The sequence below is a fragment of the Urocitellus parryii genome, chromosome 9 (genome assembly GCF_045843805.1).
Source record: "Urocitellus parryii isolate mUroPar1 chromosome 9, mUroPar1.hap1, whole genome shotgun sequence".
Lineage (NCBI taxonomy): Eukaryota > Metazoa > Chordata > Mammalia > Rodentia > Sciuridae > Urocitellus > Urocitellus parryii.
Genome location: NC_135539.1, coordinates 94,232,831 through 94,375,840, shown reverse-complemented (window position 1 = coordinate 94,375,840; position 143,010 = coordinate 94,232,831). Strand labels below are relative to the sequence as shown.

The window sequence follows — 143,010 nt, the reverse complement described above, 5'->3', positions numbered from 1 at the left end:
TGGATTTGATCCTCAGTACCACATAAAATAAATAAATGAAATAAAGGTATTGTGTCCATCTACAACTAGAAATATGTTTTTAAAAATTAGCATTTTAGGGGCTGGGGATGTGGCTCAAGCGGTAGCGCGCTCGCCTGGCATGCGTGCGGCCCGGGTTCGATCCTCAGCACCACATACCAACAAAGATGTTGTGTCTGCTGAGAACTAAAAAAAATAAATAAATAAATAAAATCTTTAAAAAAAAAAAATTAGCATTTTAGGCTGGGATTGTGGCTCAGTGACACAGCACTTGCCTCGCACATGTAAGGCACTGGGTTCAATCCTCAGCACCACATAAAAATACATAAACAAAAAAGTAAAGATATTGTGTCCATGTATAAATTTAAAAAATTTTTTTAAATTAGCATTTCGGGTTTTTTTGGTACCAGGGATTGATCTCAGGGGCACTTTACTACTGAGCCACATCCCCAGCTATTTTTCTATTTCTTGAGACCAAGGTCTTGCTAAGTTGCTTAGGGCCTAGTCAAGTTGCTGAGGCTGATTTTGAACTTGTGATCCTCCTCTCTCAGCTTCCCCAGCCACTGAGACTTTAGGTGTGTACCACCAAGCCCAGCAAAAAGAGTTAATTTAAAAAACAAATATCAAGGGGCTGGGATTGTGGCTCAGCGGTAGAGCGCTCGCCTAGCACAGGCGGGACCGGGGTTCAATTCTCAGAACCACATAAAAATAAAGGCATTGTGTTGTGTCCATCTAAAAAAAAAAAGTGTGTGTATATATATTCTCTCTCTCTCAAAAAAAACACAAATATTAAAACTTGTAGAATATGCCTAGAGAGCTAAAATATGATAGGAAATTAATCATCATTGATATTTTTGACTATTTTGGAACTTAACATTAAATATTACTGAAAACTCCAAATATCCTCCATACTTAACATCTAAACCTCTTCCTAATAGAACCACCAAGGACCATCCTGAAGGTGGTTATTCTTAAGAGTGACCAGAAAAGGCCTAGACAATACAACTTCCTTTTAACAACTTGTTATGAAAGATGAGTTCCAGACATTCACTATATAAAGAGGTGCATGAGAATCACCTGAAAGTTGTTAAACTGCAGATTCTGATCCAGCAAGTGTGCAGGGAGGCCCAGGAATCAGCATTTATTTCTTTCTCAGTGCTGGGGATGGAATCCAGAACCTTGTGCATGCTATTCAAGCACTCTAACACTGAGTCACACTCCTAACTCTAGAGAACCTAATATTTCTAATAAGCTTTCTGGCAATGCTGATACTGCTGTCCATAGACCACACTTTGAATAGCAAAAGTCTGGCAAACTTTTTCCCTCACAATTTTAGAGTGATATAATTCGTATGTAATAAACTACAAATACTAATGTTTGTAACTTAGATTTTGACATATGCATATGCTTATAAAACTATCACTACAATCAAGGTAGCATAGGGGCTGGGGTTGTGGCTCAGCGATAGAGTGCTGTCTCGCACATGCGAGACCCTGGGTTCGATCCTCAGCACCACATAAAATAAATAAATAAATAAACAAGTGAAATAAAGGTGTTGTGTCCAACTACAACTAAAAAATAAATATTAAAAAATATAGCATACATATCCATCACCTCATTTGGTGTCCTTCCGTCCCCAAAAACTTTTCCAATAGGCATTTGTTATAATTTGTCACAATAGAATCTGACTTCTATGAACAGTCCTGCTTTTCCATATCTCTGTTTTTCATATGTAAGGATGCACAGAGAATTGCCAAAAGGCATATTTTATTTTCTTTTTTGTAATACTTTTATATATTGTTTTCACTATATATATATATATATTCAACTAATATATATATATATATATATATATATCTACAACTGATATATTTCAGTTGTAGTTGGACATTTATTTATTTTTATGCAGTACTGAGGATTGAACTCAGTGCCTTGTGCATGCTAGACAAGCGCTCCATCGCTGAGCCACCATCCCAGCCCCTTCACCTTTCATTTTAAGTGGGGTTAGTCCGTTTTTTTATTTGTTAAAAAGGCATATTTTCTGAAACCTTTCAAATATCTTCTCAAAGCCAGGCATAGTGGCACATCCCTGTAATCCCAGCAATCGTGGAGCCTGGGGCAAGATGATGGCAAGTTATAGACCAGCCATGACAATTTAGCAAGTCCTATATCAAAAAATAAAAAGGACTGGGGATACAGCACGGTGGTAGAGTGCCCCCTGGGTTCAACCCCCAAAATTCCCCCCCAAAACAAACATCTTCTCCAAATTTGTTCTTACATAAAGAGTATTTTTTTAATATTTATTTTTTGGTTGGACACAATATATTTATTTATATATTTTTATGTGATGCTGAGGATCGAACCCAGGGCCTTGCATGTGCTAGATGAGCGCTCTACCACTGAGCCACAACCCCAACCCTTAAGAGAGTATTTTAAACCAGCCAACTTCACTGTGTAATTTCAGTTGTATCCTGTTATGGCTTGAATCTTAAATGTTCCCCAAAGGCAAATATGTTAAAGGTTTGGTCCCCAGCTCATGGCACTATTGTGAGGTGATAGAATTTTTAAGAGGTGGGGTCTAGTGGAAGGAAGTTAGCTAATTGGGGATGTATCTTGAAAGGGATATTGGAATTCTGGTCCCTTCCTGTCCTTCTCTTTGCTGCCTGGCCACCATGAGCTAAGGCAACTTTACTCCACCATGCACTCACCTTATGATCCTGTGCTTTGCCATATACCCATAACAAAAGAGCCAACCAATGATAGACCGAACCCATGAGCCAAAATCAGCTGTTCCTCTATTTAATGTGATTTATTTCAGGTATTTTCTCACAGTAATAGAAGCCAACACATAACCCGTTCTTCAATGATTTTCTGCTGAACTGTTATCATTTCTGAAATGTTTCCTAATGTTTCTTCCCTAAGCCATTTTTCCCTTTTTCTCGCCACATATTTTCATCTCTCTGCTAAATATTGTTAGGTCACCAGATAGGAAGCAAGTTCAATTTTTGGTTTCTTGCTTTATCTCATGAATTAATAATTAGTACTCAGTAAAATTTTGCAGTTAGTCTTATTTAGTAATTCAGAACACTTTAGTGGTAATAATTAGGTTATGTTCCTTGACCATAAGCACCTGGAGTACATAGGCAGTTTCTCTGTACTCACCATAGTCCTGAGCCCAGTATGGGAAATGTGGTAGGCACTCAGAGTATTTTGTTAAATGAATAAATGAAGGTATAATTTTACATCAATTACATAAAACATCAATTCATCTCAACATACATTTAAGGACTGGCTTGTATACCAGGTACTGAAGGAAATACAAAGTTGAGTGATTGTGCTGTCCAACTTCAAGCCATCATGGTCCAATAAGTAAAACCATGTCAGAGCACTAGATAGAGCAGTGACAGACACTGTTCATGCTATTTGTTGTGGACCTGTACGTGGCCCATGTCAAATGATAAGTAGATTTGAATCCTATCAATTTATATTGTTATCTGTCTGGCCACTTCTCTTACTGTGTGACTTATAAATAACAGAAATTTATTTCTCACAGTTCTGAAGGCTAAAAGTCAATTTGATGATTGGTGAAGGCCCACTTCTTGGTCCATATGAGGCCATTAACATAGAAAAATATAAAGAAAAAGAATCAGGTAGAATTCTACCACCAGTTTTTATTAACACAGGTCATATGAACATATGAATGCCATTATTTCCTAATGGGACACTTTCCTGTCCCAGCCCAGAGGAGGTCGCTGTTTGAGAAACAAAACCCCCATCCCCCACCCCTCTATGCCTGGAGCTGGCCAAAGCAGGACAAGATTTACATCCAGTCTCTTAACAGGGAATACAGAGAGCTCCCCAAAATGTGCCAATGTGTAGGCACACAGGCCTGTAATCCCAGTGACTCAGGAGACAGAGAAAGGAGGATCACAATTTCGAGGATAGCCTCAGCAACTTAGCAAGGCCCTGAGCAGCTTAGTCTCAAAATAAGAATAAAAAGGGTTGGGAACATAACTCCATGGTAGAGCACCCCTGGGTTCAATTTCCAGTACAAAAAAAAAAAAAAAAAAGATAAACGCAAAATAGAAACACTGTTGCCTGCCTATTAGTAAGAGAAAAGTGACATACATTATGGCACATCCATCAGTGCAATTCTAATGGCTGTTAATAATAATGCTCCAATATGGAAAGATCTAAAAAATATATTAGTGTTACAAAAGCAAGGCACAAGACTGTGTTTATAGTATGACTCCTTTGGATTAAAACATTAATATAGATATTTTAAAATAGAAATATATGAGATAGGTGAGGGCAGTTTCACCTTTCATTTTTTATGTTTCTGTATTGTTTGAATTTTCTGATCTTATACATTATTCTCCCTAATCCAGAATTTCACTCTTTGTGATTTCAATTGCCCATGGTCAATAACAGTTTGAAAATATTAAGTGGAAGAGTCTAAAAATAAACAATTCAAGAGTTTTAAATTGCTTGCCATCCCACTTCATCCTGCCTAGGATATGAATCACTCACTGTTGATCACTTAGTAGCCCTCTCATCAAATCGACTATCACCATATATCAGTGCTTAGGTCCAAGCAGCACTTATATAGTAGCTTAAAGTGACCTCATGATGCCACCTATGTCATTCATCTCACTTCATCTTGTCACATAGGCATTGTATCATCTCACATCATCACAAGAAGAGTGACTATACCTCAATAAGATTTTTTTTAAATACCAGTGCACATTTTAAAAAATATTTTTAGTTGCAGATGGACACAATACCTTTATTTTGTTTAGTTTTTTTTTTTTTTAAGAGAGAGTGAGAGAGGGGAGAGAGAGAGAGAGAATTTTTAATATTTATTTTTTAGTTCTCGGCGGACACAACATGTTTGTTGGTATGTGGTGCTGAGGATCGAACCCGGGCCGCACGCATGCCAGGCGAGCGCGCTAAAGCTTGAGCCACATCCCCAGCCCTAGTTTTTTTTTTTTTTTTTTTTAATGCGGTGCTGGGGATCAAACTCAATGCCTCATTTGTGCTAGGCAAGTGCTCTACCACTGAATTATATCCCCAGCCCTTTTATTTTTTGAGTCAGGATTTCATTAAATTATTTAGGGCCTCCCTTAGTTGCTGAGGCTGGCCTTGAACTTACAATCTTCCTGCCTCAGCCTCAGGAGTCACTGGGATCAATGGTGTGGCCCACTGTGCTCAGTATTACATGGATTATATTTTAAATGTCGCTGAAGATAGTCTGGTATTGATGGGATAATGGCTGATTTATAAAATATTTATATTATATACTTTACTGTGTTTTTCTAAATCATATTTTTTCCAAGTCTTTTACTACCAAGGCAGCTCTGTTTCCTAGATCCTGACACATGGTAGATACTGAACAAATATTTGTTCAGTGGATGAACAAATAAGAAAACACAGAAGCATTTCTTCCTTGCCTTCATTTCCCTCCTAAGACTATTTTTAAAAATATCTTTTTATTTATTTATTTTTATGTGGTGCTAAGGATTGAACCCAGGGCCTCACACATGCTAGGCAAGTGTTCAACCGCTTAGCTATAACCCCAGCCTCCAAGACTATTTCTTGAATTGAATTAACTGCACCAACCCCTCAAATGCTCTTCCAATTTCCAAAGACAGCTTTATCTTAAGCATAATTTTTGCAGCTGACTTCTCCTGTCCAAAGCACAACCATTTTTTAATATTCTTTTTTAAAATTTTTTATAGTTGTAGATGAACAGAATGCCTTTATTTTACTTGTTTATTTTTATGTGGTGCTAAGGATTGAACCCAGTGCCTTACACTTGTGAGGCAAGTGCTCTGCCACTGAGCTAGAACCCCAGCCCTCAAATATTCTTTTAAGAAATATTTGGGCTGGGGATGTGGCTCAAGCGGTTGCGCGCTCGCCTGGCACACGTGCGGCCCGGGTTCAATCCTCAGCACCACATACAAATAAAATAAAGATATTGTGTCCACCGAAAGCTAAAAAATAAGTAAATATTAAAAAAAAAAAAAAAGAAATATTTATTGGTCACTTACTATATGCACAGGACAGAGCAAGGGGCTGGTGTTAACGTCCCCAAAAGATTGTCCTCATGAAGTTATTCATTTCACAAATATTTGGGTGCCTTCCACATATTCCAGGTACTGGGGCTGTGGAGTGGTTTCTGCTTAGTGTACCTTGAGATCTGGGTGCCATGGATCTTAGCTCTTTTAGACATAAAGTCTCTTTGTCTATTTTTTTTTAAAGAGTCTCTCTCTTGAGAGAGAGAGAGAGAGAGAGAGAGAGAGAGGAGAGAAATTTTTAATATTTATTTTTTAGTTTTCAGCAGACACAACATCTTTGTTTGTATGTGGTGCTGAGGATCGAACCCGGGCCACACGCATGCCAGGCGAGCGCGCTACCGCTACAGCTTGAGCCACATCCCCAGCCCATTGTCTATTATTTTTAGTTTCATTTTTACTATGTGGAGGAAATTCATAGGTCAAACAACATATCTACATAGTGAATTTGGAAATGTCTTAATTGAAATATAAAGGGTAAATACAGAGAATGTGATAAGCATGACTCCTACCACAATAATGAAGATGCTCGAGCCTCTTTCTGTGGGACCACCCTGAAAACATTGCTACGATGAAGACAGTGGTGAGCAGTGTCTCTGTAGGTGAGGTGATCTTTGCTTCTTGATTTTGGATTTATTTATTTATTTATTTATTATTATTATTTACTTAATTTGGTGCTAAGAATCAAACTTGGACTTCATGCATGCTAGGCCAGTCTTCTACCACTAAACTACATTCCCAGTCTAGTGACATGATCTTGTGAATTTTGAACAACCCTTACAAAAAAAAATCAGTTTATAATAGTAGACACTTTCCTGGAATAATAATAATAATTATTATTATTATTATTATTATTATTATTTGTATTGGGGATTTAACGCAGGGACAAAGGTCCTGCGTTAACGTTAATGTGAGCTCCATCCCCAGCCCCTTTTTCTTTATTTTAAGATAGGGTTTCATTAAATTGCCAAGGGCCTCACTAAGTTGCTGAGGTGGTCTTGAACTTATAAGCCTCCTGTTTCAGATTCATGAGCCACTGGGATTACAGGCATATGCCACTGTTGCTGGCTTTTCTGGACGTTTTAATGTAAGTTAAGACCATGTACAAATGCATTGTGCTTATTTGTAAAATTCATTACAGACTATGTTTTTGTCTCCATGACTGCCAACTAGACCTGGGATGGTGGATGATGGACCCATGCATTGCCAGACATCTAGGGTTTCTGCCCCATCCATCAGCAACCAAATTCTTCTGTCTCCAGGGCTGAGCAAAACAGGAATGCCTCTGCCCCTTGGGAATGCTGGGGTCAGGGCAGCCAGGTGAGGCAGTGACTAAAGTCAGAAGCTTTCCTCTCTCACTGCATATCTTCAAACAGCAGGAAGTTCTGACACCCAGGAAAATGTGGTGTGCAAGCCCCAGAGCTGGGCCAAGGGTGTTGGTTTCCCAGGTGTCAGACTGTAGGATTCCAGCTGAGGAAGATATGAAGGTGATAATCAAATAAAGCCTCAATTATAAAGGACTTTATATTAAGCACCAAAAGTGCAGACCTGCCATGCCCTCCCCCAAGGCACAGGCCTGTGTGCCAGGCTACATCTATTCACTTTTTTTAAAGACAACATTTTTTTTTCTTCTTTTTTAATAACATAGAGTCTCTCTATGTTGCCCAAGCTGGCCTCAAACTTCTGGCTCAAGGGATTTTCCTGCCTCAGCCTCTCCAATAGTTTCGGCTGCAACATCCCCCCCTTTTCTGTTTGTTCCTCCCCCTCCCCACCAAGGGCTCTGCCTACCCTGCCATTATTCACAAATGCCATCCTAGTGTTCACTGCAGCATCATGTGCAATAGTAAAAGGAAAGGTTATGATCCTAAAACAACCTAAACACTCAACAGGAGTAGAATGCTTTCATATGTCTGTGTGACAGAGAGAATGCTGCAGTGTCTTTACAAATAATATTTTCAAGGCTGGGGATATAGCTCAATTGGTAGACTGCTTGCTTCGAATCTTCAAGGACCTGACTTCAATCCTCAGAATAATAATAATAATAATAATAATAATAATAATAATAATAATGTTTTCAAGGGATATTTATTGGCAAGTAAAATGCTAATGATATAACATTCAGTAAAACAATCAAAGCCTGAACTTTGTATACAATATAATCCTAATTAGACCCCTTTACAAATGTCTGTTTATTATGCACATACACAGGAAAAAACACACTTGAAGGAAATTCTCTGACAATTCAATACATAGTATTCTCTGAGGAATGGGATTTTGGGAGATTTAATGTTCTTGTTAAAATTGTCTTTATTTTATTTTATTTTTTAAAATTCTTTATTTATTTTTTAGTCATACATGACAGCAGAATGAATTTTGACATATAATACATACATGGAATGTACATACATCAATCATATTGTCAATTCTGTTCTGCTGCCCTTCCTATCCTCCCTACTCCTCCCCTCCTCTCCCATCCTTTCTCTCTATCCAATCTAATGTGACACACTTTTTTTTCTTTTTCTCATTACAACATCATATATGTATTCTGTATAATAATGAGGTTCTCCTTCCATCTTCCGTGCAACTCCCCAAAATTGCCTTTATTAATTACAAAAAAAACTTTTAAAAAGTATTCTTTAAAGATGTAAAAGCAATGTTTTTAAAACTGTCTGGAAAGCAGGGCTCTGCTCACTGTTGCATGAAGGTGTGGAGTAGACAGAGCCGCAGAGAACGGACCAGCAGGCAAGAGTCAGACTGTGGCCTGAGGCAACATTTCCTTATTTTGATCCCTTATGAATTTTATTTATTAATCCTTAATATTAACTATATACTCAATATATCATATTCTCAGAAATGTAAAATGTATATTACACTACTATAATAGAATAATTAATATAAGCATATAAATATTAATGTTATTAATGAATGAAGGAATACCTTTTATTTTTAATTAACTTCTTTCTAATGTATTCACTTCTTAATTAACCCTAAAATAACACATAGTTGGGGTTTAAAAAACTCACATACCACCCAAGGAAATGTATAAGACTGGAAAGTAAAATTCAAGTCCTCCACTGTAGTTCCCCAGTCCCCTGTCCCAGAAGTAAGAGTTTTATGCATCTTTCCCTGAAAGTTTTTCTATGCATATGCAAATATAAACATGTATAGACAGCATACATCCTTTAAAAAACATACAAATGAGATTTTTAAAAATATATTTTTTAGATGTTGATGGACCTTTATTTTATTCATTTATTTATATGTGGTGCTTAGAATCAAACCCAGTGTCTCACACATGTGAGGCAAGTGCTCTACCACTGAGCCACAACTTGAGCCCCACAAATGGGCTTTAAAATTTTTTTCATTATTATTATTTTGTTACTGTAGATTGAACCCAGTACTACATCCTGAGCCCTTTTTACTTTTTGAGACAGAATGCAGCTAAATTGCAGAGGCTGGCCTTGGACTTGTGATCCTCCTACCTCATCTTCCAGAGTCCCTGGGATTACAGGTATGAGTGACCATACCCAACACAAATGGACTTTTAGTATACATCCTGTTTGGCAATTTGCTTTTTCCATTTCACAGTATCTTGAGGATCCTCTTTCCATAATGGTACATTTAAAGCTATAAGTTCTTTTTGCTGGGTCTGGATGTCCTTTGTGTTAATGTAGGCCAGTTTGCTTAACCAGGGAAGAGGCACTCTGAACCTTGGGGGGCGGGACACAGCAAACAGGCATGTAGAACTCACCCATGCAGGAGACTATCAGGCACACCTGGGATAGGCAGGGAGCCACACCCCAGAAAGTGGTTGTGCTGGGTAATAAAAAAACTATTTTTTATTGACACTTGTGAAAGATTGTAAGGACATTTGTTTTCAGGAACATCATGTTAGGTATAGAGCCTTGCTGTTGGGGAGAGAAAGAGGGCTCAACTCCAAACAGCAGGGGCAAGTGGGAATTTATTTTATTATTTTATTTTTTATTTTTTTAAATGGGAATTTGTAACTAAGGTACAGGGCAGGGATCAATGGATGGAAAATGACCAAGAAGAAACAGGGGAAAGGGGGATTCTGACTAAACTGACATAAGAGGCTTCTAGCTAAAGACAGTCCAGGGCAATCAGACATTACCCGAGGGATGGTGAGGGATGAGGAACTGCATCAGATGTCAAGGGTGTTCAGACATCAAGGATGGATGATTTAGCAGTGTTCTTTGTTAAAAGTGGATTTTACAAGGAAGAACACAGATGGGCGTAGGAGAAGTTTCAGAAGCCTAAGTAAAGTTTGGCCAAGCAAAGAATCTTTGTCAGTAGCTACGTCTTCTCCCAGTGCTAGTTAGGTCAGGGTTTGAGTCAGAGTTGGAAGGAGCCTAGAAGACAGTGCCCATCCTATATGGATAAGAAATCTGAGGAGCTGAGGATTGGTCTGAGTCACCACCAGATGATGGAACGGCCCATCCTTGACCCAAAGTCCCATGTGCCCAACTCACCCACAGATCTGCTCAGGATATCAGTTCCTCCTCCCGCCTCATTCCCCACCTGGATGCTACATCAGCTTGGCCTGCCATCAGAGAAGGATAGATCCTCCTGGTCCTAGACACATTCTCAAGGTCCCAGTAAGAGCTTTGAAAACCACTGAAAGGCCTTCCTTGAGGAGTGGAGATAGAGCATCAAGGGTAGTTTATTTTTTGTAGGGCAAATTGATCGGATTGACTAATTTTTTTGTTTGTTTTGTATTTTGGTATCAGGGATTGAACCATAGTGATTGACTGATTTAAAAAATAATGTTTATTTAGAATATTTTTACCCGGGGTAGGGAGGAAGAGCATGAGAAGAAGACTACCACTAAATAGGGAAGAGAGGTGGGAGGGAATGGGAGGGAGAAGGAGAATTGCACGGAAGATGGAAGGAGACCCTCATCATTATACAAAATACATGTATGATGATGTGAGGGAAAAAAAAAGAAATGTGTCACATTAGATTGGGGAGAGAGAGGTGATGGGAGGGGAGGAGGGGGAGGATAGGAAGGGCAGCAGAATAAAATAGACACTAGTATTGCTGTATATATAAACGTGGCTGTATAACCAATGTGATTCTGCAACCTGTACACTTGGAAAAATGAGAAATTATATTCCATTTGATTCAAATGTAAAAAAAAGAATATTTTTACCCACATCTGATTAGTGAGTACAATCTCATCTTCTAAAATAAACTCAAAGTGCATGCCTATAATTCCATTGACTCAGGAGACTAAGTCAGGATGATCTCAAGTTCAAGTCCAACCTGAGCAATTTGGTGAGACTATCTCAAAATAAAAAATAAAAAGGCTGGGGTGTAGCTCAGTGAAAGAGTGCTTCTGGGTTCAATTTCCAGTACTCCTAAATAAATAAAATAAATAAAAATAAACACAATTAAAATTTTGGAAGATACCCCTTCAGAGTTTTTTCTGTGAATATGTATATGTGTATCTTTTTACTTCAAGAAAAATGCTGTTTCCCATATTGTTTTAATGGATATTTTGTTTCTCTCAGAAAAGGTATCTTTTTTCTCCTGCGTGTCAGTTCTTCATGGCTGTGACCTAAATACTTGACATAAATATTTAAAGGAGGAAAAGTTTATTTTTGCTCACAGTTTCAGAGGATTCAGTCTATGTTTGACTGGCTCCAGGAAAACATCATGGTGGAAGGGCATGGCAGAGGAAAACTGCTCAGCTCATGGCAGCTGGGAAGCAGAGAGGGGCCAAGGTAAGATATAGGCCTCAGGGTCATGCCCCAGTGACCTACATTTCCTAACCATGCCCCACCTGCCTACAGTTACCACCTAGTAGTCTGTTCAAATTATTAATCCATCAGATGGATTAATCTACTTACAAGGTTAGAGCCCTCATAATCCAATCACTCCCTATAAGCCCCACCTCTGGACATTGTTGCATTGACTTCAACACAGGAGCTTTCAGGGGATGTTTCAGACACACCATAATACCATGGTAATTAATGCCTGCTACTTCACAGTGTCTTTTTCCTCCTTCTTTTTCGTGGTATTGGGGATTAAACCCAGGGGGTACTCTACTACTCAGCTATATCTCTGGCTCTTTTTATTTTTTATTTTCACTAAGTTGCCCAGGCTGGCCTCAAACTTTCAATTCTCTGCCTCAGCCTCCTGAGTGGTTGGGATTACAGGCATGCACCATCACACCCCACTTACAGCACTATTTAAAATGATTGCCTAGCATTCTATCTTATTGATGTACCCTAATTCACCTAACCAGTCTTCTGCTTGTGCTGGTTTATAATTGAATCAGATGTAGAGAGGTCAAGGTACCAACTAACATGTATTTCCTGTGTAACTCTTCTGTGTCCAGTTGCCAAGGGAAGGAGGAAAGAAGTATTGGTCATGGTCCTGGTCTTTAGGAAGCCAAAGATTTGCATACACCACACCAGGAATGCCTAGAGACTCTATGTCTGTACCAGAGTTGAGAGAAGGAAGTGAGGGCATATGAGAGGACTGTTGTGGTGAGGAGGCAGAGCTGGGTTCAAGCCCAGCCTTAGCCAAGTAGATGGTAAGTAGATGGGATAACCAAGCTTTGGGTAAGTTATCTGGTCCCAGCCCCAAAGCATCAGTATACTCATCTGTAAAATAGGTTAATTGGTGATATTCATACCTTGGAATATTATTCAGCATTAAAAATGAATGCTGTACTGATACATACCACAACATTGAATAAATCTTAAAAACATTATACTAAGTGTAAGAAGTCAGGCCTGAAAGGTCTCATCTTGTATGATGGCATTCTTTGAAATATTCAGAACAGGCAAATTTATAGAGACAGAACTCACAAACTGTGGTTGCCACAAACTGAGAGGAATGGGGAGTAACTGCTGTGGGGTCTCCTTTAGTGGTGGTAGAGTTATTTGGAAATCAATAGAGATGATGATTGCACATTATTGTGGATATGCTCAATGCTACAATTTTCCACTCTAAAATGGTGATGGGGTTCTCTTTTAGGGGTGCTGAGAGATGGCAAGAAGGAGGGCACATTAACCAGATGTCAGGGTACAGTAGAGTCAGGGAATATCTGTTTGCTTTGTTCCCAGATTTTTTTGTTGACTCAAGACTCAATCTCTTTGGGATTCCTGTAGGGAGAATGGCTTGATTTCTCGATGATCCTAAACAACTGCCAGGAGGCAGGGGAGCTCTAAGGCAGGTGGCTTTGGCTTGCCCCTGGTTCCCACTGGGGTGCTGGTGTGCACAAGTTTCTGTTAAGAACTGAGTGGAGGTTTGGAGGTGTGGGCAGATCCATTCCCACCACATATAAGCTATGGAATCTTGAGCTTGTCATTAAATTCTGAGAGCCTCAGTTTCCCAACCTGTCAAATGGGAGAAATGGTAGAGGCAGCATGGATTGTTGGGGAATTAGGAGAGGTACTGTGGGCAGGACAATGCCTGGCTTGGTAGAGCCACTGCTTCCTCCTATCAGTAGGTGGGATAGGGCTACTATAGGATTATGCTGAGTTGCCATTCATTTCTAAGTGGATATATATGTGAGCTAAGTCTCATAAGCAGGTTTGTAACTGAGGTCTATGTGAAGTACGATGCTGATCACAGTCTATGAAAAGATTGGGCAGCATCATGTACAACCACAAAAATGGGAAGTTCTACTCTATTTATGTATGATGTGTCAAAACACACCCTACTGTCATATATAACTAAAAAGAACAACAACAACAACAAATCAGTAGGAAAAAATTCCCAATGTATTTAGGGTTTTTATTAGCTGTCAGATAAAAAATATGGCTGTATGTCCTAACAGAGAAGTGGAAATGAGGGGACTGCCTGGGCTGTTGAAGGCCACTTTCTGATTGCCAGGCTTTGTGTGATGTACAACCAGGGCATGACTCAGGGCCCTCTATAAAACCCCAGACATTTGTAAGGGAACCCTAGAACACTGGGGAAAGGGGAGCAGGAGTGGCCAGGTGCTGAAGAATTTAGTACAAATGAAACACCTACCAGGCATTTGGTCATCTCTGTCTGTCCCCTTAGTCTCTGCAACTCTAAATACAGCACTGGCTTTTTTTCACTTTCTTGAGCTATATAGGGCAGATGGCCTAAGTACCCCCTCTGAACAGGATGCTCCTGCATGATGCATAGGACAGGGTGGGATCCTTTCTGTAGTAGCCTCTGTGTGTCCTTGGCCCTAGCACTGTGGGTTTCTTCTCTGTACCCAAGTTCCTTGGGGAGAGGGTGAGGGGTGGGGGGCAGGTCTAAAGACCCATCCTGTGTCCAGGGTTCATCCAAGTCTGTTCTGGGCAGGGAGAAGAGTAACTTGGACTTTCTGAGGCAGAGAGGGGGACAGAGGCCAGCTTTTAGGCTTCAAAAACCCCTTCTTATAATTTGAGAGTTTGTGGACAATCCCTGTCACTCCTCCTGTCTTCCCTCTGCTGGCTTTCAGGTTTCCACCAAAGAGAGCCTGGAGGAAAGAAGAGATTGGAAACACAAAATAGTTTTATGAGATTATCTATTTGCAACCCTAATTTTTAAAAAATAATTGGTCAAGGGAGAATTAAAATGTAGCTGAAAAGTAGTATAAAGATTGTACATGGGGGCTGGGTTTATGGCTCAATGTTAGAATGCTTGTCTAGCATGTGTGAGGCACTGGGTTTGATCCTCAGCACCACATTTAAATAAATAAATAAATAAATATGTTATGTTCATCTACAACTAAAAAAATATTTTATTTTATTGTATTTATTTATTTATTATTTTTTTTTAAATATTTTATTTTGAAACAGGGTCTTGCTAATTTTTTTTTTTTAAAGAGAGAGTGAGAGAGGGGAGAGAGAGGGAGAGAGAGAGAGAGAGAGAATTTTTAATATTTATTTTTCAGTTCTCGGCGGACACAACATCTTTGTTGGTATGTGGTGCTGAGGATCGAACCCGGGCCGCACGCATGCCAGGCGAGCGCGCTACCGCTTGAGCCACATCCCCAGCCCTAAAAAAATATTTTAAAAAAAAGATTGTATATGTAGATTTTCAGTTCTGTCATACTTTACCTCCCAATGTACAATTGGTTGGAAATAAATTAAGAATTGAGTTCTGGGGCTGGGTCTGTAAGTTGGTGGTACAGTGCTTGCTGAACATGTTCCATTCCCAGCACCAGAAAGAAAGAAAGAAGGGGGCCGCGGGTTGAGAGAGAGAGAGAGAGAGAAAGAGAAAGGAAGGAAGGTCATCCCCAGGAGATTATGATGTGCAGCCAGGTTCTGGAACTGCTGTACTCAGTCTTCTTTCAAACATCTGGAAACCAAAGTTCAGAGAGGGTGAGGGCCTTGTCCAAGGTTAACAAGGATGCCTTTCTGGCCTCCATCCCTTGGGCTCTGTTTCCTCAGCATGTTGTCCCAGTCTCCCCTCCTCAGGGAAATGACAAATTTCATCCCTAACAAGGGTTCCCTTTTCAGTTTCCCACAGCCCTCACGCCCTAGGTGTGGCTGATTGGCATGCTAATTCCCCTCTGCATCACCCTCCAGGTGGCTTCACAACTACCTGTTAGCTGGAGAACCACTTCCTCCAGCCACTCTGCCAAGGCTTCAAAAACCTGGGAGAAACTTAATATGGCTCCAAGAGACTTTCATCCCATTATTGCCTTTCATCTGAGCCTTTTAACGTGTGGTGAAAAGTTTCAATTACTCAAGAAGCCCCATGAAGAAGGTAGTGGGCAGGTATCACGTTCCCCTTTCCCCATTTCGCTGTTGGCAAAACTGAGGCTCTGGGAAAAGCTGTCAGTAGCCCCAGCTGAAGAGCTGCAAATCTTCAGCTGGGCACTTAGTTCCTTTTGAGATAAATCAGTTGACAGAAACTTGCAGGGGCGGAAAAAGAACCCCACTGAGTCTTCCAGAAAGAGATAAGGAATCAGACAATTGTTGGATGGACACCCTCCTACATCCCCTTGTACTTCAGCACCATAGGTGGGCACTTTCCTGACCTTGGCACCCTCAGGAGTTCAAGGTCCCAGCTCCTCATACAACCAAGGCATCAGCGGCCACCTTTGGAGCTGGCCCCAGGAGCTCACTGCCCACCAGGAGCTCACAGACCAGATGGGAGACAAGAGGAGCACACCTGAAAAAACACTGACTTTGCAAAGCAGCTCAGTGAGATGTGACAGACTGGGCCAGGGGCCAGCCATGTTGTTGCCTGCCAGGGGGCTGGCCAGGTGGAGGCCAGGGACAGCAGACAAAGCTATGGGTAGATCCCAAGTGATTGTGTAGGTCCCTCCACCCCACTCAATCTGTAGTCTCAAGTGCATCAGCACCAACACTCATGAAAGAAGGATCCAAAAGACACAACATTTTCTAACAGGTTCAGGACCATGTACACGTCAGCAATGGCTTGGGTGGAGCTAACCAGTTTAAAAAGTGTCTTGGCTCCTCTCAGGTATATTTTGTACAGCTCTGAGAGGTTAAGGGACTTGTCTGAGGACTGACAACTGATAAGGGACTAAAATAAAAACAAATTAAAGACTCTCCATCATTCATGGGGTTGGAATCTTCAGTTATTTGACCTAGAGAGAGGGGGAGCTGCTGCAGATCATTTTGTGGACTAGCAACAGAGACACCCTGAACCCCTCCATGTTTATTCACTGAGTTTTATTAAAAATTTTTTTTTAGATATTGATGGGCCTTTATTTTATTCATTTACTTATAAGTGGTGCTTCCCACATGCTACGCAAGTGCTCTACCACTGATCCACAACCCCAGATCCCCATCACTGAGTCTTTCTTATGTACCAGATTCTGGGCTGGTGTTGGGCATGTGGCGACTATATCAGGCTCTGTTTCTAACAGTCTGCTTGAGAAACTGGACAGTCACACAAATCCAGTGAGACCAGTAAAGATGGGAATGAGGAATGGCTGACAGTGCCCTGCAGAAGACCTTAAGATCAGTCAGGGCAACTTTCAAATATTTGCATACCCACTTTTTTTTTTTTTTTATGGTACTGGGGATTGAATCCAGGGATGCCTTTTACCACTGAACTACATGCCTAGTCCTTTTTATTTTTTATTTGAGACAGGGTCTCACTAAGTTGCCCAGGCTGGCCTTGAACTTTGTTATCCTCCTGCCTCAGCCTACAAATTATTGGGGTTGAAGTTGTATGATATACCCATACTTCTATGTGGGACAGAACCCCAAGATATCCATCTAGCTCAAGTCAGGAACTATGATGACTATGTGGGTGGAAGCAGAGTCACCATGATGAGGCTGGCTCCAGACTGCAGAAGACACCCAGGCACAGTTGAGTATGGGAAAGCTGTGGCTCTATAACAGGGGAGAGGCCCTTTAGAGTCTGAAGTACATTCTCCCAAACAACCTCAGCCAGTCCCTCCTCCCCTAGGCCTGGCTGACTCCACCTCTCAGCTCTCAACTCAAAGTGCCTCATGAAGTCCTAAGGAACAAATGTGCCCTGTCTTCAACCAAGAGTTCCCCAACAAACCCTTATTCTCCTCCTAGATGCTCTAGGTAGCAGATGCTGTTCAGGTTGCTAAGCCTTTCCTGAGCTAATGGCTTCAAGAATACCTTTGGGTCAAGACAAAGGCTGTCCCAAAGACTCCAGCTCAAAGAGAACTCCCTTGGGGCTCTCTTGGAGTTCATTTACTTAACTTTGTTGTTCTCTCACCCTCAAAGTCAGTCAGATGATTCCAAAGCAGGATTGGCCCTGGTAATGCCAAGGTCTTCTCAGAACTAGTGCATTCAGGTAATTTCCCTGCTGTATCCTGAGTCCTTTCAAATTTAGAACTCACAGAAGATTATAAGCATTTAAGACATGATCATTGTAAAAAGTACAAATATTTTAAAAGCATGTAAATAAAGTATGAAAGCCTGGTTCCAATTTAGTTCCTTTCCCCTTACCAACATGTGTATACACTGATATTGGGTTATGAGCTCAGAGATTTCTTTCAGTTATTTGATCAAATAAATATTGAGAAGCTATTACAGATATTTATAGTATCCCAGGCACATGAGGGGCACAATTTGCTATGGTTTGAATATGGTTTGTCCCCTCTGAAACTCATGTTGAAATTTGGTCCCCAGTATAAGTGTTGAGAGGTGCTACTTTGAAAGTGACTAAGCCATTAAAAAGAATTAATGCAGTTCTTGTACCAGAGATTGAACTCAGGGGTACTTGACCACTGAGCCACATCTCCAGCCCTATTTTGCATTTTATTTAGAGACAGGGTTTCACTGAGTTGCTTAGTGCCTCCCTTTTTGCTGAGGCTGGCTTTGAACTCGCAATCCTCCTGCCTCAACCTTCTAAGCTGCAGGGATTACTGGTATGAGCCACTGTGCCTGTAAATTAATGTAGTTCTTTCAAGATTGAATTAGTTTACCACAAGGGAGTGGGGTGTTATGAGACCAACTCTCTTGTTTGTGTCCATTTGCCTTCTGCTGTCCACTATGAGCTGAAGTAGCATGAAGTCCTTGTCAGTGCTAGGCTGTTAGACTTCCCAGCCTCTGGAACAGAATAAACAGAATAATTCTAATAAATAGAATATCTCAGTCTCAGATATTCTGTTATAGTCACAGAAAATAGGCAAATATACAGTAATATTAAACACTTATGCCCATCAATAAATTGTAACATTGTTAGAGAAACAAAATTATACAAAAACTAAACATGAAAAAATATATATGAAGTCACAGAAAAGCCTTACATGAAAGGCTTGATAATAGTGGCTGCCTCTAGATAGCTATGTATGTGGATCTTTTCTTTATTCTGTGGTTTATATTTTATTCTATAATGTACACAATACAGTAATTCTATAATGAGAGAAGACATTACAGAAAAAGGACTAACATGAGAAGACTAGAGAACAGCATGTAATTAGCTAAGGAACTGTGAGGTGGGCAGTTTCAGGTAGAGAGACCTAGGTTTCTAGGGGAAGCAGGACTTGAACCTGGTCTTGCAGAGTGAGTGAGTTTGTGTCGAGTATCAGGAGGAGGCAGCACATTAGCCTACAAAAGGAGCAGGGAGTAGACTAGTGGGGTTTTAGGGGGGAAGAGGGATAACCTAAAGGGGGAGCAGGTGGCCCAGGCCCTGGCATGATCCCCACTACCTTAAGCCTCCTGAGTCCACTTCTTGTTGTTTTTGCAGTGCTGGGGATCCAACATAGGGCTCTGTGCATGCTAGGTAAGCCCTCTGCCACTGAGCCACACTTACCTCACTTTTCACCCTACTGGTCACATCCATGAAATCACATGCAGAGAGGCTTGTAAGAATCCCTTGCCTCCAAGGGCCACCCAGGCACCTCCAGGCAAGGAAGTGCTTGGTAAATCCACTATTAGGCCTACAAAAGCTCCTAGGGTGGACCCTTGAGCTCAGCACTCTACAGAGATACTCTCTTGCCCCACTCCATGTCTCTAGCCTAGGAGCCCAGGACCAAGTGAGCAAGGGGCAGGAGAGGCCCTCCAGGGTAGACTCCACTGCAGGGACCCCGAGGTGGGACCCAGCCTGTGTAGCCTTCCCTGCCCTGGCTGCTGGAGGGATGTTTCCACTGTGTTCGAAGCAGGAATAGGGCAGTGTGGTAGGCTTCCTCCACCTCACTTTGGGTGGCTGTCTGGACTGTCACTGGGCAAGTCTCTACACCAGATTTGTAAGTGATCAGTTCTAAGCTGATCCTCTGCTGTGGGTCTTCTTACTACGGGAGCTAGCATGATTCTAGCTCCTCCCCATTTTATGGAAATCAACACATAAAATTCCTAGAGACATCCCAGAACTCAAACCAGAGTCCCCAGAAACAGGCACAGGACAATGTGGGAGAAACAGAACCTGTGACCCTCAGTGTAGAAGATTGTGTGCAAAAGGAGAAAATGGTCCAAAGTAGAAAAAGAAACTGGCTTTTCCTTCTCTATGTGGACTACATCATCCTCCAGAGTCCTTGGCTATCAGGGTCCCTGCCCCCTGCTTCAAGTCGGGGGTAAAGTTCACGTCCTGAACAAGGCAAGGCCTCACCTACTGACTCTGATTCTCTGTCCTCACATGCTCTGCATTTGTACCATGGTTCACACTGTTGAGCTATACCCCAAGCCCCTCCTCCTCCTTCTTCTTTTTGGCTTTTGACTTCTGCTTTATTTATTTATTTTAAAATAGCTTCAAAATTTTAATTGGTATTACTAGATTCTAAGAAAAAGTGGAATAACTTTTTTCCACACTCCTTTTTTAATTGGTGCCTTACAGTTGTGCATAGCGGTGGGATTTGTTGTTACCCCCTTATTATTCTTATTAATGCTTACATAATGCTATGTTTGGCCAGGGAGAGCCTCTTCAAATTATTTCTTGAGCGCATTTGCTACCTCAGTAGTTTGCAATGGCCTAAATATTCCCGGCTTATGTATTTGCTCTCCTAAGCTTAGAATGAGCCACTTTTCAAAGGAGCATTTTTCTCCTTTTAGTGGGAAATGGTACATAGATACCAGAGTCTCAGTGTTAATAAGTTTAAATAATCTTAGAGTAAGCAACCAAGTTACAGGGTTCTCTGTGGCACTCTTTGTAAAGTGATAAACCTCAAGTGAAAGCATATTTGAGTACTATATGGGAATGAGCTGAGTCTGGGTCTGAGATCCCCATGGGGTGTAAGTCAGCTGACCTAGACAGGCTTCAAAGCAGGACAGCCACTCATCCAAGCAACCAGGCTCTGAACAGAATTCTCCTGACCCGCTGCCGCCTGGGGCCATGCAGTTGGCTGAACAGAGTAGATAATTTCCATCAGAAAGAAGGAGTTATTTTCTCCTCCATCTAAATGAGGAGAGAGTTCAAGTGTGAAAACTAAATGGCCCAGCTGACTGAGAGAATAGAACTGTTTATTCAAAACCACCTCTCCCTGGCTGGGGATGCAGCCCAGAGGTAGAGCACTTGCCTGGCATGTTCAAGGCCCTGGGTTTGATCCCCAGTACTGCAATAATAAATACATACATACATACGCCCCTTTCTAGCACACACTAAAATGGACTAGGGGCTGGGAGCATGGCTCAGTGGTAGAGCATTTATTTAGCATGCATTAGATCCTGGGTTCAATCCCTAGCACTGCATTAAAGAAAAATTTAATGGCAAATCTTTAGGGCTGGGTGTTTAGCTCAGCATGAAGAAGGCCCTGGATTTGCTCCCAGCACCAAAACCAAACAATGTTTAGGATCCATTTGAAAGTATCTTCTTATATCCTTCATGTACCAAAGTGATTAGATTAACTTAGGGTGCTATTTCACCTGTTTGGATGTTCTCCTGATAATATAGGCAACCCACTGAAAAACAGTCCTTTGGAAATACACATCCAATACATGTAGGCTGAGGCCGAGTTCAGACTGATCTTAAGTTACTCTAGGTATCTGCTAACACATTAATAAACTATGTGAGAGGAGAAAAGACAGGTATTCACAAGTTTCATGTTCTCCTGAGGCTCTCTCTCTTTACTTGTCCCTGTCCAGAATGACTTTGCATAGGATACATGATATATACTAATTCAACACCAAGTCACATGCCATGGAGAGTCAGAGTTCCATAGGTCTACTCTCCTATTAGAAGAAAACAGAATGATTGCAACTAAATAAGAGGGCTGGGTGTGTAGCTCAGGTGGAGCACTTGCTTATCATGCAGGAAGCCATGGCTTCCCTCCCCAGCACTTCAAACAAACAAACAAACAAACAAACACACAAACTAAAGGAGGTTTACTTCAAGCAACAACATTAAACTTGTAGCTACAGAAAACTTTAACAAGTAAGTGATTTCAAATTGCCACCTTTAAAAACATTTTTATTGGCATTTATTTTATGCTGAATTTATTCCTGTGGCAAAACTTTCTGTTTCTTCAGTTTCTTCTGGGATATCTTTTTCTTCTGTATAATCTTCTCTTCTGGGTTAGGAACAATTTGTTCTTTTTCAGTAAGGATTGCCTCAATGTGGCTGGGGAGCTCATGTACAGGTTAATTGGATCAAGAACTCTCTGTGGTGATGCATTTGGGTGTTTTGTTCTGGATGTGCTTAATGGCCAGAGAATCTGTCTACACCTGAAGTTCAGCATTTCTTCCTTTCTTCCTTCCTTCCTTCCTTCCTTCCTTCCTTCCTTCCTTCCTTCCTTTCTTTTCTTTCCTTCCTTCCTTCCTTTTTTTTTTTTTTTTTTGTGTGTGTGTGTATTGAAAACACACAGGATTGAAAACTCGGGGCACTTGACCACTGAGCCACATCCCCAGCCCTATTGTATTTTATTTAGAGACAGGGTCTCACTGAGTTGCTTAGCACCTCACTTTGGCTGAGTCTGACTGTGAACTCAAGATTCCCCTGCCTTAGCCTCTAGGAGCCTCTGGGATTATGGGTATGGACCACTGTGCCCGGCTACCCTCTGCATTTTTTAAGCATAAACATGTGTAGCAAAAATTCAGCACTCTTTTTAGGCCATAAATCCTGGGTCCAGCTCCAATGCTTGGCCTGGGCACAATGGCCAACTCCACATTGTAAAGTGACACCTTTCAGATAGTTGGTGGCTTTTTGGATACCATACATGTGATGGCCTTGGCAGTTTCATGGGTGTTCTTAAAGTGAACACCCAAGAAGGATTTCAGCCTCTTGATTTGCATGATTTCATGGGGTTTTCTGTGTCAAGACAATAATGAGTCATTTTTACAGATCACCTTAGGCTGCTTCCAAACTGCCACTTTTGAAGAAAGACCACTTATGAACACAACGGTAATACTTAACACATTATTCAGCCAAATCTATATGAGACTGGGATAAAATAAGGTGGCCATTTCCATGACCTGGAATTCTGTTTAAACAATAAAAACGGAAATCTAGAATTCAAATGTAGTATATGATTGTTGCACCAACTAGACACATCTATACATACACATAAAAAGTTAGCAAAGAAAAATGATTTCCTAGATGATGGCATAAATCTTTACTGGTAAATATGAGAATCACTAGCTGCATATGGTGATTTGACTTTAAATCAATTGAAATGAAATAAAATTGATAGTTCCATTGATAGTGCCAGGTGCAGTGGTGCACACCTGCAAACCCAGCTACTCCAAAGGCTGAGGCAGGAAGATTCAAGGACATCCTCAGCAACTTAGCAAGACCCTCAGCAACTTAGCAAGACACTGTCTTAAAATTTTAAAAAAATAATAAAAAGGACTGGGGATGTAACTCAGCAGTAGAGTGTCCCTGGGTTCAAGCCCCAGTACTGAAGGAAAAGAAAGGGAAAGAAAAACAATTCAGGTAGTCACAGTAGCCAGTAGTCCCATTTTCAGTGCTCAAAAGGCATTTTGCAGAAAGAAATGTCAGTCAAATGTTGAGAATCATATATTCAGTCATTTCAGAGCTTCATTTCCCATAAGCTTGGCGAATTAGTTGTTTCCTTTCTCTGAGGTTGAAACATTCTTTGCAAACTTATGGGTTAGCAATGGGGAGTGGGGTCATGAAAGACACAGAGGAGTGAGTCTTTGAGTACAAATAATTGGAAGAATAAAAAGAATTGTTCTTTTTAAAAACTCAACATGAGTTCAAAATCTATTTTGTGTTTGCTATTTGAATTTATAAGGTGCTGCTTAACCAATACAAAAAGCCTTCTTAACCTTTTATCACTTTCCTGGCCCATTAATACCTTTGGGAGGGTGCTGTCTTTTGGTCTCTTCAAACCACTGGCTCCAAAATAAACTTCAGAAACTGAAGACGAAGACGCCTGGGCAGCAAGAGGAAAGGAAATCAAAGCGGGGCCAGGATCAAAGAGGCAAACAGCCCTGTGGATCTCAGGGTGGAAGTAGAGCCTTGGCTGCTTTTTCCTGGTTTTCCCTTTAATAAACCCCCAGGGCTCCTCTGCCAGGTCTTAGGCAGGATGAGAGGGATGGACTTGAACAACAAAGAGCTGGAGAAGAGAGTACTTAGCACATGGGGAGGAGAGGCAGGCCACTGTGATATTTGGGTGTTGATAACAGGAACTTGATGGGAAATGCTGAGGATGAAGAATGGGGACAGTCACCCTGAGTGGCCCCATCCTTTCTAGACTGGGCTGCCCTAAAGTGGACCTGGATCCACATATTGGTGCCTTTCTTATTTGTATTTACTGGCCCTCCCCCATTATCTTCTATATCACTGTGTCCATTTCAACAGATGTTATTGACAGACCAAATATGAATAATGGCCAAAACTGCTCAGCAAATCAAGTGGTAAACTAGCCCCAGTGTTAGAGAGGGGGACTCCAGATCCTAATCTCAGTGATTGCTGTCTTCAGCTAACTTTGAACTTCAGTTGGTAATCTGAAACTAGCAAACTGACATGTTTCTGAAGAACAAAATACTTTATGAAGCCTTAAATTTCACAGATTATCTAATTTTGGAAAGTAACCTGCAATAATAACTTTTTAAAGTTATTGTCAAGGAGTGGGCTCTTTCCATTTTTTTTTCTGGTTGGGGAAATGGGTATAAAAGAATTATCAAGTTATTCATTTTATGTTTGCAGCAGGGTAACTGAGTAAAGAATTTAGAACATGTATTTTATGAAAACTACTCAAACAAAAGAGGAGAAGGTATTTATATTACAAGTAAAATGCATATTGGTCTTTTGTAGACTCTGTAGTGGTTCCATCTCTCCAACCCTAGTCAAAGAAAATTCAAAGCAACTTGGGAAATCCATTCCCATGGTGATGTGTTATCTTTTTCCAGGTATATCACACTGCCTCTTCTGCTTCAATTTTGTATAATACATTTTTTTAAAAGTCAAATTTCTCCCCCTTTCTCATTAGTGTTCTTTTTCTTTTCTGGTATTTTTCCAGAATACCACATTGCATTTAGGGATTAAAAAAACCAAAAACCAAACCAAACCAAACCAAAACAAAACAAAAAACCCAAAGATTTTAAAATGTATTTATAAGCCAGTTATGGTGGTGCACACCTGCAAACCTGGTTACTCTGGAGTTTGAGGCAGGATTGCAAGTTCAAGGTCAGAAATTTAGCAAGACCCTGTCTCAAAAAAAGACAAAAAGGGGCTGGTGAGGGGCTGGGGATGTGGCTCAATGGTAGATGCTCACCTAGCATGTGCTAGGTGTTGGGTTCGATCCTCAGCACCACATAAAAATAAATACAAAATAAATGTATTGTGTCCAACTACAACTAAAATAAATAAATAAATGAATGAATGAATGAATGAATAAATAAATAAATAAAAGGGCTGGTGATGTAGCTCAGTGGTAGAGCACTCCTGGATTAAATCCCTAATACCTATTTAAACAAAAACAATACAAAAGTACTGACAACAATAATAAATGCACATAATTAAAAAAATAGCAATAAATCAGTATTGAAGTATACAAGTCTCTCCAACCATTCACTCCCCATTCTAACCCTGAGTTTCCACTGTATAGGTTATTTTTTAGGCATATGCAAACATACTCAATAAGAACTTAATTTAGAGAAAAAAAGAGAAAAAAATGAGAGACTGAAATTTTATTCTTGTTAAGTAAGCTTCCACTGTCACACAAACCCTCGGGAAAACAGTCATAAGAAACTAATGCCTGCTTAGACAGTTTGGAGAATTATCAAACTGCAAATTGAAAGATGAAATTTCTTACTTAGTTTAAAAGACAGGGAAAGGCTACATTGCACGTTTGGATAGCTTCATTAAACCCCAGGAGCTTGCAGGAATGAGCAAGCACTCCACTCATCTCCCCAGGTTCATTTCCCTGGCTTATTACAAAATAGGTAGGCTAGGGGTTCCCTCAGCAAGTGAGCCAAGTGAGCAGATGGTGGCAGAGGAATGATGCTTGAATGAAGGACCCAGGGGAACTTCTACAAAATAGGCTGAAGAATTCCTATGACCCCTGGGCAGAGAGTCTGGGTTACCCAGACTATCACTAGCTGTTAAGCTTCCACTGGCAGCCAGCAACCAGCAAGCCTCTGGTGTTCTTCTGGGGTTGACCTCTCTGTCCCTGTAACTACAGTAATGCATCCAACACTGCAGCCTGGACCAGGAAACGAATGAGCTCCATGTTCCTGAAAGACAACAACCTTCAAGACTGAAAAGGGGCCAGGGCTTCACCCTCCTCCTAAGGGTGACTGGGAAGCTCAGTGTGACCACAGGAGTCAGGTCTGGAGGTCAGCGTAGTACTCTGGGTTCCGGGTTCTTTGGGCCTCTGCCTGGATTCTGGTGTATTTCCTGATTTGTAAATTTGGGATGAGAATGCCTACTTCACAAGAACACACATAAAGCATAGCATAGTGACATTCATACATTTTTTTTTGAGATAATGGATTAAAGACTGAATGAGCATAGAAAATTAAAAAGTCTGACCTCTCATCCTATACATTCTGGGCCTGATATAATAGAGGAAGGGAACTGAGAGAAAAAGGAGAGAGAGTGGGAGACTGGTGGTAGACGGACAAGCAGGGAAGGAGCATTGTCAGGCTGCCTAAGAGGATCTTAAGGGCTGGAAGGGGAATTTTAGATGCAATCTCTGACCGCCCCACCCCTATCCCAACTGGACAAGATTTAAGCTTAGAACTCCTCTTTGCAGGAGCTCCCGGAAAACATTCTGCTTTGACCCCTGCAGTGTCGGCTCAGAATGAAAACAGCCAAGCTCTTTTGAGATTTCTATTATCCTTTTAGAATAGAGACAGTAAAGAGCCCGCTTTGAGTCAGCGACAATGAGTGAACCCTCCTGGTGGAAGCAGCACTCAGGTGCTGGAAGCCTGAGGACCTGGGCCTCGGTGCTCCTCTCCCGAGGGCTTGCACCACGATGACATTCAGGCCACGGATTTATCTTTCTATAAAGCAAGTCAGTGACATCCAATTCAAGAGACATTCATTTAAGGGTATAACATTCAATAGATCTGAATGAATGAAAGAGGGGGGAAAAGAAACATAAACCATAACCAAAGTACTAATCAGGATAAAATGGGAGCCTTAAATGAGTCCCAAAGGATAAAGGAAAGATACTTCAGAAGAACGAAAACTTCATGGAGTGCCTTTTATCTCCTCCTGCAGCTAGGCCTGTCTGCAGGCGGGCTGGGGGCTGGGGGGGGGGTGGAAAGGTGGGGTTGGGGGTAAGGGGACACGCTAAATGGGGTTGTATTGTCAACCCTGCTCAGACTCCTTATTGGCAGGCCGTGCGGATATTCCAGGTAGGAGGCTAAGACCCCCCTTTTCAGGATGAGTGTCCTGCCCCTCTTTGAGGTCCCTTTATCTTTTCTCTCCTACCCTCCACGGATTCAGGATGTGTTAGGACAGGGGCTGGGCTGTTTGACCAACCTGGTATAGGGTCTAGCACATAGCAGGGGGAGGAGGTAAATAAATATCTTTGATGATGACAGGCGAGACAGCAGGCAAGGCTCAAAGCCTGGCCATGTGAGTCCGAGCTGGGCCCTCGGTCGCTCTGAGGGGCCGATCTGATTCAGAGCAGGAGGTTCTGACTGCGTTTGGCCTCTGCTCTCTGGACAGCCCCTCCCGGAGCAAAGCTCGCCTCAGGGTCTTAAGATGTTGATTGCGGTGGCGGGGAGTTGGAGGATGGGCGGCGGAGGGGGCCGCGGGGGCTCCCGGCCCAAGTTCACGCCTCCCTCCCTCCGTCCCAGGCTCAACGGAAGCGATTATTCCCACCGGCGTCTGGCGGGGCTGGGGGCGGGCCGCATCCCGAAGAGACACGGGCCTCCCCGCGCCCAACTCTTTGATGGCGCCGCTACCGCCGGCCCCCTCCCTCGGCCCGTGGGCCGGTATAACTGGAGGCGCGCTGGGGTCCCGGGAGGCGCACTGGGGTCCCGGAGCGATGGCCGCAACAGACTCCCAACAGCTACAGTTCCCGGAGGGCCCCGCGTTCCCCGCGTACCTGTCCGCTCACGCCGGCGGGGCGCTCCTGCCTCTGCCAAGTCCCGCCGCTGCCCTGCTCCCCGCGCCCCCGGCTGGCCCCGGTCCCGGCCCGGAGAGCCGCGCTCCGGCGCCCTTCGCGGGCTTTCTGGGCAGGGGCCCTGGACCCGCCGCACAGCCACCCGCCGGCCTAGGCTCACCTGCGCCCCCCAAAGGAGCGGCCGCCCAGTCGGCGTCGCAGCGCCGCAAGCGAACTTCGTTCAGCCAGGAGCAGCTGCAGCTGCTGGAGCGCGTCTTCCGCCAGACTATGTACCCCGACATCCACCTGCGGGAGCGCCTGGCAGCGCACACCCAGCTACCGGAGTCGAGGATCCAGGTGAGCTGCCCGCCGCATTCACAGGTGCTCTCTGTGTGAAAGCGCAAGGAGTCAAAGCCAAGATTCTTGGGCTCCGTGGGCCACACGCCGGTGACCACTTACTTGGGGGACATTGAGCAAGTTGCTTTCTTTTGAGCTTTAGCGTTCTAGACTGCAATATAGGGATAATATCAGTGCGTGTTGCGTAAGGTGATTGTAAGGCTTAAATGAAATAATTTAGACATGCACTCAATGACATATCTCGTGTTAAGTATAATTAGGGCCAGGAGGCTAGCAGGTCCCTAGAAAAGGTCAGAAATTAAATTCCCAGCAGGAAAGTGATATGGAAATAATTTTACATTTTTTCCCCCTTATCCAGGAAGGCACAGATGAGGGAAGTACAGTGGAGTCTCCCTCTGGCTCTCAAAATGGTAGTTGAGAGAGTGTAGGAATGGCTCACCAAGTTGCCCACTTTGTTGGCAGGTATTGGTCTGGGATTTGGGTTCAAAAGGATGTAGCATTTCGGGACAAAGCCTGAAACATTTGGAACTTCTTGTCAGTTTCAAAAATCGAGTGCAAAATGTTTATTGTCTTAAAACATTTTGATCAGAATCCTGGAGTTGGTAGGAGAAGCCTGCCTGTTTGTTTATTAGTCTGTAACTTGTTGGTCTGTGTCCAAGTACAACTTTAAGTAGGAGTCTTATTTAACCCTTGAAGAGTGTGGACTTGGGCTGGGGATGTGGCTGAAGCGGTAACGTGCTTGCCTAGCATGCGTGGGGCGCTGGGTTCGATTCTCAGCAACTGAAAAATAAATATTAAAAAATTCTCTTTCTCTTTCTTAAAAAATATTTTTAAAAAAGAGTGTGGACTTGTTTTTTTTTGTTTTTTTTTTTTTTAATCTGTACCTCTGGCTGCTATACAATTGTCAGTTTCAACAGTTGGCAGGGAGGCTTCGGTATTCTTGGGAAATAGCAGAAAAAATGTATGCATTGAGGTGAAGTCTACTGAGCAAAATATTGATGTTATTGAAAAAGGAGTCAGACTTTCAAAAGCTGATTCTAAGTAATTTGAATGCTGATCATCTTTTTAAGTGTAGTAACATTTTTTCCTAAGAATTTTAAGTGCTTCTATTTATTTATTTATTTATTTATTTATTTTAAAGAGAGAGAGAGAGAATTTTTTAATATTTATTTTTTAGTTTTCGGTGGACACAACTTCTTTGTTTGTATGTGGTGCTGAGGATCGAACCTGGTCACACACATGCCAGGTGAGCGCGCTACTGCTTGAGCCACATCCCCAGCCCAAGTGCTTCTATTTTTTTGGCTCCCTTTTCCATTGCAAATGTCCCTATAAAAAGCATAGACAGAACCAGGCATAATTCCAATTTAGCACTGGGGAATGACAAGGCAGACAAAACCAGTTGCTCTGAACTTCTAACCATCAGATCAAGTGCTTTCTGAAAACCATAAAGCTCTGGAGCAGGGAGACAAGGATGTTAAACTGGAACTTCTATGAACTATGCACAAGAACTCCAACCCAAAGCCATTTTTTTTTTTCCCTTCCATCTTCCAGGTATGGTTCCAGAACAGACGTGCCAAGTCACGGCGACAGAGTGGGAAATCCTTTCAACCTTCAGGGAGGCCAGAGCTTTTCCTCCACCACTCTGCTCCTGGGACTGAAACAAAATGTTTGAAGCCCCAGCTGCCTCTTGAGGTAGATGTGAACTGCCTGCCTGATGTCAGCAGGGCTGGAGGGGGCATCTCTGACTCTAGCTCCCAAGGTCAGAATTTTGAAACCTTTTCTCCTCTCTCTGAAGACATTGGTTCAAAGCTGGACTCATGGGAGGAACACATCTTTTCTGCCTTTGGTAATTTTTGAGGATTCTGGAAAAATTCAGGATAAGCTCAGACAGATAAGACTCATGACTGACAGATCCACTCCAGAATACCGTTTTGTCTGACTTCCATGTTAGGAAAATGTCCTTGTTAACCTTGATGATTTTGACCAGAACCTTCAATGAATCTTCACACATGGCCTGCTCTTCTTTCTCTATAGCTACTTACCTCCCCACCCAGGAATTCTGGCACTCATGTGTACCTGTGTATCTCCAAGTCTGCACATTCAATTTGGTCTGCAAACCTATGCCTTCTTGCCAGGGCTATTGTTATTTTTTGGACTGATTGTTAAGAAATCATTTTATTTACCAGAACCCCTCAGCTTGCCTCAATTTCCTCTTGACCCTGACAGCTGCCACCTTCTTATGGTCCTTCCAAGGCTTATAACCTTAAGCTCACTCTAACCCATCTCCTCTATCCTCATCCTATCACCAAGATTTATTACTTTAAAAAAATGAGTATTTTATTTTTTTAATTGCTATGTAAAAATTGTATTTATGGCATACAATGATGCTTTGATATATGTATATGTTGTGGAATGGCCAAATAAGCTATTTAACACGTGTTACTGCACATCCTTAACGTTTTGGAGTGAAAACACTTAAAATCTACTCTTAGAAGTTTTCAAGTATACAATATATTAACTATAATCATGATATACAATAGATTTTTTTGATCCTGGGGATGGAACATGGGTGTTGCCCATGCTAAACAAATGCGCTACCACTAAGCTACATGTCCAACCCTATAATAGATCCATTGAACTAGTTCTTCCTAAATGAAATTTTGTGTCCTTTGACCAAAATCTCCCTAATCACCCCTTTTGTTTTCATTTGGCCTGTTGTCTTCATATCCAATCATTAATGACTCCACATCCAGATTATTTCAAGGACCTCTAGCTTCTCACTTAGGTAAAATATATAACTCTTTTTAGAAATCTGAAGGAACCTCCAGTTGCTATCAAATTATTAAGTCTTTTCACTCTCTCTGATAACTGATGTCATATTTAGCCTACAGGACAGCTATGCAAACCTTCTTCAGGTTATCTGTAATGTGTGCCTCTATGTCAGTCATTTCTTTTGATTTTTGGATTAATACCTTTCTATTTCAAAATATTTGAGACCTACCCTTTCAGAAACCTGACACTTGAATCTGATTTTTGTATCTATTTTTGTGATCACTCCGACATTACCCTTAGCACTTGTTATTGTATTGCCTATGCAACTTCAGTGGATTATCAAATGCTTTTCACAAATGTCCCAATGGAATTTCTATTTAAATGAACTCTCTCCTTTAGATAGATAGCTCTTAGACTTGCTGAACAATTGCTCAATACATATTAAAATTGCCATGAAAAACATTTCTAAAGAATAAGTTTCTGCAAATATAGCCACTAATTGTTATCATAGGCTACTATGTTGAGAAATTTAATCTGGTTTTTAAAAAAAGTATATTTTTGCTTGTTTCAAGTTTAGTAATATTTAGGAATATTTTGGCTTAGGGAGATTTCTTTTCCAATTTATAATTTTTAGTGTATGTAAATGAGTTTCTAAGTTAGCCCAAGAGCAATAAAAACATTGTATTGAGATTTTGAGGTTTCAGACTCCTTATGGACAAAGTGTCTATGATGTGACGACAGGTGAGGTTTCTCTGTAAATTTGCTTTGTAGAAGGCATCTCCTGGAAAACTATGGCAAAGGGTCAGAACGTCATGTCTTTATTGTGAGCCTGAACTTACTTGAACTCTCAATGTCTTAGATTGCCCTTTCAGGGATATTCAAGTTGTTTGTAATTTTCAGAGTAGCAAATTGGTTGAGTGCCCCTGAGTTCAATCCCTGGTTACCCACCCCCCAAATAACAACAACAAAAAAAACAAAAAAACAAAAAAAACAAGGAGGGGCTGGGGATATGGTTCACTGGCTTCCCTTGCATGAGTGAGGCCCTGGGTTTGAGAACTAGCACTGCAAAACAACAAAACAACACAAAAATCCAAAGAGCTATGTGGAGTGGCACACACCTGTAAACCCAGCAGCTTCACCAACTCAGCAAGACCCTGTCTCAAAATAAAAAATCAGGACCAGGGATGTAACTCAGTGGTAGAGCACCCCTGGGTTCAATCCCCAGTACTGGGGTATATGTGTCAGGAGAAGAAACCAAGGAAGTTCAGGCTTAGTAGCAAAAGGGACTTCTGAACCTTTTGAAAACTGAAACAAAAAGTGAGGTAATAAATATTAGATTGTATAAGTACTTACTTTGTGCCATGTAGCGTGCTCAGGGCCTACCCTGGCAGGGCTGGGAGGTCTCACAGTCACAGAGCTCATATTTAAACCTGTGTCATGGTCAAAAGAGATGGTACCAATACATTCACAAGACTGAAAGACATCTCATAAAACACTTTAAGCTTATGATCCACTAAGAATCTCATTCAAAAATAAAACTTGTGGGCTGGGATTGTGGCACTCGCCTAGCACAGGCGGACCCAGGTTTGATCCTCAGCACCACATAAAAATAAAGGCATTGTGTTGTGTCCAACTACACCTAAAAAATAAATATTAAAAAAAATAAAACTTGTAACTTATTAATTGTATTACCTTGTGAATATTATATTGTTTACTTAAATAAGCAATTAGGAAAAAAATCTACAAATATTTAAAATCTACAAATATTTAAAATCATGGCTGGGCTGGAGATGTGGCTCAGCGGTAGCGCGCTCGCCTGGCATGCGTGCGGCCCGGGTTCGATCCTCAGCACCACATACCAACCAAGATGTTGTGTCCGCCGAGAACTAAAAAATAAATATTAAAAAAAAAAACTCTCTCTCTCTCTCTCTCTCCTCTCTCACTCTCTCTTAAAAAAAAAAAATAAATAAAATCATGGATCCTCTAAGAACATAAGTAGTCTGCACAACTCTCAGGGGCTCTAACTGCTAAATGTGTTGCAAGCATTATATATTTAATACTCATACATAATGTCTAATATAGGGACTATTCTTCCCATTTTAAAGAACAAGAAACTCAATTTAAGTAATGGTTCGAAATCACAAGGGCTTGTGAATATCAATGGCCAGGACTCAAACCTAGGATTAATTCAACCCACCATTTAGCTTTTACCATATAATACCTTCCTAACCATTAGTTAGGACTAATAGGTGATAGATTTAAAAACACCTCAAATCATAATTTCTATATGCAAGTTGATATTGTCTCATCTTTCAAAGTAATCAAAAAAACATTCTCTTACTCTAATAAAAATAATGTTGCTTAGAGCTCTTTGGACACTTGTTTGTTCATTATGCAAATATTTGGTGCCTACAAACAGACACTTTTTTGGGGGGCTGGGGTTGTGGCTCAGTGGTAGAGTGCTTGCCTAGCATGCACGAGGCACTGGGTTTGATCCTCAGCACCACATAAGTGTAAAATAACCAACAAAAACTAAGAAATAAATATTAAAAAAAAAAGACAGACACTTTTTCAGGAGCTGGAAATAAAATAGTGGGGAAAAAAGAAAACCCTCAGAGAAATAGTCCCTTCCCGTCATGGAGCAAAGAGGCCAGGATGGAGACAAAAGACCACTCCAGGAAATATAAAACTGCAAATATTACAAATGCTGGAAGGAGAGGTATGCAATCTGGAGACTCTATGACAGATGCTTATTGGGGTCAAGGAAAGCTTCCTTGAGAAAGTGATGCTTAAGGAAAGCTCTGCAGGATGATCAGGAGCAACTGAGGACACAGAACAGAAGCCGTGCATATGCAAAGGACAGGACAGAGAAATAGGTCTGGGAGGCAAGATCATGTGTGGCTGTCAGTTTTTTTTTTTTTTTTAATATTGGGGATTAAACTCAGAGGCACTTAACCAATAAGCCACATCCCCAGCTGGTTTTATATTTTATTTTGAGACAGGGTCTAAGTTGCTTAGGGCCTCGCTGAGGCTGCCTTTAAACTTGTAATCCTCCTGCCTTGGCTTCCCAAGCCACTAAGATTACAGGTATGCACCATTGTGCCTTGCTGCTTTGTCAGTTTTATGAGTTCTGAATTTGTCCCAAGAGCCACAGACTTTAAAGATGTTTATAGAAAGGAATAACATGACCTGTTCTACATCTTAAGATATCCAAAGAGTGATGATGGCAGTGGGCTGTGAGTAATGGTGGTGATAAAGGTGGAAAAGAATAGTTTTGAGAGAGAAAACTTATTAAAAGGTAAATCTCTTTGTAGATTCCTAATGGTAACAAGGGAATATGACTTTAGGAACTAGCTTAATGTAATTCAGAACCACATCTATTTAAGTAAAAAACCCTGTATGTGCTTGCTTGTTTGCCCAATCTGACTTTTGATAGCTTTCTATGGACTCCGTAAAGGTGTTAAGTGGGGACAGCATTATTCAAATCCGTGTATAGTTGACTCAAAATGACTGCTTTGAGTTGTATCTATTTCTTCTTTCCTAAACAAAAATACAATTCAACTATACTATTAGACACAGTCTCTATTTTCAACGTTGAAAGACAAATGGTGCTTAAATATGTGTAAAATGAGTTATTATTTAAGTGACAAGTGAACCTTAAAGAATATAAAAGAAAAATATAAAAAATACTTCCCAATTCTAGGCAGAAAACATTGAATCAACTTTGACTAGGCCTATACTAGGCCAGTAATTTATTTGCTTAATATTTCCACAGTGATTTACTCACAGATGGAAAAAATCCCTCCCTAAAATAATACTAGATGTAGCATACTTCAAAGTGGCTTGGTAGAGCCAGGCACAGTGGCAAGTGTCTCTAGACCCAGCTACGCAGGAGGCTAAGACAGGAACATTGCTTGAGCCCAGGAGACACCATGGACAGCATTAGCAAGATCCTTTTTCAAAAGAAGAAAAAGCTGGGAATGGAGCAGGGTACAGTGGTGCTCGCCTGTAATCCCAGCTACTAGGGAGATTGAGATAAGATGATCCCAAGTTCTAATCAATGTTTGGGCAATTTAGCAAGACCCTTTTTCAAAAAATAAAGAGTTGGGGTTGTGGCTCAGTGGTAGAGTACCCTTGGATTCAAGCCCTAGGACTGAATAAAACAAACACGTAAAGACTTGATAATTATTCTGTATTGTTTCCCCTACAAACTTAATTCTTCAAGGTTTTAAAATAGAGGGAATACCTATCAATTTGTATTGAATGAGAATGTAGATAATATTAATTTTCATAGATCAATTTATTTAGAATTACAAATATTAAGAATAAAAGATTTATGCATTTCTTAATTAACATAACAGTTTAGCTAAATATAAACTCTGCACTAAAGTTTTGCAATGGCACAATACCAACAAAGAATACAGAAGCATTTTTAAACTATACAAAAATTTCAAATGGAAAATAATCTTCAATTTTATTGTACATTAAAATATAAAAAGTCTCATCTTATGAGACCATCTAAAAGAATCAAAACCACCTCTATAGCTATGTCTTAAACTCCAAATTTGAAAACAATTTATTATATTTTGACTTTATAATATTCTATATTAAAACAAAGAAAAATTAAAATATATACTTTTTACAAAGTTAACATTTTAGGCAGGGTTTTCCTTAAAAAAGAAAAACAAAAAACAAACAAAACAAGCAACCCAAACCAAACCTTTCTTCTGTACTTCACAACATTGATGATTTTGTTTTCTTTATAAAATATTTTTACTTTATAAATTGTGTACTGTTGGATTTTAACCAGTAATCTGGTTTAAAAGTTGTGCAAATAAACAAAAATATGAAAATAGTGTGTTATCAGTCTTTTTTTCTCTTTTAATAAATTTCATAACAACAGCACTTTTTGCCCTGAATTGACGGGAAAGACATGCCAAATCCACTTGTTGAAATTTAGCATTTTGCAGTAATGTTTTTTTCCTGCTCCTTCATTTTCTTTCAACAGACAAACAACAAAAGATTCTTTTATAAATTATGATAAATTAAATATTTATTATTATAAAATGATTTATAGAACCATGTCACATTGCAAGTATGTATCACATATACTTGTAAAGTCCATATTTTCCGTCTATATTCCAGTGGCTTCCTGAAAACTAGGGCTTCCCACACCTTCCGATGTTATCTTTTGAAGACCAAGACGGTGATCAACTAAATCCACTAGAGTGGTAATTTTCCAGATGGAATTTCCACATTGCCACCATTACATACAAAAAGACCATGTTTCTTCATGTTCTCCATTGCAGTAGTTGTCTGCATGTGCTGGGTTGAATTCATGCATATTTTAAAAAATGGTGAACATAGTCTTCCATGAAACTATATTATGTTCAGATATTTTCAGTTTAAAAATACTTGCTAATAAACATACGTAACACAAGCAATGCTACTGCATTTGAATAATAAAAGAAAAATAAATATATGCTGGTCAGCAATGCTGGTTTAAGAAGCAGTACAGTATATTAAAATGACTTATTTGGAGATTAAAATTTCCCTTGTTTTCCAGCAGTTAGGTTATTTGGTGTTGGAAGCCTATATAAAGGAAAAGAACTTCTCAAAAACAATGTCCTATGCAGTTGGAATATTTAAATCTTCTACTCAGTCTCTGTTGGTGTTGTTTGCTGCAAAGGCATGTAAGTTTCCCATCTGGCTCAAGCCACTCTGAATATGTGCAACATGGATTTCTACATTATTCTGAAAGCAACTAAAGAAAGAAGAAACATGGTTAAAGATTTCATTTCACAAAATTACGAAAAACAATTTTTAAAAAAGGAAGAGCTGAATATTAGTTAGAAAATAGCTAAGATAACAACTTCACATCTCTTCTTATGCTTTAGCCATAATTCTACTTCAATGACATTGAAAAGCTATGGGGTAAAGAAGCAAATGAGCAGCAGGACAAACCTCTTCCTGACTTGGGAAGGTCTACTTCTAAGTTGACCTTCACCTAAACCCAAACTAAATATTATATGTCTCCCAATTCCTTACATAGAAAATCCATGTGAAATTTCTATTCTGTCAACAGTATGGATATAACTGGAAAGTTCTTTAAAATACATCCAAAGGATAAAAATGTAAATGCATACTTCACAATATGCAAAATTATTAAAATTTGTTCTGAAAATAACTATGAATTTAACATAAAAATGATTAGAGTATGCCTAATGAATTACCTGATATTAGAAGCATCTATTGTACTCTTGATATCATTTAATGAATCTGTAAGTGATTTGAATTCAAAAGAATTCAGGTCTCCTCCCTCTGCTAGACACTAAAAGGAAAAAATTTGAAAATTTAATTGTAGCTCAAAATAGACATAAAATATTTGATATAATTTACAAATTATGATTTCTTAGCAACAAATTAGCAAAGTTTGCTTAGTGTCAAAATTTAAAAAATAATTTTCTCTGAAATTTACCTTAATTTGTAATAAAATAGCTGTAAGTCTGGAGATCAAGTCTGTCAGATTTTCATTTTCAACACAGGGTTGTCCTGTTGAGGAATTTGCATGCCGAACAATTTCCTGTGCTTCTTCCTCACACCTTCTCCTCATATCTGTTGGCTGATCTGCAGGCTGGAGTCCCTGGTCTGGAGCAAGCTAAATATAGAGAATTGAAACACGCAATATAAATAATGAGGCCATTATTATTTCCTCTGTGTTTCATATTTGGATTTTTCACAAAACTAACATTTATAATTAAAGCAATGTTCAATCTTATCTTTGGAGATTTTTTCCTCCAACAGTGTTTTTTTTTTCCCTAATGTGTTTTGCATTTTTCATATCTTATAATTTTGATATAATTTTAAACTTCTAAGTTAAATAAAAATAAAACTCTTGATAAGTCCTAGCCCAAATTTATTTATTGACTGTTTTACTCCAATTGATTTACCTTTTGTAGCCTATAATCCTAGTGACTTGGGAGGCTGAGGCAGGAGGATTACAAGTTAGAGACCAGTCTAAGCAACTTTTGAGACTCCTTTTCAAAATAAAAAATGAAAAGGACTGGGTAAATACTTCAGTGGCAAAGGACCTCTGGGTATAATTCCCAGTAACAAAAACAAAAACAAATTATTTGCCATTTGCTTTTTCACTCTGTTTGTATATATTATTTTCCTTCCTCACCATTTGAAAATATGCTATAAACATTGTACACTTCTTTACCCCTAAATATAGTACAAAGATATTCTCTTACATACAGAATGCGATAATTACTATCAGGAAATTTAACATTGATATAATACCATTTTCTGATCCAAAGTCCATATTCAAGTTTCATTAATTATCCAGACAATGCTCTATGTGCAGCTACTTTTCTCCTCATAATACACTTGAATGTCATGTTTCTTTTTGTTAGACTAGTTCCTCAGTTGTTCACAACCTTGATCTTTTTGAAGTGCACCAGTCAATTAATTATTTTCTGTAATATCCCCCAATGTGGGTTTGTCTGTTTCTTTGTGATTAGACTAAAGTTATACATTTTTAGCAGAAGTACCAAAGCATGATGCCGAATTCTTCTCTTTGTATCATTATTAGAAAGCACCTTACTGGCGATGGCATCTTTGACCACTGTTAGGTAGTTAAGTGTCTGCCAGATTTCCCCACAGAAAAGAACTTCCCCTTTGTAATTAATAAGTGTTTGTGAAGAGATACTTTGAGGCTATGTAAAGCTATTTGTCACTGAATTTACCTACCAGTTTTAGCACCCATTCACCATTCTTGTCTGTTTAATTATTATTATGATGGCTGCCAAATGGGCTTTGTCTTTTCTTTTCCTCCCTCTCTCCCTTCCTTCCTCCTCTCTCCTTCCCACTCCCCGACCCCTCTTTCTTTCTTGGTAGTAGGTCTTACATGCTAGGTAAGTGCTCTATCACTGATCTATGCCCCCAGCTTAAACAGTATTTTCCTTTTTCTTTTCTTCTTTCCCCCTTCACCCCTTTCTCCCTTCCTCTCCCACCCCCACTTTATTTCTTTTGCTACAAGGGACTGAACCCACAGGTGCTTAACCACTAAGCCACATTCCCAGGCTTTTTTATTTTATTTTGAGACAAGGTCTTACTAAGGGCCCTGCTAAATTGCTGAGGTTGGCTTTGAACTCCTAATTCTCCTGCCTGAGCCTCTTGACCCACTGGGATTATAGGCCTATGCCACCATGCCCTACCCCAAATGGCATTTTTCTTAATCTTATTATTTCTCCTACATTAGCTGGCATTTTATTATAAATAACTTTCCCTTGAAAATTAATGAGTTAGTTAATTCTGTATGGGTTAATGGATTTTTTAAAAATGTTTATAGATTATAAACTCTTATTGTATTTGCTTATTTTAAAGCTCAGACTATCAAAGTGTCTCAGCTTTGGCCAGCAGGAACTCTGTTAAGCTGGCTTTGTTTAAAATATCACCATGATTCTGGGGGTACATTTTACTTACCAGGTTTAATAAGAAGATCCAGGCTCATTTTCCACTTTCTCTGCCCTAGGCCTAGAGTCAGTGTCTTTTTCAAAGATCCTACTACCTTTTATTGGAGGACAGTATTAGACTAAGGTCTGGGCGTTAGGTGTGTTCTTTACTATTAAGGGTATCATTGCTCCTAGGATCTCTCTGCAGACACAGACACATATACACCTATATTATATAAATAAAATAAGCTATGAGACAGGTGGTGACTCATGCCTGTAATCCCAGCAACTCAGGAGGCTGAGATAGGAAGATTATAAGTTCGAAGCCAGCCTTAGTAACTTTGTGAGACCCGGATTGGGGATGTAGCTCTGGTTTAAAGCCCCCTGGGTTCAATCATTAGTACAGCAAAATTTAAAAAAAAAGTGATATCATCAAATATCTATTCTTTTTTGCCCAACCTTATTTGTTCAATACTGTATTTGTGAGATTCATCCATGGAACTATGTTACAGTTGTGTTCATTCATTCTTATTGCTAGGTAGTACTCCATTGTATAATTACACCACATTTATTGATGGGTATTTGGGTAGTTCCATATTTTTAGTGATAATGAACAGTGATGCTATGATCACTCTACTATATGTCTTTTTGTACATATGTGTTCACATATATTTAGGTTTAGAATGCCTTACTCATAGTATTTTCTGTAATATGTTCCTTCTTTAATATTGATATTGTACTTTCACAAGAGCCTATCACCATCAATGAACTTGGATACTATAAAAAGATATGATGATCAATCTATTTCTGCATGTGTCATTAGCTTTGCTATATATTGTCTTAAACTGTTTGGTCTATACTTCTTGTGGATAGTTACTAGTCCAGGAGAAAAAAAATCTATTTACTAGAACAATACATATTATTATGCACATGATGGACAACAATCAGGAAAATAAAAATAAATGAATGGCTAAAGAAATGATTGAACTCTACCAAGAGTTTAGTTCTCTCAGTTCAATCTAAATGGATAGATAATACTACCTTCTGGAAAAATTTTGGGACTTATCTATGAGTTTATTAGAATAAAAAGCCAACCATTTCAGAATCTCACAGTGGTGACTTTACTGGAAAAACAATTTCAAAGAATGCAAATGCAGGAGTATTCTAAGCACATCTCAATAATTTCCTTTAGTAAAAGCTCCCAATCAAACTGTTGAAACACACTTCTAAATAAAATCATATATGAATGAGAAATACAAAAAAACCATTTGATCTACATATCTGAAGTTTAAGAACTCATAGTACTAACGTAAAGTTTAAAGGAGGAGGAAATAAAATTGTATACACAGCATGATCATAACTTTCTGGAAAAAAGCAGGTAGTGGTACCAAAAAAAAAAAAAAAAAATCAAACAAACTCAAACCAACAAACAAAAAACTAAGAGGAAATAAACCAAACATAACATGATCTTTGGAATTAAGGATAATTATTTTCTTTCTGGAACAAAAATTTTTTTTGAGAGCTGTTAACATTTGTAATTTGGTAATTACAAATTGATAGCTTACTGTGTACAAAGCACTCTTCAATACTGAAGTCAAGAGTAAAAATCTATACCAATTATGGTTCTGCTAAAGGGCCTTATAAAGATATTGACTTAGTTTGGACTTTCTAAATTGTGAAGGTAAGAGTATTAAGCTTTAAACAAAAAAGTGAAGGGAAATTCACACAAATCACCTACCTCATAGCAGTACTGTTGAACTTTATGCAAAACTTTGTTTAGGTCCTTGTTCAGCTGTTCAAGCTCTAGAACAATTGTTGCATATCTCCGCTGAAATTCAATGCCGATGGGCATGGAATAAGATTTCTGAGGAGAAAAAATAAAATTAGATCTTGCCAAGGTTTTTATTTAGTAATTCAGTTTCAAATTACCCAAAATATTTGATGTATCCAAAACAAACTAAAGCTTAACAAACTTGTCTGTACTCAAAGTTATAGTTCTTTTTTTAAAAATTTTTTTAGTTGTAGTTGGATACAATACCTTTATTTTATCTATTTATGTGGTGCTGAGAATCGAACCCAGGGCCTTGCACATGCTAGGTGAGTGCTCTACCGCTGGGCTACAATCCCAGACCAGTTATAATTCTTAAGTTTGATAATGGTATGGTTATTAAGGAGTTGGTCCTTGTTCTTTAGGTGTGTCATGATGTCTGACATTTACTTTATGAAAGAAGAGATTTCATATTTATACAGAGAAATTAAATGGAGCAAAATGTTAATGAATTTGCATGTATAATCTTTAGTTTTCAAAATATGAAGTTATTAAAAAATTGCATGAATTCCTATTAAGTGTTCTAGTTGTTTAAATTCAATTAATTCTACCTAAAATCAGTACAATACAGCATAATGGTTAAGGGCATGGGTGCTAGAATCAGATATATTTTCACATTCCAACTCTTTATCAGCTACTAGCTGGGTCTTTAAGCAAGTTCCTAATCTTCCTTTGCCTCAGTTTCCTCATCTGCAAAATGAAAATAATAAAAATTCCTATCTAAAGGGGTTATTGCAAAGATTAAATGAGATAATATGTGCCAACACCATATCTTCTATATATAGAAAATACTTAACACACACACACATTTTAGTTGTGTTGGACTCAATACTTTTTATTTATTTTTATGTGGTGCTGAGGATTGAACCTAGCGCCTCACATGCGCTAGGCGAGCGCTCCACTGCTGAGCTACAACCCCAGCCCAATACATACTTTTTTTTAAAAATATCTTTTAGTTGTTGATGGACCTTTATTTTTATTTATTTATTAATTTATATGTGGAACTGAGAATCAAACCCAGTGCTTGACACATGCCAGGCAAGCGCTCTACCACTTAGCCACAATCTTAGCCCACAATACATATTTTTTTAAAAAAAATTATTACCATCATTTTATGTTTGCTTCCTAAGAACATGTACTTAATGTACTTTAATGCCAATTCCTTTACCCTCTTCACAATACTTCCAAAAAATCACTCTCCATTCCATTCTAGCGATACATGATGGCAATGAGACCTCTCTAATCAAAGCTAACCTTCAGGAACCTCTTCAGGATTTTTGAGAAAGCAATTCATCATGTTCTGAGGAAGCAACAATACTCCTTTTTCCACCGCCTTCTTATGTTAATTACTCTGATATGATCATTATACAATATAAAGGTGTCAAAAGATCACATTAGTATTCCATAAACATGAATATCATTATTTTTTGCAGTACTGGAAATTGAAACCAGGAGCACTCAACCATTGAACTATACATTCCCAACCTTTTTTATTTTGAGACAGGGTCTTGCTAAATTTCTGAGATTGGCTTTGAACTTGTGATCCTCCTGCCTTCTGAGTCACTGGGATTACAGGTGTGTGTGCCACCATGCCTGGTGATCAAGTCTCATCTTGAGGATAAGTATATACTTTGGCAGACTCAAGCTAGTTAATAAAAAATAAAAATCATTAATGGCCCAGTATCAACCTGCATAGAGTGTCAAAAGCTTTTATCCTTAGCTTTTGTGTTCAACATTTTAAAGAATAACTTAAATAAAGACACAGCTGGTGGTGCATGTGGTGGCATATGCCTGCAATACCAGCGACTCAGGAGGCTGAGGCAGGAGGACTGCAAGTTCAAAGCTAGCCTCAGCAACTTGGCAAGGACCTAAGCAATTTAGCAAGACTTTGTCTCAAAATAAAATATAAAAAAGGACTGGGGATGTGCAGGCTCAGTCTTTAAGCACCCCTGGGTTCAATTCTAAGTACCAAAATAAATAAACAAAGAAGTTTTTCATATAGACATCAAAATATACAAAGTTAGGAGAGGGCTAAGATGTTAGAAAACAGAGTGATGTGACTAATGAATCACAAATTCTAAAACTAAAAACACATATTAGCCCATCATCTGGCTATATCTCCAACATCTCAAAATACTTTTGGAGTTCCCTTTTATGATACTGTTCTCAAAGTCTTCAGCCTATCTTCTTAAATATCCTCAATGATGAAAAATTTCTCAACTTTTTAGCTTTTTAAACACCCAAATTATGAAACATTAATATACAAAAAATGTACAAGTATGATCAAACCAATTTTGAAAGAGAAGGGTAAATGCCACCATTTACTTGTTCTTGTATCAAATCAACATAATATTGTCATGGGCAACAAATATATAAATGTTAAAGAATTGTGGCTAGTCCTTAATATATCCTGAATTCACATATGTGTGTTGTATGCTTGGCTTACTTATGCTTGGTTTGGTTTGCGCTTGCTTATGCTTACGTGTATATATATGTATGTATATGTATGGAAATTTAGTACAAAGTTGGCCTTTCAGATTAATTGAAGAGGATGAACTATTAATAAATTGGGAAAACTAGTGATCTAGGAAAAAAGATATCTACCTCATGTCATTCACAAAACTAATTTTAGGATAAACTGAAAGTCTAAATATAAAAAATTATGAACGTATTACAAGATTTAGGAGGATTTTCACAAACAAGAGCTGGAGAAGCCATTTTTAAAATTAATTTCTCATTCTCTTTTATACCTTTAAAAACTTTTTATTGTAGTTATAGATGGACAGCATGCCTTTACTTAATTAATTTAGTTTTATGTGGTGCTGAGGATCAAACCCAGTGCCTCATACATGCTAGGCAAGTGCTCTAACCACTGAGCTACAACCCAGCTTCCAGAAGCTTTTTTAAACAAGGTACAAAAACCAAAGAACAGAAAAGTGGGAAGACTGATATCTGACAACATCAAAGTTAAAACTTCCTATCCTACAACATCAGAAACAAAGTTAAAAAGATATAAATGGCCAATTAACATATTAACCACTTTTCAATAGATGCTTAATTCCACTAGTACCTTAGAATTGCAAAATAAAATGACCCAGTATTGAACCAGCCTAGATGCCCTTCAATAGATGAATGGATAAAAAAAATGTGGCATTTATATACAATGGAGTATTATTCTGCATTAAAAAATGACAAAATCATAGAATTTGGAGGGAAATGGATGGCATTAGAGCAGATTATGCTAAGTGAAGCTAGTCACTCTTTAAAAAACAAATACCAAATGACTCCTTTGATATAAGGGGAGTTAACAAGGACAGGGTAGGGACGAAGAGCTTGAGAAGAATATTTACATTAAACAGGGATGAGAGGTGGGAGGGAAAGGGAGTGAGAAGGGAAAGTGCATGGAAATGGAAGGCGATCCTCAGGGTTATACAAAATGTCATATAAGAGGAATGGAGGGGTAAGACAAGATAATACAAATGGAAGAAATGATTTACAGTAAAAGGGGTAGAGAGAGAAAAGGGGAGGGGGGGAGGGGAGGGAAGGGGAGGGGAGGGGGGATAGTAGAGAATAGGACAGACAGCAGAATACATCAGACACTAGAAAGGCAATATGTCAATCAATGGAAGGGTAACTGATGTGATACAGCAATTTGTATACGGGGTAAAAGGGGGAGTTCATAATCCACTTGAATCAAACCGTGTAATATGATGTATTAAGAACTATGTAATGTTATGAACGACCAATAAAAAAAAAAAAAAAAAAAAAAAATGACCCAGTATTTATTTTCACCTATCAGATTGCTAACATAAGGATCTTTTAATACTAAGATTAAAAAGATTTATATTTACTGATATAGTAGAATGAAAAGCAGAATGTTGTCTAGTATGACATTTATTTTAAAAAAGTTTACCCCCCCAAATCTCCAATCGTATATGTTCTATACTTAATACATTAAAAAAATGAAAAGAAAAAAAGAAAACACATCAAACTCAATAAGATGGTAATTTTTAGAATACATTCAGATTTTATACATACAATCAAAGTTTATTTATTTGTTTATTTTTGGTACTAGGGATTGAACTCAGGGGCACTTGACCACTGAGCCACTTCCCCAACCAACCCTATTTTGTATTTTATTTAGAGACAGGGTCTCATTGAGTTGCTTAGCGGCTCCCTTTTTGCTGAGGCTGGCTTTGAACTAGCAATCCTCCTGTCTCAATCTCCCAAACTGTTGAGATTACAGGCATGTGCCGCTGCACCTGGCCAAAGTTAATTTTTAAAAAGGCAAAAATATGATATTGAATTAAGACTACATGAATCAGGTGAAACATATGAACCACAAAACAAGGTATGACCACAAAGTAATGAATGATTTTCTTTTTTTTTTTTTTAAATGGTTTTCTTTCTTTTTCTTTTTTTTTTTTTTTAAATAGAGAGTGAGGGAGAGAGAGAGAGAGAATTTTTAATATTTATTTATTTTTTTTAGTTCTCGGCGGACACAACATCTTTGTTGGTATGTGGTGCTGAGGATCGAACCCGGGTCGTACGCATGCCAGGCGAGCGCGCTACCGCTTGAGCCACATCCCCAGCCCCAATGAATGATTTTCTTGAATGGCTTATAAGGTAGACATTTTATAAAGAAATGTTTTGAGGGTACAAGAGAGGATATAATAGATTTATCAGTTCATTGTGTAAGAATGTGGATTTAATAGGTTAGTTCTCTATGGATGGCCATTTAAACCATTTGCAATTGTTTACTATTACAAACAATGCTTCAATGAACATCTTTGGTATGCACATTTTTATACCTATATGTGATTACTTTTTAAAAATATATTGTCAATGAACCTTTATTTAATTAATTTATTTATTTGTGGTATTGAGAATCGAACCCAGTGCCTCACATGTGCTAGGCAAGTGCTCTAAGAGCCATAAACTTAGCTCTATATGTGATTACTTTTTGAGAATGATACTCCAGAAGTACAATTTGACTTAATATGGCCATGCTGCCTTCTTCATTAACTTACATTCCTACATACAGTGTACGAGTCTGCTCACTTCCATGCACATTCACCAATGCTTCACTTAAAACATTTAGAAAACTGATGGAAGGAACAGAATATTTTGTTTGAAAAGGAATAGAAGATGGAGAGGTGTAAGCTGCCGTCACACATTTTAATAGTTACCATACAGAAAGAAGTCTTACTCTCTAAAACCCAGTTAGTCTGCTACATCCTGTTTTACAGGGTAAGACTAGGATTAAGGTAGGAAAGATACTGATCAATATTAAGAATTAGCAGCTTGGGAAGCTGAGGCAGGAGGCTCACAAGTTCAAAGCCAGCCTCAGCAAAAGTGAGGTGCTAAGCAACTCAATGAGACCCTGTCTCTAAAATAGGGCTAGAAATGTGGCTCAGTGGTGGAGTGCCCCTGAGTTCAACCCCTGGTAATGATACCCCTGCCCCTGCCAAAAAAAAAAAAAAAGGGCGGGTTTGTGGCTCAGTGGTAAGAGCAGTCGCCTAGCACAGGGGAGGCTAGGGTTTGATCCTCAGCACCACATAAAAATAAATAAATAAATAAATAAATAAATAAATAAAGATAACATGTCCAACTACAACTAAAAAATAAATGTATTAAAAAAAAGAATAAACAGTGTTAGGTAATTTTTTTCTTCTTCAGCTTTGGGAAATTTTCTTCTATCATTATTTTAGTGACTCACTTCCATTTTCTCTGCTCCATTTCTGCATATCCTATTGGTTGAATGGACCTTTTAGACTGGCTCTCTGTGTTTCTCAATTTTTCTCTCATATTTTATATTTCTGGTTTTCAACTTTATGTTCTGGGACAGTTCAACTTTTTCTTTTTTTCTCATTCTTTTTCTTTTCTTAAAATAATTAAAAATAATTATTTTAAGTCTGGTGTGGTGGCATACACCTGTAATCCCAGTAGCTCAGGAGGCTGAGGCAGAAGGATCTTGAGTTCAAAGCCAGCCTCAGCAACTTAGCAAGGCCCTAAGCAACTCAGCGAGATCCTGTCTAAAAAGGGCTGATGATGTGGCTCAGTGATTAAGCATCCCTGGATTCAATCCCTGGTTACCACCCACCCCAAATTATTTCAGAATAGAAAATACATTTGCATGGTTTAAAATTCAAAAGGTGGGCTGAGGTTGTGGCTCAGTGTACAATGCTTGCCTAAGATGTGTGAGGCACTGGGTTTGATTCTCAGCACCACATAAAACTAAATAAAGGGGGACTGGGGTTGTGGCTCAGCGGTAGAGTGCTCGCTTAGCGTGGTGTGAGGACCTGGGTTCGATCCTCAGCACCACAAAAAAGTAAAAAAAAATAAAGGTATGTGTTCAACTACAACTGAAAAAAAAAAAAACCCTAAATAAAGGTCCACCAAGAACTAATAAAATATTAAAAAATAAAATAAAATAAAATTCAAAAGTTAAGTTTCCCCCAAACCCAGCCCTCTCATAATTCATTTTCTTCTCTTTAGAAGTAGCCGATTGCTGGGAGTGGTGGCACACACCTGTAATCCCAGAAGCTTGGGAAGCTGAGACAGGAGGATCTTGAGTTCAAAACCAGCCTCAGGGCTGGGGTTGTGGCTCAGTGGTATACCACTTACCTGGCATGTGTGAGGCACTGGGTTTGATTCTCAGCACCACGTATAAATAAAATAAAGGTTCATCAACAACTAATAAAAAAATATTAAAAAAAAAAAGGTCAGCCTCAGCAATTTAGCAAGGCCCTAAGCAACTCAGTGAGACCCTGTCTCTAGATAAAATACAAAAAAGGGGCTGTGGATGCGGCTCAGTGGTTAAGTGCCCCTGAGTTCAATCCCTTGTATCAAAAAAAAAAAAAAAAAAAAAAAAAGAAAGAAAGAAAATGGAAGAAGCAGTCAATATTACCAGTTTCTTTAGCATTTTTCCAGAGATAGTGTATTTATACAAAAGGAAAAAGATATGTATTTTTTTTCCTCCCTTGACTCTGCCTTTTATTTTTTGGTGGTACTAGGGATTTAACCCAGGGGAACTTTATCACTAAGCTACACCATCACCACAACCCACAGCACCACCCCCACTTAAAAAAATTTTTTTTTCATTAGTTGTTAATGGACCTTTATTTTATTTTATTTACTTATTTATATGTGGTGTTGAGAATTGAACCCAGTGCCTCATACATGCCAGGCAAGTACTCCACCACTGAACCACAACCCCGGCCCCCTATAGCCCTTTTTATTTTGAGACAGGGTCTAGCTAAGTTGCTGAGGCTGGCCTCAAACTTTTGATCTTTCTGTCTTAGACTGTACTACCTATCACTGGCTTTTGCCATTCTTTTCTCCAAATACGTAAGAACACACCATAAACATGCTTAGCATTTTGTTTTTCTCATTTGACAATATTCCTTAAGGGTTATTCTTATAACAGGTATTTTATAAGAAGCTTCCCTGATTGTTTCAAGTTACATGGTGTCTGTCACACTATATAAACATATTACAACTGCTAAATCAAAGGTCTTGTTGATTTTTAATTTTGATAGATACTGCCAAATCACTCTTCATAAAGATGTACTAATTTACATGTAAGAATTCCTATTTCCCTACATCCTCACCAACATAGCGTTTTATTAAAGTTATTTATTTATTTTTAAATTTTTTGGTACCAGGGATTGAACCCAGGGGTTCTTAACCACTGAGCCACATAACCAGCACTCTGTATTTTTGAGATACGGTCTCAAAGTTGCTTAGAGCCTTGCTGAGGCTGGCTTTATACTCACAATTCTCCCAGGCAGCTGTACTACCACACCTGGCTAAAGTTTTTTATTTTTGCCAGCCATATATTCAAGAGTCATTGCTTTTTATTTGTTTGTTATCTATAGACTGTCTATTTACACCTTTTGCTCATTGTTTTCATCTTACTGCACCAAGGGAGCATTTTGTATACTGGGGAAATTAGTCCTTTGTAATAAAAACTGCAAATTTCCTTCAAGTTGTTCCCTTTTGACTTTACTTACACTGTGATTCTCATCCTGAGGAAATTTTTCCTTTTTAATGTAGGCAAATTTATTAATTTTCTATGACTTCTGAATTTTATATAATGTTTAGTTTCTTTAAATCCATAAACTCTTTGGCTCTTTGTTTCTTTTAATAGCCTCCTACTTATGAACACAATATATATATATATATATATATATATATATATATATATTTTTTTTTTTTTTTTTTTTGTACCAGAAAACTCAGGGGCACTTAACTACTAAGCCACATCCCCAGCCGTTTTTATGTTCTTATTTAGAGATGGGGTTTCACTAGGTTGCTTAGGGCCTCACTAAATTGCTGAGGCTGGATTTGAACTCTCAAGCCTCCTGCCTCAGTCTCTGGAACTGCTGGGGTTACAGACATGTGCCACCAGGACCACCATCACAATATTTTCTTGAATCTTCAAGTATATAATTTCTCCCCAGTTTTATTAAGGAATATAACAAATAAAAATTGTATCTATGGTGTATGATGTTTTATGCTTTGATCTATGTATACATTTTAAGATGATTAAATCAAACTGATTAACATATCCATCACTGACATATTTTTGTGATAAGAACATTTAAGATTTATACTTTCAGTAGTTCTTTCCCCTTTATTTATTTTTATGTGGTGCTGAGGATGGAACCCAGTGTCTCACATATACTAAGCAAGTACTCTTCCACTGAGCTACAACCCCAGCCCAGGAGCTTTTACTTATTTTACTTATTTATTTTTAAACTATATATATATAGTTGTAGTTGGACACAATATCTTTGTTTATTTTATTTTTTTATGTTGTACTGAGGATCGAACCCAGCGCCTCACACGTGCTAGGCAAGCGCTCTACCACTGAGGCCCAGCCCTAGCCCCCAGTTTTTAAATATATATTATTACTAACTATATTTATCATGTTGTACAACAGATCTCCAGAATTTATTCATTGTAACTGAAACTTTGTGTCTTTTTACCACTATCGCTCTAGTTCAAGAATATTTGTTTTCAAAATTTTATCTTCTGCTGCCTGAATTAAAGTTTAAAAGTTGGTTATCCTGCTTTTCCTTTCATGCTACTTATTTTCATGTCTGGCCAGTACTCTTTGGTTTTTTGTTCATATTTAATAAAGAAATGGGTAGTAGCTTCTCTGTGTTTCCCTGGTGTTTTACCTTCTCTAGGCCCTGTGAGAGGCAAATGTAACTATGTATATACAGTAGTTTCCCTTTATCTGTGGGCTCACTTTCTGAGACTTCAGTTATCTGAAGTTAATCACCTTTTGAAAATATCAGATGGAAAAATAACAGAAAAAAAAATTTGAATTTTAAATTGTATACTTTTTCTCAGTAGCATGATAAAATCTTATGCTATTCCACTCCATACTGCTGGATTCATTAGTCACGTGGTAACCATGTTGGTAATTAGATTGTTGCAATATTGTAGTGCTTGGGTTCAAGACCCTTACATAGCAAGACATTACACCTATATCATTTACCTCACTTCATCTCATTATACAGGCATTGTATCATGTCACTTCATCACAAGAAGGGTGAATATGGTACAATAAGATATTTTCAGACACACACACACACACAAACACACACACACACACCACATTCACATAACTTTTATTACAGGATACCATTACAATTGTTCTATTTTACTGTTAGTGACTTGTTAATCTCTTACTGTGTTAAGTTGTAAATAAAATGTTATATACAGGGCTGGGGTCAGTGGTAGAGTGCTTGTATGTATGAGGCACTGGGTTCGATACTCAGCTCCACATAAATACATAAATAAATAAAATAAAGGTATTGTTACGTACAATTAAAAAATCTTTAAAAATATATGCATTTGTGTATATGAAAAATAGTATATACATAGTTTAATTCCATCAGGTTTCAAGCATCCACTGGGAATTTTAGAACATATTCCCCATGGATAAGAGTGGGGGGACTACTTTAACAGGATATGTCAACTGTCAGGTTGTGCTTTAAAGTGAGGAAGGGGTACCTGTCAATCTGGGGGCTCCCTAAATGCTAGGATGAGATCTCTCAGATATACCTTCACTATGGAAAGTTTAGTGTTAGAGTATTATTTTAATTGAAAAGCCTAACACATGGACAAAAATGCAAAAACTATAAATGTAAAATTCAACGAATTATCTACCACACACTAAACATCTTTGTAAAAAAAAAAATGACAGTTCTTAAAAGTTAAATATACAATTTTAAAAACTTTTTTTTTTTTAGTTGTAGATAGACACAAAAACTTTATTTTGTTTATTTTTATGTGGTTCTGGGGATCAAACCCAGAGCCTCATGCATGCTAGTCAAGCACTCTACCATTGAGTCACAACCCAGGCCTCTAAATACACAACTTTTGTGAAAACACATGTCCATACATGACTGTTCATAGCAACTTAATTATAACAGCTAAAAACTGTAAATAATGCAAATGTCTACAAACAAGTGAAGAGATAAACAAGTTATACTACATCTGTACAATGTGATACTGTTTAACAATAAAAAGAAAGGAGCTCAGGGGCTAGGAATGTAGCTCAGTTGTGGAGTATTTGCGTAGCATGTGAGTAGCATGTGAAAGGCCCTCGGTTTTATCCCCAACACTGCAAAAAAAAAAAGGAACTATGTTGTGTGAATTATGAAACATGTAACCAAGTGGCTGAATCTCAAAATTGTTATACTAAGTAAAAGAAATCAAGCATAAAAAGTTCTTACTGTATAGATCCAGTTATATAAAATTCTAAAACATACAAATTAATCCATAATGACAGGAAGCAGATCAGTGATTGCCTGGAGGAAGAGATGGATTATAAAGGGCATGGAGAAATCTTGAGGGTGGAAGGAGACAGAATGTTTGTAATTGAGTTTGTAGTAATGGTTTCACAAGTGTGTGTGTAAGCACACATATATGATCTAAACTTATATTTCAAACAAGCACATCATCTACACTTCAAATTGAGGAAAATAACAAATGAACATTGCAAGCACCCTAGAAGCCCTAAAATATTACCTTACAATAATTTTTCTCTAAAGTCATCATTACCCTTACATCAGACATTTATTAATTTTACTTTTTAACCTTCCACAAAGTACAATCATACAAGTATAAATTCTTTTGTTCCTGGCTTCCATCAGTTAATATAAATCTGTGAAAGAGCAGACCCAACTCTCTCATCATGTCAGATTAGGAACCCATTTCTCAACAAGATTCCTAAAGTGCAATAAGTAAATTCAAGAATCAATAAATGGGATGGAATCAAACTAAAAAGCTGTTTTGCAGCAAAGGAAACAATCAAGAATGTGAATAGAGACTACACAATGGGAGAAAATCATTGCCACCTACACCTTAGAGAATTAATCTCCAGGATATATAAAAAACTCAAAAAAACTTGACACCAAAACACAACCTACTCAATAAATGGGCAAAAGAACTGAACAGATACAGAAGAAATACAAAGGGTCAACAAGTATATGAAAAAATGTCCAACATCTCTAGCAATCAGAGAAATTTTCTGAATGAGACTATAGAAGGTTATAGCTATGACTTTAGAATAACATCTTTTTAAAGTAAATAGAATATTAAAAGAATAACCATAAAGGAAAGACTCTTAAACTACATTAAAATTAAGAACTTTTGGACTGAGGATATAGAGCACTTGCCTAGCATGTGCAAGGCACTGGGTTCAGACCTCAGCACCACACATACACACACAATGAAGAACCTTTGTTCCTCAAAAGAAAATTATAGCATAATAGAAGACAAGGCAGAGAATGGAAGGAAATATTTACAATATATATAGCTAACAAAGAACTTGCATCCAGACTATATAAAGAACTATAAATTAATCAAATAAGTTAAAAGATAACTTATTTACCAGAGAAATACCACAATGAGATAATCCTCACTTTTTTTTTTTTTTGTACCAGGGATTGAACTCAGGGGTACTTGACCACTGAGCCACATTCCTAGCCCGTTTTTTTGTATTTTATTAGAGACAGGGTCTCATTAAGTTGCTTAGCGCATCGCTAAATTGCTGAGGCTGGCTTTAAACTCCGAGATCCTCCTGCCTCAGCCTCCCGAGCCTCTGGGATTATAGGTGTGTGCCATCGCGCCCAGCACATCTTTTTATTTTTTTAAATATTTATTTTTTAGTTATAGGTGGACACGGTATCTTTATTTTATTTTTATGTGGTGCTGAGGATCGAACCCAGTGCCTCACACACGTCAGGTGACTGCTCCCTCTCTGAGCCACAACCCCAGCCCCTGGGTTCAGTATCAAAACAAACAAACAAAAATGACAGTTTATATTGGTTGCAGTGGCACAAGCTCAGGTCAGCCTGGGAAATGTAGGGAAACCCTGTCTCAACAACAACAAAGATGGTTTATTTCTTCCTTTTCAGTCTTTGCAATTCTCACTTCTTTTTCTTGTGTTATCATACTGGCTAGAACCTTGAACATACTGTTAGAACCTCAAGTAAACTGTTGAATAGGAACTACTTTGATAGTGGGTATCCTTATTTCATTCCCAATATGAAAGAGAAAATTTTAATTAACAATTTACTATTAAGTATGATGCTTCTGATATTTATTTATTTGTACTGGGATGGAACATAACAGTGCTTTACCACTGAGCTATCTCCCCAGTCTTCTTTTTCTTTTTAAATTATTATTATCATCTTCCTTTCTTCCTTTGAGGTACCAGGCAAGTGCTCTACTACTGAGCCAAATTTTCAGCCCTGCTTTTTATTTTGAGAAAGGATCTTGCTAAGTTGTGGAGTGTCTGGCTTTGTTGCTAAGCTGGCCCTGAACTTGAGAATCAAAACCAGTACCTCACACATGCTAGGCACTGAGCTACAATTCCAACCTTCAATATCCATTTTTATATAATGGTAAAGCAATCAGAAACTAATAAAACTGTTATGCACTGATAGTTCACATGTGATGCTCTATATCATTCTAACATATTTAAAGCATATCTGAAAAATCTAAAACAGAAAAGTGATGCTGAAATTAATAAGCTTAGTCTAACTTCCACTGACTTAACTTTCTTATATAATTAGAGCAACTTTAACTCTGACTTGATAAATTTGTCAGGTATACAGAAATTTGTTTATATATATATGTATAAACACAAAGTGAATTTTAATGTAATCTAAAGTCATTCCCCCACAATCACTTTACAAATAAAAAGTCTGAACATTATGTTTTGACTACTTCGACTTTCGTTTGCTTTGGATGCATGAAAAAAATTAAGGCTTTACCAGATCAATTTTCTTTTTTCATAAAAGCTAAAGGAACGGGTAGGAATATAGCTAAGTTGGTAGAATGCTTGCCGTGCATGCACAAAACCCTGGGTTCAATCCTCAGCTCCAAAAAAAATAAATAAATAAAAACCAAAAACAACAACAACAAAAAACTAAGTCATATGTCTAATACTTTGAGGTGAAAAACAGTGAACATTTAGGTCATTTTGGTAAAAGCTGGACATAGAGTGGCTGTCAATTTAAAAATTAAATTTGAAAACTTAAAATAAAATTAACTATTTGTTAGGATGGAGGTGAGGTAGAGATAGGACAGATAAAATTATTTCTTAGTGCAAAAACACTTGAGGTTTAAAATGCTGGTGTTTTGTTAGTTCAGTGCTTTTTACTTGAGGCTTCATTGAAAAGTAAAGGAAAAAGATATTATAAGGTATAAACAGATAAGGATAAAGAAAGGAATAAACAGCCATGCACAGTGGTGCATGCCTGTAATCCCAGCAGCTTTGGAGGCTGAAGCAGGAGGATTGCAAGTTCAAAACTAGCCTCAGCAAAAGTGAGATGCTAAGCAACTCAGTAGGCCCTGTCTCTAAATAAAATACAAAATAGGGCTGGGGATGTGGCTCAGTGGTCTACTGCCCCCAAGTTCAATCCCGGCAACCCTCCCCAAAAAGGAATAAACAATATTTAAACCAAGATAATTTGTAATCCATAATTCTAGAAGATTTCTGAAGGTCCATTTAAATAATAGTCCTGGAGATATTGAAAATAAAATATTCTACTACTACTCTATCTGTCATGAGTATAGGAGTGAGGAATAGAAGCACTACTCTCTCTCACGCCTATACTCATGACAGATAATCAGTTATAGCACTTTGCTCCCTAAACACTCCCTTAATTTCACACTTCTATTTAGCCATTTTCAATCAATCAGAGATAGTAGTGTGTTTGAGATGTGAATTCCATTACTATTTAAAGATTTTTTTTTTTTTTTTTGGCAGTACTGAGGCTTGAACCCAGGACCTTGCACAAGCTAGGCAAGCACTAAGCTGCATGCCCAACCTTTTTAAAATCTTATTTGGAGACAGGGTTTCCCTATGTTGCTCATAGGGAGAATTTGCAATTCTTCTACTTCAGTCTCCTGAGTAGCTGGGATTACAAATGTATACCACCATGCCTGGCCATAAAGACTACCTTAATGAATATTTTCTATATTAAACAAAACAAAACCTACTAAAAACAAAAACCCTCCAACTCTTTCTTATGAATAAAACTGACTCAATATTTGGCTTGTTAGATTAAAATAGGAAATAAACTCTATCAAGAAATAAACTCTATTAGGATGATACATATACTTCCTGATTTCACTTATTCTGCAACACTTTATAACCTCTGATATTAAAACTTCTTTAGTCTTAGGGATTCTATACTCATGCAAACTGTCAAAGAACCTAGTATACCTATTAATCCTATTCAACTGTAGAGTCAATGGTATAATGGAGCCTATGATAATACATTGTATTGCACTGCTAATTTATTAGCATGTATTTAATATACAAGAGATAGTAATAGTAAATGATTTTAAAATAAAATACATTGCAAAGTTTTCTTCCATATTTTTTTAAGAGAGAGAGAGAGAGAGAGAATTTTTTAATATTTATTTTTTAGTTTTTCGGCGGACACAACATCTTTGTTTGTATGTGGTGCTGAGGATCGAACACGGGCCACACGCATGCCAGGCAAGTGCGCTACCGCTTGAGCCACATCCCCAGCCCTCTTCCATATTTTAAAATCATTAAATATAGAAGGCCTTGCCATTTTAAAAGCAGAAAAGCAAAAGGACCAAAAAAAAAAAAGGTAAATCCTTACCAGTTTTTCTGCTTCTGTATTCATTTCTCTTAATTTCTTGATATGTTCCTTTTTAATCATGAGAATTTTTGATAATTTCGTCTATAAAGAAAAAATGTTTTGGAATAAATAGACGCACTTACGACATCAAATTTTTAATTTTTCACTAAGATATTTTAGCAGGAAATTTTAGTATTTCAATATAAATGTAGCAAAGCATTTTATTTTATATATTTGATTAGGTAACAAAATATTATTTTAAAATCCACTATAACTAGGACGTTTACTAAAGAATCAACCTGAAGAAGCAACTCAAAGTAGGACGATTTGTGGAACAATAAGAAAAATAACTGGAAAGAACTGAAGTGCAAATGAAAAATCCATTAGTTCACAATGATAATTTTTAAAAAATTAACAATTATTAGAGAAAGCTAGTAATCAAACTCATTATTTTGTAAACTGGGAAGCAAAGATAAAGCATTGACCATTCATCTTGCCTTTCCTATATAAACTATACCACAAAGAAACTGGAAAATTTTTCTTTCCTTTACTTTTTTTGTGGTGCCGGGGGGAAAATTTTTCTTTATAGGAGTATGGCTAATAAGCAAAGAAACAATGATAGAATGAAAAGAACACCATTTTGCAATCCCAATGAACAAATAAATCTAGGCATTGATAACCAATGGCATCTAATTTAAAAATAAGAGTGTTTAGGGCTGGAGTTGTGGCTCAGTGGTAGAGAGCTTGCCCAGCACGTGTGAGGCACTGGGTTCAATCCTCAGCACCACATTAAAAACAAACAAATAAATAAATAAATAAAATATATTATGTCTATCTATAACTAAAAATATTTTTTTAAAATAAGAGAGTTTATAGGGGCTGGGGTTGTGGCTCAGCGGCAGAGCGCTCGCCTAGCATGTGCGAGACCCTGGGTTCGATCCTCAGCACCACATAAAAATAAATAAACAAAATAAAGGTGTTGTGTACAACTTAAAAAAAAAAAAGTTTACATTATGGGCTTCTATCAGAAGAACACAAAAAAACACCTATAAAAGTACAGTTGTCACATAAAAACAAATAAAACAATCAAAGGGAAAAAAAATCTAACCGAGATTCTAAATCCAGTTTATGAGGTACAAAAAGAGATAAAAACTTACATCTACACCAAACCCTACACACAGATACTTATGGCAGAACCCCAATTCATAACTGCCAAAACTTGGAAGCAATCAAGTAGTTTTTCACGTAGGTGAATGAATACAAACATGGTGACATATTCATATGGTTGAATATTAATCAGTGCTAAAAGGAAATGAGCTATCAAGCTACAAAAAGATATGGCAGAAACTTAATGGCTGATACATTGTCCCAAACCCTTAAAATGTTCAATACCAAGAGTGAACCCTAATGTAAATTGTGATCTTTGTGTGTAAATGATATCTCAACCTAGGTTCATCAACTCTAACAAATGTGCCTCCCTGGTGGACTGTGCTGATAATGGGGAGAGACTATGCATGTGTAGGGCACAGACTATCGGAAATATCTGTATCTTTCCCTCAATTTTGCTGTAAACCTAAAAGGGCTTTAGAAAAATAAGTCCTATTAAACTAAAAAAATTCAAACATATAAACATAAATAAAAATATAATATACTTTAGATATACTATAATGGTATTTAGCTTGTGGCTCCCTTTGTTTAAGGTTCTCTCTGGAAATCTCAAAAAAACAGTAAGTGTTCCACCTGTGTAAGGGATAAATCTTGACTATTCTTATATATTTTATCTACCTTTGGAAGCCAAAAGGCATAAGCAATTTTATATTACAAGGACAATGAACAATATATATTAATACTGAATATTACATGTACTCAAATGATAAGACTTTTTCTTCAAAATAATATCAACTGCAAAAGGTAAACATTGTGAATATTTTAATGGATTATGTTATAAATATCTTTATTAATAAAGACTGCATCGATCTCAGGCCAGTTGTTTTCATTTTCAAAACTAAAACAGCAGTGGACTATGTTTTACATAATCTAATCATATTTTCAAACTTAGTAGCTCATTACATTTTAAAGAGTTAGGCTATTCAGGCAGATTGTTCCATATAATACTTTACTACTACTTTTTTTTTTTTGGTACTGGGGATTAAACTCAGGGACACTCAACCACTGAGCCACATCTCCAACGCTATTTTGTATTTTATTTAGATACAGGGTCTCACGGAGTTGCTTAGTGCCTCACTTTTGCTAGGCTGGCTTTGAATCCTCCATCCTCCTGTCTCAGCCTCCTGAGCAGCTGGGATTATAGGTGTGCGCCACTTTGCTTGGCTCTACTTCTTCTTTTTTTTTTTTTTTCCTATACTGGGGATTGGGGATTGAACTCAGGGGCACTCTCCCAGTAAGCTACAATTCTATCTCATTTTATTTTTTATTTTGAGATAGGGTCTTCCTAAATTGTTGCAGCTGGCCTCCAACTTTTGATCCTCCTGAGCCACTGAGATTTCAGGTGGCACTACCATCCTTGGTTTAGATTTAGATTATTTAGTGTCTAATTCCTAAATTTGCAACAAGTGATTAGTTGTTTCTAGTCACAGAAGAGAAAAAAGTCAACAAGAAAGATCAAGTCTTTTTGGCTGTTATAGCTTTTATTTCCAAGTTTTGTTGGAAATTACAGGGTCCTTCAAATCTACACAGTGATAAAAAATGTTACCTAAGAAAACTTCAACCATGAATAACACAAAAGACAATTGAGTTTTTAAACAAAGATTAAGATATTCAGAGCAATTCTTACCACTTGTATAAGGAATTCTACTGGAAAACCACCTAATGTTTCAGTGTCAGAGCCAGAAATTTTGCTTCTCCAAGGTGACTGTCCTAATAAAGGATCATTATCCTATCAGGATAGAAAGGAATCATTTAATCATTGACTGTTCAAAAGAAAATATTTTATAAAGTGAAATTAATCACTATTATAACTAATATTATATTAAAATCCATTAAGAAAGAAAATATTCAGAGTTGGCACTACTTATTTTGTTTAATATTTGATGACTCAAAATAATATGGGTAACACCTAAAGTTATTGTAATAAATGTGTACTTCATAATAACATAGTATATACTCATTCTAATAATTAAATTGCTGATGGCATTTCTAAAATATTACTGACCGTAATTGGTGACTGGAGAGGAGGAGTATAATGTAACCGTGGTGGAGTCATAAAAAACCGAGAAGGCCGCTGTTTTTGTCCAAAGGCAGCAATTGGCATTGTCTCATGAGGCTCATTACTCTTTGAGAAAGAGAATAATCCACAATATTTAGTGAAATTTACCAATCATTTAAGATTTATAAACACTACATTTCAGCTTGAGATATTTACTTGGAGTCCAGGATTTATGACAGTGTACAAGGCATACTCAATGACTATCATAGAATATATTATTCTACAAATATCAAAGGCTAGAACTTAAGTTGGAGAATGAAAGTACTACCACTGCCAAAAGGTTGAACCCACAAAAGACAATTAGAAGAAAACAGTCAAAGGATCAAAACAGTTTAGAGAATTAATGATTAACATTCAAGTGTTCTATGGCCACCTTTGGTTATCTACATTTTTAGATGATCTGAACATATTCTACTATTATTAAAGTCTTTTTTGGGGGGGGGTACCAGGGATTTAACCTAGAGACACTCAACCACTGAGCCACATCCCCAACCCTATTTTGTGTTTTATTTAGAGACAGGGTCTCACTGAGTTGCTTAGTGCTTTGCTTTTTTACTGAGGCTGGCTTTGAACTTTTGATGCTTCTGTCTCAGTCTCCCAAGCCACTGGCATTACAGGCCTGTGTCACCGTGTCCAGCTCCCACCTATTTTTAATTTTTAAATTTTGAGACACGATCTCACTAAGTTGCTTAGAGCCTTGCTGAGTTGCTGAGGCTGGCTTTGAACTTTTGATCCTCCTGTCTCAGCCTCCTGAGCCATTAGGATTATAGATGTGTGCCACCATGCCTGGGTAAAGTCAATTTTTATTTAGCTAGGGAGCAAGTTTTGGATGATCTCAGTTAAACAGGAAAACAATTCTCCTTTTTCAAAAGGGAGTTCTGAAGATTTCATCCTTTAATGCAAAAACTTAAGGGTGATGTATTTTGTTCTATTTAGTCCAAATTTTCTTCCTCCTCTGTAGTTTCTCTCTAAAAGGGATATTTGATAAGGAAATGCTCACAGTAAAAAGGGATCACAGTTTTTAAAAAGTATCTATTAGAAAACAAAGATTTTTCTATTTTTGCATTAAGGAAATGGTTTTTTTAAAAAAAATAATTACAAGCTCATAATCCATAAAAATCAAGTTTATAGTAAAGAAATGAAAAAAGGGAGGCTAAAAGCAAACAGCTTAATTTTCATTATGCTTAGAGGAAAACCATTTCATTAAAAGAAGTTCATTTTTTTTTCCAGTACTAGGAATTGAACATAGGGGTGCTCTAACACTTGAGCTGTATCCTCAGCCCTTTTTATTTTTTGTTTTGAAAAAGTCTAAAAACTGGCTTTGAACTTGCAATCCTTCTGAGCCACTGGGATGTGTCACCACACCCAGCACATTGTTTATTTTCAAAACCTTGTCCCAAACTGTGGTTATCTTAGATCTTAAAATTATCTTAATTTATTAGAAAGCTGTGTAGGGCTGGTAGATTGCATACTTAATATATATAAAATCTTGGGTTTGATGATTAGCACCACACACAAAGATGATGTGTAATTTCCACGATACTGCTAAATCAGGAATGATCATGAGCCAAGTGTGATGGCACATGCCTATAACCCCAGCGATTTGGGAGGCTAAGGCAGAAAAATTACAAGTGTGAGGACCACCTCTGCAATTTAGCAAGACCCTGTCTCAAAATAAAGAATAAAACAACCAGTTTCCATGGCACATGACTGTAATCCTGTACTTGGGAGGCTGAGGCCAGTGGACTGCAAGTTTGATGCGAGCCTCAGAAACTTAGTGAGAACTGTCTCAAAAAATAAAAAGGGGGACTGAGGTTGTGGCTCAGCAGTAGAGCACTCACCTAGCACGTTCGAGGGCCTAGGTTCAATCGTCAGCACCACATAAAAATAAAGATATTGTGTCCATCTGCAACTAAAAAATAAATATTAACTAGATAAATAAATAAAATAAAAAGGACTGGGGATGTAGCTAAGTGGTAAAGCACCCTTAGGTTTAATCCTCAGTACTAAATAAACAAGTAAATATTTTAAAATAAAGAATAAAAAGGGATGAGGATGTATCTTAGTGGTAAAGTGCCCTGGGTTCAATTCCCAACACTGGGAGCAGGTAAGGGGGTGGTGGGAATGAGTAAGTGTGAAATAATGGGCCAGTAGTTTTATGGAATATACCAGAAATTTAAAACACCTGTATTCTAGTCCCAACCTAATAGGAAATCATTCTAGAGTCTTGATTAAATTACTTAATGAATAATGTCTCAGTTTCATTATTCAAAAAGTGATGGTAATTATGACCCATCCCGAATAACTATGAGGATAGAATAGGAGAACAAATCTGAGTGCAACATGTCATTTCATACTTTCAAAAGCATTCTGCAAGAAAACTGTAACTTACTCTAACAGCAGGAATTACTATGTATAGCTTCTTCCCAAAGATAACTTAGGTGTGATTAATTCTATTAACTTAAAATATTGTGTGGTAAAAGTACAAAGGGATCCTAGTTTCTTGGAAAAAAAAAAAAAAAAGACTTTCAATATAGTTCTGCTTCATGGGTCTAGCAGACAGGGTTCGGAAGCCCTAAGGATCTCTTCCTCTACAAACTGAAACCTCTACAAACTGAATTTTTATTCCATCATAAAATAGTTTCTAAGAAATACTATCCAAGGGGCTGGGGTTATAGCTCAGTGGTAGAACGCTCCTCCAGCTCGGTTGAGGCCCTGGGTTCGATTCCCAACACCACATAAAAATAAATAAATAAAGATATTGTGTCTAACTACAACTAAAAAATAAATATTTTTTAAAAAGAAATTATATCCAACAGGCTTAATAAACATAAAACATAAATATTTTATAAAATACTACTCACAAGGACTTCATAGTCAGGGATGGTATGAGTCCCAAGCCCTGTCCTATCAAAAGTTACTCTATAAGTAGCATTAAGAGTATCCACAGCATCTATTTGTCCAGTGAACAGACCATCATGAACACCACGTAATCGTGCTGAGAAAAGAAACAAAGGCATTATCATGTTTGAGAGATACAAAGAATTTTCAAATATAAAACTTCCAAGCATGTAATTTAAGCCATAAAGTACAGTGTCATTGTCTACTGGTTTCAACATAAATATGAACTTTTAAGTTTAGAGAAACAACAAGTAACTTTTTTGAAACAAAACTATGATGCACCTTAATATGATAAATCAACGAAATCATATAGCTACCAAACTAAGGGGAAAATATTTAAAAATCATTTGGAGTTTAAATCCCTAAAAAGCCAACAAAAGAATTTTAGCCATTACACTCATGAGCAAAACACAGGGAGTAGTTCAACAACAACTACAAAAAAAAAAAAAAGAATGGTTGGGTGTGATAACATGTGCCTGTAATTTAGGTGGCTGAGGCAGGAGGCTGGCAAGTTTGAGGCAGGCCTGGGCAACTTAGCAAGACCCTGTATCAAGATAATATAAAGGGCTGGGTATGTAACAGTTGCCTAGCCTGCACAAGGCCCTGGATTCAATCCCCAGTGCTACAAAATAAAAATAAACAAGTAAAGGGTGGGGGAGAAGGAGGAGAAAAGAAAGAGGAAGAAGACAATGACAACTGACAATAAGGAATGCTGCACAAAAACCAATCAATACAAGAGGCCAGACAGAGACTGCTATTTTTAGAAAGACCTGCCTGCAAGGCTGGCCCTTGGCTAGCAACTGGAGACCCCAATTTTTGGAGTATTCCCACTGCTCCTTAATTAACAAGGGTGGTTTACTATGACTAGATTACTTGTTCAAATAATGTGATTTATGCTGAATGTCTGCTTTTCTTCTGAGAATGTAGAATTTCAGAGTGCAGTAAGCAGAAGATGCTTATGTGACTAGCCCCCAGTAAGAACTCTGGACACTGACTCTAATGAGCTTCCTTGGTCCACACACTTCAGAAGTGTTGTGACAATTTATTTCTGGAGGAATTAAGCAAGTCCTATGTGACTATATTAGAAGAGGACTCTTGGAAACATGCACCTGGTTTCCTCTGGATTTTGCCCCATGCACCTTTAACCTTTGGTAATTTTGCTTTGCATCCTTTGTTGTAATATCTTAGCCAGGAATACAAGTATGTGCTGGGCACTCCCCAGTGTTTCTAGTGAATCATCAAACCTAGGGGTTTTGGGGACTGCTGACAAGGATGAACTCTTGTCACTATTAAAGTCCAGTTTGAGCTGGGCCCAGTGGCACATGCCTGTAATCCCAGCAGCTCAGAAGACAGAGTCAGGAGAATCACAAGTTCAAAGCCAGCCTCAGCAATTTAGCAAGGTCCTAAGCAACTTAGTGAGACCCTGTCTCTAAATAAAATATAAAAAGGGTTGAGGATGTGGTTCAGTAGTTAAGTGCTCCTGGGCTCAATGCCTGGTAACAACAACAAAAAATCCAGTCTGAAATAACATCAGGAAAATCCAAACAAATATCCAGCATGAGTGAAAATTTTAAGAATTATAGTACAGTTTGGATATAGTGGGGCATGCCCGTAACTGCAGGTAGTTGGAAATCTAAGGCAGGAGGACTGTGAGTTTGAGGCAAGTTTGGGCAATACAGTGAGACCCCACCTCAATTAAAAAAATAAAAAAGAAAGAAAGAAAAAAAAAAGAGAGAGAGCATTTAAGTTTTTCAATGGGGCAAAATTTGCATTTTATACTGACCAAAAAGTACAGAAATATTCAAAACAAAGTATTCAAATTAAAAGGATCAACTGATAAAAACATAATCACAAGAGACTAAAATATCACTCTCAGTTTCTGACAGATCAATTAAAGGAACAGAGAATTAGGGATATAGAAGATATTAGTAATAAAGCTGAATAAACAAACATATAAAGGGACTTATAGTTAATACAACATGAGTGATTATTCTCTGCAAAAGACAAGTACAATCTGGACTAGATTATCAAAAACAACCATTCCAGGGTACTGGAAATAGACCAAATGCATAAAACAACTAAGAAATGCTTCTTGTTGAAAAGCTGCTAGAGTTTCAGGTTAGGACTGGAAGAGTCAGTGGGCTTTTTGCATGAGGTTATTCATATTCCCACCATTATCATCAACATGGTTGGCGAAAATGGTTTTACTAGGGCAGGGCTGGTCACACAAAAAAGCACTGTGTTAGCTGGTGGCCCATGCCTGTAATCCAGCAACTTGGGAGACTGATGCAGGACGATCATGAGTTCAGCCTCAGAAATTAGTGAGGCCCTAAGCAACTCAGGAGACCCTGTCTCTAAATAAAATACAAAAAAGGGCTAGGAGGGCTGGGGTGGTGGCTCAGTGGTAGAGTGCCTGCCTAGCATGTGTGAGGCACTGGGTTCAATTCTCAGCACTGCATATAAATAAATAAAATAAAGGTTTGTTGACAACTATAAAAAAATATTTGCAGTGGGACTGCAAATTGGTGTAGCCAATATGGAAAGCAGTATGGAGAGTCCTCGGAAAGCTGGGAATGGAACCACCATTTGACCTAGCTATCCCACTCCTCGGTCTATACCCAAACTTCTTAAAAATAGCATAATACAGGGACACAGCCACATCAATGTTTATAGCAACACAATTCCCAATAGCTAAAAGGTGGAATCAAACTAGATGCCCTTCAATGATGAATGGATAAAGAAAATGTGGCATATATACACAATGGAATATTACTCAGCAATTAAAGAGAATAAAATCATGGCATTTGCAGGTGAATGGATGGAGATGAAGAATATAATGCTAAGCGAAGTTAGCCAATCCCCAAAAACCAAATGCCGAATGTTTTTTTCTGACATAAGGAGGCTGATTCATAGTGGGGTTTGGGGTGGTGAATGGGAAGAACAGATGAACCATAGATAGGGAAAAGGGGTGGGAGGGAAAAGGAGGGGGTATGGGGGTAAAAAAGATGGTGGAATGAGATGGACATCATTACCTTAAGTACAGGTATGAAGACACGAATGGTGTGAATATACTTTATATACAACCAGAGATATGAAAAATTGTGCTCTACATGTGCAATATGAATTATAATGCATTCTTCTGTCATTCATTATATATAACAATTTAGAATAAAAAAATTTTAAAAAAGGTAGGGGGTTGGCTGGGTATGCAGCTTGGTTGTTAAGCGCCCCTGGGTTCAAATCCCTGGTGCCAAAAAACAGTGGTGTTGTCAGAAGCACCAGACCTGATATGGATGAATGGGTAAAAACCTGTGACTGCCAATTAAAAGTGGTGAACTTGGGCTGGGGATGTGGCTCAAGTGGTAGTGCGCTCGCCTAGCATGTGTTAAGCACTGGGTTCGATTCTCAGCACCACATAAAAATAAAATAAAGACATTGTGTCCACCTAAAACTAAAAACAAACAAACAAACAAACAAATAAATAAATTAAAGTAATGAACTTGATGCTGGGCACAGTGGCTCAAGAGGCTGAGGCACGAGGACCATAAGTTCAGTCAGCCGCAGCAACTTAGCGAGGCCCTAAAGACTTAGTGAGACCATATGTCAAAAAATAAAAAGGGCTAGGGATGGGCTGGAGTTGTGGCTCAGTGGCAGAGCGCTCGCCTCACACGTGTGTGAGACCCTGGGTTCAATCCTCAGTATCACATAAAAATAAATAAATAAAATAAAGGTATTATGTCCAACTACAACTAAAAAAATAAATATTAAAAAAAAGGGGGGGGGCCCGGGATGTTGCTCAGTGGTTAAGTAGCCCTGGGTTCAATCCCTGGTACCAAAAACAAAGAAGTGAACTTGTTCAAGAAAGATTGGAAAAACTTACTGCTTTGGAAGCCCAAGATATGGTCTTGGTTGAAATGAGTGGTAGACAAGCCAGAAATTTAACAGGGAGAACCTGGAAACTAGAGAACCATAAAAGGGCTAAAGAACCATAAAAGGGCTAAAATAAGCTCTTTATTCATCCTAATTAATAAGGAAGCTATTCAAATGGACTGGCAAGACCCAAGACAAGTCTCACAAAAAAGTAAAAGCTAAGGATAACTTGAAAACTGACAGCAACTGTGTATATTCCCTGACTTACTCACAGATCAAGCAGAGGCCTTTTAGGTCTAAGATATTTGAGCATAATCTCTGCCCAAATCATTGGCTGACCACTAAGTTATGCAGATGTAGGGGTAACTACTATGAAGTCAAGCATAAATGAAATGAGACATCAGCAGTTGCGTAGATAAGCTACTAAAGAAAGCAAACCCAACTACACTACAAAATAATTAGAATACAGAAATGCTACAGTAAGTTTTTAACCAAAAATTACTAAATGTGCAAAAAAAATAGGAAAACATGACTCTTACCCAGGAAACAAGTAAATAGAAGTTTACAGATATAATAGATTTAGCAAAGACTTTAAAAAGCAGCTATTACAAATATGTTCAAAGAATTAAAAGGAAAAATGATGATAATGACTTGATAGGAAATCTCAAGAGATGGGGCTGGGGATGTGGCTCAAGCGGTAGCGCGCTTGCCTGGCATGCGTGCAGCCCAGGTTCGATCCTCAGCACCACGTACAAACAAAGATATTGTGTCCACCGAAAACTAAAAAATAAACATTAAAAAAAAATTCTCTCTCTCTCTCTTAAAAAATAAAAAAGAAATCTCAAGAGATTATAAAAAGATTAAATGGAAACTATAGAGTTAACAAACAAAAAGTGAAAACTTTACTACAGGGGTTCATCAGTAGGTTTGAGATAGCAGATCAAAGAATCAGTTAAAATTTTAGATAATATATTGTAGTAAGTCTATGTCCCCCCTCCCCCTCTTTTTTGTGGTGCTGGGGATTGAACCCAGGGCCTTGTGCATGTAAGGCAGGCACTCTACCAAGTGAGCTATATCCCCAGCCCCTCCTTTCTTATTTTTAATTTTAATTTTATTTTTATTTTTTGGTACCAGGAATTGAACTCAGGAGCACTTAACCATTAAGCCACATCCACAGTCCTTTTTATATTTTATTTTGAGACTGGGTCTCAATAAGTTGCTGAGGCTGGCTTTAAACTTGCAATCCTCTTGTCTCAGCCTTTCAAGTGGCTAGGATTACAGGCATGTGCCACTATGGACTAGCTTCTTATTTGTAATTTTTTTTTTTTAAAGAGAGACAGAGAGAGCGAGAGAGAGAGAGAATATTTTTTTTTAATATTTATGTTAGTTTTTCGGCGAACACAACATCTTTGTATGTGGTGCTGAGGATCGAACAGGCCGCACGAATGCCAGGTGAGCGCACTACAGCTAGAGCCACATCCCCAGCCCCTTATTTGTAATTTTTAAATGGACAAATAAGATTGTATATATTTACTAGATACAACATGACATTTTTAAGTGTATACACACTGTGGAATGACAAAATTTAGCATTATCTTATATAATCATCATTTTTGTGAGAAAATGCTTTTATCCATTCTCTTAGCATTTTTCAAAAATATATTAACGATAGATACCATATTGTACAATACATCTCCTGAATTTATTCCTTCCATCTTACTGCAATTTTGACAACATCTTTCCAATCTCCTTTACCCACTAAACTACCTCAGCCCCTAGTAACCACCATTCTACTCTTTATTCTATAAGAACAACATATGAGTGAGATCATATAGTATATATATTTCTGTTTCTGACTCCAATAATATAGAGGAAAATCAAACTGTTTCTCCTACTATATTCTCCCAACACTTCTGACACCAGATGTGTATGGGATTTTCCCCAAACACACTAAGCAAGCAATGCTGCATCAGTGGACACTAGTTGAGTATCCTTTCACTTGTACTTCTCACACATAGCTATGAATTGAGGTTCCTACAACCTCTGCTTAGGTTCCATTTATTTGCTAAAGTGGCTCACAGAATTCAAGGAACTAATAACTTAGTTTACTGGTTTATTATAAAGGCTACTATAAAGTATACAGATGAAGAGATGCAAAGGTAAGGTATGGGGGAAAGCATATGCTGCAGCTTCTAAATCCTCTCTCCAGGAACCTCCAATTGGTCAACTCTGTCCTTTTGGTATTTTATTGGAGGCTTCATCACATGAGCATGATTGATTAAATCATTGGCCATTGGTGATCAACTTAGCTGAAATAAATAGAGCTGGGCATGGTGGTACACATCTATAATACCAGAGGATTGGGAGGCTGAGGCAGGAATATTGTGAGTTTAAGGAAGGCCCCAACAACTTAGTGAAGCCCTAAGCAACTCATTAAGTCTCTGTCTCTAAATAAAACATTAAAAAGGGCTGGAGATGTGATTCAGTGGTTAAGCGCCCCTCCATTCAATCCCCAGTACTACTACTACTACTACTACTACTACTACTACTAAAAAAAGATATCTGGGAATCAATCTAACAAAAGAGGTGAAAGATCTCTACAATGAAAACTACAGAACACTAAAGAAAGAAATTGAAGAAGGCTTTAGAGGATGTAAAAATCTCCCATGTTCTTGGATAGGCAGCATATTGTCAAAATGGCCATATCATGTACAACCAAAAGAATGGGATCCTAGTTAGAATGTTATACCCCAAGGATAGTGCCATGGAGTCGGGGTTGACTGGGCACTTAGCGTGCGCTTAAGCCTCACTGAACCTCAAGTGCTGAGCTATGAGTCCAGTCTTCCCCAGACACAACAAGTAGATCTTGACTTATCCAGGCCACTTTTCACCACTGCTGCACTACTTACAGCATGCAAACAGAGAACCTGGATATTTATCTAGTCCATCCCAGAAGAAAAAGAAAAAGAAAAGAAAAAAAAAAAAAAAACAGTGGTTAAACCACCAGTGAAGGAAATAGAGAAAGTAGAGAGATCCCACATACATCTCAGAAGATGAAGATCTGACACAGGATTATGAAGAACAGAAAAGGAAAATTTTAAAAAATGCTGCCCAAACTCAAAAGACTATAGCAAAGTGATTGCAGTTTCCAGACTGGTATTCGCTGCAAACTTACAGTACACTGCCACTTCCAGGAAGATTTTAGGACTTTGGGATTTTGTTTGAACTTTTATAACAAGGACCCAACTGCCTTCATAGTAAAGAAGCCAGCACTAGGGCTAAGTTCTGTTCTGGGCTATGTGCTGGCACCTGCCTTGGCAACATTAAATCTACTATAGTGCCTCAACCCTCCATAGGTCTCCACTCTCCCACAAGTTGTAACAGGAACCATTTTGCTTTTCAATTGTGTTTTAAGCTAAAGGCAGTTTCCCATTCTATCCAGAATATAAATTGTAGGCTGAATGAAATCTTATCAATTCTACTTAAGTTGTTGTGTAAGTTTTTTGGTTTGACTAAATATATTGCACAGCCTAAGTTAAAAAAAAAAAAAGAATGTTATACCCCATGTATGTAAAATATGTCAAAATATACTCTATTGCCATGTATATCTAAAAAGAATAAAAAGTAAAAGATAGGAAAGAAAAGAGAAAAAACTTTAAAAATAAAAATAAATATACCATTTATGGTCACTTTGAGCTTTGGAAACATTTTCTAAAAATTTCCTTTTTCATTCTTCATAAATATACTAGATAAATAATGTTTTTAGAGTTCTATTCTTCTTGTGTGTGTGTGTGTGTGTGTGGTACTGGGAATCAAATTCAGTCTTGTGTATGTCAGGCAAATGCTCTCCATTGAGCTCCATCAGCAGCCTGAGTTCTATACTTTTGAGAAAAGTATTAGGTGAGGATTGAGGTTGTAGCTCAGCAGTAAAGTGCTTTCCTAGCATATGTGAGGCACTAGGTTTGGTTCTCAGCACCGTGTGTTTAAAAAAATAATAATAGTCCATCAACAACTAAAAAAAATTTTTTTAGAAAGTAATGAGTGAATGATTAGAGTGCTTGAAAAAAAATTCCATATATATGAATATGTATGTATGAATATATTTATGAATACATATATGGATATATAAGCTCTAGATTACAATTTCCGACCTATTTTAATGTACCTGCATCAATTTTGTTGAAATATTCAAAGAACTGAAAACTTGGGACTAATGTCTTTTCAACTTGACTTCTCCTGCTTCAGAGAGTTCTAGAACTATTCAGAGTAATTGATACTTGGCCAAACAATTTCCTGTATTATGTGGCTAAAGTTTCATATCTGGACACTTCTCTGAAACTTCTCCATCATTTGAATTTTTCATCACTTTGAGTACCTTAAAACTCTTGTGTTTTTTTTGTTTTTGTTTTTTCAAGTCAGTCACTGTTTGTGGTACTGGGGGACTGAACCACTCTACCAATGAGCTATATTCCCCAGCTCTTTTTATTTTGAATATATCCATGGAAAAAAAAAATCTTTATCATGTTATTACAGAATGATAATCACCTCAGAAGGTTCCTTCTTCCCTGTTAAGTCTCTTTTCAGAAATAATCACATTTCTGATTTTTTTCACCATAAATTAGTTTTGTCCATTTTGGAAACATACAATATAAGCATTGTTTAGTGTTTAGCTTTTTGCTCAATATAATGTCAGTAATTCATTTCTTTTTACTCTGAGTTGTACTCCACTCTAAGAAATTACATTTTGCTTATCCAGTATCCTGATGATAGGATGATTCCAAGTTTTAGCTATAAGATTAGAATGATAAGAGTGCTTAAAAGATGGTATGAACTTTCTGTTACAGATTATTATGTGGACAGTTGTTTTTCACTTCTGTTAAGTAAATGCCTAAGAGAACTACTGGAGCATAGGGCAGGTATTTTAATTTTATAAAAAACTGTCACGCTTTTTCCAAAGTGTTATACCATTTTATAATCCCACAAAAAATGTTCAGGAATTATGAAAGCTCCATATCTTTGCCAATTTGCATTTTCATGTATTCACTGATTTTCCTTTGGGAAATGTTGAATGTATGTCTATTCAAATGTTTGATCTACTTTTAAAAATCAGATTGTCTTTTTATTACTAATTTATAAAGTTCTTTATATTTTTTAGTATAAATCCTTTCTCAGAGATGTTCTGGAATCATTTTTCCCCCTATTTATTTTCCTAATGGTGCCATTTAATGCATAGAAAATTTCAAGTTGAATCATCTTTTGCTTTTTTGGTAACTCTTTGTCCACACCAAGAAATCTTTGCTTACATCCAGATCACATAGATATTAGAAGTTTCACAGCTTCAGCTTTTACGTTTAGCCCATTGATCCATGTTAGATTAAGTTTATTTCCATATGGATATCTAGTTCTTCCACTGAAGTGCTTTGGTGCCATTATGAAACCAACTGCCCATGTTGAGTGTGGCTCTATTTCTGAACTCTCTATCTTGCCTTGCAGCACTCCAACAGAATGTTGAGTAGAAATGGTGAACATCCTTACATCATTCCTAATCTTAATGGCAAAGCATTAAAAAACTTCACTATTAAGTATATAGCAGTCAGTAGAGTTTTGTATGCGAAATTTATCAGGTAAGGAAGTTCATTTCTAGTATACATCAATGAGTATTAATATTGTCAAATGACTGGTATTTATTGATAGGACTGTTATTTTTTTCCCTTTATCTTGTTAAAGATGGTGATCTGATGTTTTTAATTTATTGACTAACTTTTAAAAATATATATATTTTTAGAGTAGGTTTAGGTTCAGAACAAAATTGAGCGCTGGGTTCAATCCTCAGCACCACATAAAAATAAATAAATAAAATAAAGGTATTGTGTCCAACAACAACTCAAAAATAAATGTTTTTTTGAAAATTAGTTAATTAATGAGTGTGTAAGTGTGTGCGGGTGAGGGTACTGGGAATTGAAGCCAGTGGTGCTCTACCCATGGGCTTCACCCACCAGCCCTTTATTTTTATTTTGAGACAGGGTCTTACTAAGTTGTTGAGTCTGACTTTAAACTTGCAATTCTCCTACTTCAGCGTCCTGAGCAATTTTTCAAAAATTCTAACAATTCACAGCTGTACTTATTTTAATGAATTTAAAATTTTATCTTCATAGCTTTTAGTTTATGCTGTAGTACATGTTAATTTCAACCCTTTAAAAATATATTTCATACATGAAGAGAAAGTAACATACAGTAAATTACTACAGAATCTAAATCTCTAATAGAAACTATCTTGGCTAAAAATGACAAATCACAATTGTAACAAGCTTGTCTTCTTCACTTACCTGTAACTTTGGTTCCAATAACCAGAGGCAAAGGAATTTCATCTGGGAGATCTTTGAATTGTGAAACATCTGCAACTTTCCTTTGTTGTAAGAGCCTTATTTTCTGCCGTTTCTGTTTTAATGCTGATCTCTCTTCCTCAAAAAATGCAGAAGAACATCTAGAATTATAAAAATCATATAAACTGATAACTATCCTATACAGAAACTTAAAAGTCTGACCATCCATTTCACTTTTCCCTTTTTTCTTCTCATTTCTTTTGAGTGTTAGATTTAAAAATGGGATTGTAGAAATTATTACTCTGTAAATTACTTTTAATTAAAAAAAGGAAATAGGGTGTTGCAAGACAAAGATTACATGTACGTCTAGATTATTCCTCCTACAAAGTAGGATTTGTTCACCCTCCTTTGACAAAAATGTCTGGAACCTAGGTCTCCTTTGAAGAATAAAGTTCAATTTCAATATTCTATTCAGAAGAATATGACATTTTCTCTCTGATCCAGTGAGCATATCAATATAGGTTTAAAGATGAGATCTGCCAGTATATGAACTCATAACTAATCATACTTCATGCCTTTAAGTCTGAATACTGAATTCACTTTTAACTCTAGGGTCTATCTTATTTCCATTTTCAAATTCTAGGATGAATCAAATCATTTAGCATGTACAAACCTGTAATCCCAGCTATTTGGGAGAATGAGGCACGAGGATCACAAGTTCCATGTTGTACATATCAACAGTACATTATTTTTATTGATAATATTATACTGTATATTTCATAATTTGTTTATCTATTCACTTGTTGGACATTTGGGCTGCTTCCAGTTTGCTATTAAAGTTGATGTGAACATTAGTATATGAGGTTTTTTAATATTTTTTAAATTTTTAGATGTTGATGGACTTTTATTTTATTCATTTATTTATATGTAATGCTGAGAATTGAACCCAGTGCTTCATACATGCTAGGCAAGCACTCACTCTATCACTAAGCCACGACCCCAGCCCTGTGTGAGTTTTGTATAAACATATCTTTCATTCTACTCCATCTAGGAGAGCCAAACTGTTTTCCAAAATGGCGATACTATTTTACACTATCACCATCAGTGTAAGAGACTTTAAGTTTCCTTTGGTGGTTTCCCTCACGAATATTTGGTATGTTCAGTCTTGTAATTTTGAACATTGTAGTTTAATTTGCATCTTATTAAGGATTAATGATGTTGAACATCATTCTGTGTGCTTATTCAATATCCTTATACCTATAGTAAAAAATCTATCCAAACCCTTTGCCAATTTGCTAATTGGGCTATTTGAGTTTTAATGAATTTTGAAGAGTTCTTCACACATTCTGGATATTAAATAAATGTGTCCACCAGTCAAATTTTATGTAAACAGAATATTTTTAACATATTTACATGGTTTCAAATTTAAAAGATTTCAAAAGGTATTGAAAACTTTAATACCCATGTTTCTCAATTACCCAGTCTACTTCCCAGAGGACCATTATAAATTTCTTATATGCCTTTCATTGATATTTTAGGCATACACGAGCAAAAAAAAAAAAAAAAAAAAAAAAAAAAAAACACTTATGTTCTTTCCTTACTTCTCTCAATGGCTACAATATGCTCTGTTATGTATTCTGTATTTCTTTCTTAATATATCTTAGCAAATTACTCTATTACCAATACACAAAGAGATCCTCCATTTTTGTTTTTGTTGCCAGGTATAGACTCATGGTTTTGTGCATGCTAAGCCTGCACTCTACCACTGAACTACACTTTCAGCCCATCTTTTTTGTTTTGTTATGTGGTTTCGGAATTTTCGATTTTAGGTAGTATACTTTAATCTTTCCCAAATTTATGACACTTAGATTGTTGCCAATCTTCGCTACTACAAACAATATTGCAATAAATACCTTTGCACATGTCATTTCAACTATGTGCAAGTACTATGTGCAAGTACTTCTCTTGAGTTAGGCTCAAGAGAATGAAAATTCATAAATTTGATCAATTTTTATCAAATTTCTCCCCAGAGATTATATACAATTAATCTCTCACCAGCAATATGTAAAAAAATGACTATTTCAACGTAGTATCACCAATCCAACATGTTAAAGCTTTATGAACTTTGTCAATCTGAGAATTAAAAAACAGTACTCCAGCACACTTTGATTTTGACTTTTCTTTTTCTTTTTTGTTGTTGATGGACCTTTATTTTATTTATTTACTTACTTGCGGTGCTGAGAATTAAACCCAGTGCCTCACACATGCTAGGCACTGAGCCACAATCTCAGCCCTGATTTTGAGTTTTCCCCGAGAAAAATTGAAATTTTTTCGTATTTAGAAGAGCCATTTTTTCCTTTCCTATGAATTATCTGTTTATAATCATTTATTACTATGAGTTATTTGATTTTTTTTTATAGACTTATAGGAGTTCTTTACAAATTAGGGAGTTAACCCTCTGTCTATAATAACAATTATAGATAGTTCTGTTGCTATCTTTTGACTTTTTGTTGTTTCTTGGTCATGAAAAATATTATTTTTAGGAAGTCGATTTATTGATATTTTCTTATGGCTCTCAGCTGCTGGGCCTATTAGAAAAACCTTTTCCAATTCAAGACTCACAATATGCTGGTTTTCTCCAATCGTTTTGTCGTTTCATTTAAAAAATATTTAGGGCTGGGGCCATGGCTCAGTAGTAGAGTGCTTGCCTAGCATGTGTGAGGCACTGGGTTCAATTCTCAGCACCACATTAAATAAATGAATAAAATAAAAACCCATTAACATCTAAAAAATTTTTTAAAATATTTAAATCTTTGATCTTTTTTAAAAATTTTCCTGGTACAAGGCATGAGGCCCACCTTGTCTTTTCTCTAGATTTCTACACGGTAGTTTTGATCTCCATTAAACAAACAATCTGCTGGGCATGGTGGTACACGCCTGTAATCCCAGTTAGTTGGGAAGCTAAGGCAGGAGGATTACAAGTTCAGGCCAGCCTCCTCAATTTAGTGAGACTCTGTCTCAAAATAAAAAATAAAAATAAAATAGAGCTAGGGATATAAATCAGTGGTAAAACAAACCTGGATTCAATCCATAGTTACCAAACCAAATCAAACCAAACAAAATAATAATCCATTCTCCTTCTCCATGTACTTGAAAGGTAACCACTGAAACTGTTTTATTAAATTCCTTTAGACTTCCATGATCGTGTGTGGACTGTTTATTCTTCATTCATATTCTATTTATGTACACTCTCACATTGTTTTAATTATGGTCACTTAATAATCTATATTGTATTCTAGCCCTTATATTTTCAATCTCAATCCTAGTGATTATTCCAATACTTTAAATAATATCTGATAAATTCTCTCTTCATTAGTTTGTTTTTTCAGAATTTCCCTATTTGATTTTCCCTTTTGAAATGTGAATTTTAGAGTTATCAGCTTAAAAGAAAAAAAGAGGCTAATGATACTTGCATTGGGAATGAATAATTTACAGATGAATTTAGGATGTTGTGTCCTCTTTTCTAAGATCATGTGTCTTCCCACTTGTTCAGATACACCTTGTTTGTTTCTTCAATTTTTTTTGTGTGGGGGGTGGTAGTGGGTGGGTACTGGGGATTAAACCCAGGAGCATTCTACCACTGAGCTACATTCCCAGCTCTTTTTATTTTTTATTTTGAGACAGGTTCTCAGTAAGTTCCCCTAAGGTGGTCCTGCCTTAGCCTGTCAGTGTCCCTGGGATTATAGGCAATGTGCCACTGTATCAGCTCCTTTCTATCTTCTAACAGGTGTAGTTTTACCAAATGATTTTTTAAAATTTATTTTTATTAGTTCTAATCAGTTATAGATGACAGAAAGTTTTTCGATTCATTGAACACAAATGGAACACAACTTCATTTCTCTGGTTATACATGGTGTAGAGTTGCACCACGTGTGCAGTCATACATGTACCTAGGATAATGATGTTTGTCTCATTCCACCATCTTTTCTATCCCCATACCCTTTCCCCTTCTCTCCCTATAAACCAATTTTTAAGATTAGAACATTTCAAAAAGTATACTCTGGGCTGGCACTGTAGCTCAGTGGCAGAGTGCTTGCCTAGTATGTGTGAGGCACTGGGTTTGATCCTCAGCACCACATAAAAATAAACAAATAAAATAAAGGCATGCTATCTACCTACAACTACAAAAAAATTGTTAAAAAAAAGTATATTGTATGAATAATATGCACTATACTTTGACTTCTGTAGGGAAAGAAAAAGTATAAACTTTTGTTAAGAAAAGACTTCAACTTTCAATTAACTTTCATGAATTGAAGGACTATAAGTATCAGAGAACTATTATATACTCAAAAAGACCTACAGAATTAAGAGAGGAAAATAAATAGTAACTGATATCCTATCTGGTAGACAATAATTAAAAATAGTATAGTTCAACATGCTAAAACATGCAAAATCACAACAAAAAGTCTCAAATAGTCTAATGTGATTATCAAAGATCATACATTTTTCAGTATAAAACACACCAAGTAACAAACTAAATTTTAATTTTGTTCTTATAAATGTTGAAAATATTAAAAATATTATCAGCAAGACTACCTTATAAAAGAGGGATAAAAGAAATATTAGAAGTTCAATTAAAATTTCTTTCTTTTTTTTTTTTTTTTTTTGGTGGTGCTGGGGATTGAATCCAGGGACTCGTGCATGCTAAGAAAGTGTTTTATCATTAAGCTAAATCCCCAACCCCTCAGTTAAAATTTCTCCTTGTATTTCATCACCATCTATGGAGATCTTTAAAACTAAATTCCATTCCTATTTGTCTAAGTCACTTTCTAGACCTTCCTTAAACTTTCCCACCATTTAAAAATGAAAAAGTCTTACACATGCTTTTACTAAGCTGACAGATATAGAACTGATAATCTAATTCTGCTTCTAACATATTTCAAAATTTCACTACAAAGTAATATAAGGTTTCTACTGTGTTACTAGGTAGGATAACACTAGAAAAGGGAACATCATTTCACACAAAGAGAAATTTTGAAAAAGTAACACTGGATAGATTAATTTCTTTTCTGTTTTTACATAAAGTAAAATAGGAAATTGAAGGAAACCTCTTGAAGTGACAAAGGGTTTCAAACAAGATAATAACAATGTACACATAATTTTAGAGCTTACTTAAATACTTTTAGGACATTCTTAAATATTTTGGAACACAGGAGGACACAGGTAATATAAAACAGTAAAATTATGTTAAACCCATGTTTAGAACAAAAATGAAATTGTACATTTAATCATAAGATGACAAATATAAAAGACCTTCATTAAAGTTGTTTAACAGAATATAATGACATATAATCCATTATTTTGAAAAGTTATATTTTGGTACTAGTCATCTATAGATTAAAAACAAAAAAATTAATGGCTAGGTGCAGTGGTGCACACACGTTATTCCAGTGACTAGGAAGGCTAAGGAGAACTGCAAGTTCAAGGTCAGCCTCAGCAACTTAGACCCTACCTCAAAATAAAAAAATAAAAAGACTAAGGATGTAGCTCAATGGTAGAGCACTCCTGGGTCAATCCCCAATAATACACACATACACACACATAATTAATGTCATAATGATACTACCACCTATTTATTATTTTTATTTAAAAAAATATTTTTTTACCTCCGTGGTTTTCCCATAAGCCTCCTGATTTTTCCCCATTCTACTCTTGTTAATTTTCTTGTTTTCAAATTAGGAAAAGATTCCTTTAGACATACACAGAAGTCATTATCACCTTCAAAAAGTGGTCTGTAAAACAGAAATGGTATTTTATTGGTTAATGCACGTTGTTTTCTTAAAAGACACAAAATTCAAAATATGCATTCCAATTTTCCACACCATACTAATCAAAAAATGTCAGACTTTCATATTGACCCTATCTATAGAAAACAGATACAAATTCAAAATACTGAAACTAAATCCTTGGTACTGTGAAACAACTGTTTGTATATAAATTACTCAAGAAATATTGCCTGTGAGATTCCAGAAGAAACTGATTTTGTTCAATCATCTATATGACTATATATTTTGGGATGCTGTCCTGGCCCTGGCATTATATCTGATAAAGACAAACAATAATGCCAGCTACAAAGCATCTTTGTCCCAAGAGTATCACTCTTTGTGACTAAGCCTGGAGGATGCCAGAGGATCAGATTCGTTTTAGGGAATCCCAGAAGAACTCAGGTCACAATAGGACATCCTGAAAGCTTTCTTAAACCTACTGAAAACCTGTGAAAAAAATAAAATACTATTCACAGTGTGAGAAACCACGAATCCAGTCTCATACAATAGTGCCTTGTGCTCAAATATGTACAACCATTAGATTCACAAACTTCAGAGTAGGTAATGGTTTGGAAACTAAAAGGAAAATAAAGATAAATAGCCAGCACAATATGCACCAATAACAGCCATACAAGGATAGATTAGAAATCAGAACTTTTCCTCATTAACTTCTATTGTCAAATAACTGGATTTCAGCCAAATCTCTTCTACTTAAACATTTATGTATAATTAAAATGCTTAAGTATCATCCCTAAAATATAAAGATTACCCTCCTAAAACATCTTATTGAGGCATTTTTACCATTAATAATAGTTTCTATACTATTACACTAGCACTAGATTTATAAAATAAATCTCATTCATTACAAATAATGGAGCTTTGTTTAGGGTATCTCTATAGTCTTTGTTAACTATAATGCAGAAATTATACTTTCATTTAATTTTTAACAAAAAATTCCCCAAAAGGCTAGGGTAGAAAACTATGGGAAACAGAAATAAATCCAACTGCAATGAGGAATAGAAAACTGAATTCAACTGCTGGGTATGGTGGCATACACTGGTAATCCCAGCTACTTGGGAGCCTGAGGCAGAATCATTTGAGCCAAGGAATTGAGACCAGTCTGGATAATATAACAAGACCATGTATAAAAAGAAAAGAAAAAAAAGAGAGAAAAAGAAAAGTGAACTCAAGAAAAATAAGATATAAAATCACAATAAGACTATAAAAAAGTTGCAGTTCATAATATTTGAAAAACTTAAAATTTCTAGTTCAAGTAATATTCATGATATAAGTCATGATACATACTTATCTATATTTGAATAGAACCACTCATATATGCACCATTTATGTGCTTTGGGAAGCTTGAGTAGGTTCCGTAACCGAAAACCAATCTTCTGTGAAGCTTTCTTATCTGGTGTTGACATTGTTGCTGTAAATTTCTATATGATTAAAAAAAAAAAAAAAGATAAATTGTAGCTCTATTAAGTAAAAATAAACATTTAAAACAGTGATTTTAAAAGGTAAGTTATATTTAAGTACTCAAAAATTTTTATAGCACTTAACATAGAATTTATTGTTTAATAAACAAACATGATTATTTCTGACAAAGTTAAAGCCTCAAGTCTCACAACACAGTCTCACAAGGAAGGTGAAATACTTGCCCCCATCATGTGCACACTGCAACACATTATCAATTTAAGTACACAGGAAGAAGAGATTCATATGAAATATTCCTACCCGTCATGGGTCAGAAGAGTTCAGTAAGAGGAACTCTGCTGGGCTGGGTATGTAGCTCAGTGGCTGAACACTTGAGATCCTGGATTCAATTCCCAGCAACCAAAAAAATAAAAATAATAAAGGTACTCTGCTGAGAAGGCAGAACAAGGGAATACACAGATGCATGCAAATAAGCAGTGGGCCCAGAAGTGAATTCTATACCAAGTCAGAGAACTCTTAACGCCATCTGAATATTTTAGATTACTGAAGAAGGGAAAAAAGCTTCACTAGTGTTAAGTCAGCATGATAACAAAAACTGCAAAGTATAATGAAAGAAAACTTCAGAAAATATCACTCACGAGTATGGATTTTTAAAATTCTTTTTTTTTTTTAAAGAGAGAGAATTTTTAATATTTATTTCTTAGTTCTCGGCGGACACAACATCTTTGTTGGTATGTGGTGCTGAGGGTCGAACCCGGGCCGCACGCATGCCAGACGAGCGCGCTACCGCCTGAGCCACATTCCCAGCCCCTAAAATTCTTAATAACAGCTTAATTAAAAAGAAACTTGGGGGCTAGGGATGTGGCTCAAGCGGCAGAGCGCTCTCCTGGCATGAGTGCAGCCCGGGTTCGATCCTCAGCACCACATACAAACAAAGATGCTGTGTCCGCTGATAACTAAAAAATAAATATTAAAAAATTCTCTCTCTCTCTCTCTCTCTTTAAAAAAAATATATAAAAAAAAAAGAAACTTGGGCTGGGGTTGTGGCTCAGTGGTAGAGTGCTTGCCTACTATGCATGAGGCACTGGGTTCAATCCTCAGCACCACATAAAAATAAAAAAAAGATATTGTGTCCACCTGTAACTAAAAAATAAATATATATATATATATATTAAAAAAAAGAAACTTGGGGCTGAGGCTGTGGCTCAGCGGTACAGCACTTGCCTAGCACGTGTCAAACCTCAGCACCACATAAAAATAAATAGGATAAAGATATTGTGTCCAGCTACAACTAAAAAAAAACTTAACAAAACAAAACAAAACTTTACCACTGGAACATAAAAAGAATACAACACAACCTAGTGGAATTCATATCAAGTATATAAGGATGATATAATATTAGGAAATTATTAATGCATTTTCATTATTAATAAATCAAAACAAGAAAAGTCATAATCACCTCCACTGATGCTAAAGACATGAATAATACCCATTAAAAACAAACTTAATAGACTGGGCACAATGCTGCATGCCTGTAATTCCAGAGCTTGGGAGGCTGAGGCAGGAGGATCATGAGTTCAAAACCAGCCTCAGCAACTTAGAGAGGCCCTAAGCAACTTAGTGAGACCCTGTCTCAAAACAAAATATGAAAAGGACTGGGGTTGTAGCTCAATGGTTAAGCACCCCTGGGTTCAATCCCCAGTATCAAAAAATAACAAAAACAAAAAACAGACTCACTAGAATGGAAATAGGTGAAATGAATGAAAGACAAATACACAACACATCAAAAATTTTATGATAGAACTAATGTAGTGCTTAAAGGAAAATTTAATCTATAAACTTTAGTTTTAAGTCTAATCTATATTAGAAAAAAAGAAAGATCTCAAACTACCAATATTAACCTCTTTTCTGTTGCCAATAACATAGTACCATAGAGTAGTTAAGTTATAAAGAAATTTATTTCAGCTTACAGTTCTGGAGGTCCCAGGTCAAGGGGCCACATTTCAGTGATGGCCTTCTGGGGACAGAGTCCCAAGGCAATGCAAGACATTACATGGTAAAAGTCAAGGAGCTTATGGATTGTGTGTCTAAGTATTGGTCTGATCTTTCTCCATCTTCTTATAAGAGCCAACAGGAGCCAGGTGTGGTGGCACATGCCTATAAATCCCAGCAGCTCAGGAAGCTAAGACAGGAGGATCACGAGTTCAAAGCCAGCCTCAGCAAAAGCAAGGCACTAAGCAACTCAGTGAGACCCTGTCTCTAAAAAAAATACAAAATAGGGTTGGGGATGTGGCTCAGTGGTTGAGTACCCCCGAGTCTAATCCCCAGAAACCCCCCCAAAAAAGCCAACAGGATTCAATCATTGAGGTTCCACCCCATGACCTTATCTAATGACATCCCAAAGGCCCCGCATTTAAACACCATAGTCAGATTTAAGTTTCCATTATCTTCATACCTCATAGTAGGGATTATATTTCAACACTTGAAACTGTGGGAAAACAAATCATAGCACTACCTTTCCACTGTAAGAAACAAGAAAAAGGAAGGCAAAATAAATGCAAAGCAACCTGAAGGAAGGAAATAAGAATAAAGCAGAAATAAATAGAAATTAAAAAAAAAATCAGTGAAACCACAAATTCTTTGAAAAGATCAACAAGCTTTGAACTAGACAGACCAACAAAATAAAAATAAATGGATCCTTTCATAACTTGATGCAATAGGTTCAATGTGTCCATTCAATTTCATGAGTTGAAACTTCATCTCCAAAGTAACATGTTAATGGTATTTGAGAGGACCTTTAAGAGGGCTCCACACATATGAATGGATTAATCCACTCACAGATTAATAGCTTGTTAAGAGTAGTTTTGTTTTATAAAAGCAAGATCTCTCTGGCACACTTGCTCTGTCTTGGCATGTGATATGATATACCATACCATGATCCAGCAGAGCCAAGAAGGTCCTCATCAGATGCTGAGCAGATGCCAATACTACACTCTTTACACTCTTAGACCTCCAGAACCTTGAGCCAAAATAAACTAGTTTTCTTTATAAATAATTACTTGTTAGTAGTCAGTCATAGCAAGAGAAAACAGACTAAAATACTTGATAAAATCCATTTTTCCAAACTCCAATCCAAAAATCTGTACTGGGTTGGAGATGTAGTGCAGTAGTAAAACCCCTGCCTAGCAAGCTAAGGCCCTAGGTTTGATCCCCGGTAGTGGGGAAAAAAGAAATCAATATCATTCTTAATGTTAAAATACTAAAAACAGCTGGCACGTGTGGCACACACACTAGGATTAGGGAGGCTGATGCAGGAGGATTTCAAGTTCAAAGCTAGCCTCATCAATTTAGTGAGTCCCTAAGCAACTTAGTGAAATCCTGTCTCAAAATAAAAAATACAGCAAGGCGCAGTGGCACACACCTATGAGCCCAGTGGCTCAGAAGGCTGAGACAGGAGGATCACAAGTTCAAAGCCAGCCTTGAAATGGCAAGGTGCTAAGCAACTCAGTGAGACTTTGTCTTTAAAATACAAAATAAAGCTGGGGATGTAGCTCAGTGGCCAAGTGACCCTGGTTCAATTCCTGTTACACCAAAATAAATAAATAAATATGAAAATAAAAAAATACAAAAGGCTAAGGATATGGCTTAGTAGTTAAATACCGCTGGGTTCAATCCCTGGTACTAAAAAATAAAATACTAAAATCACTTTAATTTAAATGAGGAATATAACCAAGAGATCAACTATTACTACTATTTTTAACACGATTTTGAAGGAATTGGCCAAGTAGGTAAGAGAAATAAAAAACAGAACGAAGATATAACTACCACTATTTTCAAGTGACATGACTGTCCCAGAAAAGTTAATTTAAAAAAAAAAACTGTAATCATTAAAAGAAAATTAAATAAAGTAAATGAATACAAAATTGATATGTAAAGATCAGTATCTTAAAAAGAGTCACTATAAAAAAAAACACTGTCTTTTCTAAAAATAAATGAGAAATGGTTAGATAATAAAAGAAAAGCTGAGTACACACACCTGTTAATCCTAGCAATTCAGGAGGATGTGACAGGAAGATTGCAAGTTCGAGGCCAGCCTCAGCCGCTTAGAGACACTGTCTCAAAATAAAAAATAAAAAATGGCTAGGGATGCAGCTTGGTGGTACAGCACCCTTGGGTTCAATCCCCAATAGGGGGATGAAGCAAAAATAAGAAAAATCCTGTTTTTGATAGTAAAAATGATAAGAACAAAATATTAAGTATCTAGGAATATACCTAAGAAATGTGCAAAGAAATGGAAAAAAATTAACTATTGAGAGCAATTAAGGACTTAAATAAGTGGAATCACAACCAGTTCTTGAATAAGTAGTCTACATTTTATATATATGTCATTTCCTATAAATAAGTTTATAATGTTATGTAATCCCAATAAATTTTTTCCTACTCAAGTTGATTCTAAAGTTCATGTGAAAAAATAAAAGTCCAAGAATACTGAGCAAAAAATCTAAAAAAAAAAAATACATAAAATAAATGTCCAAGAATACTCAGCAAAATTCTAAAAAAATAAACATACATAATATCTTGCCAGACATTAAAAGATAACATAAAGTCATGCTAAAACAATTTGACATTAGCACATATAAACACTCAGTAGACACAGAAATAGAAAGTTTAGAAGTAACCCCACATATATATATAGGAATTTAGTCTGTGATGAAGAAAGCATTTTAAATAAATATATAAAAGATGGATTATAGGGCTGGGGATGTGGCTCAAGCGGTAGCGCGCTCGCCTGGCATGCGTGCGGCCTGGGTTCAATCCTCAGCACCACATACAAACAAAGATGTTGTGTTCGCTGAAAACTAAAAAATAAATATTAAAAAAATTCTTTCTCTCCTCCCTCTCTCTCTCTCTTAAAAAAAAAAAAAAAAAAAAAAAAAGATGGATTATATTAAATATCACCAGACCAACTAATAGAACCTGGGGAGAAAAAATAGGCTGCAGTTTAACTTCCTTACTTAATCCAAAATAAGTTCCAAATATATTGAAGATTTAAACATCTAAAAAAAATAAAGTAAGAAGAAATATGTAAGAATTCTCAGACTATAAATTTTAGGTTAGGGACCTAGGCCTTTCCAAGCATGACAAACTCAAGAAGTGATAAAAAGCACAGTTATATATGACCCTTAATTTTTTTTGAAATCCTGCTTGTTGAACAATATAGAAGCAAAAGCAAAACCCAAACTACAAAAGAAAAAAAATTATAACCAATATAAACAGGGAAGGGTTAATATTCTTAATACATATAAACGTCTTATCAATTAGCAAGAAAACAACTAAAATCCAATAGAAAAACAGGAAAGAAACAATTTAAAGTAATAGTTTTGAACATTGAAAAGTATCTCAACCTCACTTATAGATGAAATGCCAACAAAAACAAGGCACAGAGGCACACACACGTAATCTCAGCTACTCACCAGACTAAGGCAAGAGAATAGCAAGTTTGAGGCCAGAATTGGAAATTTCCTGAGACCCTATCTCAAAATAAAAAGTATAAATAGCCAACCATGAGTCTCAATTCTAGAGTGCCCCTACTTGATTCCCCAGGGCTAGCGGGAAAAGAGTTTATTTCTACATATCAGATTACAAAAAATCTGGATGTTTGGTTATATACTGAGTTGGCCAGCATCTGGGAAAGCAAGGACTCTGCTATATTGTTGGGAGAAAGCATAATTTGGCATTACTTTAAAAACTTTAAATGTGCATACCCTATGATCCAGCAATTCCACATTTTAGGCATCTGTCCTAGAAAAACACTTGCAAATTTATACAAACATGCTTGGGATGTTCACTGCAGCATTGTTTTTAAGAGTGAAAACTTAGAAACCATTTAAATGCTCACAAATGGGAGAACTTGTAAATAAATTATGGTATTACATAAGAATGAATATTATACATTGGTAAAAAGAAACAAAATACTGAATTCTGTTTGCCTATGTATCAATGTAGCCAGATTGGAGAAAAAAAAAAATTTTTTTTTGTGGTACTAGATTGTGAACCCAGGGCAGCCTACTGAGAAATATCCCCAGCCTTTTTTATTTTTATTTTGAAGCAAGGTCTCCCTAAATTGCCCAGGTTGGCCTTAAACTTGTGATACTCCTGGCAGCCTCTGAATAGCTGGGATTACAGGTGTGCACCATTGTGTCTGACTCAAAAAAACCCAAAAACTTTTGAGTAGGGGGAAAAAAAAGATACAAATGATGTATGGAACAATATCAGGAAAATGATGCTAAAGTGTAATTGGAAAAATATTTACATTTTAAAAAACTATATGTGTTAAATACTATTACATATTTCCTATGACAACTGTCTTAAATTAAGAATTTTATTTGAATTCCACCTTTTTTTTAAAACTAATAGTAATCTGTTTTAGAATCCAATTCAGGATCTCATACTTGGAAAATTAAAATTTTAATGTAAAAATAAAAATTTTGAAAGTCAGGAGATGCTTAGCATAACAACCAAATTACCATCAAATATTCTTATCACAAAAAGTGCTACTTCTTTCTATTGAATTAGTGGCCCACATTTTTAAGTTGGATATTGGTTGGATGTATTTACATACGTCCAGTAACACATAATAAAATTATGTTAAAGACATTCCTCTTGGGTGTGAGGAAATAAATTCAAACTGTTAATGGGAATATAAATTATTAAAGTTTTATGGATAATTATATTTTAGTATCTTCCAAATTTTAAATGTAAATACCCTTGTAGCAACTATACTTCTGAGGGTTTATTCAATAAATGAAAAATGAGGAGAGACTACTACTTGGTACAAGGTTTCTTCTGCAGGTAATGAACATATTCTAAAATTGTGGTGATGACTGTGCATGTTAAGAACCATGAGAGCATATTTTTTAAGTAGATGAATTATCTAATATGTAGTTATCTCAATAAACCTGTTCATTTAAAAAAGCAGGACTCTGCAGATAGGCTGCCTACCATGTTAGTATCGGCCTTCACTTTCCAGATTTCTGATCTTGAGCAAGATATTTAACTTCTGTATGTCTGTTTTTTCATATGCAAAATGAGGAGTAATGGAATAGTAATCTATCTCATGGGGTTGTTGAAGATTAAAGTAATACATATGAAATGCTTAGTAAGTACTCAATACAAGTTGGTTTTCATAATTCTTGAATTTTGGATGGTGTTCTTTAAATAAGCACACAGAGAAGCTCAGATGTAGCTCACAGGAAAAGCACTTGCCTGGCAGTGCAAGGTCCTGGGTTTAATCCCCAGCACCCCAAAACAAGCAAACATATGGTCAAAATGCATCAGATTTAGAGAATAGGACTAGAAGGGTAAGAGAATACGCCACATCACATAAATGAAAACAGAAAAAATTAAGAGGTGTAAAGACTAGTAAAGAAAAACTCAGGAGTATATAAAACTTTCCCATATAAAGAAATCTCACATCATGTTTGTCTTATGTTATAACTGTTCTGTATTGCGCAGAATTAGAAAAAACTTTAGAAACAGTCCAAGAAGGAGTGATGTGCCTGGGAGAGAGGGCAGTGGATAGAGCTTGGACAGGGCTGTTTCAGAGTCACAAAGACCAAAGTTTTCTGTACGTGTGAATCATGCAGACTTTCCATAACGGTTCTTCCAAAATCTAACAGAATTCTTATTTAGCTATTTCTTATATTCATTTGACCTTGTATTCAACATCTACCAAGCCAAGAAACACAACATTTTACTTTCAATGAGATAAAAAATTTAAATTGCATGTCAGGTGTTTCTGTACATTTTCTTGATGCTTAAAAAAAAAAAAAAAAAAGTTTAAGACGCATTTTTTTCATTCTACAAAACATGAACATATTTTACTTTTTAAAATTATCATAAAGTTGAGAGTTTGGGGGTAGGGCATATTACCGGGCATGTCTTTATTTGATGAGAAACCCACTTCTATTATTGTATTGAAAATTTTTGCTTTATAATACTTTATGAAGGCTGGGTTTGTGGCTTAGTGGCAGAGCGCTTGCCTAGCATATGTGAGGCACTGAATTTGATTCTCAGCACCACATATCAATAAATAAAAATAAAGGTCCACTGACAACTAAAAATATTTTTAAAAGAACAAAAATAGGAATAATTATATCAAGTTATAAATTTGATAGGAGAAAAATTACATTATTCTTAAAGTTAATATTTTCTTGTCCAATTTTCATTCCTTTGATTCTTACCTGCCCAATGAGTTTTTTAAAAATGTAAAAAATATAAAAGGAGATGTTGGGTGTAGTTCAGTGGTGCAGTGCTTGACAATGTCTAAGGCTTTGGGTTTGATCCTCAGCACCTCCAAAAAATAAAAATAAAAATAAAAAAGGAAAGGAAATATAATTTCATGTTATATGTTTTCTTCTTTTGGATAAAGAAAATACTTCCCTTGGTGATAAAGTTAAACATTTTCCCCCCACTTATTTCCATACAAAATTCCAAACTGATTTGATACTGCCAAACTATCTTCATGGTTACAGAATGATGACTGGCTTTCTACTGGTTTAAAGTTACCCAAAAAACCCATAAAATTTTCTAGGTCACTAAAATAGGATCTGAGCAGCAGTACTGAATTAAAGAAATGAAACTGTTACACAAATATAAAAGAATACATATCAACTTTATTGCATTGAGCAACTGTTTACTTCCTTTCACATGAAAAAATTTTAGCATACACATACCTGTGGAACCATTGCAACCCTCTGGTTTCTTTTAGGTGACTTTGTATTTATTTGTCTGTCATCTTCATCAGAAAAAAGTCGACTTCGTTTTGAATTTCTAAAAGGCTATGATATAAATTTTTTATTTAATGAAAAAGCAGAATACTCCTCATTTTTGTTCCAAAATATAATCCTATATTTGGAAAACACAGCTAACTCTGGATTATCAACAGTAATGAAAGGACTAAGTATGAGTATTACAAAGTACATAAAACCACATAATCTTAGATTTAGAAAACAAAAATATATACTTATGCAATGTATTCACAAATGCAATACTTCTCTGATTAAACTAAAACTAAAACCTAAGCTCCTTAATAGTCTGGAAGCCTTAGATGATGAAGATAGGAAAATAAATTCTGGAAATTCCAGTTCAAATTATATTGGTTAATACCAGTTGGGTTAATTACATGTCTGCTGCATAAAGTTGGGCTGGAACAAACACATTAAATGACTCTAGAATAATATGCCTAAATGTATATAATATTATACTAGATCAGCTGTCAAAATTATTAATTGAATTTCCATTTGTAAGAAAAAACAAGATACTTGAAAACATTCTTTAAAACTAAAAAAAAAAATTAAGTAGCAAAAGTACATAATACACTAATGGGTAATATTTTTTTCAAAATTTATAGTTCACCTTAGGTTTAGAGGTTTCATGAATAAACACAACAGAAATAAGACTCACATCCTTTTCTAAAAAATTTCCCTCCACTCAGGAAAGATTTTCAGGCCTATTTATAAGGGAAATGGGTACACAGATCTAACAAAATTTGGTCAGTAACCAACAGACCAAATTAAAATTAAACCCACTGTGTCTTTACACTTCAAAGTCCATATTTAAATTCCTTCTACCCTATCCCCCTTCTCTGACCATGAGCAGAGAGGAGGAAGAGAATGATGAAACTGATGCGATGGAACTAAAAAATTCCCTACATTCACTGTGGCTACTACCCAGGCTACTGCTGCTGTCCATCCAAGTTCTAGACTTGTTTGATGATTGACCCCTAAAACCTGTTAGCTACCTGACTGGGCAGGCGAGAGACAGAGATCTGAAAATTGTTAGTCATGAAATTTAATGCTCATTTCTACTTTTCACCTCCAAATGCACTAATCCTTGACAAGATTTTAATACCTAACACTTATTTATATATCTTGCTGCAGGAACAAGAGTCACAAGAAACTTTTTGTGTATCTATTAAAAAGTAAGATTTTTGCTTAGCATAATATTCTCCAACTCCATTCATTTACGAGCAAATGCCAAAATTTTATTCTCTTTTAATGCCGAGTAATATTCCACTGTGGGGGCTGGTATGGCTCAAGCGGTAGCGCGCTCGCCTGGCATGCGTGCGGCCCGGGTTCGATCCTCAGCAACACATACAAACAAAGATGTCGTGTCCGCCGAAAACTAAAAAATAAATATTAAAATTCCTTCTCTCTCTCTCTTAAAAAAAAAAAAATCCACTGTGTATATATAGAAGTTTTTTTTTAATTGATTTTTAAATTTTTTTAAATACACGACAGCAGTGGAATGCACTACAATTCTTATTACACATATAGAGCACAATTTTTTGTATCTCTGTATATAAAGTATGTTCACATCAATTTACAGCACAGTTTCTTTATCCATTCAGCTATTGATGGGCATCTATGTTGGTTCCACAGTTTAACTATTGTGCATTCAGCTCCTATAAACATTGGTGTGGGGCTGGGGATGTGGCTCAAGCGGTAGCGTGCTTGCCTGGCATGTGTGCGACCCGGGTTCGATCCTCAGCACCACATACAAACAAAGATGTTGTGTCCGCCGAAAACTAAAAAATAAATATTAAAAATCTCTCTCTCTCTCACTCTCTCTTTAAAAAAACAAAACAAAACAAAACAAAAAAACATTGGTGTGGCTATGTCACTATAGTATGCTGATTTTAAGTCCTTTAAGTATAGATAAGGGGTGGGATACCTGGGTTAAGTGGTGGTTCCATTCCAAGTTTTCTGAGGAATCTCCATACTGCTTTCCAAAGTGGTTATACCCATTTGCAGTCCCACCAGCAATGAATGAGTGTACCTTTTCCCCCACATCCCCAAAAACTAAAGGCCAAATATTTTCTCTGATTAGTGGATGCTGATCTATGATTAGAATGGTGTATGGGAAGAATGGAGGAACTTTGGATGGGACGAAGGGGAGGGGAAGGAGGGATTATGAAGGTGGGAAAGATGGTGGTATGAGATAGATATGATTACCCTAGGTACACGTATGATTGCACAAATGGTATGTCTACACTGTGTACAACCAGAGAATTGAAATGTTGCGCTCCATTTATGTATGATGAATTGAAATGCATTCTGCTGTCACGTATAACTAAGTAGAACAAATTAAAAAAAAATAAGACTTTTGGCTATTGCTGGGGTTTTGTTTGTTTTTTTTCCTATTTAAATACACTATAATTCTTTTTAAAATACTTAATTATGACCAGATATCATTGACTACAGATAATTTATCTAAGGTCAAATACTGTTCAATCACCCTTTACTTAAAGACTCAAATTCTTGTGGTTATAACAAAACCTTGGACATTTTTTCCTGTCTTATAAGAATTTATACAGGACAACAATAAAAGTTAGCTATGATCATTAAAGTCTAAGAAAAACGCATTCCTTACCATTTCCACAGCAGGGCCTGTATTTCTGCCTTTCCAAACAGGGGTTTTCTGTAAAGAACTGTACTTTTCATTCCATGTGTTAGATAAGCTTCCCTCTGTAATGAATAATTAATACTAATAAAATTTAAGTTTAGTTCAAAGGATTTCATACCATGAGCACTATCTATTTAATGGTAGCAATATATATGAAATATACACCCATGTGGAAAAAATACAGTAGTAATAATTTTAGTTTACTTTGAATAAAAAATCTTATCTATATTTTTGTTCAATTCCCTTAATAATTTGATAAAGTGATACATCTTGAAAGTATTGAATTTCTATACTGAAACATATACCATCTTTTCCCTTTTCTTTTTGTTTTTTAATAATTCCTCCACTTCAATTGCCAAAACTATCTCTTCCTTCAACTCTAACTCCTAATTTAGGACACACATTTTTTTGCTTCAGTATGTGGAACCCTTAGGGCTGGGTTTGTGGCTCAGTGGTAGAGTGCTTGCCTAGCATGTGTGAAGTACTGGTTTCGATCCTCAGTACCACACATAAATAAATGTGGAACCCTTGATATATGAAAATAAAATTAATGTGATGTTTCTGTTTTTCTTAATTTAAAAAAAGGTCTATGGAGTTGTATACAACCAGGAAGAATTCAAACAAGTGATTGATTAAATATATTATAAAAATAAAAGGGAGTGAGTTTAATTTTTGTAGAAAGGTATATTTAAATATGTAGAGATTCATAGAAAACTGGGATGAGTATAGATAGGATAATTATTTTTAGTCTCTTCTAGTTGCTCATCAGTAATTTCTAAAAGAAATTTATTTTAGTTGTAGTTGGAAACAATGCCTTTTTAAAAATTTATTGTTATGTGGTGTTGAGGATCGAACCCAGGTGGCTACAACCGAAGCCCCTGTATAATTCTTCTTCTTTTTTTTAAAAAAAAAATATTTATTTATTTCAGTTGCAGTTGGACACAATATCTCCATTTCACTTGTTTACTTTTATGTGGTGCTGAGGATCAAACCCAGGGCCTCATGCGTGCTAGGCTAGCACTCCACCACTGAGCCACAACCCCAATCCCTGTATGATTCTTTTTTAAAAACAAAATAGGGCTAGGGGTGTGACTCAGTGGTACAGTGCTTGCCTAGTGTGTATGAGGCCCTAGGTTTGATCCCCAGCACTGTGAACAAATAAATAAAAAAACATACACACATACAAAATAAATAAAACATAGCCAGGCATGGTAGTGTACACCTATTGCTGCAGCTACTTGGGAGGATACTTTGAGTCCAGGGGTTCAAAGTTAGTCTGAGCAAGATAGGGAGACCTTTCTCCAAAAAAGAAAAGAAAGAAAAATGGATTTAATATTGGGAGAAAAAGATTAGAATATTTTTTCAGATATCTATCTATCTATCTATTTTGCAGGGTGGAGGCCAATACTAGGGATTGAATCCAGGGCCTCATACACACTAGGAAAGTTTTCTACCATTGCTCTATAATCCTAACCCCCTAGATTGACTGATCTATCTAGATATTTGTGTGTGTTTGTGTGTGTGTGTGTGTGTGTGTGTGTGTGTGTGTGCGCGTGCGCGTGCGCGCGTACTCACATGTGTGTATATGAGTGAGTGATACTGGGTACTAAAGCTAGGGCACTCTACCCTGAGCTATACCCCCATCCCTTTTTTATTTTTATTTTGAGACACAGTTTTACTAAATTGCATGAGGCTGGCCTTGAAATTTGCGATCCTCTTGCCTCAGTATCCTGAGTCACTGGGATTACAGGCATGGGCACTCAATCCCACATGTATATTTTAAGAAGGACAAAAGAAAAGAGGTGGAGGGTGTGGGATATAGCTCAGTGACAGAGTACGTGATGAGGTCCTGGGTTCAATCCCCAGCACCAAAAAAAAAAAAAAAAAAAAAAGAGTGATGGAATTGATCTGTTTAGGCAAACCAACCAAGGTATTCTAGAAGATAAGTTGTCTCAAACAGGTCTTCATTTGATAAATCACTACAAAGCACAACACAGTAGCTTTAAAGACACAAAGGACTAATGAATTTTGAGAATATTTAGCTTGGTTCCCAATTTATTTACCTAGTAGAATCTTAACCAAGAGATAAAATTTAAAATGAACCATATTAAGAGGGCTAGTTTACTGTACCTATTCAAAAGAAATAATGAGATCAAGGAATGTCATCTAGCTTTTTCTCATTAAGAGAAAAGTACTATTCTTCTTTTATTGCAGGGAACTTGCTTTATTACTTTTTTTTTTAAATATTTATTTTTTAGTTATCGGCGGACACAACATCTTTGTTTGTATGTGGTGCTGAGGATCGAACCCGGGCCGCACGCATGCCAGGCGAGCGCGCTACCGCTTGAGCCACATTCACAGCCCTTGCTTTATTACTTAGAAGAAAAGATAAACCATTATGCAAACATACAGCTCAGCACAGGTTTAATAAATGCTTTAAATTTATATAAGATCTTTCTAGAATGTGTAGTTTGGAGTTTTTAAAATAATTTTAAGAAAAAAAAATTTCTTAATTTCTAATAATTCAGGACAATTTATATGTTCTAAAAGCTTATGCATTTCAAGTTATCAGTAAAAATCAATAGCTAAAATAAATAATAACTTAGAAGAAAAGAGAAACAATATCAAAATTAATTTTATTAATTAAATTTCTAGGTTATAAACATCCCCCAAAACAATATAATTCTTACCTTTTAAACTGACAAGGGCTTTTGCTGAAGAGCCTGCAATAAAAAACAAAACAAATTAATAATCATTTCAAAAATCAAAGTGAGAAAAAGAACATGATTTGAAGGTAAAAGTAATCCATTTCATTTGAGCAATGTTGAGTTTAAAATGATGCTGGTATGTGCAATTAGAAATAAGTAGATGGCTAGACATAGTGCACACACCAATAATCCAAGCTACTTGGGAGGATCACAAGTTCAAGGCCAGTCCTGGCAAACTTAGAGAGACGCTGTCTCCAAAAAAACCCAAACTAAATCAAACAAAAAAACAAAACCCAAACAAACAAACAAAAAACAAGGAGGGAGGCTGAGGATAAAGTTTAAGGGTAAAGTGCCCCTGGGTTCTATCTATCCAAGAAATAACTAGTATACAATTCAACTATAAACCAGAACTCAAATAGGGTAAGAAAAAATTGGAGAGACATCTGGGAGTCTTGTTAAAAGCTGTGAGACAAACTGTGAAATATGATGTATTAAGAACTATGTAATATTTTGAACGACCAACAATAAAAAAAAATAAAAAATAAATAAAAAATAAAAAAAAGCTGTGAGAGTTGGAAACCATTCCCAGACAGGAAAATGTAGAAAGAGAGGGAAAAAGAAGAATAGGGACAGAAGTAATTTTGGATCTTAACTCAAAATGCTTTGATGGGCTGGAGATACTGCTCAGTTGGTAGAGTGCTTGCCTAGAATGCACAAGGTCCCGGGTTCAATCCCTAGCACTGCTGAGGGACAGGACGGTGTACTTTGATGCTAAAGAAAAGAGAAACTGAAATGACATTTATTCAGGAAAAATCAGAAGAGGTAATGGAGTAGAAAAGCAAAATGGAAATGATTTCAGAGACTGTCATAGCAGGCCATAAGTCCCTAGAAAGTCTAGAATGTAGGTATGCGTGACACTTAAAAAAGAAGTGCAGAACAAACAAAAGGGGCTAGCATAAACTTGAAGGGATTCCCTAGATAAAACAAACTTCAGGGTATATTAGAATAACCAGGAAGTTCCTCATAATGCAGAATCCATACTGTTAATAAAGCTTTTCAGAGGAGGTAACCCACTTTGAGAAACTAAGCTTTTGGTTTTGGTGTGAATAAAGGACAATATCTATGGATGAAAGGTGCAGGAGAATCAATAGGGAAAATGTGTTAAAGTGTAATGACCAAAGGTAGTAAAGTCACGGACAGGAAGAGTTGGGGAAGAATGCCATAAAATCTTGCTAAAAACTTCAAACAAAACAACACAACTGAAAAGCAGCAAAGTAGACAGTGCCCATATCATTGCAGCTAGTAAGAGAAATATAGTTCATTTGAGGAAAAAGTAGTAACCATTCACTCATGCAGTGAGTATGTATTGAGAGCTAACTGCCCATCAGTCTCTGCTCGGGACAACAGGGATACCACAGAAAGCAAAACAGTCCTGTTCTTCTGAAACTTACATATCTACTGAGGGGAGATAAACAAATACACAACAGGTGATGGTGAACACTCTGGAAAAAAGTACAGCAGGATAAAAGGGCCAGTGAGTGTGGGAGTAGGGGAAGGGTAGACTATTTTTATATGAAATGCTCATGATTAGCTGTTCTGAAAGGTAATGTTGGAACAGGGATCTGAAGGAAGAAGTATAAGCCACAAGGATATCTATTTCTGTTCCATGAACACAGGAACCATATCTTACAGATTCTGACCTACCATCTTTTTTAACCTTTTCTTAGAGGCAGTATGGCCTAGTGGTCAAAATAACAGGTTCTAGGTTGACACTAGTTGTGTTTGAATCTTGGCTCTGACACTTTAGCAATGTTACCTCCCCCAAATTACTTAACCTCTCTGTGCTGTTTCTTCATGTGCAAATGAGTGAGTGATTTAACATATATTCGTAAAAGTGTACTCAGCACATGGCTAATTTTCATAGTGGTTACTATTAATATTATTTTGATCAATTTATAAAATCTTTTTAAGAGCATGAATTTTAGGGCTGGGGATGTGACTCAAGTGGTAGCGGCTTGCCTGGCATGCATGCACCCGGGTTCAATTCTTAGCACCACATACAAAAAAAGATGTTGTGTCCGCCGAAAATTAAAAAATAAATATTAAAAAAAATTCTCTCTAAAAAAAAAAGCATGAATTTTAAAGGCAGGTAAATCTGATTTAGAATCCTACACTAACTGGATATTCATTCAACCAATATTTACTGAATGTTTGCCATAGCACTGTTTTGTATTGTTTGGGGTGCTGGGGATCAAACTCAGGGCCTCATGCATGCTAAGCAAGTGCTCTGCCACTGAGCAACAGCAACTGTTTTAGTGACTGAGGTTACCCCAAGGAACAAGACAGACAAAGCTTCTGCTCTCAGGGAGTTTATATTTTAGTGGAAAGAGACATTCAATAAACAAGTATATAAATAATAATTATAGTTTGTGGCAATTGTTATTAAGGAAATAAATAGGGTGATGTTTATGTGGGGGAAGTTACTTTATATAGAGTAGTTAGGGAAGGCTTCTCTGAGGTAGTAACATTTGAAAAGAGCTAGCTATTAGAGCACAGGAAGTCAAAGCATGTATGGGCAGAAGAAACAGGGGAAAAGCCCTGAAAAAACAGCTTAGAATATAAAAACAATATGAGAGGAGAGGGGTGCTGGGGGAAAGAATTATTGTACAAGGAAAGAGTATAAGAGAAAAGGTCAGAGGGGAAGCCAGGTGTTATGCATAGAACTGGGAATGCAGTATAAAGAAAAATAGAAACAGTACCTGCTCTAATCTGGTTAGGCTATTAACTGAATTATCACATAAACAAGCATGAAACTGCAACTGTGACAGCTGCCACTAAGAAGTTACACAGTGGTACGAAAAGATTTAAAAACATAACCTCATCCAAGAGGATAGAAAAATAACTCACTGAAGTTCAAAATGGGATCTAAATGATAAATAGAAGTTAACAGGAAGTGAGGGGAGAAAAAGTATTCCAGTTGAGAATAGCATGTGCAAAGGCCCTGCAGAAAAGACAGCCTGGTGAGAATGAGAAAGGTCCAATGTAACTCAAAGGGATAGAATGATAGGGTGATACATAGTGAAGCTGGAGAGATAGGGAGTAGCCATATCACAAACAGCCTCATAGCTAGCTACAAATGAGTTTTAAACAGGAGGATGGCATGCATACATTTTGAAAGGATCCCCCCTGACCTGTATATGAGGGGAGGGAGTAGATTAATGGAAAGCTGAAGTAATTAGTGTACAAAAGAGATGATGACAACTTGGGCTAGGTGATGGTAAGAAGCAGGCACAATTGAGAGATATTTAGATTGTAAAAGTTCCAAGACTTGGGGCAGTGGCTCAGTGGTAGAGCACTCGCCTAGGCACTGGGTTCAATCCTTAGCACCACATTAAAATAAAGGTATTGTGTCCAACTACAAATAAAAAATAAATATGTTTTTAAAAAAGTTCCAAGTCTTAGCATAGGTTTAAACATGTGAAATTAAAGAGAGGGAAGTGCCAAAGATAAACTCTAGGTTTCTGCTCTGCCAGCTAAATGCAAAGTGGAACCATTCATTAAGACAAGAACCAAAGAAAGTTATCTATATCCTGGGGTGGGATTATGAACCTGTGAAGTTTGAAGGGGCCTATGAAGTATCCAAGAGATACGAAACAACAGGAGATTATCAAGAACAGGAGGAGCTCAAAGGAAAGACCTGGGCTAAAGATAGCTTCAGTTTCCTCGAATACTTGCATCAATTCAAATGAAGATTAAATTAATAAATTTTGCACAGCATCTGGTTCCTAGGTAAGTACTCTATTAATTATAGCTTTTATTATTGATAATGTTACAATGGCTATTAATATATTAGCTAGCTCCCTAGACTAAATTTGGCCAAAAAAAAAATTGCTATTTCCAGTATTAAATTGAAATCACTTTTCCTTTTCAAGATCCTGTCCATTTTAATTAATAATGCCTACTACTCTACATTTGGTTCCATGTAAGTCAAGTATTTATGTATATATGATAACCAGGTAAAGCAATTCTAGCTTTCAACAAAGCTATAGTCTGACTAAATAAGGCATATACCACACAAACATGCATGTCCCTGCCCAACACACCAATGTACCAAGGGATGTCACACAGTAATATAAATGATTAAGTTATTCAGTTAAAGAATGTAGCTGGAACTTGAACCTTGTATAAATTCCAAGTCTTTACAAAGAACCACAGTAAGAAAAAGTTTTTCATATGGTAAGCACACTATGATTATTAGGCCCACCTAAATCACAATCAACTGTATTCTCCAAAAAAGAAAAAATAAAATTCATGGATGGTCTACAGTTGTGCCCTGTCCAATACAGAAGCCACCAGCTATTTAAAATTGATTAATTAAAATTTAAAATTTCATTCCTCTGTAGCCACATTTAAAGTGTTCCACATATGGCTAATGGCTACCCTACTAGGCATTGCAAAAGAAAACATTTCCATTACTGACAAAGTTCTTTTGGGATTTAGTGCTAGTCTAGATCACATTTAAAACCCAAACACTTTGAATATAAACTTTTCACAGCTTGGCAACCTAAACTTTGAACTTCAGAACATATGTCCTCACAAAATAATGAGCATTGGCAATATCTTGAGCTCTCATTTTTAAAGTCTGCCTTGTGTGCAGAAAGATTTAATAGTGAGTAAGCTTTTTGTTATACTAAAACTCTCTCCAAGTGATACATATACACGAACTTCAGTGAGTGGGGATTCTGGACCATTTTTGTAACTAACTCAAATGCAATACCTGCCTTTCCGTATAATTTATGCAATACTGAAAATTACAAACTTTAGTTTCATTATCCTTAAACTATTTATGTATATATGATAACCAGGTAAAGCAATTCTAGCTTTGATGCCCAATCCACACAAATATGAGTATCCCTGTCTTAAGAGGCGGGGGTAAGTAAGCACGGATAAATGAGGGAATGCCCAGGAGTGGGTGTCAGGCAGAGAACTGTATATGTATGCTGTCTGTCTGTGCTGGTCATCTCCATGTGTAAAGACACCCCCATGATTCTTAAGACACATCCTAACAGAAGAAAGTCTGTGGGATGGGGGCTACCTTGAACACTGGGTGTCCAGTCTGGATCATCTCCAGAAAGGTCCACAGCCACCTGTGGTCCCAGGGGAAGGGGCCAACCCTCTGACATGGAAACACTTCCAGGGGTGGACGCGATTTGGGGGTGGGGGGAGCAGTGAAGATCACAAGTGCCTGTAGAAGCAGGAGCTGTCAAGATCAGAGGCTGGGACAAGAAGAGGGGGCTGTGACCACCCAATGCCCAGCCCAAGCCCTCTCCCGGCCCCCGGACAGGCGAGTTACATAACCCCGGCGGGCGTCTCTCGGCGCCGGGCGAGTGGTGCAGGAGGCGAAGACAGCCCCCGCGTCCGGGGACTGCTCTTTCCCCACCTCCGCCGGGGGCCGGGGTCCGGCCAGGGGAGCAGCCACCGCCTCCGCCCGGCACAGGCTGGACTCCCGGGCTTTCGGTTTCCGGCCCTGGCGCTCGCACAACCCCAGAAACCAACACACAGACACCATAACAAAGGCGGCGACGCGGCGGCAACACCGGAGTAGGAGGACTAGGGGACCACGGTGGAGCTGGCAGTCAGCCCACCTACCCGCCGGAGGGCACGGCCGCCTATTCCAGCCGGTGCAGCCGAGGGGCAGGCGGCCGGCGGGAAGAAGGGGGTTCTTTGAGGTGCTACTCACTCTCGTCAGGCAACTGGTCGAGCTCCGCCATCTTGAACGAGCCGCGCCGCTTTTTCAAAGGCTGCCCGCCGCGGTGCATTGTGGGGCGGAGACTGTCTTTGCGAGGGAGGTTCGAATGCGGAGCTCGCTGCCCGCGGCGCCGCGCCGCGCTGCTCCAGCCGCGCTGCTCCCGCCGCGGCTGGCTGAGGCGGGCCCGGCTCCGCCTGCGCCTGCCCGGGAAGCGGGTGCGCCGGGTGGCCGCGCCTCGCCCTCCGCCCTCACCCCCGCCCCGGGCCGGAGGGTGAGAGGAGGGAGGCCGCGCGGAGAGGCCCGGCGCCCGAGCGCGGGGGGCGCAGCGCCAGCTCCAGAGTCCCGCCCGGGCCGCGCCGCCCGCCCGCCTGTCCTCTCCGGGGCTCGCTCCCGGCGCGCGTTTCGCGGCTCGCGCTGCAGCTGTGGGAACTGCAGGCTGTTTGTTCCGAGAAGGGAACCGGAGTAAGGCCCCGGCGGGCCGAGGCGTGAGGCAGGGAGGGGGCACCTGTGGCCTCCACACGGGAGAAGAGCCCTTGGTTGTTGATCACGTTACGCCAGCGGAGCTTTCCATGAAGTCAAGTATTCTCGGTTCCCCAGACCCACGTTTCTCAGGCTCCTCGGTCACCCCCAGCCCCGAGCTTAGCTGCTGCAGCCACCTAGCGTGTGGGTCCAAGACTCGGGATCTCGGCGGCCTCTGGTGAGCCGGGGACTTTAGCTCCTGAAGATTGGAAAATGAGCTCCCCTTGCAGCCCGGAAAGAGAGACCTTGAGAGGTCGTGAAGTTAGTCATTTAGGCAGGCAGCTAAGAACTGTTCTGCTCAGCCTGTGCATCCTTTTGACAATGGTCCGTGTAGGGAACTGGGAGAGAACTACAAAATGACTAACTGATGGCTTCCTGGGGATACATACTAAAACTAACAGTGGCACTACATGGTGATTAAGTACCTTGATCTAAATGTAAAGAGGAAACTGGATGAGAATTGATCCTTTATTGAAAGAAGTCCAGCAAAAGATTTCACAAATTCCTGTTTGTTAACACTTTCCAGTAATAAACCACTGTTTGTGTTTTTTTTTTTTTTTTTTTTTTTTACAATTTCTTCAACAAATGTTTTTGAGTAACAAGCCTTTTCTCCAGGAATTTATGGGGAATAAGAGGTAGGACAGTTAAGAATTGAAAAAAACCACATGATGAATTCCAGAAAATCAAAGAAGTTAAAAAGATGATACATTGAGATGAGAACACAGCAAACAGGCCAGCCGAGGCTAAGAAATTGAACTTGCTGTGAGCATTGTAGCAATGACGAAGTCACATTTTAAATAACGGGGTTGGCATGTTTCCATTTGTTTTAGAATAAAACTTTTGAGAAATGGATTGAAGGGGAACAAGATGAGAGTTTGGAAACCAGGCAGGAGGAAGTCTTTTGGGGCAAGCGAAGAACAGCAGAGAGATGTCTCTTCAACTGGCTGAAGAAATTCAGAAGTTGTGTGGAGGCCTGTTTGGGATTCTGGCTGATAGTTGTAGTTGTATAATCTCAGACAAGTTTGCTTCTTGACTTAATTCTGAGTCCCTCAACTTTTCATCTGTAAAATGCAGGTAATAAGAGGGTTAAATGAGTTGATAGATGTAAAGACCTTATAATAGCTACTAGCCTGCAGCAGTTAGCCACTACTACCTCTGGCACTGGGTAGAATGTGACACATTGGTGGGGGATGCAATCCACCTCTCAAAGAAACAAGGAAGTATGGGAAAAAAGAGCTTGCTGAGTCACTCTGATGTGAGGAAGAGAGTCTGATTAGTGAAGCCATGGATAACTGAGTACTGGGATAGTGTAACAATAGTCCACTTTATGCTTTGGATATATTCCTTAGTGCTTTGCCATTACAATTTATTTTTAAAATGGTCTTTTTTTTTTCTCTTCCTCTGTCCCTGCTCCTTCCTAATCTCACTCTGGTCCATAACCCCAGAGGAAACAGAATTACCTTTCTTCCCAGTTTTAGACAGATTTATCTGTCCTGGAGCACATACCTACCATAGGAATGAAGTCATCCAGACTTTGGGGATGGTACTAGAAGGTCTCAGAAATGACTGTCTCCCAAATTAACAAGTGAATTACAACTCCCAACAGAATGTTACTGCTGTTGACCAGTGATGAGTCCTTGCTTCCCCAGTGTTGAAGAATAACACCAGAGAAGCACGCCGAGGCAAGGTCAGAGTAGAAATTAGAAGTTTATTAAAGGACAGCAGAAAAGACTTCTCCCGGGCTGGGGTTATGGCTCAGTGGTAGAGCACTCGCCTTGTACGTGCAAGGCCCTGGGTTCAATCCTCAGCACCACATATAAATAAATAAAATAAAGGTATTGTGTCCAACTACAACTATTAAAAAATATATATTAAAAAAAAAAAGAGGGAAAAGACTTCTCCCGAGGAAGAAGGGGACCCAAGAGGTGGAATCCGTGGAAGTGTAGTTGTTTCCCCTTTTTATAGTTCTTTCAGTGATGGAATGTAGGTTGGAAGGCACAAGGGGTGGGACACAGGTGGGCCAAAGAAGTAATCTGGGTAGGAGGGACTTCATTAACACTTCTTTGGGGGCTGGGGATGTGGCTCAATTGGTAGCGTGCTCCTTCGGCCTTGGTTCAATCCTCAGCACCACATACAAACAAAGATGTTGTGTCCGCCGAAAACTAAAAAATAAAAATATTTTTAAAAATTCTCTCTAAAAACAAAACACTTCTTTGGGATAGGCTATCTTCAAATCTGCTGGGACTGTTCATTAACATTTCTTTGGGATGGACTTTGGGCCTAGGGCTTTTCTTGGGACTTCATTAACATTTTAAGGGTTGCTCAACTTTTTCTCGGAAATTCATTCTCAACATGGCCTCCATTTTAGATATCACTCGATATTAGACCCGATTTACCTAACTACACTGACTGCCTAATTTTAAATCTGGCTTCAAGAGAATTTATGAAATGCAGCCTTTGAGTCACCTTTTTAAAGCCCCCTCTTCCTGCTGATGGGCAGGATCACAGCTTCTGGGACAGGAGTTCCTTGTGTTTCTCCTTTGCTAGCAAAGCAATAAACCTTCTTTTCCCTTTTGGATTGGCATCCTGGACATAGAGGGAGCTTTCAGCAACAATAGGAGGGGGAACAAGGAGGGTGGAAGTTCAATTTGACAAAGTAACCCTTCACAATGAATTTAACCCCTCCTGTGTCTTCTAACACATTCTGATCTGCTAAGAAGATGAAAACACTGGTCCTAGCACCTGAGGGCCCTTAGCAGCTTGCATTTCATCATCAATTTGGAGTTATGAAAAATCAACCCTCTAAGAATGATAAAATAGAAACAAACATGAAAGAGCCTAGGGGTGTGAGAGAAGCAGAAATTCTGTGAATATCATGATGGTTGGAGTATTGTTAGACCAAGGTAAACTGGGTTTTATTCTGAGGTAGTTTTTACATACACATAACAGCAGGGTTGCTGATTAAAACAATATTTTTAGGCCCTTCCCCCAATAATCTGCTTTTTAAAACTGGCTCAGGTATTGTTATAGTAATGGAAAGCTGATTAACCCACTGTACTACCTAGGCTATAATGTGAAGATAGAGTGAAAAAAAAATTAGATAATAAGATGAACACAGTGGCTTATGCCTGTAGTCCCTGTGATTTGGAAGGCTGAGCCAAGAGGATCACAAATTCAAGGCCAGCTTCAGCAATGCATCACAACCCTGTCTCAAAATAAAAAATGAAAAGGACTGAGATGTAGCTCAGTGGTAAAGCACCCCTGGGTTCAATCCCCAGTACCTAAATTAATTAATTAAATGTTGAATTTTATGTTATTTTAACCACTCTTTTAGTCTGTTTTGTACTACTAAATCAGAATGCCTGAGACTGGGTAATTTATAAACAACAGCTTTATTTTTTATGTTTCTGGAGGCTATGCAAGATAGAAGGTTTCACATCTAGAAAGGGCTTTGGTGCTGTATCATCCTATGGTAGAAGTCAGAAAGGAAAGAGAGGGGCTGGGGTTGTGGCTCAGTGGCAGAGTGCTCCCCTAGCACTGGTGAGGCACTGGGTTCCATCCTCAGCACCACATAAAAATAAATGAATAAAAAATAAAGGCATTGTGTCCACCTACAACTAAAATATATATATATATATATATATATATATATATATATATATATATATATAGAAAGAAAGAAAGGAAAAGAAAGGAAAGAGAGGTTGCATGAGAGAGAGAGAAGTGGCTGAATTCACACTTCTATTAGGAACCCACTTTCTTGTTGACTAATCCACTCCCACAATAATGACATTAATTTTTTAGGAGATTATATATATATGTATGTTTGTTTTGGGGGGTGGGGGGGACTGGATATTAAACCCAAGGGTGCTCTGCTATTGAGCTACAACTCCATCTCTTTTATAATTTTTTATTGTGAGACAGGGTCTCACTAAATTGTCCAGGCTTGTCTCGAACTTGTGATCCTTCTGCCTTAGTTTCCTAAATCACTGGGATTATAGGTGTTTGTCACCATGCCCAGTGCCTGTGGACACTGGGGATGGTACTAGAAGATCTCAGAAATGACTGCTAGCAACATTCTAACAACAGTCTAACAACATTCTAACAAGAGCAACCACAATTTTAAAAATTCATATTATACAAATATCACACAGCAAATATAAATTTACTAAATATATATGCATAGACTAAACAATATAAGATACCCAATATTAATGGTGGCTAACTAGGAAGGTGGGATTTGGGTGATTTTTATTTTCTTTATATGTGTATATATAACTTTTCTACAGTAAATTTTTTTATGACTTTTATAATAAAAACAACCATTGAAAAAAGGTTGTATATCTGTACAATGGAACATTATTCAGCCATAACAAGAATGTACTGACAAATGTTACAGTGTGAATGAAATTTGTAAGCATCATGCTAAATAAAAGAAGCCTGTCACAAAAGACCACATAATGTATGATTCCATTTATATGAAATGTCCAGAATAGACAATTCCATAAAAACAGAAAGCGGATTAGCAGTTGCCAAGGGCTGGTAAGGTTGAAGTGGGGTATGGGGAGTGATTACTAAAAGGCACAGGGTGATAAAAATATTCTAAAACTAACTGAGGTAATGGTTGAACAACTATTTTTTTTAATGTTTATTTTTTAGTTGTAGTTGCACCTAATACCTTTATTTATATGTGGTGCTGAATCAAACCCAGGGCTTCGCACATGCTAGGCGAGTACTCTATCACTGAGTCACAACTCTAGCCCCTGTACAACTCTTTACATATACTAAAACCATTGAATTTTAAATTTTAAATTGGTGAATTGTATGGTATGTGAATTATATCTCAATAAAACTGTTGCCAAAAAATATTATTTTCAGATTGTTAATCAGCTTTCTGTTACTATAAAAAATACATAATCAAATTATAAAGAGAAAAAGGTTTACTTTGGTTCACATTTTGGAGGTTCCAGTCTATGGTCCATTGTCCCCATTGGTTTGGGCCTGTGGTAAGGCAGCAGGTGACAGAATACTACTCTTCATCTAATGGCCAGGAACAAGAGAATGAAAAGGGGACTGGGGTCTTTCAACCCCCTTCAAGGCCATATCCATCCCCAGTGACCTAACAACCTCCCACTAGGTCCCACCTCTTAAAGGTTTCAGCATTGCCCAATAGCACCACCCTGGGAACCATGCATTTAACACATGGGACATTGAGGAACCTTCAAGATCCAAACCATAGCACAAACTTTAGGATTTTTCTCCCTCTAAAATCTTTGGTAGTTACTTTGTACCAGATCCCTTTCTAAGTCACTTAATGAAAATAAGCCCAAGAGGTACTCTACTGGGAGATGTAAAATGATTGCTGCAAACAAAGACTGACATTAAACTGCTATCCGTTCCACTCTGACTTTTCTTCCAAACATCTTACTAGTCTGCAAATATGCTAGAAAGAGAAACTGCTTTTCCTGTTGGACCCAAGTGGCTACAGGAAGATGCAAACTGAATTCCTAACAGATCCTGCTTTTTTAGAATGGGTCCTAGGAGGGTCATCAAAATATCTGTATCTCCTGAGATCCAGGTGAATGGACCATTTGGTTAAAGTGGAGGGGGATTATTAAACCTGTCTCTTAGGGCTATAGTGAGAATTAAATGAGATCACTTATGTAAAATACTTGGCTCACATCCCAGCATATAAACACTAGCCCTCTACCACTCTATCTTATGTCCTGCTTTCCTAAGTTATACCCAGAAGGGACTAAATATTGTTAGCTCTTTTCCAAGATACTGCTTCTAAAGACATTGTTCTTGGCAAAATTTACTGGTATATCCCAGGTTATTTATGGAAGTCTCTTTGTTTCCAATTTGCATAATGAAGCCAGGATGAGGAAGAACAACACTTCCTTGAAGGAATAGCAGTAACCTCTTTTGCCAGATATCTTTTCTAACAAACTATAAAAAGTTATAAGAAAGGGCTGGGATTGTGGCTCAGCGGTAGAGCGCTCCCTGAGCATGGGCGGGACCCGGGTTCGATCCTCAGCACCACATAAAAATAAAGGCATTGTGTTAAAAAACTGTTGTTTTTTTTTTTAAAGTTATGAGAGATTATTCTATGGGAAGGAAAGTAGAGAGAGATACTCACCACACACAAACACTCTCAATCACTGTCCAGAATTTCTTAAATAAATTGGGGGATAAGTTGAAGTTAGGGAGAGGAAATGGAAGAAGAAATATTAATGGCAGAGAGGCATGCACAAAGGCATAGTTTTTATTCCAGGAATTTGGTATTTAAGATGAAGTATGGCAAGAGGTAATGTTACCAGAGTCCTAGGCCAGAGGGTCCTAACAAATCAGGTCCAGCCACTCACCCAAAAACCAAATGGAAAAAGTAAAGGGGAAAAGCAAGAAAGGAACAAGAATTGTTACAGCCATACTGGGAAGATGAGGTGAAATCAAGCATCTTGACCCTGTCTTCAGGGCACTAATATGCACTTCAAGTTTACATAGAGAATGAATAGGGGCAAAGAGCTAAAGATGTGCATAATTAAGTAATCTTGGTCAAACTGTGGTCTGATTGATTGGGGGTGGGGAGATGAGTACCAGTAATTGAACCCAGAGGTGCCAAATCACTGAGCCACATCCTCAGCTTTTTAATATTTTATTTAGAGATGGGGTCTTGCTGAGTTGTTTAGGGCCTCGCTAAGTTGCTCAGGCTGTCTTTGAAGTTGTGATCCTTCTGCCTCAGCCTCCTGAGCCACTGGGATTACAGGTGTGTGCCACTGAGCCTCCTTGGTCTGATTGATCTTTGTGTCTGTTCTGGTTCTGCCAGGTGGGGCTTCAGAGAAGTCCTTATCACTGTAGGGGACAATTTGGTTCCCATGAAATAGTCTTGCTTAGGGAGGCAAGCCTCAGTTCCTGTCATGGGACAATTGTTCCTGCTTAGGGGCATGATCTCATGATGTGGTGACTGTTATGGTTTTCATGTGAGGTGTCTCCCCCAAACTCCTGTGTTTCTGCAGGAATATTCAGAGTGAAATGATTGGATCGTGAGAGCTAGACCTAATTAGTCCATCCTAGATTGAATGAACTGACTGGATAGTAACTGTAGGCAGGTGGAGTATGGTTAGAGGAGATAGGTCATTGGGGGATGCATCTTCCCTCTGGCTCCTTCCCTCCCCCACTTCCTTGTTGCCATGAACTAAGCAGCTTCCCTCCACTAGCTTTTTCTCCATGATGTACTGCCTCACCCTGGGCCCAGAACTACGGAGTTAGCAATGGTCTCAGTCAGACTAAGATCTCTGAAACCGTGAGCCCCAAATAAATTTATCCACGTTTAAGTTGTTCTTCGATCACAGTGACACAATCTAACAGTGATCTGTCTGCACCACTCTGTTTCTGGAATTGAAGGTGACTACAGGTTTAGGGCAATGACTAAAGACTTCTAGTTGCTGCTCCAGGGGGTCTGGAATAGGATGTTGTTAAAACTGGTAGATGAATGTCACTCTCTGCAAGTCCTGAAAATATCTTAGTTACTCATTTCAGTGTCCTTGGTTTTGAAGAGGGAAGAGATGGGTTGGGTATATTTAAGGCTAATAAACCTTGCATTACACTCCTCAAGTGATTAATATGATTACATGCAGAGATGAGTAGGAATCTGACCCAAAGTTTAAAGTAAGAAAGAAGACAGATAAAAATGAAGGCAGAGATGCTAAGATTTTTATCCTGTTTTAAATTTTTATCCTGTTTTAATACCCATGGGGCATCTGTAGGCCCAAGAGAACATCAGGGCTTTTAGCAAAAGCAGCCTCTAATTCCCTGTTACAGTAAGACTATAGAGAGAAACAGGGAACACATAGAGTGGGGGACACTTTTAAAACCTGGTTGTAAAGTGGGTTTTGGTAGCCATGGAGGTACATCACTCCTATCTCCAGCTGTGTTAAGGTTGAGATATGAGGTGTCTCTCAAAAGCTCACGTGTGAGACAATGCAGGAAGGTTCAGAGGAGAAATGATTGGGTTGTGAGAGTCTCAACCTAATTAGTGGATTAACCCCCTGATGGGGGGTTAACTGAGTGGTAAATAGAGGCAGGTGGGGTATGGCTGGAGGAAGTGGTTAAGGGGGGGGGGTAGCTATGGGGGTGGAGAATGAATCTCCCTCTCTCTCTCTGCTTTCTGATCATGATGTGAGCTGTTTCCCTCCACCACACTCTCCCGCCATTGTGTTCTGCCTTACCTCAAGCCCTGAGGAATGAAGTCAGCCTTCTACGGACTAAGACCTCTGAAACCATGAGCGCTCAAATAAACTTTCCTTCTCTACAGTAGTTCTGGTCAGGTCTTTAAGTTGCAGCGGCAGAAAAAAAAAAAAAAAAAAAAAGCTGATTAAAACAAGCTGTGAGGGGTGCTGTTAACTGACAGCCTTTAACTGCTGCCCACTAAGATCTACCACAGCATTCACACTAATGACATGCTCTCTCAGGCTGCTCCTAGCCAATAACTGAGCCTGGCATTGTTGCTGGAGCCAGGCCATTTTCACCCAACTAGGGTCTTTGCTCTGAGCTCCTGCATGGCATGATCTGAACTGGCTACATGCTTATCCACAGAGCTGCCTGGAGCATGATGGTGAACCTTGGCTAACCACTATGGAATATGTCAAATTATATTCTATATTGGTCTGTGCATTGTTTGAGAGGCTGCATGTAGCATCCTTTCGGCACCATTTAAAAGTTGTTTCTTTGTTGGAACTTAAAGAATTTCCATGACTAAAGCTGGTCATGGAGTTGAAAGATGTCTACATAACCAACTCACTCTAAGAGCTTCAACCATGGTCAGCTCTGGACGTCCTGGTATGAATGCCCATGATGATTCAAGATGTGGAAATACAGCACATCCTGTAAGACCTAGCAAAGGGAGGCCAAAAAAAGCCTGTGTCTGAAATCTCCAGCCTCTTCATTGTATCTGCTACTACCATATTGTATCCTTTGTGGGTAAAATCTTGGTCTGTGAGTAAAAACTGTCACAAGTCCTTTCAGCAAGTAAACACAGAAGGTAACTCAAGTGTAATTAACACAGCCTTCATCAGGCTAGCCAGGATTTCCTCAGAGCTGCACTGTAGTCTGAAGCTCCTCCCAGCCAATGGTCCTTTCTTCCCTTCCTCTCTCTCTCCTCTTGCTGGTTGCAGACCAACATTCTGATTTGAGGCTCCTCCCCACCCCTGCCCACATACTCATGCTCTCTCCATTCTTTATTCTTCAAAATTGTTTCCCGGGGCTGGGGATGTGGCTCAAGCGGTAGCGCACTCGCCTGGCATGCGTGCGGCCCGGGTTCAATCCTCAGCACCACATACCAACAAAGATGTTGTGTCCGCCGAGAACAAAAAAGTAAATATTAAAAATTCTCTCTCTCCTCTCTCACTCTCTCTAAAAAAAAAAAAAAAAAAAAAAATAGATGAGACACAAAATTGTTTCCCAAAATCAATAGATATTTTGTATACTTGATTCTGTCCTAGTACCTGCATCTCAAAGAACCTGGTCTGGAACACATGGTATTAGGAGTGGTCTGGAAAAGCAGATAATTTGGGACTGATAACTCCTTACCTGGCTGGCAAGGTGTATCCCATCCCCAGTGAAATATGGGACCTGGAGGATACTTACCATGAGGTGGCTGAAGATGTCACGGTGGTGTTCTGGGAAAAATTCTAGGGGAGAGGAAGATCTTTGCTGGTGAGATGATTCAGGCATTCAAGACAGGAAAGGAACTACTTAAAAGGACAGTGGAATTGGCTGGTTATTATAAGTTGTACTAATGTCTTGTATAGAAATAATGGAAAAAGGAATCAACAACCTAAACACTAAGCAGAGAGCCTATGGCCTCTTTGGTAGTTCATAAGCAGACTGGTAGTGCCTCCGCGTAGTGTGGACACAGCTTAGGAGCAAATTTAGGACTTAATACTTATTGTCATTGAGCTCTAAAGACATTTAAATAAGCAGTCAAGGTAGGTTTCCTATGCTAATGTCAGAATCCTGGTGGAGAAGATATAGGATCCCGACCCGTGAGAAGGAAGCATCTGTGGGGAGATCTCAAAGATTTGGCTCTGCAGACTCAGAAGTGAAAGAAGTGTTTAACCCTTCCTGTTAAGAGCTAGTCTTTCCTCTGTGTTGGAAGAACTGCAGAATCTGCTCTCTGACAAACAATAGGATTCCCCTTCAAGAGTGTGTTCCTTGAGGAGGCCCAGAAGACATAAAGCCAGCAGGCCTGTGCTGGTGAAAAGAATAGCAGCATTAAGGGGAAATTCAGCGGTGACTCTTTTCTGCAGATCAAGGGTGATGGTAGGAGAGGCAGTCACAGGCTGGACTCACTAAGTGTGATAGGTGCCCTGATGAATATAAGAGAGGCAAGATGACAATGCTCAACAAGAGAAGGGAGGGGATATGCTATGTCTTTACCATAGAAGTCAACAAGATTGAGGGATAGTCAATGGAAATTGACCTGTGGGACATGTGGAAATGGAAATGGTTAATAGAACATGGTATCTTTAGAGGCAAGATATAGAAGCAGCTAATAAGTCTGTTGTTTTTCTATAATCAAAAGAAGGCAAGATTAGAGGAGTAGGAGATTGAGGACAATCCCCCAGAAAAAAGTCATGATCCCTTGCTTAATTCCAAGACCTATGCCAACTTTCAGATCTGGAACCCATTGATTAAAGAGATAGCCAGGGGGCTGGGGATGTGGCTCAAGTAGCGAGCTCGCCTGGCATTCGTGCCGCCCGGGTTCGATCCTCAGCACCACATACCAACAAAGATGTTGTGTCCGCTGATAACTAAAAGTAAATATTAAAAAAAAATTCTCTCTCTCTCCCTCTCTCACTCTCTCTTTAAAAAAATAAAAAAATAAATAAAAAAATAAAAAAGAGATAGCCGGACTAGGAAGAAGGACTCTAACACTGCAACAAGTGATAATTATCATGATTCCTAGTCAATCCCCAAAGGCACTTATGAGGAAAGTGACAAACCCAGATATTTCAAGAATTATTGAATGCAAAGTGTTATGGTTTAAGTAGTGTCCCCCAAAAGCTCACATGTGAGAGAATACAAGGTTTGGAGGAAAAATGATTGGGTTATAACCTTAATCTAATCAGTGAATTACTCTGTGATGGGATTAACTGGAGGCGGGTGGGGTGTGGCTAAAGGAAGAGGTTCATTGGGGGCATACTTTTGAGGTATATATTTGTATTTGGCAAGTGGACACCTCTCTCTCTACTTCATAATCATCATGTAAGCCACTTCCCTCTACCATACTCTTCTGCCTTGATGTTTTGCTACACCTCCAGCCCTGAGGAATGGAACCAGCCTTCTATCGACTAAGACCTCTGAAACTCTGAGACCTCAAATAAACTTTTCCTCCTCTGCAATTGTTCTGGTCAGGTTCTTTTAGTCACAGCAGTGAAAAAGCTGATGAAAACACAAGGTCTAAGTTGACACCGAGAGTTACAGACCAGAAGACATCACATAAATCCCCTTTAGAGTAGAAGATAATAAATGGAGTCCTTACCAAAGTCAAGCTTATAGTAGATCTGCTGGGTCTGTGGATGTACCTGGTGGGCATTTCCGTGGTCCCTGAGCTGGAATAACCTCTCCCATGTGGTCCATGGGGGTTAGAGCTACTATAGTAGGAAAGGTTAAAGGTTAAATGAAAGTCCTGAATCTTTCAGAAGATATTAAATTAAAAAAAAATCAAATCCTAGATCTAAAGTATGTCTAGTCTGGGATTTGATTTTTAAAAAATCATTCTGTTTATTACAGACACATTTTAGTTAGCTTTTTGACATTGTGACCAAAAGAACTGATAAGAACAATTTAGAGGAGGAAAAGTTTATTTTTGGCTCATGGTTTCAAAGGGTGAGTCCATGGTTGGCTGACTCCATAACTCTGGGTCCAAGGTGAGGTAGAACATTGTGGTGGAGGAAAATAGCTCAGAACATAGCAACAGGAAGGAGAGAGAGCTCCACTTACCAAGGACAAAATATAAACCCCAAAGGCATGCCCCAGTGGGCTAGCTCCTCCAGCCACACCCTCTCTACTTCATTTACCACCCGCTTGATCCATACTACTCTCATAATTGAATCATTTCCCTCTGAACATTCTTGTATTGTTTCACACATGAGTTTTGGGGGACACTTCATATCTAAACCATAACAAGAAAAGTTTTCAGCACTTATAAAAATCATTCAGTCACACTTGCACATACTAAATATTTTCTCATGTTTAACAAACTCATCCAAATAAGTTATTCCATCATCTAAAAAGAGGAGTAACACTGTAGATATAGCTCAGTGGTAGAGTGCTTGCCTAGCATATGTGAGACCCTGGGTTCAATCCCCAGCAATAGAAAAAGACAGAAAATGTCTGTACAATGTGTACAAACAACTCTCAGAGGTTCTTCTAGTTCTTCCTTTATTGTTATAACACTTAACAACAATAGCTCTTCATCTCACTGGGATCTGAATCTAAAATTATATTCTTCCTCACAAACCAAGTATAATCAATTTCATGTTCACCCAAAATACCATGAAGAGTCACTACAAGATTGAGAATGGTAACGAATTCATGTTAAACAATTGATGTGTTCTATGGGACCCTATTTCATGATGTACTATTCAGTGTTTCCACTGCTGTGATAAATACTTGAGATAAAGAACTTATAAAGAGAACAGGTTTCTTTTGGCTCATGGTTTCAGTCTATGATGGCTTGACCCTGAAGCTTTTGGGTCTATGGCAGCACAGTACATCATGGTGGGAACATGTGACAGAGAAAATGGTTCACCTTATGGTGGTAAAGGGGCAAAAAGGGAAAAAGGAAAAGACTAGTATTTCAATATTTCTTTAAAGGCATATCCCCTGTGACCTAACTTCCTTATATTTGACCCCAATCCTAAAGGTTCCACCACCTTTAAATGGTGCCACAGGCTGGTGGCCAAGCCTTTATAACACATGGGAATTCCTAAATCAACTTTTAAATTCCTCTTTGTTGCCTTCTTACTCCAGTTGAGTCATTTTCTTCAAGTTCCCCTGGATGACCTAGTGGATAACTACAACAAATACTGGTAAGCAAACTGAAGATAATTTTAATGTATGCTGTCTGCTATAAATAATAGCTTATTAAAAATATTTTTAGCTGTAGATGAACAAAAACCTGTATTTTATTTATTTATTTTTATGTAGAACTGAGGATCAAACCCAGTGCCTCACACATGCTAGCTACAACCCTAGCCCAATAGCTTATTTTTTGTTTTCAATAAAGTAATACTTTAGGTTTGATTCAAAGCCCTTTCTCAATGTTTTCATTCATTTTCGATTTTATTATCATTTGGGGCCTAAGTCCAATTTTATTTTCATTTTTATTAATATGAATACACATTGCTGCCAGAAATATAACCAGTTGCTCATTGAAATTGTTGATAGCTTTTCCAAAGCATTGTTGAACTACAGCCGTTTTGTCCTGTTCCAGCTACAGCAGAAGGGCCTGTGTTTGAGTTGGACAGTCTGACCAAGCACGTGCTGTCTGTGCATTATAGGATGCCTCTACCTTTTGGATATCAGTAGTCCCTTCCCAGCTGTGCTAATAAAAAGTGTCTCCGGACATTGTGAAGTATTCCCTGGGGATTAAAATTATCCCTGGCTGAGAACCACTGTTCTAGGGATATTTTAGCTCTATTCCTTCCGAGGTTGCAGATGTGGCCTTTATGGGATCTCTACTGAACCTGAGGATTATTTAGAACTCAAACATCTTCCAACACTGTGTGGGCTCTGGGCATTGTTCAAAACTTGACTACCTGGTTATATTATAGTCTGGCTTTGTAGAGTTTCATGTTTTATATATACACAGTTAATTTCTATAGTACAAGACTCAAGAGGACCTTGAATCTTTCTTTCTTGGCTTATTTCTCTGGGCTCCTTTCTCTCTGTTACTCTGTTTTACAAATTCTAACCACCTGGCTGGGCCCCGTGGTGCATGCCTGTAATCCCAGTAACTTGGGAGGCTCAGGCAGGAGGATTGCAAGTTCAAAGCCAGCCTCAGCAATTTATCAAGACTGCCTGCAATTTAGTGGGATCTTGTCTCAAAATAAAAAAAAAAATGAAAAGGACTGGGTATGTAGCTCAGGGGTAAGGCACCCCTTGGTTCAATCCCTGGTACAAAAAAAAAAAAAAAAGAAAGAAAGAAAGAAAATTAAAGTTACCTTGGCCTCCTTAAACCAATCTTTGTCCTTTAACTTAGAGAAACCACCATAATCTGCATGTATTCTCTCTTGCATTAGGGCAGATTAGGAAGTTTCTCTAGGCAGAAAACCTAGATGATTCTTGGGCTCACTTCATTTCTTTCTCTTCTCAAGGATCACAGTCTTGTTGTATTGCTTGTTGTACAATGTCAATGAAAATTGTTTCATATGTTTTGTCCTGTTTTCTAACAGCAGGAGAGCATGTATGATACTAATTATTCTGTCATCGCTGGAAACAGAAGTTAACAATCAAATTTTAAACATTTCATCTACTAACATGCCCCATTGATGTTGGTCTTCCTTCCTTTGGCTCTTTAGTAGTTATATTGAAAAAAAAACAAAACAACAAAACACTTGATTAGTGAGTAGGTTAAAAAAAAAAAGACATTTCAAGTAAACATTATTTTATTTTTGGGGATTATCTTACCCCAAATTTGCCATATTTTTCTATTTGCTTTTGGATGATTATATTCATCAATGAATAAACACTGACCATACCCATTATTCATTGTACCAAAGGTAGACACACCTCCATTTCAAATTAGCAAGTAAGCAGTCAACACTCAGTTCATCAATCTAGCAACGATGATGATCTTCCACCTGAGTCCCTTTGTCATTTGAAGCTGAGGCTTTTAGGCAATGTTTCTAGTAAAAATAAGTAAAATTACATTACAATACATTTGATCATCAAATAATAAACACTTTTCAACTTGTCATTGTTAAAATAAAAACATTGCTATAAAACAAAAAAAACTAAGAGAGGGGGATTCAAGATGGTGGATTAGAAGAAGGCTGCATTTCCAGTTGCTCCATGGCTCAGGATTCAAGCAGCAAGAGTACTGCCTTTTAATGAGTTGAGTGAGAGATTTCACTAAAATTCAAGATTGGACAGTTAGAGTGTCTTAGAGACTCAGAAATTCAGGTACATTGAACAAAGAATAAGAAAGAGTACATTGGGAGACAAATCAGTTGTGGCAATGGCAGTGTTCAGGGATGTCAAGACGGTGGAGGCAGGGGACAAGAAAAATGCTATTGGACAAGACAGGAAGACGAGTCATTATGTTCCTGTTTATCATAAGTCCCATTACCATGACAACTCCCATCACTGAGGACTTATCACCCATGACAACTCCTGGCACAGGTGTGGTATTCTAAAATAATCAAGGGAGTAATATGGACAGTATTCTAATTAGGTATTCTAAAGTAACCAATGGACAAAAATTGGACAGTATTCTAATTAGGTATCATAAAGTAACCAATGGGAGTAAATGAGATAAGATCTCCAATCAGGTCCATATAGGAAGAGAACACCTAATGGCTCAGCATATAAGAAAAGAATTTCCAGACATTAGGACCTTGAACCTAGGACCTTGAACCTCTCTCTCACCCACTCTGCTCTATCTTACAGAGTACAACTTTTACCTTCCCCTTAAATAAAGTCTATACTTTGGCTGTTATGTCTGTGTGTCTTGCTCAGTTCTTTGTTTGGGACACCAAGGACCTGGATCCCAACTGCACACTCCAATGTTAATAGTAGCAGTGCTGGTTCACCACAGAGAGGAAGGATGACATAGAGAGAGAAACACAGTGGACATATTCAGTATGAAACAACCTGTAAATCAGATGTACAGCCTGATATACAGCCTGAACTTAGCTAATCCAGAGGATGCACAGTGAACTGACTTTTGAGAAGTACTCTGTATTTCTCAGCTGGAAAGTAGAGAGCTGAGGCAGGAGCCACCTTTTTTTTTTTTTTTTTTTTTTTAAGACAGAGTGAGAGAGGGGAGAGAGAGAGAGAGAGAGAGAGGAGAGAGAGAGAGAGAGAGAGAGAGAGAGAGAGAGAGAATTTTTAAAAATATTTATTTATTTATTTATTTTTAGTTCTCGGCGGACACAACATCTTTGTTGGTATGTGGTGCTGAGGATCGAACCTGGGCCGCAGGCATGCCAGGCGAGCGTGCTACGGCTTGAGCCACATCCCCAGCCCCACAGGAGCCATCTTGAGAAGACCACACTGTAGTTTGCTGCTTCAGAAGCCATGGGATCATTGTAAAAGTCACCACATTGCTCTGGAAAGCACCTAACATGTGGCTTTGGGTATGCCTTGCAGAATATGAGTGAAACAGGTATAAAGAAGATTATACCCAAGGTGATTCAAGTCAGAAAAACAAAGGGGAGTGCAACTTGCTTCCCCTTTGAGTGACACAGCTCATATGACCTGATGAAGAGGGTCAGGAATCTGAAGAGGAGGGTGTGAATACACTCAGGGACTAATCCTGGGAAGGCTGTGTTTGTGGTAGCATAGTGTGTGAAGGGTTGGCTCCCCTGCCTCTTGAGTAGAATTTTTGGGAGGCTCTTGAAATCCAGACTACTGGAAGAGAAAGGCAACTGCAGGGCTCTAAAGGTATGTTGATCTAATCTCTCCAGTGTTGATACCATCCAACAAAGCCCTTAAGGCCTGATTAGATCTACTTCCCTCAGAGGACTCCACAGCAAACCTACTCTGGGTTGCATTAATTGGGTCTATGCAAACAAAACTCCAATGAACAGTACTTCCCATTCTATCTTATTGGTGAGAAGGGAAGCTGAGAACTACTTCAGCCAGTTTCATTTCAACTGGCAGCTCAGTGAGCAACACAAAAGCAGGAAGGGGTTAACAATCCCTAGCCCTTGCACACATATTCTCTCTCCCTCCATCTCCCACCATAGCCCAAGAAAAAATGAAAAGAAGGATACTTGGGCATAGGCAGTGACTTCATTTTTTTAAAAAAAATAATTTTTAGTTATAGATGGACACAATATCTTTATTTTGTTTATTTATTTTTATGTGGTGCTGAGGATCAAACCCAATGCCTCACGTGTGCGAGGCAAGCACTCTGCCACTGAGCCACAACCCCAGACCCAGTGACTTCATTCTTGTCAACTGTTTTGACCCACTTTAGTGGAGAGAGTTCTTCTGTCATTCACTAAGAATTTCTTTCTTCCCCCCCATTTTTTTTGTAGTTGGACACAATATCTTTATTTTATTTGTTTTTATGTGGTGCTGAGGATCGAACCCAGGGCCTTGCACATGCTAGGTGAGTGCTCTACCTCTGAGCCACAACCCCAGCCCTCGCTCTTTAATGTTCCTACTGTGCTGATTGGTTTGTGGATATATAGACATATACATACTTGTTATTTTTTCCTCATTTTTAGCATTTTTAAACATAGTTATTTTTTCTTGCCTTGTCTTTGGAGGGTTAAGGTTTTGGGTTTATTTTTTGTTTTGTTTGTCTATTTCTCTTTCTTCTCCTGCTAACAACCAAATTCTGTTGTTCTCTTTCTCTCTTTACTTAGTTTTTCCTATTTTTTCCCTCCTCCTCCTTTTTTTAAAAAATATTTTATTTTTTAGTTATAGTTGGACACAATACCTTTATTTTATTTATCTATTTTTATGTGGTGCTGAGGAATCAAACCCAGAGCCTCACACATGCTAGGCAAGTGCTCTACTGCTAAGCCATAACCCCAGCCCGATTAAAAAAAAATATTTTTAGTTGTAGATGGACACAATATCTTTATTTTACTTATTTATTTTTATATGGCCCTGAGGATTGAACCCAGCACCTCCCACGTGCCAGGCAAGTCCTCTACCACTGAGCTACAGCTCCAACCCAACCTCCTCCTTCTTTATAACCATCACTTGCTACATCTCTTTTTCATTCTCTGTTCACATTCTGAACATTCTAAACTCTCATTACCTTCCTCTCATATATTCTTTTCTCTTAATGAACTATATTTTAACCATATTTTAGAACAATTTAGTTTATATAATTCCTGCCACCACCATTCATGTTTCAATTATTACTGCTATGGATGACACAGTTGAATTAAAGGTGTTTGCTTTAATGCCAGATCTAGTTCATGATTATTTGTTGTTTTTGCTGTTGACAGTTTCTGACCTCACATTCCTATTTTATGGTAATTGGTGTTGTAGAACATAGTGGGCACCGGGTATTTATTTTCATGCTGTATATTGTTTGCACGAGTTGTTGCTATTGTTTGTTTCTTCATTTTCTATGAGGTGCTGAGAACCTACTGGGACACTACAAATTCACAAGGTATAGATTCTGCTGCTGAACTAAAATTAATCAAAAGACAGTACATCTTGCTCCACATACAAACAACATTCAAACATCAGCTATGCTTTAATACAAAGAATGAAAGAAACAAAAACCCAAACTAGTGACCAGGCCCCAAGTAGGAGTGGCGAGGGGTGGATCCTCAAATCCCACTCACAGAAGTGAACTCCTACTGTAAAAACAGAGAGACTTAACACAAAGCCTGTGAATACCACTCCTAGGAGGGTGTATCAATCTAGATCACTCTAGGACATTTTGGCAAGAGAACACTGTACCTTAAAAAGGCCCACACATAAGAGTGGAAGAAAAGAAACCATAAAACCCAACACACGAATACAAGAAATGTTAAAAAAAAAACACAAAGTAAAACAATGCCTCCTAAAGCTCATAATTCATCATCAACTGACCCCAAAGATCCTGAAGTGGATGAAATATAATATAAGGAATTTTAGTAGGGTATGGTGGCACATGCCTGTAATCCCAGTGGCTCTGGAGGCTGAGATAAGAGGATCATGAGTTCAAATGCCAGCCTCAGCAAAAGTGAGGTGCTAAACAACTCAGTGAGACTCTGTATCTAAATAAAATACAAAATAGGCCTGGGGATGTGGCTCAGTGGCCAAGTGCCTCTGACTTCAATCCCTAGTACCCCCCCCCAAAAAAAAAAGACAAGGAATTTTAAAGTTTGATTGTGAAAATGATCAATGAATTCCAAAAGAACACAGAAGAACAACTGAATGAATTAATGAAGTCAGTACAAGAGATGAATAAGTATTTAAATAAAGAGATAGAGATATTGAAAAAGAACCAAACAGAAATTTGGAAATGAAAGACACAATACATCAAATGAAATGTTCAGTTCAGAGTCTCTGTAATAAAGTAGACCATGCTGAAGATAAAAATCTCAGAGCTGGAAGAAAAAGTGGCCAGCCTTGAAAATTCAGACAGTACTAAAGAAAAGAAAATAAGTAACTATTACCAGAATATACAAGAACTCTGAAACAACAGTAAGAGACCAAATTTAAGACTCACTGGAATTGAAGAGGGTTCTGAGATGCAGGCTAATAGCACAGATAACCTCTTCAGAAAAATAATAACAGAAAATCTCCAAACTTTGAGAATGAGATGGACATCCAAATACAGGACCCATTCAGAACACCAAATAGACAAGATCAAAAAAGAACCTCTTCACAACACATCATAATTAAAATACCTAACATACAGAATAAGGATAGAATTTTAAAAGCCTCAAGAGAAAAATGTTAGGTCACACTTAGAGATAATCGAATCATTTCTAATTTCTAAGCACAAACTCCACAACCAGGTAGGCTTGGAATTATGTGTTCCAAGTCCTGAAAGAAACTCAACCAAGATTGCGTTATACAGCAAAGCTATCCTTCAAAATCAAATAAGAAACTAAAGTCTTCAAAGATAATCAGACTACTAAACCAACTCTACAGAACTTACTTAAAGAAATACTTCCCACAGAAAAAATAAAAAACCCTAGAGCTCACAAATGAACAATTATCATTTGAAAAGTAGCTAAATAAATTAGAAACAGGACCAAATTAAACATTAGAAATAAATCAAAATGGTAGGAATTAATAAACATGTCTCTATGATAACATTGAATATAAATGGTCTCAACTCCTCACATAAAAGACATAGGCTGGCAGAATGGATTAAAAAACAAGACCCAACTATATGCTCTTTGCAAGAGATTTTTGCCTATTAGGCAAAGACAGCCATAGGCTAAAAATGAAGGAATGAAAATTTATGTACTATGCTTATGGAGCCCCCAAACAAGAAGAAAGAGCTACTCTCATACCCAACAAAGCAGAATTCAAGCCAAAATTATCAGAAGAGACAAAGAAGATCCTTTCATATGGGTAAATGGAAAATTCAACAAAAATATATAACTATAGTAAATATTTATGCCCTATACTCTGGAGCACCTAATTACATAAAAGACACACTTCTCAAATTAAAGCCTCAGACACACTCCACTGCAACAATCCTGGGTAATTTCAACACAATTCTTTCACCAATAGATAGATCATCCAGAATAAACTCAGTAGAGACTCTTGGGACCTAAAAAATGTTATTAATCAAATGAACTTAATAGATATCTATAGAATATTTCATCCAACAACAGCTGAATATGCCTTCTTGTCAGGCTGAGAACCTTTCCTCTTCAGCCTTTCCAACAAGATAGTCAGATTCTTAGGTGGTGGATCAGACTTCCAAAAATGCAAAAGCAGAAATTACCAGACCTCTTAAGTCTCTGTCCTGGAAATTGGAGCCATCAACCTAACAGATTACCACAGTTACTGTGGACAAGTCACTTTACCTCTATGTCCTAGCTTCCACTTGCTCAATGATAGTTATAATTCAATCCACTTTATTAAATTGTAACAAAAATAGAAAAGGAAAACATTTAAGGCATCTCACACAGTGTCTAACTTACACCTACTATAAATGCAATTCAGTGTATACATCCCCTCTTATGGCCTCAGCTTTTTCAGATAACTGCCTGATACTTTTGCTCCATCAATAAATATGACTAAGGAAAATATAGCAATTTTAAATTTAGGTGATGCTGGTATTCTACAACAGAAGTTCTTATATTTCACAAGTTAATGTGTATTTTATGTTAAGTTCACTCACATCTGTTATCTCAGTATTTTCAGCATTTTATAGATGAAGGAACTGAAACTCAGAAAAGTTTAATAATTTTTTTAAATTTATTTATTTATTTATTTTTGCATTACAATTCTTAATACCATAATTTATCATATCTCTGATTCTATATAAGGTATGTTGACACGAAATTCACATCTTCATACATGTATTTTGTATAATGATGAGGGTCTCCTTTAAGTTTAATAATTTTCCCAAGACTCCATTTTCATTCAAGGAACATTTATTAAGCATCTCCTGTGTACAAAGCACTGAGAATACAAAAGTCCTTTTCTACTAGAAGTTTTCCATCTAGTGAAAGAGACAAATAAGTGAATATGATAAACACAAGATACAAAGGGTACAGGGTAGAGTGGGAATGTATCTGGAGCCAAGAAATTATTCCAGAGGGAATGAAGATTTATTGAGTCCATGCAGGAGGCAGGAAGAGGTATGAAATGACATCACTGGTAAGCGCTGGCCTATGATGCTGAATCAAACTTTGTACTTCCTAGTGGATATCCTTTTAGCATCCAACTTTGGGGAAAAGAGCCAACATTGTAACATTGTATTAAAGTCAGTGTCTTGGGGCTGGAGATGTGGCTCAGCGGTAGCGCGCTCGCCTGGCATGCGTGCGGCCCGGGTTCGATCCTCAGCACCACATACCAACAAAGATGTTGTGTCCGCCGAGAACTAAAAAATAAATATTAAAAAAAATTCTCTCTCTCTCTCTCTCCTCTCTCACTCTCTCTTTAAAAATAAATAAATAAATAAAGTCAGTGTCTTTTTTTTTTTAAGAGAGAGAGAGAGAGAGAGAGAGAGAGAGAAATTTTTAAATATTTATTTACACAACGTCTTTGTTTGTATGTGGTGTTGAGGATCGAACCAGGGCCACATGCATGCCAGGCGAGTGCGCTACAGCTTGAGCCACATCCCCAGCCCAGAAAGTCAGTGTCTTAATCTAAGCATGATTGCTTTGCCATGTATGCATAAGCAACAATGGGGAGAGTGTGCTATGGTTTGGAAATGTCACCCAAAGGCCACATGTTAAAGGTTTGGTCCCCTACTTAGCATTGCTGGGAGGTGATAGAACCTTTAAGAGGTGGAGCCTAGTAGGAGGAAGTCAGGTCCCTGGAAGGGATATTAGGATGCTGGTCTCATTCTCTTCTTCTTTGCTTCCTGGCTGCCATGAGGTGACATTTCCCCCATATGTACTCCCACCATGATGTACTACTGTTGCCCCAAGCCTAAAGCAAACCTCTGAAACTATGAGTTGAAATAAACCCTTCCTCTTGTAAGTTGTTTATCTTGAGTATTTTACACAGGAACATCCAGACACAGATATATAGGGACAGAGAAATTATCTAATTCAGAACAAAGCTAAGCACCTGCTTGGAGCTGTGAGTGCAAAATCAGGTTAGTCTCCGTTTTCCTCTAGAATTGGATCAGGGGAGAGAGTGTGTGGATGTCTGAAGCAGACCAATACTTCAGAGTCACAAACAACATGAGCATTTCCGCAAAAGTAAAAGTGTTGGAAAAAAGAAAGCTAAGAAGACTGTACATAGAGCTCAAACTGTAGATTGGTTTGAAACTGGCAGATTTTAAGAAATTGCTTCCAGAAATGTGGAATGCAAAAATGTGTGCACTGTCAATTTATAGCCAAAACATCTGATATAGAAAGAAGACTGAAAAGAAATATACATAAATATTAATTGTAGCTATCTTTGGTTATTTGGTTGTTATTTGTTGGCAATTGGTAGTTATATTTTCCCTTTCTTCCTAGTCTACTTGATTTATGCCTTAGATGATTTTGCATTCCTGTGGTAATTGCTATTTTGCATTTTTATAATAATAATAATAATAACAACAACAACAACAACAATAATAATAATAATAGCTATGGTCTAAATGTTTACATCTCCTCCAACAACAACAACAACAACAACAATAATAATAATAGCCATGGTCTAAATGTTTACATCTCCTCCAAATTTATATGTTGAAATCAAAAGCCCTAATATGATGGTATTTAGGGAGATGATTAAGTCGTGGGGATAGAGCTCTCTTGAGTGAAGTTAGTGCGCTTATAGAAGAGGCCCCAGAAAGCTGCTTTGCCCCTTCTACCATGTGAAAATGGTGAGAAGGTACCATCTATGAACCAGGAAATGGGCCTTCACTAGATCCTGAATCTGCTGGAGGCTTGATCTTGATCCCAGCTTTCAAAAGTGGGAGAAATAAATGCCCATTGTAAGCCACCCAACCTATGGTATTTTTTTTATAGCTAGTCACTAAGATAATAATAGTGGTTAACATTTATAGATTCCTAAAACTAGTATTAGTCAGTAGTTAACATTTTACTTGCACTTTTCTCCATCAATCCTCACAACTTTTGAAACAAGTTCTGTTATTATTCCTATCTTACTAATATACCAACAGTTTAAGGAACTTTCTGGAGTCACACAACTGGTGAGCAGCAATGGCAATGTATACTTCTATGCTCAGAGGAATTTTGAGAACTCCAAATTCTCTACACCACAGGCACCACGTTTTTACAAAGTCTTTCTTTCTGTTAAGCTTCTGTGTGATGCCATGTATTAATTGAAAAATGTAAAAATTACTGATGTTGAAATGAGTCACACAAGGATTCTATTAGTCACTCTCAAGATTTTTCCATATATTTTTCTGTTTGAATGAAACACTTTGCATTTTTCAACATTAAAAACAATTAGTCACATGTCAAATTCTAACTGCATCCATAATAGACTTGCCTTTTTTAATATTTATTTTTTAGTTGGACACAATATATTTATTTTTTTTTATGTGGTGCTGAGGATTGAACCCAGGGCCTTGCACATGCTAGGTGAGCACTCTACTGCTGAGCCACAACCCCAGCCCTGGAATTGCCTTTTAATCACAACAATAAGAATTATTTGACCTGTAGCAACTTCCAGGGAACAACATTTGAGAATTTACCTACGATAATGTCATTAAATCTATACCTTCTATGCTCAAATAAATTCTCTGTCCCTAGTTGATTCAAACAAACACTTGTTGTATGCATTTTTTTTTAAACCAAGAATTGAGCCCAGGGACACTTAACCACTGAGTCACATCCCCAGCCCTTTTTATTTTTTATTTTGAGACAGGGTCTCGCTAAATTGCTTAGGGCTTCCCTACATTGCTGAAGCTGGCTTTGAAATTGTGATCCTCCTGCCTCAGCCTCTGGAGCCGCTGGGATCACAGGTGTGCATGACTGTGCCCATGTAAGATATGCACCTTACATGCAGCATAAAGCACTCTCCAGTTGTTTATTTATTTATTTTTCCTTTGGAAAGCAAGTCTTATACTTTGGCTCTAAGTATTCTTGGATTTATTGTGTCACCTGAATGAGCAAACACAGAGTAGGGTCTTAATAACTACTAGTGCATTCATTGACTCCCACCCTTGGTCCTAGAATTCATTTCCCCTGGTACTTGGTTCTTTAATTTTGGGTAGGGGGTACCACAAATTGAACCCAGGGGCACTCAACCACTAAGCCACATCACCAGCCCTATTTTGTATTTTATTTAGAGACAGGGTCTCACTGAGTTGCTTAGCACCTTGCTTTTGCTGAGGATGGCTTTGAACTCACTTTCTTCCTGTCTCAGCCTCCCTAGCTGCTGGGATTACAGGCATGTGCCACCATGCCCAGCCTTGGTTCTTTATTTTAATCCTTCCCCTAGACCTCTGTGTTGAGCAAACAAACCATAATACATCATTATTGATTGTCAATATGTTTAAGTTCTCAAAGTTACTTGGCTAATTTCTTTCTGTATCATTCTAATTCCTCTTCGAAAGCATAATTTTCACTCAAACAGTATATATGGAATTTTCTCTGTGTTTAGTGCTCAGCTTTTTATTCTTCTCCTTTCTTCCCTTCATGGTCTGTTTCATTTGCTCCTTACGTGTTGCTGTTCTTTGTGGGGGGGATCTCCCTCTCCATCTCTCTCTCTGTCTCTTCCCTCTCCCAATGCACTCACTTACTTATCAGTTATATTTTGGGATTTTTTGTTTTGTTTTGTTTTTAGTACTGGGGATTGAATTGAGGGGCACTTAACCACTGAATCACATCCCCAACCCCTTTTTTAAAAATATTTTTTTAGTTGTCAATGGACCTTTATTTTATTTATTGATATGCGGTGCTGAAAATCAAACCCAGTGTCTTAGACATGCTAGGCAAGCGCTCTGCCACTGAGCCACCAACCCAGCCCATACCCAGCCCTTTTAATTTTTTATTTTGAGACAGGGTCTTGCTAACTTGCTTAGGGCTTCTTTAAGTCACTGAGGCTGACCTCAAACTTGTAATCCTCCTTCCTCAGCCTCCTGAGTTGCTGGGATTACAGGTGTGCACCACTGAATCTGGCTCGGTTGTAACAGAACCCTCAGTTGAATGACTTGAAACAATAAAGAATGATATTGTATCAGGTAATGATAATCCCAGGCAGGACAGCTTTAGGCTGGTGATGTGCAGTTTGGGGAGGTTATCGTCAACCCCTTCTCTCTTTTCACCCTGCCTTCCCACACATCATCTTGTCCTTGGAGAATACCTCTCACACGGACTGAAGGTTACAGTATGTCTAGGTATCCAAACATCAGAATGCCCTTATCTGACCATCAGTGAGGACCTCTTTTCCAAAAGCCTTCAGCAATCTTCTGCTCAAGTTTCACTGGGCTGTGTGCTTTCCTCATCCTCAGGAAGCACTAGCAAGGGGAATGGGGCCACCATGACTAACCTGATAGTGATGTCAGGTTATCAACCAGATGCCAGGTGTATGAGGAATCACTGAAAACCATTGATGCCTGAATGTTTACCCCTCACCCTCTACTTTAATTGGGTGCATGGTGCTCTGGGTGCCCTGGGTGCTAAGGTTTGGATAAGTGTTTCCCAAGGGTTCATGTGCTGAAGGATTGATCACCAGCCTGTGGTGCTACTGGGAGGTGGTGGAAGCTTGAAGAGGTGGGGCCCATAGGAGGAAGTAAGGTCATTTTGGGGATGCCCTTGAAGGGGATACTGGGACCCTGGTTCCTTCTCTCTTTCTTCACTTCTCTGCTGCCACAAGGTGGGCAGCTCCATTTCACCATGCATTCCTGCCATAATGTTCTGCCTTGCCCGTAAGCAAAAAGGTCAAGAAATAATGGACTAAAACCTCTGAAATCATGAGCCAAAGTAAACCTTTCCTTTTTATAAGTAAACTATCTCAGGCATTTTGCCACAGTAACAGAAAACTGACCAACACATTATGCAAAGGAATTTTAAAAATCTCCCCAGGTGATTCTAATGTATAACCAAGATTGAGAACCATTAGCTTAAACTCCTTAGGATTTTAAGTTGTGATGGGTGGGAATAGAAATCAGGAAAAAAAAAAAAAAGGTGGGGAGGATCAAGAAGGAGAGGAATGATTGTTGGCCTGGAAAACATGGAAAACAGTAGAATCTGCCTTTCCTTTTCAGCTTCATCAAAAGCACTGCATTGGCCAGGCGCAGTGTTGCACAACTATAATTCCAGTGGCTCCAGAGGCTGAGGCAGGAGGATCATGAGTTCAAAGCCAGCATTACCAAAGTGAGGTACTAAGCAACTCAATGAGACTCTGTTTCTAAATAAAATACAAAATAGGGCTGGGGATGTGGCTCAGTGGTTAAGTGCCCAGTACCCCCCCCCAAAAAAAACAACAACAACAACCAAAAAAACAAACACACAATGTGTCCACTCATTTTTTTTTCATTTCTCTTTTGATAGAAGCCTTTGGGGGGGGGTCCCACAATGCTAAGATGAGAAAGCAAAGGGCACTGTTGCTGTTAAGGAAAGAGGAAAAGTTATAGATCAGATAACATAGATAAAGTATATCTCCTCAGGGCAGGCACAACCCCAAGGGCTAAGCCTTGATGAGAGAGAGCAGATTAGACTTCAGCCCATATTTACCCCTGTGGCTAGCATCCTTGTGTAGTATACAAACTGTACACAGAGGATGGAAGACTACAAAGACATAGGCCCTGCCTATTAGGACCTCAGTCTTAAAGAGGGACACAGAAATAAACATACCAACTGCTTTTGTTAGTTTAAGACCCATCCTGCAACCAGAAGAAAGAGAAGTTATATTCCATTTATGTATGATGTATCAAAATACATTCTACTGTCATGTATAACTAATTAGACATATATATGCACATATATATAAAGATCCATCCTGTGGATAATCACAGACAGTAGAAATCATCTGAAAATTTTATCATTATGTTACTTTTTAAGGTTTTTCAGGAAATAAATACTTTTGTTATTCTGTTATCTAATAAGAAGAATGAATGAATGAATGCATACCCTTGTATAACGGCAACCTGAATTGCAGTAATATATGAGGTTGTCTCAAAATGTTTTTCTTGAAAAAAAAAATACAGTTATTTGCAGTACTTTATCTATTTTGTGGGGGATGGAACCCAGGGCCTGTGCATGCTAGGGAGTGCTCTCCCACTGAACTACATCCCCAGCCTTTCACAGTACTTCAATGACTTTTCTCCCCCTGTTCTAAGAGTATGGTTAGCTAATGAGAGCAGGTTGTGCTGATAACCCTGAACCAGAGAACATACATAAGCTCTTCCTTGCTGAGAGCCATTGCCAAGTAGGAATGACTGATGGTGTCACCAGTGATGCAATTTTTATTTCCTTGCCAGCGCACCCCATGTTAATTGTGGTAGTGCTGGCATATCTTTGCTGATGGTGTCACCAGTGATGCAATTTTTCCAAAGGAGCCATCAATTGGCTTGGTGTCGTGGCATTTCTGTATCCTCCCTTCTGCTAGTGATGGTCTAAAATTTGGGGGCCAACAGAGGTGAGGCAAAGAACCTCACCCCCCCACTGGCACCAAGGCTAAATTTGGGGGCCAACAGAGGTGAGGCAAGAACCTCACCCCCCCACACTGGTGCATAGGCCTATCCACAAGTATGGCTGTATGCTGGACCGGTAGTCAGTGACGGGTATGATCCAATTGCAGTGGTATCAACCTAAGACAGGAGGCTGACGCCTAGAGGTCAGTTTTTCCCATGATGGGTAAGAAACATATGTTGAATTGGACAACCTACCAGGCATGGTCCTTAAGCCACATTGCTTGTTGTTTAATTAATCAGAAGCGGGGAGATGCTGAAAGCCATTGCCAAGTAGGAATGACGCATCGAAATTTCCTTGCCATCGTACCCCATGTTGCTTAGAGGAAGGACTCGTGGAAATGGACTTGACATTGCATGTATGTTTGAGAAAGGTGACCCTGCTCAAGGACCAGGGTGGATCCGGGTTTAAGGAGGATCCTACTGGATTAGGGCGGATCAGGTTTTAGGGAGTATCCGGCTCCTAGGGTTTAGGGCGGTTCCACGTTTAAGGTGTACCCTGCGGGGGGGGGGGGGGAATAGGGCGTATCCTGCTGCCTCAGGCATGCCCTATCCTTGAGTTCCCGTTGAGTTGTGGGATTCAGAAAGTATTTGGGATTCAAAGCCTGGTGGAGTACGTGAATTTGGGCCCAGAACATGTTTGTAGAATTTTCCCCAGAACGTGTTTGTAGAGGGCCGGTGTGAGTTCGGGAATAAAGAATTGCTGTTTGAATCTACAAAGCTGTGAGTGGCTCCTGATCTTGTGCCCAGCCAGACTGCGGCACTTCCTACTGCATAAGCTCTCAGTCAGACAGTATCCTATGTACCCTCCTTGGTTGAATTTTGCAGAGGTGAACTCCATATCTTTATGATCTTGTTTTTTTTGTGTGTGTGTATTTTGTTTCTGTAAAGTAGTACTGACCATCAGTAGCTATCTTTAGAAGGAATAGGGATGAATCTGTTTCAAAGAAGCAAAGGAAAAATATTCTGGATGTTAACAGAGATGGAAAGTGCCTCTAGGGAAAAAGTCCAGGTGAGTAACAATTGGTGGGAGTTCTAAATAAATTAAAGGAAATCCTAAATATTTCTTCAGCCCACGTGATTAGTCAGCTTTCTGTCACTATACCAAAATATATGACACAAGACATTTATGAAGTAAAATGAAGATTATTTGGCTCACATTTCTGGAGGTGTGAGTCCAAGATTGGGCAGCACCATTACTTTGGACCTTTGGCTAGGTGGTACATCATGGCAGGAACTTACATCAGAGCACACTATTAAAGCTCAAACCACATCCCACAATCTCTTCTGAGGACGTTCCCCCAATGACCGAAGCACTGCTTGTGACTAAAGCCTTGAACATAACCAGGACCACTCATAGACCATATTTGTTTAATGCTCCTAGTTCCAAAAGTGCTGGGAAAACCACTCATAGAACAGATTTATTTAATGCTTCTAATTCCAGAAGTGCTGGGCAGAACATGAACTACATTTTGCTAGCTGATACTTTCAGAGTGGCGAGAATTATTTCACTCAATTAACAGGGAATTAACAGGGCTGTTTAAAATAAAAAAGCAGGGCAAAGAAAAGCTAGACTTTTTTTTTTTTGCTTACAGTGCAGGGTTTCATGCATGCCAGGCAAGCAATCTACCTGTACATATAAGTTACATCTCCAGCCTGTAAAAAGCTAGGTTTTGATAGGGATTGGGGAGCTGGGTAGGGAATTTGTACAATTACCAGGTTATTTGCCACACAGATAGGTGTTCAAGTAGCAGATTTTGGCTCAGTACAAATCAAATTTTTCTATTTCACAACAAATTGAGTGACCACATGAAGTAGCATTACTGGAAATATTCCAACAGTGTTGGTTTGACCAACACTCAAAGACGCTGTGCAAAAGATTTTTTAGCTTAGCTGGAATCCCTAGATCTGGCATTCTTAAACTTTTTAGGACCAGATGCCCCTGAAAATCTGGAGGAAGGTAGTAGGATTCTTCCTCTTAAAAATTCACACACTCATTGAATTGGTAATTTATTGCTGCATAATAAATCACCCTGACAATTTAGTGGCTTATTATCTTATATTTCCTGTGAGTCAGGATTTCCAAAACCATTTAGGTGGATGATTCTGGCTCACAAGGTTGAAATTAAGATGTTGCCCACAGCTGTAGACAACTAATGCAGTGGCCCTCAGATGGGGGTGATTTTGCTCCTTCAGGAGATGTTCAGCTGTATCCAGAGACAGATTTGATTATCACAAAGTAGAGGGGTGAATTATTGACATCCAATGAGCAAAGATTAGGGTGTTCAACCTCCTGACGAATAGGACAACTCCTCACAGCAAAAAGTTATCCATTGGCTCAGCGTGGTGGCATATACCTGTAATCCCAGCAACTCGGATGTTGACAGGAGGATCACAAGTTCAAAGCCAGCCTCAGCAACAGCGAGGCGCTAAGCAATTCAGTGAGACCCTGTCTCTAAATAAAATACAAAATAGGGCTTGGGATGTGGCTCAGTAGTTGAGTGCCCCTGAGTTCAGTCTGTGGTACACCCCCCCCCCCAAAAAAAATTTATCTATCCCCACCTGTCGGCAGAGACACCCTGATCCAAAGAGTGGGTGTGTTAGCCAGCTTTCCATTTCTGTGATAAAATACCTAACAAAATATCAATTTTAAAGGAGAAAGAGTTTATTTGGAATCATAGTTTCAGATGTTTCAGTCCACAGTAGCTTAGCCCTATTGCTTGGGGTTGGTGGTGGCAGAGTACTGAAAGGGTAAAGTTTCTAAGCTGGAAAGCTTGAATTAAAATGTAAAAGATTAGGTATTATTAAATTCCTCTGGGGCTGGGGATGTGGCTCAAGCCGTAGCACGCTCGCCTGGCATGCGTGCGGCCTGGGTTCGATCCTCAGCACCACGTACAAACAAAGATGTTGTGTCCGCCAAAAACTAAAAAAAAAATAAATATTAAAAATTCTAAAAAAAAAAAATTCCTCTGTTACACCCAGATTCCTGAGATAGTTAAGACAACGCCCTACTGGCCATTCAGCCTAGGGCCCTGTGCAGTTTGTCACAGGGCCCGAACCAATCAGTTTGAATGTGTATCCTGTTTAGGAGTGACCAATCACCCCCGCCCGACCTGTTCCCACCAATGAATGTGCCAATCACGTCTCAGAGTTGTTGTTCAATTTTCCCATGCCTCATGATGATTTGTTCTGATGTATGCAAAGCTCCCCCCCCCCCCGCCCTCCCCAAAAAGTGTACTTAAGCTCTGCTTGACCTCTGCTCTGGGCTCTGGGCTGCTCTCCCTTCTTGAGTGAGCACGGGGCCCCAGCGTGCTGGAATGGATCCCCAATAAATCCCCTTTTGCCAATTGCATGGAGCCAGTCTCTTGTGTGGTCTCTTTCTCCGACGCTCTGCCAGACCCTTACAGTACATCATGGTAGAAGTGTGTGGTGGAGGTCTGTTCACTTCATGGAGACCAAGAAACAGAGAGAGAGAAAGACAGAGACAGAGAGAGAGACAGGCAGAAGGCAGAGAAGGGAGAGAGAAAGGGGCCAGGGTCCCATAATCCCCTTCAAGGGCATACCCCAATGACCTAACTTCCTCCCACTGGGCTTCACCCCCTAAAAGTTTCACCACCTCCCAATTGTGCAACAAACTAACAACAAAGCCTTCAACATGTGGTTCTTGGGAGGATATTTAGACTGTAGCACTGGGACTGGAGGCGAATTCCAAGATGGCTCACTCACACTGAGGTCAGAGTAGGTGGTGTCACCCAGAGTAACCTTTCAAGAAAGAGGGCAAGGAGGAAGATTTCTATGATATGTCTTCTAGAAGCAAGTTGTTGAATTCAGCCTGCACTGAAGGGTAGGAGAAATTAGCTTCCACTCTTGAGGAGAAAATTATTAAAGAATCTGTAGACAGGGGCTGGGGTTGTGGCTCAGAGGTAGAGTGCTCGCCTAGCACGTGTGAGGCACAGGGTTTGATCCTCAGCACTACATAAAAATAAAATATTAAAAAAAAAAAGAATTTGTAGACATATTTTAAAATCACCAACTCCATATGCAACAAAACTTCACACACCAAATTTGACATGTCCCAGATTTCACAGCTCATCATCCATGGAATCCCTAAATGAAATATTTTCTCAGTTCTATAGATATAATCTAGTAACAACTTCAGATCAAGAAATCTTCAGGGACATATTAAAAACTGGCAGAACAGAACAAAATAGTAAAAAAATCTCAGGATTACACTTCCATCCCCTGCTTTCTCATTATACCTTCCAGTCCTCCTTTTGGATTTCCCATCCAAGGTCCTTGTACCTTACTGTGTCACTGTATTTCACTCCAAAACAGAACCGAGGTACTGAGCCACTGACAACCAACATACGGCACAGCTGAGAAGTTATTTCAAGAGAAGGACGGGCTGAGGTTTCAAGACCCGCCTCACCTTTGGATAGATAGGGCTGTTAATAATCTTGCAAATATAGTTAGCTCTCATTGTCGTCTAGTCAGGGACAATGAAGCAAGCTAGGGTAAACATCGTGCCCAGCTTCAGATCTGTCACTGGCTGATCCCAGTTGCTTTAATTTCACTCCATTAATGTATTTGCTTTCCATTAAACATGAGCAATTTCCCCCAGGGTCTCGGTCATATGAGGGTTCCTTGAAATAAGTAACCACAGAATACATCTTTTTTTTTTTTTTTTTTAACTTAGTTATTTTTCATGATTTTCTACAAAATTATTTCTGGGAAAGGATTTTATTGTCAACAGAGAGAAGGAATTGTTTATCATCCAGTAATTTAATGGATCAAAGGAGTAGAACAATGACTTTATTTGGTTACCTTACCTTGAAATGCCCCTTGGGGTGAAATACCAAAGTAACAAAGGACTTTTAGAGACAGCATCCAGGTGTTTCTCATGGCCTGGAAATGCTGCCAATTTACTACTTGCTACCCTTTGATCACCTTTGGAACATTCAGGGGCTGTGAAGGGAACAGTCAGGCTTAGTCACTTCTGTTTTCCTTAGGGGTCCAAGTTTTATTGAGCAATGCTGGCCTAATGGTATCTGTCAGTCAATGGATCTCCCTTCCTAGACTCAGGATGAAGGAAGACTGTGAGTGTGGCCACAGGCACCCAAGAGAATGAATAGTTAGCACACGCCTTGGAAAGCAGATACCCCCTAAGGATCCCTCACACACTGCACATTAAGCCTCTGTGACTCCCTACCCCCACTGCTCTGGAAATGTGAGTGCCATGTATATCCAAGGGGGAAAACAGGGACAGGGGACAGAAGGGCCAGGCAGACAAACTGCACTCACAGCATCGAAAGGGGGAGGTCCTAGGTTTTAAATGATCTAAGTGGAGTTCAGTTAGAATGTAGGATTTTAATGCAATGTCAGTGGGGTTGTCCTAGGAACTCTGTTCTGGGCTTGCCTCTGCTCAGGCCCAGGTCATTCTCTGCCCTGTGGGAGTCCCTGAGCCCAGCCTCCACTCATACTGTTTCTCAAGGGCGAAGGAATGGGGCTCTGACTCCCCTGCTTTTCTATTTCTTGCTGCTACGGGAAAGGCAAACAAACAGATCTTTTTTCAACTCAGGAGTTTTCCTGTTCATCATTGCAGGGAGCAGGCAGCTGTTGAAAATCAGAGCAAATATGGACAAGATCACGAGGTTCCAGAACTTCACAGAGTTCTTCTAGCAGGGATCCCTGATATAGAGCTATCCTCCCACTTCTCTTTAATCAGCTGTTGGGGCTCACCCATTCCCCACCTCGGAGTAGACTTTTGCCTTTATAAAACCCAACTTCCCAGTCAGAAATGGCAGTCAGTACTGTGGAAATGATTCAGGCAGAAAAATGAGTGCCCTTTGTCTCTCGCCAGTGGTAATTACACTCTGCAGAGATGAGGCCTGGGGGGTGGGGGTGGGAGGAAGTGTCCTTAGAAACCAAGGCCAGCAGCAGGCTTGCAGGAGTAAGTTCTGGGGAAAAGGCCAGGAGTTTTCTGGAGAGGCCCAGCACTGGCCCTGGCTAGCCAACCCAACCCCTGCCTGTCCTGTGCAAAGAAGCCCAAAGAGCCTAAAGATGCCACCTCTGGAGAGGAGGCACCAGCAGAAAGCCACCCACAGGTGACTTGTTTCTTGTCTTTGGCCCTTGGTTGAAGGCCTCTAAGGCTTAACAAGGGGTAAACTGAGAAGAGACTTAGGGGACCCAAGGGCAGTGTCTATTTGCAGTATAGAACAGGGACAGTGAGAAAGTGGTAGGAAAACAGACCTCCCAATCACATTAAGAGGATTTTTTAAACCTGCTTATACAGGCTTATTGTGGAAAAATATGAAAATCCCCAGCATTGCAAAAACCCCAAACAAAACAAAAATAGTTGTGTAAAGGAAGCAGTCTGCAAAGAGTTCCATGATTATTGAAGCCTTCAGCCAAGTGAGGAATGTAAAAAGGGGTCAGAGTGGAGGGGAAGGAGCATTTTGCAAGGTTATCAGAGAAAAGCTGAACCAATTTGGTTCAGCCTCTTCCTCTCCTTGGAGAGTTGATCTGTAACCCCTCAGCATGGGGTATGGTGGACCAGGGGGAGCCTCTCATCTGGGAAACTCAGGAGTAACTGCCTTGCAGGGAGATTGGAAAGCATTGCTGTGTCAGAGTTGGCTAAGCTCCTAGAGATGATCAGGCCCCCCAAAATGTGTTAATCAGCTTTCCTTCACTGTACCAAAATACCTGAGATAAACAACTTAAGAAAGAAAGGTTTATTTTGGCTCATGGTTTCAGTCCATGGTCACTTGGCCCCCTTGCTTTTAGGCCTGTGGTGTGGCAGTGCATCATGGCAGGAGGATGTGGCAGAGGAAATTTCTCATCTTATGGTGACTGAGAAGCAAGGAGTGAGAGGTAGGAAGGGGCTGGGGTCCCAGTATCACCTTCCAGAGCTTGTCCCCATTGATCTAACTTCCTTCAATTAGGGCCCATCTCTTAAAGGTTTGGTGACCAAATCTGTAGCACACAGGCCTTTGGGAGACATTTATCCAAACCATACCACTCTTGTAGACCAGGTGAGAGCAACACGAGGTCCTCTTGAGTGCTGTCTAGTGGGCAGCCAATAGCAGGTGAATGCCTGATTACTAAGAACTGCATGGACAACAACCAGAGTAGATAGGCACCTGCCAGGTATGAGAGTCTCCATCTTAGGAGCCCAGCGGGAATGCCCTGAAAAGCCAATGAAAGCACCCCAAGAAACAGCCAGTGTCACGTGCCTGTAAGAGCCACTTTATCAGGTGCCCATACAGAGAAGTCCTTTCCTATCTTTAACACCTGTCTCCTTCACCTCCTCTGAAATCAGCTAGAAAATAAGATGGTGCAGTGGTTTGAATATGGATATAATGTCCCCTTTGCAAAGGCCCATGTGTTAAAAGACTTGGTCCCCAGAATGGGACTGTTGGGCAACAGGGGAAACTTGAAGAGGTAGGGCTAGTGGGAGGTTTTAGATCACTGGGGGCCTGTATCAAAGGGGATCAAAGGGGATTGTGGGACTTGGTATCTTCTGCTTTCAGCCGTCTATTATTCGCTTTCTGGCTCCAGAGGGGAATGGTTGGCTCTGCCATGCACTCCCACCATAACTGCCCCTACCAGAGGCCCAAAGCCATGGGGTCACTTGATCTCGAACTGGAACCTCCAGAGCCCAAACTTAACTTTTCTAAATTAATTGCCTTGAATATTTGTCATGCTGACAGGAAATTAACTAATATAGTTGTGAAGAGGAGAGGCTGAGGAAAAGAGAACACAGCAACTTTGGTCCTTTTCCACCACAGGCGTCTAGCCCAGGGAGGGAGAAATATTAATGATAAATCAAGTTCAGAGATTTAATTGCTATCTAGGTCTGAAAATTTCCAATGTGAGTTGAAACTGTTTGAATCTTAGAGTCACCATGGGGAACTAAGAAGGGAAGTGTCATAGGTCCTACAGAATTCTCTTCCAGTCACAGGAGAAAAGGTTTTCTCAACTATTTTCAAGGGCCACTGCGAGAAAAATAAATGGTTTTGATCATAAGTTGTGCATTTTCAAAACAATGTAGAGGAAGACATCCTTTATCAAGTGTCCATTCATTTGGCAGGAGTATTATGTGTATTTCATCAGCGTTTTTACAAGCCAGGGCCTACCTGAGATGGTCCCTGCACTGGGAATAATACAGAAGATGCCCGAGGAGGCCAGACTCTGGTTTAATGCCAGGGCTCAGAGCTGCAGCTCATGGGGCTCTTGTCTTTAGGGAGTTGCTATGCCTGCTGTGGAAAATCCTCTCAGATCAAAGATCACTGGACACTGGTTATCTACACTAAGCAGCAGTGAAATCACTACAAGTACAACAGGAATTCAGTAACTGTTCAGGTGAAGGACTCTGACCCCAAACAGGGCAGGACCATCCTCTGGGCAAGGACACTGGAATTCACAGCAAAAAGAAAAGTGAAGGAGGAAGAGGAGAGCTTGATTGTTCTAGGGCCGCCTGACAATGACCTCTGCAGTGTCACTAAAGCCTGACTGAGCCCATGAGATTAGCACTAAGTACTGCCATTTAAACTATTTTGGGCAACTGTTTCTATTTCTGTACTGGTTTACATCTTTCTTCACAAAGTCACAGAACGTTAGAGCAGCTGAAAGAAACTTAGTGATGTTCTGCAGCTGTGGTTCTAAAGTCCTTGAGGTCATGGACACTAAGAATCTGATGGGCTCTATGGATCCACTGCCCAGAAGGGTGCACGTGCCTCAGCTTCTGCACATATTTTCCAGGGTGTGGAGCACACTCAGCTGTCATTCTTCATTCCTGGCAAACAGCCCAACTCCCCCTAAACTGGCTGAAAATGCCAGATACTCCCTGTCTAGTTCCTTGCAGCTGGGGCAGGTGTGCGTCCCAACTCTGGCCAATGAGATTATAAGAGAGGTCTATTGGGAGCAAAGGAGAATGGGTTTTGTCTCTGGCAAAAGAAAAGGATGAGGGCGCCTTTGGATATTACTGCTTAGGAGTCCACTTGCCATCTTGCAGCCATGATGGGAAAAGCAAGAGAAACACAGAAAGCAGAATTAACCAGTTCTATAACTGTCCATTTCTTAACAGGGAGATGGTTATGTGTGTATTGTTTAAGCAGTTGTTGGCTTGACTTTCCTCTTCTGGTAGCTGAAACAGCTCAGTTGACACAAGTGGGTTTTCTGAAGACCGTCCAAGCATTTTCCAAAAGTTCTTGGTTCCTGTTTAGAAAGTGGGACTAATCTGGGCTGGTTGTGGCTCAGCGGTACAGTGCTCATCTAGCATGTGTGAGGCACTGTGTTCGATCCTCAGCACCACTTAAAAACAAATAAATAAAATAAAGGTATTGTATCCGACTACTTTTAAAAAATATATTAAAAAAAAAAGGGGCTGGGGATGTGGCTCAAGTGGTAGCACGCTCGCCTAGCATGCGTGAGGCACTGGGTTCGATTCTCAGCACCACATAGAAACAATATAAAGATAGTGTTCGCCTAAAACTAAAAAATTAAAAAAAAAAAAAAAAAAGAAAGTGGGACTACTCTAGTTTCCTCATTCGAGTGATGTCTTCTCTGGTCCTTGGCTTCCTTCAGTAACTAATCATCATTCTTGAGAAAGGTAAAGGCAGATGGGATACAGGTTTCCAAACCACATTAGGCTCTCACTTTTCTGAGGTATATTGGTATGAAAGGCTGTCTTCATATATGGGGGAGGGGTGATGAGTAAGTAACATCACACTGGAAAATTCAGCTTCTCAATTCCAGCCAGTGTTAGGATCTCCTCCTGAGCCTCAGTTTCCACATTCACCAGCTTGCTATTCAGCTGTCATGAGGGACCACCCATGAAAGTGCCAAAGCAGGCTCTTGTTGGCATTTGGTTAGTTTCTTCCTGTTCAGTCTTTCCTCAGCATCAAGATGCAGCCCATCACCAGGTGCAGTGTCGCATGCCTGTCATCCCAGTGACTCCAGAGGCTGAGGCAGGAGGATTTCAAGTTTGAGGCCAAGCTGGCCAACTGAGGCCCTAAACAGCTTGCTGAGACCCTGTCTTAAAAAAAAAAAAAAAAAAAAAGGGTTGGGGTTGTGGCTCAGTGGTAAAGTGCCCCTGGGTTCAAGAGCAATGAGCAGTTAAGTGTGCCCAGGATCTAAGGAGCTGCCATGCTTAGCACCAGAGGAAGAAGGCAGTGCTGGAATCACCTTATACCGTCTGCTACTTGCCATCTTCCACCAGCACTCCCCTAGCTTGACCACCTGCTGATGCCATAGCTGGGGCTCTTGTTGCCTCAGAAAAACACAATCCTTTAAAATTATATTTCTGGGATTCCTCTAAAAGTGCTAGGCAGACACACAGATCACAACTCAATACTTTGTTATTGGCTGTAACCCAAAGTTGTGTACTCGCTTATTCAAATCTAAAAAGCCCAGCCTGGTCCCTGGGTGAGTACCACATAGTTAAAATTAGCCTGGCCATCTGCTGAGACAGCAACTGGGCTATTCTGAGCCCCAGCAAGCCTGCCTGGAAGTGGGGCTGGACCTAGGGATAACAGTGTCAGAGAGGCTGGCCACTTTATGGTCAAGGAGGTGACAAGGAGGGCTGTGGAGAATGAAGCCACACTGAGGGAAGGCCAGTATCATGGTGACATTTCACAGGAAACTGAAAAGGACTGTACCTGTGTCCTGTCCTTCCGTTTCTCCTTTCTTACCCAGAGCTTCCTGCTTACTCTATTCAGACTCCAGCAGGATCACGCCCTGGGATCCCAGCAATAATGATTTACTGAGGCCAGGAACCATGATAAATACTTAACAGGGATAAGCATACACATTCTCAAGACCACTCTGCTAGGGTTTCAGATTCCAGGGATTTAGGACACCTTAAATGTCTCCTTTGTGTAGAGTCAATGACAAAGAGGCCTAGTTGAAAGTGCCAGACAGATAAGAGCAGTAGCTCAGACACCCAGACGAATACAAGGGTTCTCTTCTGTGGACACTGATCCCTAAGTTCCCCATCTCTAGAAAGGGAAAGCACGCCTCAGGCTTTTCAAGAATGCTAGAATATTGCAAGCATTTAAATTCACATTTATCCATAGGGATTTATGTCAATATTGCAAACATTCATCAGGACAGATTGAAGATCTTAAAATTCATCTAGATTTCAAGCATTTGGCTGACTTACCTTATAAATGTAGGGACACTTAATGAGTTTGGAAATTAAAGGAATTTAATAAGTCACCTTCCAGTCTCTGAAACAACTTGTTTATTCTCTTTGACTTACATAGTGTTTCTGTGAAATAATAAATTAAACAACTTTTTGAGATTAAAAAAAAAAATAAGAATGCACTGAGCCAGGCGTGGTGGCCTATATCCCAGTGGTTTGGAAGCCTGAGGCTGGAGGATCGATGAGTACAAAGGCAAACTCAGCAATTTTTAGGCTGTCTCTAAATAAAATATAGAAAAGGGCTGGGGCTGTAGCTCAGTGGTAAAGTGCTTGCCTCACATGTGTGAGGCACTGGGTTCGATCCTCAGCACCACATAAAAAAGAAAAAAGATACTGTGTGCTCATCTACAACTAAAAAAATGTTAAAAAAAAAAGGGGGGGCTGGGGATGTGGCTTAGTGGTTGACTGCTCCTGGGTTTAATCCCCAGTATCAGGGGAAAAAAAAACAAAAAACACAGCATTAACTAAGGGATAAAGAATTTGGTGGGCTGGGGATGTGGCTCAAGCGGTAGCGTGCTCGCCTGGCATGCGTGTGGCCCGGGTTCGATCCTCAGCATCACATACCAACAAAGATGTTGTGTCCGCCGAGTTCTAAAAAATAAATATTAAAAAAAAAACTGTTTAAAAAAAAAAAAAAAAAAAAAAAAAAAAAAAAAAAGAATTTGGGGGTATAAATGTAACCTAGATAGGCATTTATAGTTCATAACCGAGAATCCCATTAATTATGTACTTATAGTTAATATAAGCCATCATCAGAAATCCTAGACTCAGGTCAGAGTTGTTCTCTGGCTTAAAAATCACATGGTTGCACTGGGGTTGTAGCTCAGTGGTAGAGTGCACAAAGCCCTGGGATGGACCCCCCAGATGGGAAAAAACAAGTCAACTCAAACCAAACAACTTACCAGTCAATGGTCCCCAGGTCCCCTAACTGGTTGCTTGTCTTTGCTTTCACAGTTGGTCACAAAGCCATGGCTGTGTGTATGTGTATAACTTATACTATCCTTTCCATATATACTTTTTTAGTATATATTTCTAGTATATACTTTTTAAAAATATATACTTCTGGTATTCCTGAAGGGCAAGTCCTCAATAGTCCTATCCTCTTTTGGGTTGTGGTGTTTTGGTTGCCATATTCCCACTGGCCTTTACCATGGGACATGGGAATACTAGAAGCCACTTCTGAGAATCCCCTGGATTCCTGATTTAGTCCTCTGGGCCTCCAGGGTGTAGGATCCCAGTCTCCCTCTAGTTACTAAGATCAGTCCTGCCGATCAGTAGAGGAACTGGCTCTCTGCATGATGGCTCAGTAGTTTAAGGAGCCCCTAACATCCAGGTGGCAGCTTCAGGTTCCAATTCAGTGGAATCATTATTGGGTAGCCTATTGGATTATAAGGCCTTGTTAAAAAAAAAAAAAATCTTTGGGTGGGGAATGTATGAGACATAGTAATAGTGAGCAGCTACTCCCACACTAGCCCTTGGCTCTCAGACCTATGCATTGTGGCTGTGGGGGACTGCAGCACATATTGGCCTCTGATCTAAAGCATCTACTCTGTCCTATAAGACCCCAAACCCCATCCCTTCAAGGTGTTGTCCTACAACTGGCATCATTATAAGCCATTCCACCTTTCAATTGATTCCATCTGGGTAAAGGAATAGATGGTAAAAATGGTGAATTCATAGGCCTGAGCCCACAACTGCATTTGCTCTGTGAAATCAATTTATCAACCAGAAAAGCTCTGTAGAAGGCTGTGGCAGTGGATGAGCATGCCAAGTCCACTGGCAATGTACACAGGACAAACACCTGGTCTCCACTGGACCAGTGGCAGGCTGCGTTTTCACTAACGTTTTATTCACCAAAGAATAAAATGTTGACATTTCATATTTTCTTTGCCTTCCCTAAGTCTCCCAGAAATGTACCTTATAACCCAGAATACCTGAGAAAACTGTCAGTGGTCATAAGCCACACAAATGGGCATATTTAATGAATGTCAAGAGAAGCTGCTCTCACCTTCCATGTGGAGATGGAATGATATAGCTGCTTATGAGACTGGACCTCATTAAAACCCAGTAGCTCCAAGTGAGACTCAGCATAAAAGGCCTTGATTGGTGAAAAACATACCTCAAAAATGTGATTCTGAATTTTTGAGATGCACAACTTAGGAGAAAGGAAACAACACCATTTAGGAAAATGCAAAGCCCTAAAGCACTCAGGTACACTTTAAGAGCATCATAAAACCATATTTTCTTTTTTGGAATGCTGGGGATGGAACTCAGAGCCTCACACACGCTGGGCAAGTCTTCTACTGCTGAGTCACATGCCCACCCCAAGAAAACCATTCTTTTTATTTAGTAGAGTAGTATGGATGAAGTGGACTTTATTGATGGTGACAATAGGATTCTCTTCCTCACGGGGTCTGGCGTGGAAACTGGGAAGAGAGGAGATTCTGTGTTGGAAGACTTGAGAGCAGCTGATGACTCGCTCTTTCTCTTCTGTTCTTGCTGGGGTGGATGGTCTAGGGACTCCTACTCCTTGGAGGCCATATGGACCATAAGGCCTACCACTCCGTTGCTGTAGCCAAATTCACTGTCATACCAGAAAACAAGTATGCCAGCCCCAGCATTGACAGTGGAATGAGAAGTGCAGGAGACAACTTGGTCCTCAGTGTAGCTCAGGATGCCCTTCAGAGGCACTCTGATGTCTGCTTCACCACATTGATTTCATCATATTTGACAGCTTTTTCTTGATGGCAGGTCAGACCTGACTCACACCTTGGGGATGGCACAGAGAAGGCCATGCCAGTGAGCTTCCCTTTAACTCAGTGCTGACCTTGCCACAGTGTTGGCAGTACCAGTGGATGCAAGAATATTCTGAGCAGCCCCACAGTCATCATGCCAGTTTCCAGAAGGGTCATCCCAAATGCCAATGTTGTAATGGTGGTAGAGGGGGCATTGCTGACATTTTGAGGGAGTTGTACTTCCCATAGTTCACATTCATGACAGATGGAGGCATCTGCAGATGAGGTAGAGATGATCCTTTTTGGTGCCACCTTTCAAATAAGCCCTGGACTTCTCCATAGTAGTGAAGACACCAATGGACTCCATAACATATCCAGCACCAGCATCACCCCATTTGATGTTAGTAGGATCTCACTCCTGGGAGATGAAGATGGTCTTTATATTGATGACAAACTTCTCATTCTTAGTATGTGCCAATTAACTTGCTGTGGGTCAATGATGGAACAAAGACCACACAGCTGAGGTGAATGAAGGGGTCACTGACGTCAACAATATCCATTCTGCTAAAGTTGAAAG

General features: G+C 38.5%; 2 protein-coding genes across 3 annotated transcripts; one reads left to right on the top strand and one right to left on the bottom strand.

Annotated features, from left to right (window-relative positions):
• The first annotated feature begins 27,879 nt into the window (after window positions 1-27,879).
• Mixl1 (Mix paired-like homeobox) lies at window positions 27,880-30,150 on the top strand. 2 transcript variants are annotated; one of them, XM_026405782.2, is made up of 2 exons: window positions 27,880-28,293; window positions 29,845-30,150. In XM_026405782.2, exons 1-2 carry the CDS (start codon window positions 27,880-27,882, stop codon window positions 30,148-30,150), a joined length of 720 nt encoding a protein of 239 aa, XP_026261567.2. The 2 variants fall into 2 exon arrangements, with proteins under 2 accessions (XP_026261567.2, XP_026261565.2); XM_026405780.2 differs by having other exon boundaries at window positions 29,815-30,150.
• A 5,985-nt stretch (window positions 30,151-36,135) lies between these two features.
• Window positions 36,136-100,070, bottom strand: Lin9 (lin-9 DREAM MuvB core complex component). The gene is made up of 15 exons (XM_026405754.2): window positions 99,992-100,070; window positions 94,234-94,266; window positions 91,511-91,605; window positions 88,813-88,917; window positions 79,946-80,079; window positions 78,482-78,607; window positions 72,819-72,976; window positions 62,586-62,719; window positions 59,668-59,787; window positions 59,290-59,391; window positions 56,517-56,597; window positions 41,260-41,385; window positions 37,544-37,723; window positions 37,299-37,396; window positions 36,136-36,829 (listed from the first exon to the last, which is right to left on the bottom strand). Exons 1-15 carry the CDS (start codon window positions 100,068-100,070, stop codon window positions 36,724-36,726), a joined length of 1,677 nt encoding a protein of 558 aa, XP_026261539.1. The 3' UTR covers window positions 36,136-36,723.
• Window positions 100,071-143,010: the final 42,940 nt, after the last annotated feature.

Bases quoted from the DNA above. Each gene is read 5' to 3' on its own strand.
- Mixl1 (XM_026405780.2), top strand. From the start codon at position 27,880: ATGGCCGCAACAGACTCCCAACAGCTACAGTTCCCGGAGGGCCCCGCG. The intron at 28,294-29,814 runs GTGAGCTGCCCG...TCCAACCCAAAG, and splicing joins TACCGGAGTCGAGGATCCAG to CCATTTTTTTTTTTCCCTTC.
- Lin9 (XM_026405754.2), bottom strand. From the start codon at position 100,070: ATGCACCGCGGCGGGCAGCCTTTGAAAAAGCGGCGCGGCTCGTTCAAG. The intron at 91,606-94,233 runs GTAAGAATTATA...TATTCATTACAG, and splicing joins AGCCCTTGTCAGTTTAAAAG to AGGGAAGCTTATCTAACACA. The intron at 72,977-78,481 runs GTAAAAAAATAT...TTATAATTCTAG, and splicing joins CTTATGGGAAAACCACGGAG to ATGTTCTTCTGCATTTTTTG.